The following is a 144,179-nucleotide window of genomic DNA, read 5'->3' as shown; positions in this document are numbered from 1 at the left end:
ACACAGATTTTTTATACTGCTGCCTCTATTTTTGTCACAATTATTGTGATGTGACTGAAGCATACACTAAAAGACCCTTGAATAAACATCAAGTTTTTCCATGTCTTCTGTGGAGCAATGGTTATACTTCAAAAAGAGTAATAAATAACAATACATGGATTTTTTTTCAATAGAAGGGTGGTGAATTGGGTAATGAGTGAGCTTTGCTAAAGGCATCACAGTTCCCACAAATGACAGCTTATGGAATCCTTTGGGGAACATTTTGCTTTGAATGGAATCAGTCTTCCTTCCAATTTTTAGTATAAGGATTTCCATTTGTTTATCTTAAGGACTTAACTAATTACCATGCAGAAAAACAATAAATAATTGAAAAAACTGTTGTAATGAAGTTCAAGTTAGGCTGTTCATTACCTCAATGAGAAATACCACTACTCACCTTTTTTGTTTTCTTGGCTTTTGATTGAAATTAGAACCCATTCCACGACAAAGACACAGCAAATTCTAGACCCACAAGCTCCCAAGGGCTACTGGATTTTATCTTCCTACCACAGAATAGTGTTTCCAGCTTCATAAGGAGACACAGAAAGGATGTTGACTACAGACTCACCAATTGTTGCCAATATTTCCCATACTGCCATAATTACATTGGGAGAATTAACCAGAAAATTAAAAACATCTGCAGGGGGAAGTGTCTGTACATTTGTTTCACACTGTACTAGCACTGTGGAATTATTTCGGTTTTGGGAGTGTCTTAAAATAACTCTCTGTTTATACAAGGTCTATATAGAACAAAAATCTCTCTCTGAAATGGAACAAAACATCCACTAACAGATTTTTTCAGGGATGCCAGACCACGCTTCTACTCTGTATAATGACACAACACATGACAGAAACACAAATCGATACATATATGATCAAACTAGTGAAGGATTAATTAGTAAGGTCAGCTCCGGGGTGACACCAATACTTTCATATGTATCTGAAAGGGATCTAAGTGAAAAAAAACCAAAGTTGTTCTAAAACCTGTTTCAACTGTGTGTGTCCAAATTATCCTTTCTGTGTAGATCTTTTTCTTTGGCAGAGCTGTACTACTGGACCTCCACAGAACTTCAGTGCAGACATTAGTATTTTCATGGTACCCTGCAAGAAATCCACAATTCCAGCCATGTGGTGTTTTCGCTGGTAGAAGAAAATGTCTGGTTCTGTTTACACATTTTAGAAGCTATCTGCTGAATTACAAGGACCGTAACATACTAATTCACTGGTAGGCTCAGCTGCTTGATTTAACAGTACATTTCAAAGAACAAGGCTCTACACCTGTTCTAGAACTGAATTCCAGAAGTGGTTCAGCAGTTTGCTGTGTACATTGTTCAAGGGAAATCACTTCTTCATGTCATGCTCCATCTGAATGTGGAAGATATGTTGTCTATTCTTAAACATCACAGGGGTATGACTGAAAGTTTACTAAAATTAATGGAATTCAAAGTCTTTAAATGAACTTGACATCAAAATGGAAAGTCTCATCAGGCAGTTTCTGTTTAATCTTTTAACTTCTCTGTCTTCCTTCAAGATACTGAGGTTTGGCTTCATTATAATTTTACAAGTTCTTACATAAGCAAGAAAAATCCCATCTCCACAAATGCATCACCACATCTGCTTCTGTGACCTTCCAAGCTCAAGCCTAAATCCCTGTATTGTATGGCATACAGAGCCTTCATTGTCATCAGCAGTCACTGGGAAACTGTCAAAAGACCATCCCCTTCTCTCATACAGACAACTTGCTGTTGCTTCCCTCCTTCCTTCCTTACTTGCTGAAGTGTAGTGTCTTTAACCCTCTTATTTGACCTTAGTACTCCTAATAAAAACAAAGGTTCTCCTTACTATAGGTATGTAAACATTACAATTTTTATACCAGGAGTCTGCACTGGTTGGTAGACCACTCTCTCCTGCAACAAAGTGTGAAACTCATTGCTTTTCCTTTGATAGCTACTTGGTATTCTTAAAGCAGGCATGCATCTCTGACTGGCTTTTCATTTGCTGTAGCTTGTACACTAAAAGTACACAACACAAGCATCTCTACAGTCTAATTGCAAGCAGCTTATTTCTGGCTTTTGACTAAGACTAGAAATGACAATAGTCAAGTACTTTGAAGTGACTGCAGGTTTGTGTTGATGAATCTCCACTTTCCAAATGGGCAAACTGTATCAATAGGTGCCAAACAAATAACAAGAAAGAATTTCTTACTCTTTGACTGAACTATTAAGACAATTCTACACCAATGTTTTTTATTTTGTTTTAGTATCCCCTTTTGATTATCTACCACTTAATTTGCAAATGTTTCCACCTTTTTTCTCCTTGCAGGAGTCCTGACTGTTTCATGTATCGCACGCTATGGACTATGATCAGGCACACCAAGTCATCTGAAGGAGAAAGTTTGTGAAGCTTGAAATCAGAGGGAAACGATGGGTTCTCTTCGTTGCACTTTTCCTGAGGATTTGTGGAGATACATGTAAAATCATTTTGCAGTCTGCAAATACAAAAAGAGACAGTCTCCAGATGTTCATATATCCACCAATAGAATTCTTACTAACTTTTGCTGCCACACAACCAGACAAGTTCTGGCACCAAACTTTTCATTGCTCAGGAGGAAAAATTACTTCCCACAGCCACCACCAGCAAAAGTCAGACTCCATGCTGGCTGGATCTAACCCTCCTGAAACCACTCCAGCAAGAGCCAATGGGACAGCTTCCCTCTGATGGAAGCCATGGAGCCATGATACTTCCCCAAGTCCAGGTACAAAACATTGTTCCACATCAGAGAAAGGAGGGCAGCAAACCCATAATTAGACATTGTTTCTTGTGAGCCAAGGTACCACTGGAGCACATAAAAGCCACCCTTTCCTTGGCTCACAGAGAAGAGCAGAGCTGAGTCTTTCCCTTCCACTTATTTCCTTTCAGTTAAATTTGACTCCTCCTAGCCAGTTCGTCTTCTTGTTGATATCCTGTTCTTATGTGGCTTTCTGCACTGTGCGGGAAAATAGCACATTACTTTGTAATGAGGATTTCCAGAAGAAGCAAGATATTTAATACTTTTGTGGCTCTCACCCTAAATTGCCATCATCACACACAATGTCAGTGAGAGAGGAGAAAGTGAATTTAGGTCACTCAAACTGTGGTCACAGCTCTTCTATCGCAAGTTGCTAAAGCAAATATTTATGGAACAGAGCCATCCATTGGAATGTTTATTTGTGAACTAAAAATGCATTGGTTTTCCTGAATTTGCCTGAGTTATCTTCATGAAACATTGTATCTAGATGAGATCTTTGGGGACAGCTTCTGCGCAATGCCACCTCTTACCTGTAGATCTTAAACCAGTAATAAATAATAGGATTCAGAAGAAGAAGGTGGGACACTTAAAGCCAAGTTTCCAATAAGTGGATTAACACATGAAAAGCGCTAATCATCCCAACCTAGTAATCATGAGCAAATGGAAGAGTATGACTGGTTCAGTATTCATTCAACCTGTTTTCATAGATGATACCTATGCTCCCCCTAACGTTGATTCACAGGTGTACTCGCATTTTTGTGTCACGGCCTCAGAGTTTCTCCTTTAGAAGTCTGGGCTCTTACAAACCCATTTTTAGCCCTGTCCTCTGAATGAAGTCCAGAAGCAAGGAACTGACACTCGTGCCTTTTCAGAAAAACTAAGATTATGATTATGCAATTTACGTACTGAGCCAACTCTAGAGATGACCCCCTTTAGGAAACTGACTGATTGATGTCTGTGTTAGCCCGGGTCAAGCATCTATATTCAAAGACAAAGCTACGATTGTGTTACCACGTTCCTGCTGTCTCCACCCTTGGTCACATGCACATGGGGGCATCTCCTTTGTGCTGGCACTATAGAGTCCTCTATGGAAAGCTGTGAGGCAGAATAATAAATGCGTGTCTGTTTATTTTCAGCATCCTTACAGAAATACACAGGGTAGTTACTACATCATACCTTGAATCCAGGAATCACCTATACCTGTGCTTTTCAGGGCTGGAAGCCAGACACTTAACTGTGGGAACAAAAACCTTCTGACCTCTTCTGTCACCTCATTCAGGCAATTAAGTTTCCGGCCTGAATTTGGAGACACTTTAAATCTAGGCTAGAGCCAGATTAGCTTTATTTAAATATGCCCTTTGAGCTGGTGCAAGGAGCTGGTACATCTGGAGAGGTCCAACACAAGGGGAAAAAAAGACAGAAAAGTCAAGGTGGGAACATGGGTGTCCTATGTAAAAGTATGTCCCAAGGCAAGATCCCTTGGTCATTCTGTAGTAATCTCCAGCCATGACTGTTGAGTTCCATAAACTCTTCAGGTGCTTAAATCTCAATCTTAGATTCCTACTGGTTGCATTCCTACTGCTTACACAAAAGCAGAGTTTATGTTAATGCCCAGATACTTTAAAAAAAAAAAAAAGCAAACCCGAAGAAAACTGTAGTGATCAGTATCCATCATCTTTCCAACTGCCTTGTCACTACATCAATTAATACAATTGAGCAAAAAATGTCACAAGCCCAGTGGAAAACCCTTTATGCAGCCTTTCAGGGGGAAGTTTACTTCCAGCTTTTTTCCCTTGCATTAGCTCCTGTCATCCACAAAACAACAGAACCCAGTGGTGTCAATTATATTTGATTGACTGAGTAAAGCACACACACAAATAAGCGAAAACAATGGACACAAAAATCTATATATGACTCCCCTTGTCAGTGAGAATGCCTGTCTTCTCCATTTTCATGCTGCACGGTGTCCTGCTGCTACAGGCTTAAATGTTTCCTTCAGCCCCCAAACTATCACCAATTAAGTTAGCAGGGTCTTCAAAGGTGTCAAATGACTCCCTGGGCAATTGGCTGTAACTGCTGTTCAATAAATGAGGTCTAATTTATCAGTTTAACTTCACTTTTAAAAACCTAATGTCTCTTGGTACCATGTGCCATTTGCCCAGAGTGTGAAGAGATGCCTGCCACGTCGCATTTTGAAAGTTGTATGAGCTCTTGTTAGCAATCACATGTTTTGTCTGTCATATCTTTTCTCCCCTCTAGAAAGATGTATTTGAATAAAATATACTGGAGTGGTATGGACTTGCATACTATGTTGCCACAATAAACAATTCCTACAAAAATGAATTGAAATAATTAAACACACCTCAGTGTTGCTTTTGGTATGGGAGGTTTCGATTACACCTTAAAACACAGTCCCTTGTTACTTTTCCTGCAATCGTTTTGCTTTGACCCTACATGGCAACAGTGGAAACTAGCTTACTGGGGCTTTTTTAAGTGTTGGGGATGCAAGAAGTCTGTGGCCAGCATAGGAGGTGCTCTGGCAGAGAGTACATTCTTCAAGGAACAAGATGCACATCAGAGCTGTAGCTCACGACCAGCACTCTAAAAGTATCGGGCAGGTGTGTACAGGTAGGACAGAAATTTAGGAGATAATTATTAAAAGGTATAGGGAACAAAGCTGCATTTCAAGAAATACAGCCTGCAAAATATTTATGATTGAAAACTAATTGTTCTGCCATATAATATACTTAATCTAATTTGTGCGTGTCCTGGGAAGCAAGTAGGTGGAATGGAGAAATATGGAAAAGCAAGAGTGGAAAAGACAACACAGAACTAGTGGATATAAACTCAGTACATTACTTTAAAAGGTACAATGTACTTTCAATACAGACAAAGCATGTTCTAGGAACAAAACTGTTGTTTTCACTTATATCAAGATTAACATACATCAGCAGTAATGGAAATCCTGGAAATATGGTGCAGCTTTAGTTGCATATTTGAGTAACATTAAAGTGTTACTTTTTTTGCTTTCTAATATAAATGCCAAGCTTTTCTGTCCAGCAAAAGTGAAGGACACTGCACTTCCACAGAGAGAAGACACCATTGGAAAAGAGCTCTGAAAGACTCCTACAAAACTAATTACAATTACAAATTCACATACAAAGAGCTATCTTCTGCTTCATCAGAGTGACTATAGGAACTCTCTTCACCTTAAAAATACATGAAGGGACATGAGGAGAGGGGAATGACCTTGTAATCTACTCTGAACATCTTTCTCAACACCCGCAGATTTCATTTATCTTTAACAGACAATAGAACGTTACATGCCACATACATCCTTGTACAAGTGTGCAATATTTATGGTCTACTATATCATCACTGTTTTTTCTTCTTGACTGAGGACTAGATTGTGAGCTATGATCACTGCTGTTTCTGTCCCTCTCTCATTTTCAAGTACAAATCCTCTCTCTCATAGGAGAAATTTTTACCAGTACCTACGTTATTAATCAGGTACTTTTTATGATTAAGTTTCCTTTTGTTTTTATTACTGTAACCCTCAACATTATTTGCTTGTTCTTGTAGGACACTCAGATCCCCTTCTTCTGATAGTTCCTCTCAGCTCTGCACCTTGGACTACTGTCATAACTATTTGTAAGAAGATTGCTAAGTAATATCACTCCCCATGGCGACTTCTCAGAAACTCCACCTGTAACCTCAGAGCAGGTTTTTAATCTCCTGTTCAAAAGAACCTGCTGCCACCTCATTTTAAGCCAATTACCACTGACTTCACAGTTCTTATGTTAATCTCTACATTAGCTGATGATTTTCCATGTTAGACGGTATCAGGTGCTTTATTGAAGTCTAGGTATCTTTGCTTCACCTTCTCTGCAAATCAGTTTCTGAGGAATAGTACTGAACTCTGGGAAACTAAGTTGCCTGAATCCTTTGTTCTCTTTTTAGCTATAACCTGCTAGTTGTGAACCTGTAAAGCTGATTGTGATATCACAGTTTTCTTATAAACCCTTTACTATCTGACTTGTGATTTCATATGCCAGAGCTTTCACAATTGTCAGACAGAGATTGTTTGCTCCCTCTATTTTTAAACTCATATTGAATTCCAGGAGTTAAATGTAAATTTGAGTTTTACTTCTATCTTGATTATGATTCCCTCACTCAATGGCCCTTTGTATTGTGCCAATACTTCCATCCTAAATTTTACTCTTATTAATGAGAAATAAGAAATAAAACCAAGATCCTCTTTTGTTTTGCTGCGCAGTAGTATCCTGGGTACAGTGGAATGCAACATCCACAAGAGGTTATCTCTGCAGAAGGAAATATGACCCTCAGGTATCTAAAACAGGCCTATGTAGTGCTTTCAGTACAAAGTCAGTGATAGAACAGATTCTAGAATTAGTTACAGGCAAATGTGGGAATATTAAGCCTCATTTGGTGATTCCAGTTTCAAAAATAAGACTCACACCCGTGGATAACAAATCTGTGATCACTATGCACATTTCTGGGATTAACAAGATAGGTAGAAATGTTCTGGCCTCTGTAAGTATGTGATCAGCCAACAGCTTTGTAAGAACTGCAAAGAACCTGTGCTGTTGCTCCAGCTAATGGTTCAAGAGAAGAAGACCAAGTAAAAGAAAAGACAAAAAAAACACAAACCAAACCAAACCAACCTAGATTTATCTCCAATTTAGTTGTACTCACTCTGAACCAGATACAGTTTCCAATTATTCAGTGAGCAGCTGAGATAGTGTGGTTTATAATTGCAGGTGTGTAATAGAGCTTATACCCATACTGCCCCTGTAAAACTACAACAATATGCAGCCATACAGTATCCACTCTGAAAACTAGTGTGAGAAAGCAAACCCCAGAAAACCTAAAAATAATAAAGCCAAATAACCAGTTATTTGTACAACATAAACAAATAGCTGCAGGAATGGGAGTATCTGGCTACAATATCAATCTGGGACACACCCTGCTTCCTTCCCCCACATATATGTATATATATGCAAGAAGTATATATGTACAGTGAAGTACTTTTCCATCCCTCATGTCTCTGAATCCTAGAGGGGTGGATGACTTTGTACTGCTTCCTGACAAAATTTTCTTTCTCAGCAAAGCTTTGTTATAGGTTAAAGCAGTTATAGGTTGTCCTTGATCTCAGGAAGACAAGTGATGCTGGCATCTAACGACAAACAGTGCAAAGTCTTTATTTGAAAAACATGACCCATGGAAGCACAAAACAATGACATGCAAAAAGACATGGGTTTGTTGTGTTTGTTTTGTCTGTTTGTTTGTTTGTTTGTTCATTTTCTCCTATCTGCCTAGTGTCTATTCAAGTTGAGTTTGGAGCCCATTTTGCTTTGCTGAGCCTGTGATTAAATGTATAACAGTGCGCAGGTTAGGTTACCTCTGCTCAGAGCTGGAATGGGGCAAACAAACCTCCTCTGCGTGGCAGGAGAAGAGGCAGAGTGCCAGCAGTAACAAGGTAGGTAGCAGACATCCTGGTGAGGGATTAAAACAACACATAGACTCCAGATAGCAGCAAAAGCTGCTAAAGCAGTAACCTTCTGTGAGAAGCCTAAGAGAGTTTACTGGTATTACAAGTGACACAGACAGCGTGGGAGTAGTTTCCTTGAAAAACATAGGCCCTATCTAATGCACCTTTCAAAAAATGATCACAGTATTAAAGAATTTAGTGGTATTAAGCTATTTTTGCTCCTGATTAATTAGAGTCAGTGTGTTGCATTAACAAAGCCGTGCAAGAGTATTTGCAGTTTGGATGATGCTTACAAGAATTCCTGTGCTCCTAACATGGGGAAAATGTGATTTTTAAAGTAAAATCAGAAAAAATAATCATATGTTTTTATACACATATATTAGCACACATGAGGACTTGTACAAATTACATGACCCTTTTGACCTGCATCCACAACATATCTTCTCCTCACTAATGTCCTACCCTGCTTTTCCTATAGCAGGCTACTGAACCCACACCTGACTGTTTTCAGACATAAAAGAGCACATTTTTTTACAATTAGCCCCGTTCTCTGTCACCAGCTGTCGCTTCTGGCAACCCTGGTTGTACATTCTGCACCCATCATTGTTATGTGTCTATTGGCATGACTCCTGTCCTGCTGGCAGTTTCAAGAAAGCTGTTGGAAATAACCTTCTCATAATAAACGTCTACAGACTGTCGTGCTGTGGACTATTGCCCTCTGGAGTTCAAAGCTGGGATGTGCGTTTTCTCAGCAGGTAATAAAATGCCTTGTTCAGTCAGAAGACTTGGCACCTTTTGCCTCTTTTCCTTCTGTCCAGTGAGTTTAGAACTAAGCAGGATTTTTCTGGCTTTCACTCAGCCTGGTCTACCTGTATAGAGAACATTGAAATATTTGCTCCCTGCAGTCTCGTATTTTGCCCTAGGGCCAAGCCAGCAGTGGAACTAATCTTGGTCCACTATATCACAAATGCTTATCTTGACTTCAGAACTATTTCAAATAAGTTTTGAAATCTTTGGCATTTCTGGCTATCATTTTGGAATGCCATTTATTACAGACATTACTGTTCCAGCCCTAATAGCCAGTCCCAGCTACTGTGGGGCAAGGGGATAGGCGAAGTTAATAAACTCATCTAACCTTTTGCAGCATGCTTTTTAAGAAAAAGTATAGGAAATAAAATTGAAAAAGAAGTAATAGCTCCTATAGTTCTATTGTTTTCTGTGGGAATTCAACTATTCAAAGCCACAGCTTTTAGTTTGTGTTCAAAACTGTTCACACAGCTTGATTGCTAAAACCTCTGGTCTAGAAATACAAGTTTGAGAAAGAGCAGGATTTCACTTACTCATACTTGTCAGTGAAAAGGGGGAAAAAAATCCATAAAGTGGAAGAAAAAAAAAATAAAGGTAGCAGAGTTTACTCCAGTGCTTGAGCACAACCCTGTAGGCTGTTTCTGTGGGTTTGAAGGGACTACAAGGAATCACTATGGGCCAGAGAATGAACTGCCACCCACAGTGAATGTGCCAGTGAAATTAATGGAACTCTAAGTCTTTACACATTTCTCAGTGAGAGATGCATGTCTGTAGCGTGTGCATTATGTTAAGCAGCCGTGAAGTAATGAAATGACATGTTTTCCTGCCATATTTTCTTTTTGCTGAATACAGTGGAAATTGAGCACAGACACAGAAGACTGATAACTAGCTTGGCTTCTGAAGAGTCTAAAACTTTCTGCTTAAAAATACTTACTGGTGGATCCTGGTTTATCATATTTTGCTATGGCATTGTATGGAATCCTATGGAATCATGCTTTGTAAGTATGTGTAATGTTTATCTGTGCATTCCCTTATAACAGCATTTGAACCCCTGATTACATAGAGTTACAGGAGATGCAGGGAGACTGACCTGAAAGAGAGTTAAAATACTTAAGGTTTCGTGAGAGCAGGTGCCATAGCAGGGTACACGGACCTATAAATAATCTGTCTTCGGAAATGGCTGTGACAGACACTTTCCTTCTTAGACTACTAAGTAAATTGACCAGGAGACACAAATCCATAGGGAATTAGACTCCTGAATTTCCAGTCATCCTCAGATAACCTATTTTTAAGCAAGGGTTTTGTTGGAAAGTGTCAGCCCTAGCCCAGGTTTAGAAATGCACTCAGAATATTCCCAGTGTGCTTAACCAGATTTAGCTGCAGGCTGCCCTTCCAGACCTGGAGACACTTTCCCTCTCTTCTGTTTCATTGGATCTGTCTCTCAGAACCGATCTTCATTTGTTTTGGTTTTGATAGGCTTGGCTGGTGGCGAAACTAGGCAATACACAGCCTGTGCATGCTATAAGGAGTCTGCAGGAGTGTGGGCACAAGGGATGCAAGATGCCTGGTGGTGTTCCTTTTGGGGAACAATTTACGCAGCGATCCTACTGCCATTGCTATATGCAAGGAGCACCACTGAACCGAATGAGACCATTCACAAAGAGGTAAGCCAGCAGGACGTAGATGTCTAAATGTCATTGGAAAACCCGTCCCTTAAAGTCACTGATAAGGAATAAGTCACTTGACGAGAGCGATGTAATATAATCCTTGCTTTGCCATGGTGTCTGAATAAAATTGCAGGCGGCCAGTGTTGTTAGTACAGTTCCTAATGAAGATATACAGAGCTCTATTTTTGGAGAGTCTATAACAGGCCTCGTGACAGCCCATGGAGATTTATACTGCAGGATGTCCTCAGATATCTACTGGTTTCCCTCCCACAAAGGTATTCCACAGTCCTACAGACTTTGTTCTGATGTATCTCAGGAGAGATGGCTGCTTATTAACTGGTCTAGTGTGAAGCATTAACTGATGGCCTTGCATTACATTTTGTTATGCATTAAGCTTCACAGAGTCACTTAGAAAATCAAATCCATGGCCATTTATTCTGTATTCTTAATAGTTATTTTAGCAACAGTAGCGTGAACATTTATAGGGTTAATGGCAAAAAAATCAGATTTTAAAGAAGCTGAAATACTAATCAATGATTCTTTAGCCTGGCTTGGTTTTTTTACTATATTAAAAAAGTTCTGCAAATGCTTGAATCCCCCAGTCTGTAGAAAAAAATGAAATCTTCTTCTCCCAGACCACAGTGTGGTGAAATAAATTAGTATAATGATTTATGTTTACGGTTTTAGTCAATTCTGATAGAGATTATAGAGACAAAATGACAAACTGCCTTAGAGGTAAACTTAAATCATGTCAGCCAATCTTTAGTTTTTCCTTACTCTAATTGCTCCTCTTGTTCATTTATCTTCCTAGGCAATCTTTAGAAGAAATACTAGTTCAATCAGTGCATGTGCAAACCACCAGAGATAAAAAGTTTAGCCTAATTTGTCTCACTAAATTGTAATGCCTCTAGTAAACAAATCTTAGTTTGAAAGGAAACCAAGAAAATCTAAATAAACACTCTCCACAAAAATGTTTCTGTTCTCTTTGCTACACATAATATTGCTGATGTTTTATAAGCTTTGCCTTTTGATGCAAGCAAAACAAAAACATACGCACAATACACTTCTACAGTTATCTGGGGTAGTTGCTTTTAACCATTTGTGATAGCTTTTAAGCACAAGTAATCTGCTGTTACTACATAAAAAACAATGCAAATAATTAAATGGCAGAAAATACTGTATTACATAAGTTGTGTAGTACATAGTCAAAAGAGAATAACTTTTATTTCTTTCTATGATTTTGAAGTGAATAGTTTTGCTGCTCACAGCATGCAAAATTTCTTAACTTCTTATGGCCTTATTACTGTTAATCTTCTCTTCTTCTCACTCCAACGAATAGTCTTGTCACTGACTTTGCAAGAAGTATGTTCAGTCCATTAAGCTCTGTTCCACAAATGTATATGCTTTTTCAGTGGAAGTGCTCAGCATGAAAAGTATACGGAGTGTGAATCTTCGTGGAGCAGAGTCACAAGAAAATGAATAACCACTAAATTGGAGCATCTCTGGTACAAATGCACTGAGACTATTCATTTGATTTCTCGAAAATCAAGGTCCCTGAATGCAGATTTTATTTAAAAAAAAAAAAAAAAGGCTTTAATTCTCCAACAGCATGCAGTGGCTCTTTTTTAAAGGACTATTTCAATAAATAAACTTTTGTTGTATTTCTAAAGCAAGAGTCCTATCAGTGGGAGAAATCTCATTAAAGGGAATTTTGCCCTTATAAGGCTTTCGGGACCCTGACTTTCTGGGCATCTCAGATTAGCATCTGATCTCGATAACAAGGTTTTCAAAATACATTTGTGTGTCATTATTCATGTAACTAATCCCAGCAACTTGAATCAGACCATATATGTGAGAAAATGAAAGTGTATTTTCAAAAGCTTACCAGGTTGGGCCCTAATCCTTTTTTTGCAAATCATCAGGATCCCATCAGATTTTATGTCTAGCAATTTTTGTTATATATCACTGCATATAGCTTGGTTCTGTGGCTCATGCTCTACAGGGAGGAGAGACATTTTTAAACAAAAAATTACAGCAGTATCTATAATAAGGTCATTGGCTGAGATATCTTGTTATTAGACAGCATGCTTGCCAAATACATACGCACTGCATGGAAAATATGCTTTCTTTCTAATTAAGAAATTAGAGAGTAAAGATAAAAGTAAAGCATCTCCATTTCTGGACAACAGAGACATAACTCATGTCAGATGCTGCAATTCTTATCACTTTCTCATTATGCACATTTATCACGGTCATTCATCTACTTATCAGGTCTGCATGATGGTACACATCAAAAAAATACAAACAGCTGTAAGACCTCTAAAGGAGCATGACTTTGGGCCTGACCTTTGAAAATGTATCAAAAATACGTCATGTTCTCTCTCATAGTCAGCAAAAGATTGAAACTTTAACGATTAAAGACCAGCCTGCAGTATACATATAAAAATCTCTATTATCAACATATTTCTAACAGTCTATGTCTCTTTTTGGCTACCCTACTTTTCTCATCGTTATTCCTGGGGACCCCCAGCCTCTCAAATGTTTTAAATCACCACAGTTCCCTACTAAAGTTAGTCACAACCATGCTAGTTTACAAAAACTGAGGAACAAGACTATGCTCATTTCTGAAAAAGAGTTGGTTGGATCTGCATCCCATTGTTCCACGGCTTTAAAAGGACCTGACCATGCTCTCGTTTGTCTCTGCACCCCTGGGAGCAGCATGACTGCCTCAGTGAGAAATCAGAAGCAGGTCCTCTTCACACTGCCTCAACAGTAGCAGAAGGACGACAGGCTGTTTTTTGCGTGTGTGTCTTGAGGGTCCTTTATACAGAGGTTCATATCCTGACTACATGGATGACCCGATAAAAATAAAGATTTCTCTCTGTTTACTTTGTCAAGTGATCAGCAGGTTCAATACATCAGAACAATGTCCTTTAAGAAAACCTAACTCCACTCCCAAAGCACATCTACAGGTTGATTTTTATAGCCCTTCTTTGTAAGGATGGCTTTCAGAAGAGCAACACATAGAGTAAAATTGGGAAATACTGCCCTGAGACTTGTTGGTTGCTGCTACTGTAAACTGGTGGAAAGAGGAGCAAGTGGGCTGAGCTCCAGGAACTTGATGTCCTTGCATCCATCTCATATATCCTTTGACCAGTCCCTGGGGGAAATCAAAGGTGAGTGAGGGCAGTCTGCCTCTTTATCCCATAAGAGACAGGGAAGATAACACTGTGTGGTAGAAATTATGGTATCAGACATTTTCCCACTCTCTCTGGAGATGCTCCTCATGGTCTTATCTTGGGAGCTGACAGCCAAGTGCATGTGCTAGGTATAGGTAGTTCACATGGTCATGCAGGAACATTCTGATGCATTGCTTCTATTGTACAAGTTTATCTGAATGAGAAAGAAGAAAGAGAAAACCACCCAAGGGTTCATCCTCCCATGAAATCAAACGAATATGAGTAAAACAGTTAATATTAAGCCCGATCTCCATTTTCAGAACAAACAAGGACACAGGGTGGTTATGAGATCTCAGACATGTCACTTTAGCTTTCTAGACATGAATTATAGAGGGTCAAACTGGGTGTTGAAAACAATCTGGCAAATGTAGCCTTTTTGTGAGATGCTTAAGAATAGATCACAACTCTACAAAATAGTGAATAACCTAAATCATATGATGAATAGCTGATTTAAAAAAAAAAAAAAGTGTCTTCCTACTTACAGCTTTTGCTGTAAATGCCATATCACTTGCTGTGCTGTGTCACACCTTCATTGAATGGCTTCAGAATCATACTCATAATGAGCACCTGAAAAACCATATGGAGCTGGGAGATGATCAGACAAGTGGAGTCAAGGTTCCAGCCTTAAGCACTGCTCTACAGTGCAGACACACATGTATCTTGGCTGTTTTAGTGGTAAACAAAGTTGTCCTACAAGTACCTGCCTATATGTACGATGGTGTTTGTGGTCCTAAGAGTGACAATTCCAGATGGGAACAATTTCACTGGGACCTCCAGCTTAAATTTGTGCCATGTTGATAGGGTTGCCTGAAGACTCAATGTGACATCAAGCATACAGCTGTTCTCAGCAGTTCCTCAGTATGCACAGCGAGGGCCACTAAATGACATGTCGTGTCCGACCCATAATGGAGAAATGAGGATGAAACAATAAACATGAAGAAAGACAGCAGAGTAGTGGTCTTGGAAATCACCAAGAAGGGTAGAAAAAGCCCTTTCCCATTGATCTGAGATTCATAGGATGAGGCTTGCCAACTCCTCCAGTGGTGCCCTGAAGGAACTGCTTTTCTGAGGGAGGCCATACTCAACCTCTAGAGTTAGTAAAATGCAGATTTTTTTCCTGAGAGACACAGCAAAAGTTTAAATAACAATGGTCTTACTTCTACTATGGAGGTGTTTAACCATTACACCTAGGATTTTACTATAATGCCATGCAAAACTGGTCACCGGACCGACCTTAGAATAAGACTGCCAGTAGTGAGAGAAGGTGCACCACAAAAAGCGCATATGAAAGAATATCTGGTTTTCTGTCACTGATCCCTTGAGCTCACACAGTCCTTTGTTCCTGTTTTCAGTGAACTCTTGCTCTGCAAGGATTTACAACTTTAGCACAGGATAATCAATCCTAAAGCCGAAGCACAGCTCTGAAACTATGCAAACAAAACCAGACTGACAGTCACAAAGAGATAAAGTGTGTGATTGAAAGCTGTACACTGAAGTTACCAGAACTAGATGGAGCAGTGGCATTGCATCACCAAAGTTAAAATGTGTGGGCAGAAAACTAATGCACACAGCAGAAGCAGATTAAAAATGGGAGATGACAGGCTAACCATCACTGTTTTACAGACTGAAGTCTGGGCAGATGGTTAAAGACACTGATCCTTTTACACTACTTTGCACAAGTGTATGATGAGCCTGAAGCCTAGGCGAAAAAAGAAACACCGTTAACATTGCTGAAATTATAATATAGCAATATGTTTCACTCTTTGCCCATGTTTCTTGGGTTTTGGTTCTATTTCCAGGGCATATCACACTCAATTTATTGCATTCTACAGAAAACACTGAACAAGTTAACCAAAAGGTCCAATAAATTATACACAGAGTATTCTGAGGAGGTTTAATGAAGAAAAGTATGCTTTAAAGTTTAAGTCACAGTAGTTTTTTAAAGCAAGACTTATGGTCCCAAATGCCTTTAAGTGGATCTTTCAAGCCCCAGAATGGAAAAAGCAACACAATATAATTGCATAATCTGACTTCAGTGACGGTATTAAGAAGATCTGCTGGTATGAAACACGAAACATTTTGCACATCTCAAATCTAATTTTTGGGGATTCATTTACTACCATATTTGCACTGCTGTAAGACATAGGCTGCATTTCGTAGTTTTCTGCTCCTAAAAGATTCACCTTTCTGGAGGGTTAGCTCTCGGGATAATCTAAGTTGTAACTAAGAACATAGTCTTATCCGTAATATAATTGTAAAAAGAAGGGACCGAAACTGTCTTGTAAGAGACCTGTTTCATACATATGCAGAACAGAACAATTGAAATAATATAATAGATCCTGCATCATTGTACAGCAATTAAACTCACTGTAGAAGATGCGCATGCTGACAGAAGATTCACAATTGTTCTAGGAGGATCATTTGCAACATTTAGTCAATCAGAACAAGATCTGTTTGAGTATAAAATTTTAAACACACAGAATTAACACCTAGAGATCTCTATAGGAATATACAAAATATAGAATTTAAAAATAAATGCTATCTTGGTCAGTGACGGAAGCCCTCAGTGGGCTGCGAAATGGCATAAACAGTATAGACAAAGCATGATGGGGCAATAGATCACAGTAATAACATTTGCAATAAACAATAACAGAACAAAGCAGACATCTATAAAAACCCCATGAGGAATTTGGCTTATCCATAATTTTTCTTTACATTTGAGAAACTGTGTCAGGAAAGGCCATTACAGCCAATGGCACCAATTAATTTCTGCAACTTTTAATGACATCTTTCTGGGTAAAAACCTCAGATAATACCCCAGGCTCATGACTGATAGAAGCCTGGGTTTGATTTGTACCATACTGTTGATTTTTTTAGTATTTTTAAAGAGTCCCAGTGCAGCCAATCAAGCAATCAACATGAAATACTCAGATCTTCTCTTGTAAAGTACAAGAAAACAGAAAGACAATGGGACTTTCTTCATAGCATTGACAGAGTATGGGTGATATTATTTCAGTAGCTCTCCAGATGATGGATTACATTAATTTTTATTGCAGAAGAAAATGATAGCCAAAAAGAAATCTTTGATTCTCATGCCATTCTGGATATTATTTTACCCTGTTGAAATGCAGAGGAGATAAAAATAATTTATTCTGAAGGGTGAAACACAAGAATAAACTGATTTCACGTTTGTTTTTCTGATGTTTAGCTAACCAACAGGTTTCAAGCATATGATAAAATCCAGCCTGGAGTTCTCCAGTATTTGGAGAATTTAGAAAATGCAGACACAATTCCTTGGTTTTGGTTTTTGGTGTGATTTTGTTTGTTTGTTTGTTTGTTTTTGTTTTTGTATTGTTTTGGTTTGTTTTTTTTTGGGGGGGTGGGGGGGTGGGGGGGCTCGGTTTGGTTTGGTTTGGTTTTTTGTGTGTGTGGTTTGTTGTGTTTTGTCTTGTTTTGTTTTTTCCAGAAGAGTTTAGCAACATCATTCTCTTCTGCTTTTAGATCAACTGTAGAATTAAACAGAGCCTGAAAACCTCTTATTTGCTGTCTAGCAAGCTTCCTACACCCATCAGAACAAATCCTGATGTCCCCACTTATGTAGCAGTTAGGACACACAGAACTACTCTAATATTAAAATAAATAAATAAATGAAATCTCTCAGTGAAACCAGGGAAAATAATGCATTTGTTGATTCACGCTACAGCAAGGCTGAGGATGTGGGAACAGTGTTTGTGTGTCTCTATGTGTATGAGTGCTGGGGGGTGATGCCTGGATGCTACAGCTTTTACCAAGAACAAAAACACAAGGGAGAAAGTGACAGGGACTAGTTTGCTTAGCTACCTGCTTAGCTTGTGAGCGCCATAATCGCCCCACACCACTCTCATGGAGAGCTGGCCAGGCCTGCAAGCAGCAACAAGATATGGTGGGCAGTCCTATGAACTCTGCTTTTTTGCACTGGCATAATTATGTGAGTGTGGTAGAGCAGCACAAGGAGAAACCATCACGCAGTGACAGATCTCATAAGCTTGCAAGAGTGCCTGTGCAAATTAGACTCCCAAAGTCCAAGACTTCTGATGGAGGTTGGGATGTGTGTCCTGCACAACTGCTGAGGCACTTTTCCATGTCTCTGCAGTGACCTGTCTGTGTCTGTCGGTGCCTGCCTCCACATGCCTTCTTAATTGCGGTAGATGAGATACATGTACTCACAGAGACTACACCACAGAATGATTTCTCCGAGGCTTAGCTTTCAGGACAACCTAACAATAACTTCTCTAGTTATAAACTCAGATTAATTTCTGAGATCTGTGGATTCAACATTTGATGCTTGTTAACTGTGCGTAAGTAAGGAATGGAAGAATGGATCTCATACACAAAACTAACTTGAAGGGTTCCAGTAACATAATTTTAGTTCATTTATTTGGAATATTTTCCAAATGCCAGAAAGTTTTTTAATACTATAAATAAGAAGACATGTACCATCTAAATATGATCTTCTAATGAATAGCAAACAACAGATCACAGTAATGATCTTCGGTGTCTTGTTTCTCAAGGTTAATACTGTTACCTTGTGAGGTAATAGTTATTTTGTTCCCCTCTCACTGCTAATTAAGAACCCGAACTGATGGTGCAAACAGTAATAATCTGTTTAGCTAAGTGCTCTCACATGGACTGCCAGCAAAGATCATACCAGCTCATGGAAATGGGTTAATCCTAGCCAATTTAGTACATTAGTGGGGAGATCAGAACTAAATCCTATGAAGCTGATATATCTCATTCCCTCCGAGTTTCTATACACTATGTTAGAAGTACTTCTTTTCAAAAGACATCTCTGCTATACTGATTTTAACCAGTACTCCAAAGATCTTGTAAATGAAAATACCGAAAATACCTCACCCCAAAACCTCTCAGTCCCTCCCTGCCTTAAAAAAAAAAAAAGAAAAAAAAAAAAAGAAAAAAAAAGTTACAATCATCCCTTCACACACAAGGAAATATTACTGTATTTCCCTTGGATAAAATAATTTTTCATTACAGTTTTATAGTTAATATTTCTTTCATTATAGGAAATCCTTGTTATATTGTCTATTATAGGGTCATATCCGTTATCATTGCCTACCATATAGCTATCATATAATTATGATTGCGCTAGAAGTTAAAATTTGACTCTCATGATAGATATTCTGCAAGAATCTTCAAGCTCTTCTTATCCCAAGAATTTCCCCTCTCAATTCCCTAGTGCCATCTCTTTGAAGAATAATTATCTACCACGGAAAAATAGAAGAATATGATCTACTCCCATGTATATCAGATACGACAAATTCAAAGACTAGGAATATTAACAAATAATTATGTTAATTATGTTTACTTTTATTGGCAGAGCTACTTAAAAGAATAGTTCAGTAACTGCTGTGCTATCTTAATTGCTGTGTGACGATCAGAAAAGAGATTTTGGAGAAAAATGATGCCAGATTTTGGATACAAGCATCCTATTTTTCTCTCCTGCTGCCTTTGTGAACTACTGGGAATACTGAAACTAAAATGTGAAATATGTCACAGATGACTCAAGTAAGCATGTGTTTGTTTTGTGAAAAGACTGGTGTTTCATCCCAGAGCCTAATTCAGTAGATTTATCTGCTACAATTACAGCGCTTTGATCACTCCAGAATAGGTGGTGTAGTGCGGGGTGTAGCTGTCCTTTTCCAATTCACTCTCCTTATCAGGATACATGTCTGTTGATTTGTGGGAAGCTGGCTGTTTTTCGTTCCTGACAAACTCCAGTGATTAAAATGTAGTGGCTTGCTCTTGTTCCCCTGATAAAGGTGACAGCTGCAGAGTTTCCAGTGTTAGTGGATATGGTCCATGCAGATTGCTTTTTAATGAAAGCAATATATTATCTTACCTAGAGACCCTGCAGCCTTACCTTGTTAATGTATTCTGGTTTGGCACCACATTCATCTATAAATTAGTTGTATTAAACATGTTTCTTACTATTTATCCAGTCTCTAAAGAGTTAGTTGTTTGGAGGTTTTTTTTAGTTTATTTTGTTTGTAACTTTGCTTCATACCTCCTCTAGCAGCAGCATCACTTACACAATAACCAGTGATGTAGATTTTTCATTGAAATATCTAGCATTAAATAATATAGTCACAGACACCTCCATACTTGATGACTTGATAATCCAACAAAATATGCACTAAAGGATATGGAGTCAACAAGACTTGATTATGAAAGTCATATCTGCAAACGTTTTCCCCTTCACTGCAATTTTAAAATCAAAATGATAGAGGTATTTTATAAAATAAAATACAATAAAAAAGAGAAGAAAAAAGAAAGAAGAAAGAAGAAAGAAGAAAGAAGAAAGAAGAAAGAAGAAAGAAGAAAAGAGAAAAGAAAAAAGAAAAAAGAAAAAAGAAAAAAGAAAAAAGAAAAAAGAAAAAAGAAAAAAGAGAAAAGAAAAAAGAAAAAAGAGAAAAGAAAAAAGAAAAAAAGAAAAGAAACAAGATAATTCTAAACAAAGTTGTTCTTCAGTTTTGTAGCCATGTCTCTTTCTAATTGCCTGAAATAAGGCAGATCAAAACTTCCAGTTGTGTTGTATCCTTTAATGAAACACTTGCAGGTCTCTGGAACACCCAATTCCCCTGATAAAGTACACACTAAAAATACACAAGTTTAATTACTATTATTTATTCCTAAAGTATAATGGCAATTTAGTACATTAGTGTAATTCAAAGGTGATCATTACATTATATTTTAAAATCTCCTATATCTATCGTAATTAAAAATACAAGAAATATTTCAATATTTCTGAAATATGCATATGTAAGTGATTAACTAGTATGAAAACGTTTTCTAAATCTTAAATATGCTATGGTCAGTACAAAGACTTTTTCATCAGAGGGTATTCTGCATTTTGTACTTGCTATATCAGGATTTAAGTCCTTTAGAGTGCCTGCATGTCTCTGGTCTGTTTGTATCTTTGTTAACAATGCATGTACAGTAGGAGAGATAAGTAAGGGATTAGTAAAGGATTAAAGGAAAGCCTTTGGTTTATAGACACTCTGAACACTGGCTCTGCAGTTAATTTTTTGAATTTTTATATTTTGTCAGAAAGATAACAAGATACCATGCCTGTTTATTTCCTCCATCTAGACCAGCACCCTGTTTGTCTTCTAATTTCCTTAGAAAATGCTTTTTGATTTGCTATAGATTTTATAAAAATAAGTATACTCTTGAATTTCCCTTAGCAGCAGCTTTGATGCTAAAGAATTATGTTGGTTTCTTTTCTGCCTTGCTTTTGTTTGCATTGTAAATTCTAAAGGTACCTGGACCTGTGAAGTTTTCTTGTTTCAAGGGAATAAACTGCAATTTTCTGGTTAAATACCTAGCATCCATTGAGCTTGTGAATGCAGAGATAATGACAGAGAAGCATGTAAACCTGTAATTCTGAATAGAGCCATCAAGCCTTCTGGTTGCTTAACCCGGAAATACCAGTTCGCAGCTTGGGTGGGAACTGCACTTTCTCATGCTCCCTTTTCTCTGGCAAAGTTTGTTTCTAAAAATAGATTCACTTTTTCTCTCTGACAAATATGTGAGATGTATTAAAGGTATAAGCACACCTCATGCAACATTATACTAAGTATTCTACATTCCCTCCAAAGCTTTTTGAAATCAACAAAATGGCTCCAGCTTCTGAAGTTATTTCAGACACATATATTTGCTCCTTGTCAACAGAGGTAATTTTCTTTTTGTTTTCTTTATTTTCCTTATAACCATCCTGATTATATCATACTGACATCTGATTCATATATAGTAAATAACTGAGGTCATAATCAGAGATTTAATGCTTTAGCTGATAAATTAATATCATGGGTGAATTTGAGTCCCTACAGGGACCAATTTGATTTTTGTTGTTGCCAGAAACAGGAGCATGGATTCATAGAGGTACAAAACTGAACAGCACTGATTTAACACGGTGCTTATGGTGTGTAGTGATCTAAGAAGGCTTCCTTCAGGTACTGTATATCATCATTCAACTGCTTGGGACTCACATTGATTATCTGAATAAGTGCGAGTCTTAGTAGAATTGATTCTAATAAAATAGAAAGCAATTGATAGGAAATTTTCTTTTAAGCATTGTGTACCCTTACAAGACTGTTGTCTCTACTTTGTACAGTAGTACTGTCATTGCTGTCACTGCATTACCATATTTTATGGAGAGTTCATAGTAAACCATGTGTTTCAAAGCTCTGAGGTGCATTTCATTATTTCATTTCATTTCATTTCATTTCTTTCATTTCGTTTCAGTCAATTCTTACTTTTTGGTGATTTTCACAAATAAAAAACTCAGTAAGTGATCAGTGAAAGAGCTTGTAAAATTATGTATTATGAAATGCAAAATTTGGTATCCATGTAGAAGGAGATCAAACAAAGCACCTACATTCTCATCTCACTAAGAGATATTAAGGACCATAATTAACTTATTTTTCTACATTTTGCCTTTGGCATGTATACATAGTCCCTCTGACGTAAGGCCTGAAATGCTTAGGATGTATTCCATCCCCTCTTCTTTCATCAGCTGTGACTTAGGGACACAAAGCTGCCAAATCAGAGAAAAACATCTGAAGCTCCCCAGCCTGCAGCAGTAGCCTTTGTAGCAGAGAAAGGCAATAGCCAGGCCCCGTACCGCTGCTGTGCTTAGTCTCAGATAAGGCTGGAAAGGTGAGGAGGAAAGCACGTGCAGCAAAGACAGGATATGACTCCACCATCAGGAGAGAGAAGTGAAAACTACAAAGGCTCAAAAGGAAAAAAAAAAAAATCATTTTGTCCTCATTAATCATTTAGACAACTGTACAGATCCACAAAAATATGCAAGCAAACCCACAGAGTGCTGATTGCAGCATTTGTTCTTTAATATTAACAACCATTGCTTTGCAAATTGGTTCCTCTGATATATTTCCCCATAAATAATCTGTTTAAAGCAAACATTAGATATACTCTATGGGTCGAGCTCCACTATCTTTTTTTTGTATATCACTGTTGCACAAACGGATTTGGATTGACAAAATAACGTGCTACTATAAAACAAGCAGAAATGCCATCTCATAAATCATGATAGAAAGAAAGAGATTATCAAACAACTAAATAATGCAACCCACAGCAAAACATACCAGTAAATCATACAAACCAGGGTAAATTAGATAACACTGTCCATACACAATTACACCGGTTGGCTCCCACGACAGCCTTTAAATGTGACATGTTATTTGACATGTATGCAATTAGGGCTTAAAATCAATTTTTTTTCTATTCAATTTAAAATAAAAAAATGTGCCATTTCCAAATCAAATTCTGCCTTTTTAGTCAAAATGGGCAAGATGTAGTATCAGGTTAACAGTAGCATCCCAGCAGCACAATGCAAACCAGTAAAGGTGAAAGACCAGATCCCAGGTCATTACTGCATTTTATTTACATTTAGTTATTATTCCAACTCTTTTTTTCACAGAACCTATTTTAAAACCAGGATCAATTGAAAAGCAAAAACTCTAATGCACAATTATATTGATGACATGGCAAGTATTAAAGAGGATTTAGCTTTTTACAGGTAGATTTGCACTGTAGCAGAGCTGTATCATCTCCAGCGTGTGGTCCCATGGGAAAGTGACAGAAGGGTTACCCTGGTACAGTGCTGAGTACAGAGCTGGGAGAAGGAACATTGCTGATGTGATGTTTCAAGGCTATGAGAGTCACATACCTATTCGGTCACTGTTCTTTCATCAGGAAACTCAGAGCAGCATTGCTTCCTTACCCAACTCAGAGAAGCATTAGAAGCCTTGACTGGTTTCAGTGAAAGTCTGAGCACTGAAGTCACTAGAAACATGCTCTGTCTTACAGCATCATTGGGTGACAATTGCCAGCCCAAGCCCCAGTCTCCTCGTGCTTTTTGGCTACTCACTGACATCTGGGCACAACAAATGGCTCCAAGTCTTTAGGCTGACAGATAGGGTGACCTAAAGTGGCCAAAAGGTCACAGAGGCACATGGGTGCAAGCATATGATCTAGGTTTCTGGCTTTCTCTTACTTCTACCTGTTCTCTCTCTCCAGCACTTCTCACTGTCCTCAGGTTCACAGTCTGCTGAATGGTCCTCCCAAAAGCACTCCCTTCCCTCCCCACAGCCGCTCTTCCTCCTTGAAACTCCACTTCTGCCACAACTGCCAAGGGAGAAGGTGGCAAAAACACTTATAGAAGGAGGGAACTGTCAGAAGAGAAACATGAAAAACCCAGGCACCTGCAAATGTTCCTGAGCTGCAAGGGGTTGCACACCCAGTTTCAGCTACTCATGTCTGTGGAGGTTATGTTCCTTGTTGTGGGGGCACATGAGGGCTATGCACAGGGTATATCAATGCTGTGCTGTGAGGAGCAGCAGGCTGAGGCACCAGCCAGTCCTAAGCGAGTTCAGCTTGATGCTACTTTGTGATGCCTTCCCAGAGATGGACTTGACACACAACTCTGGAGAAGACGGGCAGCTTTCATCTCAAATTCTTGATTTGTCTTTTGATTCACACACTTTTTCCTCGCTTTTCCTCCCTAGGAGTCATTAAAAGCTAGTATCTTCCTTCTGGCTTCCCACTGTTTATCCAAAGCAGGTTGTCCTGACAGGTGGACAGTGCTGACAGTTTGAGGACTACATCTGAATCATTACCGCATACTTTCTCTTTCCTCCATGTTTTTGGCAAAGAAACAAAACCTTTCTAATCCCCAAAAGAGCAAGATGAAAAAACAAATAATGAAAATTTTCTTTTGAAAACGTAGATACTTCCCTTATAGTTAGTTATACCTCATGAAGTGATTTGTGCAGCAACTTCGTCATTTCTTGTGATTTTTCTTGTAGAGGAAGAATTGCTCAGAAATGCATGCTAATAATAGCTTTTAAATAATCAGATGACTACTTAAAAACTATGAAAAATAAACTTATGATCTCATTTATGCATAAAACCTCTAAACTGATATGTAACCTGATGCTTTTATGCCTTGTTTTTCCTCACAGGCTATTTGTTGTCCAGACAATTTTTTTTTTTTTTTTTTTTTTTAAAGTAATAAGGAAGCACTTTACAATTTCTGCATAAATTCTTTTCCAGGTGATCACAAAAATTGTGGCCCATGTGAAAAATCAAACATATTATATTGCACCTAAATACAGAACGCACCAAGAAGTGAGACAGTTGTACAAGATGGAATTCCAGGGAAAAGATAATCATCACAAGTAAATAAAAATAATTTTTGTTGCCATTCACTATTCCTTTCCTTTCTGTTTCTGTCTTGTCTCTAAATTGTAGGCTGTTGCATCAGGGATTGATTGCCTTTTATGCTAATGTACGTAGCTCTTGCTTAACAAACACAAATAGATTAAGTGTGACTGATACGTGGCAACTCTTCACTCTTTTATTCCTGTAGAGATATCCTGTAGATAACTCCTAAAACAAACTCCTCCAAAATTACAGCTGTAATCATTACTGCACTTTATGACAGTCTTACAACGAGGTTCCCCCTTGAATACTTCTGTGCACTATCCTGTTAGCATTGATGCTGTGTTGTTGAATCAAGCTCAGAGATAAGATGAATTCCAGTGACAAGTGCTAAATCGGATCTTTACTACCTATGCTTTAATTCTACATGCAATTAGAACAAATCTGCCTTGTTAGTGAAAACTCATTCTGTAGTTTGTATGAGTTCCATCCACTTGATATGCAAAGGGTAAACATTCTGGAAAGTTCTCATGTCCTGTTCATGCCTCATGGTGGATGCAAATATGTGCTATTCTAAATTACTTTCCCGGAAAATCAGACAGGATTGAGAGCATGGCAGACATCCTTTGTGGCTGATTTTCCTGAATATAGAGGAAGCAATTCAATCTTACTAGATTTCTTTTCTTTTCTTTTTGAGACCTGCTCATTTCAAAACCATGCAAAACCAAACTGTGCCTTAGTAAAGGCAGCAAAAACATCAGATGTGTCTGTACTAGTCACAAGGGTGTGACAGGGAAGAGTATTTTCTCAGATTACCTGTTGCAGGGAAGGATAGGGGCAGTGAACGGGAGAAGGGCACGGCTGCCCACAGCAACACTTCTCCACGTTGCTGACTTTAATTTCAGTTTTGCAAACGGCAGCACAGGTAGGAGTCCGGCCAGCAGCATCTCCCGTCACAGGGACGCTTCGGCGCAACCCTTAACTTAGGGGTAGCATTTGGGAAATTTTATTTCCCTCCCCCTTTTCGCTCTCCCCCTGCTCCAGATGACAAAACCGGCAGGCGAGTGCAAAACACACGGGGCAGCGCGGAGCGGGGCAGACCCGCCACTCCCCACACCGCTGCCCGCTGGAAGCGGGTCTGCAGGATTTCCTCGGGCTCCTGACCTCTCCTGAGCCTCGGGGGGCTCGGGGCGCTTCGCAGCGGAGGGAGGTACCCATCTCGCTTCGGCGGAGGGCGGGGACAGGCGGGAGCCGGCGGCCCGCGGCCTCACTGCGGGGTAAGGGCCCCCTCTGCTGCCTTCCGCTAGGAAACGAGTTTCCAGAGAAAATACACTTATTTCGGTCGGCGCCGGCGCTCTTGGGCTCGGCGGTGTTTAAAGAGTGACTCCTAAAGCCTACCATGTCTCCTGCTGGAGCGACGCCGAAAGGACGGTCTAGTGTCTCTTCTGTCCAGCAAGGCTGGGGGAGAGGAAAGAGGTGATTAGATCCCTTCATAAAGAGTTTTTCTACTGTGACTGGTGCCACCTGGCTTGCCAAGAGAATGGTTGGACTCTATGATCCTGAGGGTCTGTTCCAACCAAAATGATTCTATGATACTACGTCACATGAGATAACCGGTCACTTTTCTCCTCCTTTCTGCTGCTAAAAATGCCTGAATGGGAAAACATGGTAGGGCACTCCTCCCATGTAGGTAGTCCTTCATCTTAGCCAGTACCATAAAAAAGTGGGCTGATTTGCAGCCCTTATTTATAATGTTAGTAGTAAGCCAATATAGCATACAATCAATGCACAATAAATTTTCATATCTGGAAGCAGACAGAAGGGCAAAACTCAGCAGTCGTCTTCCCAGCCCTACAGTAACAAATGACCATGTGGCCGTTCTGCTCATAAAACACTCCTGGTGGATCACTCAAAAGATCAGGTCATCCTACTTCATGTGTGAAGAAGGAGCATTGATCTTACTACAGTAAGGAAATTCTTGGCCAGTGTGCCTCTCCTGTTGTGATTGTGGCTGTACTTATTCACTGAGTAACATAGCTTCTTACTGAACCTCCTTGCTTTGAGGTTGTCCTCTGACAAGCTTATCTGCTTTCTCTCCCTTCCTGGGCATATGGCTGCTCATTGCTGCAGGGCAAGAAACCCAAAGAAAATGATACAAGAGCTCTGATAAGCTCTTACTAGGTATTGGAAATGCATCCACTTCTTACTTTTTGATTTTACTCTCTTGATGGGCAGCTGCCAACACCCTCTGCTGTAAGAAGGGTTGGGTTCAAAGACTGACAGGAAACAAAAGTGCATAATACCAAATAGCAGAAGAGTATCATCACCTAGCAGATTACCCTCACCTTTCTGCCTCCCAGGGCTTACTCAAGATGTTCTCTGGCTTTTTCCAAGTGTTTAATTTAAGCTTGATGCATTCATAAAACTGCAGTAAGTGTAACAGGAGGGACAGCCTCATCTGAATAAAGGTAAGCCAAACAGGCTTGTGAAGGCTTCTGGTCAGTGCACAAGCAGTAGCAGAGCTGATGGCTTGTTGTGAGAGAAGTTGCTTCTACTCCTGTGTCTTTTTTAGGTAGCAATGAAAAAGAAAAGATATTTTGGATTGGATCAACTGTAGTAAATGCTTGATTTATCATGTGCTACTGTAAAAAACAGCCAAGCTTCTCCAAGCTGATTCCTCTATAAAAAGTGGACATGCACTGATTATTCTGGCTAGCAGAAGAAATCAAACCAGGAAAACATCTTTTCCTCTGCCTGACTTAAAAAGCTGTAGTGCTGCCTGAGAGGAGAATGATCTTTTCCAAAGGATGGGTTTTCTCTGTCATAGACAATAAAAACAATCTGCTTCTACTGTCATCCTTTGTGGCTGTCATTTTGTAACAGGTTTGGCTCTATGTTTTAAAGTGCTCTGATAAAGGTGTTAAATTTGAGTGGCATTTGTCCCTGAAAAAGGCTGGAAGCAGAAGAGAAAATGCATCTCCAGCAGAGGCCAGTGGATATTTCAAAATAAAACAACTACTTAAAATATATGCTAAATGCTGTTTCACACACTTGTGTAACTCTGTTTCTATGTGCACTCTCAGCATGCACTCACACTAGGCACAGGTATTCACATGTGGTACCACCCCTCAGTGCCTTGTTATTCTTCATTTCACAGTCCCCTCTGCCAATTTGTTTCTTTTTCTGCAGTTCTACGTCGCACTTTCTTTTCTGACACTGAGTTTTGTATTTGTCAGTGCATAAATAGAACCAGGATTGTAAAAATATTCTGCTTGGCATCAGGGCTTGGCAGTTCCAATCAATTAGGACCATTAGTCATGATGGGATAGAGAAGGCAGCCCAGGCCCAGGGCGTATTAAATGTTCTCAGGGCCCAAAAATTCTCTTGGCAGCCCAAGAGCCAAGTGATTCAGTCTGCTTAAATTTCTCTTTTTTCCAGTGTGCTTGTGTGCTTGGTCTAGTGTGGTTTGCCTCATACTTCTGGGGTGAGTGGGTTCTTGAGAATTGTTTCTGCGATGCTGACATGCTGGTATGTACTTACCTTGGATCCTGAGTGTAAGCAGCACGGATAGGGGAGGTGTTTGACAGGTCTCTGGTGAACAATCCCTGTGGATGTGGATGGGAAGCCTGAGGCATATGATGGGAGAAGAGCTGAAGTAGGGTCCAGTTTCCTGCTGTTGTTACAGTCAGTCTTCACAAAAGTAATGAAGGTGGCACTTCTAGGTCAACTTCATCTGCAACTCCGCTCAGCTTCAACGGTGAAGCATGGTCCAGCCCAGTCAAACCATGGAGAAAAGCCCCACAGGAAACACATTAAAACTAAGAAACATTGGTGGTGGTCCAGCCAACAGCTCATCCTTTCCCTCTGACTAATCACTGAACAATTCCTAGAGCTGATTTTAGGGGCACGTAGTACACCAATGCAATGCCTGGTAAATTAGTAATAGCTGTTCTTTGGAATTGTGATGACATCTACCACACAAGTGAATTACAATCAATATAACTCACATACATGTCTACTTACATGACTTCTAATGATTCAGTCACAAGGTAAAAAGGTGTTTCCAACAGCTACCTGTCTGCCAGCAACTGGGGCAGCACATACATGCTTTACAACTTCACGTTATGTTAGTTCATCTCAGTTGTTGCATAGAGCGCAGGGAGAGACCAGGACCAAAAACAACTACATTACCACTGCAGCTACAGATTCCTTGGTTTGTCTTGGCAGCAGATGCAACTTGTGAAACATAGGCTCAATTTCTCCATGTGGGCTGTCTGACCTGATACCAGCTCTAGCACCCAGCTTTCATAAATAGTTCTGGATACCACAGACTGTGGTAGAGTTTAAGACAAGGACAGAAGAGCTCAAATTCATCAGCTGGCTCAAAACAGGCTGTAGTTTTGAACTGATCATGGGCTATGGTCAATTAGAAAAAGAAAGCATTCTTTGTCCCAGCTCTGCCTATACGGCAGTCAGTGGGTACCGGCATGCAGCACAGACTGTAAACTGTACTCACAGAGTTGTCTGTGTTACATAGACATAGTAATAGCTGATCCTTTCTGTCAGATCCTAAAATGTTAGTTTTGGAAAACCATTCTGCTGGAAATGGTGCTCTGGTTCCAGCAACAGTCTTATTTTGCAGAACTGATGGTTCAGACATTGTTCTTGTGGGCAGTTAGTCTCAAGCAACAAGGACAGCCAGACATGACCGTATCCTGATCTTTGCCGCTCCATTTCTCAGTCTGGTCATTTCAGGCAGCCCTTTTCCAGTTCTCAATACAGTTCCTAGAGTTTCCGTGTCCAGGACCAAAATCGCAATCACAGGATCCAAACAACAGATTCAGATAATCTCTCAGATTAACCTAAATGGGATCCATGCTCCTGGTTACTAACTGCAGTTTACCTTAAAAGCACCTTCTGTTTACATTCAGAACACACTTATTCACTGGAGTCAGGTATTATTCCAGTTTTGCTTCTTGCCCAGAGTCACCATGCTTTAAATGAACGTATTTTTCCACCGGCACTATAAGACCTACTCTTACTTCTTTCCTCCTGTCAAGGAATTACAGTTCGTGTCCCTCTGTTATGAGTATTCATGTTCTTTGTTAGCCTCTGCTTAAGCTTTGCTAAACCCTGGATTGCTTACTTGCCCAACAAATATATGGGTCTCATTTACCTTTTACAGTAACCAAACCTGAAATTATTGATTACCTGTTTCCTTCAGGACATGTTGTTAAACTGCTTCACTTCCAAACCAGAGAAACTGCACAGACCAGAAAATCCCCCTGAAAATGTAAAAAGGTCAATGGTGCATTTGATGACATGAGTGCTTATGAAGCCACATAATTCATCATTTGTTACTACAGAACTTGTTCCTAGGGGGATTAACATTTGCCAATAAATATACCATATGCTGGATTCTGTACGGAGATTTTTTAAGCTACCTTACTAAGTCATTAAGGATCTCCCATGACAACTAGGACTAAAATGGGCCAAACCCACCAGGGTTCCCTAGATCAGTGAAGCATGTGGGTTAAAGGATGAAGTCATGTCTCATTCGTGTACCAATTCTTCAGTGAGACGTTTACAATTAAATAGTTTGCTTGTGACTTCTCTTTTGGGAAGAAATATTACTCCTCTGTGAGGACATGGACTTAACCCTTCCTTCACTCCAGACAGAGAGGAAAGGAGAAAGAAAACAGGTGAAGGTAAAGAAGAATTTGTGCAGCAATGACTGACTGATGCAGTTTAGATTCCAACAAGGGCCATGGAAATCGAATAAGGGTTATTAGCATTTTCCCATTAGTATGGATTTGGAAATTCTTTTTAAAATCAAAAGACCAAATGAAAGACATATTTTGAAAGTGGGCCTCTCATAGTAAGGGCTCATGTGTTCCACTTTCATGCTGTCATGGTCTTTCCTTAGCAAAGTTGCCTGAAACTGCAGAGAGAGAAAATGGGCTTTCCAGTGATGGCAGTAGGAAGCTCTGTGAGACAGATGCAGGCATGAGCTCACTCACGATCCCTAGCAGTCTATACCAACCAGCTGAGATGATCTTTTTGCAGAGGGTGAAAAAACATCAAATTGCTTCTTTGGATCTCAGCTATCTTCCTGACTCCTGATCCAAAACAGTTAATATCTCTGTTGCCGCCTATCAGCCTCTCCCATGTTATCCTCTGCCAGTAAATGAAACAATGGCTCTCTAAAACATGCAACCTGTCTTTGTGCATGCACAAGCTCAAGTGCTTACACAAAACCGTGTTTGCTTTTGATATAAAAACATTATATATAGATACCCAACACTGGATGTGGTGAACTAAAACCTAAATCTCATCACTGGTGACAAATTCTTTGAAGAACTAAGGATTGGGGACAGGTCCACAGCATGTGAGAAACTCTGAGGATCTCTGGAGATGAAAGACAGTACTTAATTGTAAACACTGGGAGAATTTCCCGGTATAGCTGAAAACTAATGACAAAATTCCTAAGGAACTTCTTTAGAAGGACTATTTGGCTTATATGACATAGTACAGATGGCTAAATTTTATCATGATGGATACAGTGCAAGTGACTAAATGAAAGAGGAAAATAAACAATTAAATAAAAACAATAGTAGTGCATATTTTCTAAAGTGATCTTAAAATGAATGCTCAAAGTAGGTGTAATGTTAGGCTTTTGCTGTCTTGAAGAACTTTTTGTCCCATTTAAATTTATCTTTGCACTAATAGAGAGATTTCCTGAAGCAAACCATGTTACACTAGCACAGAAACTTCCAGTTCAGGTTGTATTCAGATGAATGCGAGTACTACCAGTAAAAATATATATGGCTTCTTTTCTTTACCTACTATGTAGAATTCATGTAAGAACTAGCAGAAACTTGGCAAATCTGAGAGCAAATAGAATAACAGAAGAACAATATGTATCTGCTTATCCGTTTAAGCTTATTCATAAATGTAAAAAACTTTCAATAAAGCCAAACCCAAGCAACTAACAACGAAGTAATCCTGTTGGCCTGATCAGTCCAGAAATGGCATGATTTCAGTGCTATAAAAGAAATGGTTCATAAACTGGCATATGGGACGCTTTTTCCAAACTAAGTTTAAAACATTTGCAATAGTCAAAATGAACCATGGCCAGAGCCATACTTGAAGGCACTCTTCTGAACAGAACAAAATGAGCTGTCTGAGTAACAAAATTCTTTTGCCTTCCCATGCTGTGGAAGCTGCTGTGTTCTTTTTTGCTCTCCTATAGTTTTAATAACTCTTCATGTTGGGATGAAAGTTGTAGTGTACCTGATAATTTAAAATGGGTGTTGTGTAAGTGATTCATCCCTCCTGCAATCATGGGTGGTACACAGAAGAAATGATAGGTTTTAAGTGAGTGTGGTTTGAAATACAGTGTACCTGGCAGTCTAAATTATCTTGACCACTATAGAATTGTTTTGCTCTAAGACACATCAGGATAATGACACTGAATGGCCTTTCATAAAAAAATATTGTCTAACAGCCTGACTACCTGCAAATCATTAAGTTGCCATTTTTTTCTTTCCTATCAATAAGCTAAGATACAATGCAGAATGAAGACATTTAGCCAGACAGAGTTAGCAAATCCAGCTTCCTGAGAGCAAAGGACGTTAATTAGCTGTGATAGTTGTGGGAAACCATCTCATCCAGGTAACTATGATGCCTCTGAGATCTGCAGGTCTATTGCCTGGTACAGTACCATGATTTTTGGCTGCCAGATTTTTTTTTTCCAGACATGATTGCTACAGCTACTGTAGGTTTCTAAATCAGTGTTTTGGCTGATGAAACAGGGAAGGCTTGAGTTCATTACCATAGGCTGATCTCACTGCTCTGCAGGTGTCAGACCCTGGCGCCCTTGTAGACATGATCTCTGATTTCTTTTCAGCCGTATTGTGACACCAGCTAGTTACAAGCACTGTGGTTATAAAGGAGAATGAATTCCCCTTCCCTCCTTCCTACCCCCAGTATTCTGGCCACTGAAATTTACATTACTATTATTAACAAATTATGAAACAGTTAAATATGAATTTAGACACCCTTTTAAAATATCAACAGGTTTCCTCTGGCTTGAAGATGAATTCTCAAACATGATTTTAGTTCTCTCTCAAGAAGGATGCACCCCAACCAAGCACATAGGCATGTGCTTCTGCGTTAATTTGGTGAAATCATTCACATTTGCATAAGTATTGCATTAACTTAGACTAAAAGAAAACGATTACTAGTGAGTCTGCCTTTATTCAAAAATATTTTGTCCTTGGTTGATGCAAAGGTACTCTTCTCTCTCTCATCATATGCATGCCCACCCTATGGAAAACAGAGCAGAGCAGTGAAGTCTCATAATTATGCATATCTATCACTGTTTTGGAAACTCTTATAATTCTGTGCTGCCTTTATTCTGAGCATTGCTTGCCACTTTCAGAGCTATCCTGAAATGTTACACGCTCTGTCTCCCTCTGGTGATCAACGGGCCCACATGGCAGCGAGCATCTCCGTGCTGCCAGAGAATGTCTCCATGCTGCTGTGCTTTCTCTGTCACTGTAGTTTCTCTGTCACTCATGTTCTACACACAGGACACCATTCATTTTCCACTTAAAACTCAAGTGATTGTATGCAAACAATGTCTGCATTCTTCCTCACAAACCTTATTTTTCAGCAATTTGGTTCATCCAATAATAATTTTGTCAACAGTTTGCTGAATTACATTGCCATAATATTTTAATGCTAGAAGCTGAAGACCACATTAAAAGGCTATGCTTTAAAACTTGGAGCACGCAGCACTTCAAGTGGCACAAAAAAAGCGTATAGAATACAGAAACTAATACTCTAAGGATAATTGTTAATTGGATAGTTATACTACTGACTTATGATTTTGCATTTACTGGGTTTCAAATATAATTTAAATGCCTACAGTTTGAACTTAACTTCTTAAAATTTTGTATGTAAAATCTTTCCAAAGTTATGGTGAATCAAGTTCTAAATATATCATTAGAAAAATGTTGGCTCCTGAAAAGGCTTTTATGTGAAATATTTCCTAAACAGCTCCCTGGTGCCTTGCATAGCGTGCTTTCACTGCTTTGAAGTTACCATTATTCTGAACAAGCATTGTTTGACTGACATATGTTCTGCTACAGAGATGCATATGAGGAGCACAAAAGGCCAGAGAAAACCTTTAACATGCAGCTGCCAAGTTATATCTTATACTTAGCTGATATATATATATATATATACACACACATATACATTTACATAAACATATAAAAGAATATCTGTCTGTCTATCCATCCATTCATCCATCTAGTGGAAAAGGGAAAAATCATTCTCTGTTGGAAACAGACTTCTCCTGTTTCTAGTCCTCTGTTCTCTCTTTGCTGTCAGAATAAATTCATTCTGTTCTAGTATATGACCTAACAGTCCAAGAGATGGTAACTTCCAACAGCTTCAAAGGGTGCAGTTACAGGAGAAGCATGAAGTGGCCTCTTGACTGCCAAGCACTTCTCTAAGAGAGAGCAATGGAGGTGTCCAAGTGGCTTAGCTTCTTTGATTTTAATCAACACCAAACTCTCTTTCCCTTAGTCTCTGCTGCATATGGCCTGGTGCTCATTTTAAAAGCTGTTCAGAGCAGATAATAGACATGTTAAACATTCTCAGACTCTGGCCTAAAAATGTTACGTTGATGTACAAATCTCTTCTCTCTTTGTATTGAAAAAGCCTGGAAAGGGATGAATAACAGCTCTCTAAAGATGCCTACTATTTTTACTGCGGCAAATTTCTTTACCAAAGGAAACCAGAAATTCAAAAAGAGTGAGAATCACTACTTTTCCAGTAGTTGACTTTTATAAGTAAAACCATAAAATAAATTGGAACATATACAAGCATTTCATCCCCAGATCGATGTTTTGTCTATTTAACACCGCCTGGTGGAATATGTGCATATTTTACATTTGTTGCAGAAGTATAATAAAAAGCAAAGGAGGAGAATGCCTGTTTTTTTATTGCTACAACATAAAAAGGATTTTGTCCCTGTTTCTTTTACTCTGGACCCATTTGCAGCATTTGCTTAGTTTGTTCGTATGAATACAACAAAATCTTTCAGTGTGGATACCTACACTGGAATTCCTTTGTGAGGGTCCTTTTATTCAGTACCTTTTAGTGCTTTCAGTACTTTTTAAAGCACTTACCTTCAGTACTGTCAGTTTTGTGAAGACACAGCACAATTCTACTAAAAAGTGGCAAAGATCTTCTCAGTGCTAACACTGGATGTCATTGGATGGCAATTTTCCATCATATAATTAGGAAGGCCCATGAATATGGTTCACTGTTTTCTAACTACTTCATTCTATAAAGGGAAATTAGCTTCAGAAAAGTAGCTTAGGACAGGATACCTGAGAAGATATCAGGCAGACACTTTCAAGCCAGTAAGACATCCAAGTGACTTTAAGGTAAGAACAGTCAGCACTTTGCACACAGCACTTCTTGTACATTGTTTAAAAGCAGTGGTGATCCAGAAAGTATTTGCTAGATATTTTGGGAATACTTCTTTCTCCTGTTATAATTTTATGAAGCCATAGTACAATTGTGAACTGTAACATCATCTATAAGGGGTGCTCTAAAGGGTATTCCTATTACCAAGTGTCTCAGAAAGTAATTAATACAAATGCAGCTGCTTCAGCCACTGTTTTGAGGTGTAAAACTTCACTCTCTGATAAAATTTGTCTCCTCTAGGAAAACTGTCAGGCATCATGTTCCAGGAAACAAAAGAACTTTGCTGAGTTATTTATCTGCTCCTGCCCAGGTAAATAAAGGACCTAGAACTACACAGATGTAACCTGCATAGGATCACAGAATCACAGAATATCCCAAGTTGGAAGGGACCCTTGAGGACCGAGCCCAACTCCTGCCCCTGTATAGGACAACCCCCAAATTCACACTATCTGTCTGAGGGCATTGTCCAGTTGCTTCTTAAATACTGTCAGACTTAAGGCCATGACTACCTTTCTAGGGAGCCTGTTTCAGTACTCCACCACCCTCTGGGTGAAGAATCTTTTCTTTACTTAGCATTCCGTCAAGTCCTGCATCCAAGTAATTTACGAAGATGTTAAACAGCACTGGCCCTAAGATGGTTCCCTGTGGAACCCTGCTCGTGGCTGGTTGCCAGCGTGACGTGACCCCATTTAATACACCCCTTTGAGCCTGACCCGTTAGCCAATTGCTCACCCACTGTGTATTGCAAAGTGAGACCTTCTTGAGCAACATCAGTGAATCAGCCCCTGACACCAGCAGTAAAGTGAGCAGTGCAGCGAGTGCTTTGCAGAACAAGGTACCCAAGAGAGCTTGCAGTACCTGTAATAGACTTACCCAATGACATCTTGTGAGTATTTCCTTCTGAAAAACAGGAAAAGGCTCCCCAACAGCATATTTTACACACGTGCTCTCTCAGTGCAGCTCTTATCTTCCACACAGGCCTTGCTCCCATTACTGGTAAAGCAAGCAGTTGTATAGGGCATCAGCATTTCCACCACTTTGCAGATGTCAGGGCTGTGGAAATGATACTGGCTGTTGCTAGAGTGAGAGGCAGCAGTGCTTTTGGCAGCAGCTATTGCTGAAGATGCAACTGTTTGGTTCTCTTTTCCTCCCAGAACCTGACAGCAGCAGCAGCAACAAGTCTGGCCTTGAAGAGTCCTTTGCCAGTGCACCATTCTCATGCCAAGAACTTAACTATTTATCATTGTGATGGCAAGAGTAACTTTTCCATGTACTACTGGGAGAAGCTGCATTTATCTTGTTGATATCTCTGTGATGCTTTTTTACGCATATCTTGAGCAAGGAAGAGACAGAATCCATCTTAGAGCAACAGGGAAGGGAACTGAAGGCTAAGTACAGGACAGGGATCACTCCCAGGATTGATACTCTCTCATTCCACAGCTGCTCTACCATCTTGCTTGCACAGTGGTAGCTTCTCTTCACCAAAATGGCACCTTTAGTTAATGGTGGAAGCTCTTCCTTTTAACTAAACTTTGACCGGTCATTTAGCCCCAGTAAGTGATCTCTCCTCTGTTCTCCTGGACCACTACTGCATGTACAGTGAAATCTGAGGATTCTGTAAAATAACCTTTTCTTATTGTTTAGGAACCTCTCACCTACTGAAAACCAGCCCTGCACTGGGCAAAATAGTTTTATTTGGTTTCTTGATGGACCATAAACATGCTTTAGAAGCTGCCACAATTTGGGTAAACATATTCAGGGAAGCCTAAAGTTGTATAACTGTCCTGGTTTTGTTTGGGATAGAATTAATTTTTTTCTAGTAGCTGATATAGAGCTGTGGTTTGGAATTAGTATGAGAATAATGCTGATGACACAGTGATGTTTCAGTAGTGGCTAAACAGTCAAAGCCTTTTCAGCTTCTCACACCATACCAGGTGCTCAAGAAGATGGGAGGGGACACAGACATGTCAGGTAACTCAAACTGGTCAAAGAGATATTCCATACCATATGATGTTATGTTCAGCATATATTTTGAGACAAGATAAAGGGAAGGATGTTGGGAGTGATGGCATTGTCTTCCCAAGTAACCATTATGCATGATGGAGCCCAGCTGTCCTGGAGGTGGCTGAACTCTTGCCTGCCCATGGAAAATGGTGAACGAATTCCTTGTTTTGCTTTGCTTGTGTGTATGGCTTTAGCTTTACCTATTAAACTGTCTTTATCTCGACCCATGAGTTTTCCCACTTTTTCTTTTCTGATTCTCTCCCCCTTCTCACTGGAAGGGCCAGGGAGTGAGTGAATGGCTGCATAGGTCTGACTTATCAGCTGGGTTTAAACCATGGCAGTCATCTACTTGATTCCTTAGCAAACCTGTATGTGAATATTATTCAATAGATGTTCTCAGATAATAAATGTCATATCATAGACCTCTGACAGTGTTGTTGGTTGTCTTGGCAGTGCTATAAAAGCCACAAGTTGTAAAGACCTCAACAGTTTCTTAAGCTGATCCTGCCACAATTGAATAACGCACCCATTAAAGGAGAGCAGCATGAAAGCGATCTCAAGAAGTCATGCAAGTTCAACCACCTGTCCCATGGCTTTTCAGATGGTTGTTGCTGGCATGTCATTTCTGACATTTGTTTCTTCCACCTGTTTTTAAAATCCTCCAATTATGCCTCTCTCCCTTTTTTCCCTGGGATATTGATTTAAATGCTATCATTACTTGTGAAAAGTTTTGCTAACACATAACCTTCATCCTCTCTGTTACAGTTCTATATTCACTGTGACTTGTTTTACTTGTAGTAGACAATGTGCAGAACAAGGAGAGGCATTGATTTCCATCCTTCTCTTTAGTTGTGTATTGGAAGACAGTTGTTTTTTGTCACTTACCCCTTTTGTTTTTTTTATATATAGTAACTTCTTTTCGGAGTTTCTACATGACTTTGTGCTTGTGCACTTTTGTGTGTAATTTTTTAATGTATTTCTAGGTTTGCTGTGTATATCCATAGCTGAGAAGAAAAATGTAAAGGTTGTCTTCTTCTGCTGTATTTCCATACATCTATCTGTCTGCATACAAATCCAGACACGTAAGTGTATGGCCAGGCCACAGCTTTTTGCATTGTGAACCTCCTGAGTTGGTCCCTATTCGTCAGTTTTTCAAGGTTCTACAGGTATCTGTATACCATCTACATGTTAGTTTATGTTCATGTCTATACAGGAAGGAAGGTAAACACCTTTCAGACCTCTTCCCTTCCAGACCCACATGATTTTGTCTTTTCTCGGAGCAGTATTGCTAGCTGACAAAAGAGATAGGCAAAAGCTAGCTCTGTGTTCTAACAGCCTCAGGATTTCTTATCAGTTTCCAAACATACCCAGAATAACGATTTTCCTTCCTCCTGTGCACTGCTTGCCAGTAAGCACACTGGCAAAACACCTAGCAGTTGGAGTGGGAAAGGAAGTGGCTGTGCAGACGTCAAGACAAAAAGTAACATTTTCTTCAGGAAACAGATGGCTTGAGCTAGTATTTATATCTCTCCATATATGTTAGACAAATGTCTATGTCCATGTTACAAAATTGGGAGTATCTGGAAAATTGGTGATGCATTGTTAAAATGGTGCAAGGAGGGTGGATGGTGGATGCTGTGTATGTAGCACTCCTTCTTTATTTGGAAGAGGTTGTGTGACGTATTAAGAACCTATCTGATTTCTCCTGGCTGCAGTTTCTGTGCTTGGGTCAAAGTTACATAATGACCAGTCAATATAACTAGAAAAATGAGTATAAATGGTGGGCAGTATGTCTGGTGTATGCAAGAAGGTGATACAGTGGTGATACTGTGCAGAGGCAGAGGATGAACTGCAGGTTATGCAATGTTTAGGCTTTTTCACTTGGGTCATTTATACTCAACATAGTTCTGTGTTTGACAGACATTTTGGTTACAAGGCATGTGCTATACTTACTTCTTATGCACAATTGTGTACTTACCTGCAACCTCAGAATGCATTTATGAACAGGGAAATGAGGTTATACAAAAGCTAATTATGTGGCAGGATATACCTGTGTATATCATGTACAGTTAGAAAGACATTTCTGAACTTACAATAGGAAATGCAATATAATTTGAGAAATTATTCCAACTATGTCATTGAGAAATAATTTAATGACAGAAAATTAAGCCTTGCAGTTTGATGCTGCAAATACAGGGATTACATTTTTCACAGACCTTTCTGTCAATTTTTCATCAAGTAGGTTTTTAAAAGGCTAGGAAATATTTCAACAGTACTGGGAGCTGAATCTTAGTCTACATGCAGCCAAAAGTTGTGTCACTATGAGATCCATTAACTAATCCATTAATTTACACCTTGGATATGATGTGCAGGCATTTTTACTTTTGAGTGTGTTGCATGGCTGTGTTCTGACATTGCTGTAATGGTAGATGGTAAAATATGCAACAAATCAGTTCTCAGAGAACATGTTTCTGAGACAGTTACCATTTTGTTATAAATAAGTGGATGCTGGAGTATCTTTTTACTGTTATGCTGTCAATCGTATTTTGTTATGCCATTGATTTTATGTCAGGTTGATGTTATGAAAAGGTTTTTGAATGACAGTTACAGTGAAATGAATATTAAATCTAAAGTGTTTGTCTAACTTGTCTCCATCTCCTTCATACACTAACTATGCTGACTGTAGTGATTCATTAGTAATCTACTAAACCAATGTATTTACCCTCTGATATGGAGACTGAAAGGCAAATAAATAAAATATTACTAGAATGCTGCTCTACTAATGCAGGACAAAGCATAGCTCACCATCCTGCTGAATAAATGAAGTACCATAATTGCAGTTTTGATACTTCATGTATTCATATGCTGCCCATCTCAAATACATGAAACAAACAAATGAATCAGCCAACCATGAAAAAACAATGCTTCTAGCAAATTATTTTCATTCTTCAAAAGAGGAGAGCCAGAGATTACATGGAATTACGACTTTAGTACTGCTCTCCAACGCCCTATTTATCACCGTTGGTACGCAACTACAAGACAAACACTAAGAGGTCTTACTATGTCACCTTTAGGGGTGACAGAACATGAAAAGCCATTCTTTGTATCTGTGGTGTACACTGATATAGTTTTATTAAGAAACACATTGGTTCTCTGCCTTCTTTTGATCAGAAATTTCTGAATCGACAAGGAAGGAACTTTTCTGCCAAGGGCTGTAATCAAAAGGGTTAGTGCTCCTGTTATATGATGTCCAGTTAAAAGGTGTTTTCTGAAGATGTCTGCAGGAAAATCCACAATCAGCACTTCTGTCTCTGGGAAATGTTTGTGTTTTGCTGACAGAAGCCTGACTTAGACTCATGCCAGGAGGGATCTGCCTGGAGGATTATAAACCAAACAGGAATTATCGCACCTGGATTCTATAGCTACTAAGGACACAAATATGCAGAGCACATGCTTCAGCCAGCTGAAGATCCCAGCATCAGCACTTCTGTAACAGGCATGACATCAGAGTGTGCCACGTGTAGGTGTTGGGGCCTTAGGTAGGAAAGAAACAAAAAATTAGGAACAATGAAATCAGTAGTTTATACACCTTCTCCAGAGATAAAACTCTCCAGATACTACTTTTTATACTTAAGTTGGCCTCTCTTTTGCACTAGTTAGCCCTGAAACTGCCTTCTGTCCCAATGTGCTCAGGAACTGTGGATAGCTATATGAACAGCACATGTAGCTCTCACACAGCCCTCTCCAGCTGTATTCAGTTATCCAATTATCTGGGATAGGAGTCTTCGACACAAGATCAATTACCTAGCGAATATCTTTAACCACAGAGCCTGAACATGTTCTGGCATCCCAGTCCTATCTCATTGTGTAATCTCTATTGCCCTACAAAACTTGCATAGTTTGATTCACTGTGTGCTGTATGAGAATATACTTTGTAGAAATGCTACCCTGCAGAGAACAGGTGACTTCTAAACCCTCAGCCTCTGGAACAGGTGATTTATTTCTTCGAGGATTTGACAACATTTACACCTTGGTTTGTTTCAAATCCTTTCACAGAAGTTCAGTTTTATCCCCTGCTTCAGCTAGATGCTACAGATAGCTAAGACAGACTTTACACATCTTCAGTCAGTTCAGATCACTCAGCAGGATTGCTGCTTCTGCAACTCACATGCCCAGAGTCAATATGCTTCACACTCTCAAAAATGCAAATTGTCAATTTGTTTTAAGCTCATCTACCAGATACAGGGTCTCTCCTTGTGCTCTCTTTAAGCACTCTGGCAATTGCAGCACATGTGTCTCTTCTCACTTTGCATTCAGATTTTTCATATGCACACAGACGACATGAGGCCCAGTTAGAGGTATTGCTGTTCCTGGCACAGAGATATTTTTGGAGGTTTGGTTGTTTCTTTAAACAACACAGCTCAGGTCAGCTAGAGTGCTACGTTTATTACTTTAGCTCAAAAATCAAAGTGTTGCCAAGTCACAGATAAGAACTGTGGAAAGAAACTCAGAATTTCATTTCTGTAAGTGCATGCTTTTTTATTTTTATTTATGGAGTGTTGTGGGCTTTTGGTGTTGTGTTTTTTTTTTTTTTTTTTCTCTCCCTCCTGATCTCTCAGTTGGATTTACTTCATCCAGTAGTACTCTGTGGTTTTCCAAAGCCTATAAGCAGGGTGCCTGGGACATTCAGTCATCTTGTTCCATGGTGGCCATATGGCCAAGCGTGACATCACTCTGAAGAGTGACGGAAACAAAGACATTTATCTCACTTAATTAAAGGTGTCCAAATACTAAGTAACACTTACAAGACCTCTACTACCTCAGCTTCCCCCATAGTAGGACTGGTACTCCTGTAAATATCTGTAATTGGTAGGATGAATCACATTCATTAAGTCCCTCTCTCATCTCACTGATGAGAAAGGAAGACAAATAGTTAAGATAAACAAAGCAATAACCAGGCAAGATCAACTGCATAGAAGGGAACTACATTGTACTTAATCAAAATCCTCTTTTGTGTCCACATTATTTACTTATTAGCTCTCTAATTGCAGTAGTTTAATTGACATAATCTAGTAATTTTTTATGTCCCTGTTCACTGCAGGAAAGTTGGAACTAGATGATCTTTAAATGTCCCTTCCAGTCCAAACCACTCTATGATTCTGATTCCCTTTGTGATAAAAAAACTCTTTGGCAAACTTCTTATGACTTCCCTGTGTTATATTAGAACCATCAGTGAAATAAATTCTCGTGTATTTGGATCCTTCTCATGAAATTGTAGCAGTTGTCAATCAGAAATAGATCAATAGAATAAAAATAAAACAGATATATACATAGATATCTGATATAAATAAATGTGTCAGGTAAAGATTGCCTAGTAGTCTGCTTTTGGATGTTGTGCTGTATGACACGTTTGCACAGTGTACTCCTAGTTTACCAGAAATGAAGCGAATTCTGTTAAAGATCACAATTTCTCTGAAAGGTTCCAAGAACATTCAATAGAAGGATCATGACAGCTTTGAGAGAACATGCACTGGGTCTTAGCAGATTACTCAGTAATTCAAATGGAGCTGAGCACATTGCCAGTGTTCAGCAAGTAACAATAAATGGTAATTTAAAATTGCTTTTATTTTTTCTTTTCATTTCTACACATTTTGAAGCTCAAAAGGGACCTCTAAACATCAAAGCAATTCTTGATTCAACTGCTTGACTGAACTGAAATCCTGGTACTGGACATTGTCTCATTATTGTCTCACACTGAAAAGACCAACAAAACTCTTAAAGCTTAAAAGATGAAACAGTGAAGTATGAGAAGTATCTGCACCCAGTGTGTCCTATTAACACCACCTTTATTTCCTTTTTACAAAAAATAGAAATAACAACAGACAAAACATACTCAAAAAAATCAATGCTTTTGCCTTGGTCTCTTTGAGGAGCTTGAGCAGGCAGAGTCCTAGCTGAAACTTTGACAGTATATGCCATTGACAAAGGGAAATAAAGACAATATATCCATGCAAGACACAAAGTACAAAATGTGTTCTGTGGCCCAACAAACATTTTGGAGGTTGCCTGTGTCATAACAATTTTCAAATTGTTACTTTTGTTCACCCATGCTTTTACACAGCACAGCTTACAAACAAGTTACATATACACATATATCATAAAAAAGTTTTGTATATGGTCTAACTGCTACAAATTAAGGCATCCTAACAGCTGCTGTTTTGCTGGTGAGGGATATGTCTCATATTAGTGTTTCAAAAGGATATATTTCAGGTATTTAAAACAAAGTGACACATCATGATATGTGGTTTAGAGGAAGAATTCCTGCAGCTCTGGCTCTTCAGCACTCTTTTGATGGTCGGATTTCCAGCTTTTCCTATTGATGTCATCATGCCTGGAGAGAAAAAGAAACAAATTACTCATGATAATACTAAAAATATAGAGGGATTTGTCTTGTGTTTGTTTACCCTGTTTTATTCTACTTGCAAGTATTGAACTTTGAATTGATCTCTTTGGGTTTATTTCTCTAGGCATGTACTGCTCAAAATGTTTTTTAATATTGTGGATTCTTACTGACTTTCTTGTAGGTCCTATTCTGAAATAAAAAAACCTTGAAACCAATTGGACAACATGAAGGTTTTTTGAGTCACAACATTAATTAGTACACTGTCACAATGTCTTGGTAATAATGGATGGAATTTCCAAAAGTTCTTTGTTCTTCAGGGGAAAGTACCATAGGGATAATAAGATCCAACAACCATCATTAGACGTGTAGTTTGTTTCTAATTCTACCTGTAAAGAAATCATCTAGTCCTTGTTAATAATTATCAGGGAGAAATAAACATTTTCAGAAGGTGATTCATTGGACTTGCTTTATGTGTCTGCTTAAACAGAAGATGGTGGCAAAAAGCTATAAGAAAAATGGCAAATAGTAGTTCTCTTTCTGACATGAGGCCTGTAACTTTTTACATTGTAATTTAGGTAAAATCTCAGTTCAAATCAATAAGATTTTATTAGGTACATAGATAAGGATAATTTCCTTATAGTGTCTTCATTTCCACACTAGGTAAACCTAAAAAAAAAAAAAAAAAAGTATATCTATTGTGTATGGGACTCAAATGACAGCTTGTCAATTAAAGCAGAAAAATGAAACACTAAATATTTGTAACACTCATTTTCTTCACTTTCTATCATATGTCCTTGTTCTAAATCCCCAGTATATCCCCCCTCTCTTCATTTGACCTTCCAGCTGCGGGATTTTTGATTAAGCACCAAGCTCACAGGAACTTTCAAACAGGTTAAAAGGTTCATTGTTAATTATTACTGCTGAACAGTAAAACTCCTACAATACAATCATGACTAACAGGTTTGTTGCTGCAAAGGACGAATACTAGCAGGAGGTTAAAAAGCCACAGCAAAGGGCAACAGCATGTGCAGAAAAGTTTGCCTCAAACTAATGTACTTGTAAGCCTGATTCTTGTAAACCAGAATAGCTTTATTCCCGTCTGCAATCACCAAAGAGCCAATATCCTGAAGAGACTGATACTTAGGATGCTTAGTTAACCTTCTTGTTACTTCAGAATTTAACAGATGCTGACCTTCTCAGGGACCACAGTTGTGGGCCCTAGTAAGAGGGCATGAAGCATCATGTTAATTTAAAATCCCCTTTGATCAACTAGAAAGAAAAAAAAAACAAAAAGAAGAGATGTAGAATTGCACTAGAGGAGGTAGAATTTGTAGGACTATGTTTGAGGAGGTAAGAGAGGAGCACTTTACTCTTTGCCAATAACTAGTTTTTGGCACTTAACATGCTTTACAGTTATCAACAGTATGTTTAATGTTAACCATGGAGCTTTATTAAAGGATGCTTTCTGAAGCTAAGATAATTTGCATCAATCAACTACTGTATTAGATTAGACTTACAGAGCCTAAAGGCTCTTTGGATGAGTAGCACATGTAGAGATTCACTAGGCACTCCAAAGACCCTACTTTGCAGCTCTACAGTTGCATTGTCATGTCAAAAAGAATAATTTTTAGCTAATGCAGATGTCTCTAGCTGACCTAAAGATGTGCCTGCAGATGTGCCTGCTGACCTAAAGGAAATGTATTACCAATATTAACAATTACTAACCAAATTTCTTGTATCTTCTGGTGCCTGTATCACCATAGAAATATTAAACATTACCTCACACAACAGGCACTCATACATGTTCATAACAGTTCACAACAGAACAACTGTAAATTGTCTGGGATAAGGCCTATATTACTTACATATTGATTTTATACTCTACTAGTTTGCCTAGTGACTATTTTATTAGACATACAGATAACTATCCTTTTTCTACAGTATATATTTGAAGTTGTAATTTATCCAGCATTAGGTCTGGCAGTGGGATATCTGTTAGGTTAGTCCCACTTAACTATTTTAGAAGCATGCCCAGTTTACTAGCTGACAGAAACCTGATGGTAGATTCTGCTGACTGCCCCTGACATATGGAGCAATTTTTGCTGTTGATAGCTGCAGCTAATAGAGGGGTTTGTATTGATATGGTGAGTTAGTGCTTACTTTAATGTACTGCAGATCTCAGATGATTTAAAGTGTGGGAAAGAACTGTCTATTGGCATACATGTAATATGGAAGAAGTGCAAGCATTTCCTTGAAGCTGTAATATGCAAGAAACTAGCCTATCCTACTGAAAGTGAAAAAAATATCCCAACCCATTCTGCGCATATAGAATTTACTTTAAGGCCTTAAGAAAAACAGTGTGTATCAAATTATAAAAGGACACTAGAAAATGTAATACAATCCTCTACTATCAAGCTGTGGCCAATTTGAAAACGTAAAGTACAAAGCCTTGACATAGTTGGATATTTTGAATGAAAAAAAAGATACAGCAAATGAAATAAACAGAAGGTGAAGAAAAATAAGCTGGAAATGGGTGGACAGGAATGTTGTCTGACTGAAGGTAGATTTTGTATAATGACTTCAGATTCCAGAAGAAGCTACAATCTACAAAAGTTTAAAAACTAAAGACTGTACTGTTTCCCAGAAAGGTAATTTTCCAAAATAGCTCTGAAATGGTAATTACAAAGTCTCTCCAGATCATCCAGGGAAAATTCAGACTGTGTCCAGGGGCTTGTAGTGCACATGATGGTGATATTCTTCTATTACTTAAACTTTAGACGCCAAAGGGCAGCATGCAGGGACCCATTTTGCCATTCAGAAATCCCAATGTGTGCTAAAACGCATCATGAAGGCTGGCTTAGAAGCTGTAAGAGCCTTTAGGTGTGTGTTCTGATCTGGGAAAATCTACATCTACCACTCTTACGTGATTTTCGGAAATCTCATGCCACAGACTGGCATGCAATTTGTCCACTTCTGTCTAACCTGTGGGTACAATAACAGCCTCCTCAAGCTGTGCCTCTAGTACACTCTGCTCCTTGATTCCTACTCTTTGATTTTCCACATGCCCATGGCCATGGGGGCAGATTCAGGACTTGGTGCCTGGACCAGCAGTGTGTAGAGGGATAGCCAAGAGTTCAGGTCAAACTTCACCCTCCCAGCAGGTGACTCTGTAGCTCTCCAGTGGCAGTCAGACTGTCCGTGTTTCTTGCTAATTCTAAGGAAATGCCATGCTGCCAGGGATTGCTCACACAAGAGCATTTACACAAGGCAATACCGAATTACAACAACTGGGTACATCTGGGAGGTGGCTCAAACATAAGGACAAAATTAATGGTTTTTTATTACTTGATGGTCTGGACAGGCAGCTGAGTGTTTTGACTGGAGGCTGCCCACTGATGCTCCCTCAAACTGCTGCTGTGCAGTTCTCTACACTGGAATTTCCCTCTTTGCTTTCAGGAGAGAATGAAACCTCTCGGAAACCTTACAGTTCTGTTCCTGGTTTCACATATACTGTGCCAATGACTTAGAACAAGACTCCCATTTCCATTATGGAAATTGAGATTTTAAGTATGGGAAGGTCCTGGCATCAGAAAACAATTGAACAAAAGAAGTTTTTAGACATTTAGAAAAGAGTAACTTCAAAGTAATTTAGGCTTATGAACTGCAGAATGACTAATTTATAATTTTCCCAGAAGGATCTTCAAATGTATAATTTTGGTGTGAATAGCAATCATTTCCAGGCCTAATGAAATGAAAGGATTGATACCTCAGTTTAACAGAAAAAAAAAACAACCAAACAAACCTTAACAAAAATTTGTGAGTGTTAAGAGTTAAAAAAAAACATGACAAGTACTGTTTTAGAAAGCATTCGCTTATAAAATAAACACACATTTTTTCAAATGTTGTTTTTTCTAACATGTCTTTATGGACTCTGAGGGACTGGTCTCTATCTGCCTGAATAGTTGAATAGTCCTGATGCAACACATATAAATTAAGAAGTTTGAGCACAGTTAAAGTTATCAGGCTTTAAAAAAACAGATTTAACTCCGAAGTCTGAGGGAAAGTATGAAAAATGTGTGAAAATAGGAAAGCACTAGACAAAATACAGCATTCTGCCCCGTGTTCTCTGTACTCTCCATTTAGAGATGAACTGTGGTCTTTTTGGTCTCCTCATGAAAGGAAATTTAATTTCCATTCTCATCTGGTATTTGACTTTCATTCAGCAAAGGCTCGATACTAAGCCAAAGTGTGCTATACTCCCTGGTGGATTTATGAGTACGTATACTTTGTATACTTGCTTGGAACTGAAACCCTGTAGCCAGTTCAATGGTGACATCAGCAGAAATCCATCAAAAATTTCTGCTTTTCTAGGAATTTAGATGTTCATCTGGTCATCTATTTCCCTTCTTGTGCATCAATCAGTTCCAGTATTTCAGTTGTGAATAAAGTTAGCAAATACATGCAATTTGAGAAAACAAAGCAACAGAGATGCTAAACACCACCATGCATAAGCACATACCATGCATAATTACACAGAAGTTCTTCATTCAGCGTGCTAGAGGAAAGACTGGTGTAGCTGAAGTAAGGACCCTAAGGAAGTACAATATTGTATCGGTTAAAAACATGTACTGAACTTATCGCATGCATAACACAGAAGTCTACCAAAACATGCAGTCAAACAGCCACAAAAACATTTTAGCATTTCTTTTTGAGTTAGTAGATGAGGCTGAATCTGTTACCTTTTGAGATGTGTGCTGTGGTCCTTTGCATTGGTATAAAAATATATTCTTTCCACAATTTTGATGTTGGCAACAATAACATGCAAACCTGGCCTTTTCACAGACAACATGTGTTTTACAGGACAAGCATGCAAGTGTCAATACTGTTAGAATTACCTCATTCAGCTCTTCAAATTTCTAGGGAACCATTAAAACTGCTCATGACCTTGCAATCTATCAGAACATCCTTGAAGACAGACTGTCTTTCCTTCTCTCACTATAAAATCTGGATCACTCTTTTGAAAAATAATTGCCACTGTGTTATGAAAATATTTTAATCTTAAACTAGTAGTTCAAATAGATGGTGCATGTCTTTAAAGGTTCAGATCAGTAGTTCACATTATGATTCTGAATAAACTTTAATACATGCAGACCCACTTCAATTTAGCCTATTAGGTGTCCTTTGAATTTTTCATTTCACTTCACATTCTGCACCAACTAGTCTTCTGGCAGTGCCCACTAATATGGACTGCTAACTGTTTCTCAGTTCCCTCTTTCTACTGTTTCTTTTCCATACTCATTTTGCCTCCTCCATGCCTAAATTTTTCCTGTGTTTTTTTCCTATTACCTTGTCATACTTTTTACAGCATATAATTCACTGTTTCTCCTCCTCCTCTTGGCCTGCTTTATGTTCCTTTTTTCATCTTGAAATTATTCTTTTGCCTCATGTCCTTCCATCCACCCCTTCTCTCCCACATTGTCTTTCACAGAGGATTAAATCATCTACCATTCCCTCTCACTCAACTCTTTATTGTATCTCCAGATGCTCACACTTGTCCTCTCTGCTTCACAAACAATGCATTCGCAGGATTTCCTACCTCTGCCTCTTTCATTCAATAGCTCTTCCTTTCTCTTGGAAGATACATTTATTCAAAGTATTTTCTCCTTTCTTTTGAACAAAAGAGCTAGCCTCCTAACTTGAGACATCCCTCTTTCTGTTGGGATCCAGAAAGGGCACCCTGTTGACCACAGAGAGGGGGCGATCTGGATCCAGTACATTTTGCTACAGACCAACTATATGCTCTGCCAGGGGAAGACTCTATGTGACGAGGAGAGGATGGGCAAAGAAGGCTGGCTACTGACAGCTTCAACACCTAAGGGATGGCTGTAGCTCCCACAGAAGCAGGAAGGATCATTTCTGCTATTTTTACTCTTTAGATTCTATCACTTATTTTTATCCTGTTGGACTCATCAGTCTTGGCTGTAAGACAAGACAGGGCTAGTCCTTCAGTTATTTACTCCTCAGAAATCCCATGGATTCAAGTGTGACATTCTCACTGTACAACTTGTCAGTCAGAGCAACATCAAACATAATTTCCAGGTGAATCATGTCTCTGTGGAAAGTTTTCAACATAGAACATGTGAATCATGTACACTGAGAGTACAGTCTGTACGCAGGCAATACCTGCCACCCCTTCCAAAACTAAAACAGTGGATGGGCTTTCTACAGGTCACATACAGTAAAGTATTTGTGTGCGTCATTTTGCTATAGAGAGGCAGGAAGAAGAGGCTGTCAAACTTATTCATTACTTAGAAAAGAGGGAAAAAAAAAAAGCCTTCCTCCTTTCAGTGCACTCACTGGCTTGTTTCTTCCTTTTGTGACAGCTGCTGGATTTCCCTTGCTGTCTGCTGTCTTCCTTCCCAGTGAGGTAAAAGGCAGCGTCGATGAGGTTTTGATCAGGTTCACTGTTTGACAGTTGTTGTTGTTATTTTGGTTGCCACTCAGGGTCTCCATTATGGACCGAAAGGTACCAAAAGGCCTTTTCAGCTGATCCCCCACTGGCTCCCCAGAGACGGGTGGAGCCCGTATGAGCCCTTTGCCCCGGTCTTTATCCTTTTCCTCATTTAGTTCTGACTCTGTTAGCTCCACCTGCATGACAGGCTCCTCAAAAGTTACTCGGAGTTTCAAATTTTGGGAGGTTCTGCGCTTTGAAGATGGAGACTTGAGAGCACTCTTAGGGCTGGTGGCAACCTTTAGAGCTGTGGCACCATCCATACCGGACGAAGAGTTGTCTCCACAAAACTGGCTCTGAGGTACAGTACCAGACTGATACAGGGCTTCATTATCTGGGTCACTACTCTCTGAAGTTGGGGAAGGACTGTGGCCATCTACAGACTTAGAGACCCTGATACCAAAAGGGAAGCGGCGTCCTGCTGCAGAAGTGTGTTTCTTAATCATCAGATGCAAACTCTCTGTGCTCTCAACACTCTCCACTATGGGCTGAGGCCTTGGTTTGTCAGTTCTTTTCACGGGGGTGTTCTTGTGGTCCTCGGAATTAGCTGAGTCTGTGTCAGATTCGCTGAGTGACCTCTGCATCAGTTGCCTCAGTCTGGCTAACTTCAGCTCCCTTTTCTCTGGCAAAATCTTCTTCACATTCTTGGAGGATGCATGAGCATCCTGAAATTCCAAAGTCAGCTTTTCCTGCATGCAGACATTTTCAGAGATTTCCTTCCCCAACAACTGGCGCAAGATTTTATCTGAGTCCTCAACTTTTATCTTGCCTCGAGTACGACTAGAAGTTCCCAAGCTGCCAAGAATCTGAATCCCATCTTGGGTGTTCAATTTACTTCTTGGTGGAGACAATTCATCTGCTTCAGATGGTTTCCACTGGGGTTTGCCAGAAGCAGGAGATGATGGTGAACTTAAAGAAAAAAAGAGGAGGAAATATCACAGCAAAATTAATGCACATATAAAATGTGAAACTGCCATTTCCAGTGTACATGTCTGTCTCAGGTTACTGTTACTTTTCCTCTTCATCACTACTCACATAGAATTCATTATGACATGTTATGCCATAACAAAGATTACACAGAGAAGGATGTATCCTTACTTCCACTTCTAATTAGGAGTTGAGTCTCTTCACTTTCTTTTACAAAGAAAACTCCTTAAAATTGAAACTTAGAATAGTTATTTCAATGCCAAAGATGACTTTCTGAGGAAAACTTCAGAGAAACTACTGTTTCCTATTTGTGGGAGTCGACACGTTTTAAAAGGCAAAAAACCCCGCAAGGCAAAGTGCCTACTATATAAGTCACATCCTAATACAAAAGTAGCTTATTCTAAATAATGCAAAAGTACCAGCTCTCTGCACAGCAATGATTTCATAAATCTAAACTTTATCTGGTATTAATAATGGCCATATAAGACCTCATAAGAAACAGGGTCATTTGCACTCAAAACCTTTTCAGATACGAAATACTGAAAACCATGAGAAAGGTGATGTGAATTTATTTCAATACTATTAGAATAATAAATTAAATTTAGAACTCCAAATGTTATATAGTGAGGAAACGGCAGTCTCCAGTAAGTCTGATTTGCAAGGAATGTAAATTTCAGAGATCGTTTATTTCCCCATGACTTATGTCAGAGCTCATAGTAATCCACATTATTACTTTAAATGACATCTTCCCTAAGAAAGGGCAAAGTGACAAAATTAAGGTTAGTGTCAGGCAGCGAATTAATTTTTTTTTTTTGCAAGCAACTTTTACTCTGATGAGTCTATATAGTCTATATAGTTCTCACAGTGTTCAAAATTCACATGTCTCATCTTCAATTCATTTTGTGCTTTTTCTTCTGTGGCAAATGGAAATGGACACTGCAGAATATGCATATATCTAAAACAGATATTCCTAGTAAGGGGGATAGGTTCTCTTAGATCTGCTAGTGGCTTCTTGGAGGATGATAATATCCACAGGTGAGTTCTAAATGGAAGGGAAAGTAGTAGCCAGCTATGAAATAAAATTTTAAATAAAAGACCATCATTTTTAGAGTGACTTAACTAAGAAGATGGTGAAACCTACCCTTTTACAGGAATAATGAATGATAATAGATCTGCTCTCACCTGATCTTATCTGATACTGAAAGTAAAACAGTCCTGGTTCTCACTAGTACTCAGATGCAAGACCACTTGGAAAGACCAGTCAGTAAAAGTCACAGAATGCAAATGAGCTGTAAGACAGTGTTTGGTCCCTTTGTTCCTGTTGAGCTGGCAGACAGGGACCATGATTCTAAAAAAAAGGACGAAACAACTCTTTCCAGCATGGTTTTCTACTTCAATAAGAGTTTGGAGTTTATAGCTGAAGTTCCTTTACACAAACGAATCTTCAATCCCAAAGTCTTTGTTATCTACTTCTGTAACTATTCATACTTGTCTGAAACACTGACACATGAAATTCAGGGACATGGAGCACCTGTCCAGAAAAGAGCCTGAGATTCTCTGAGAACGAAAAAAAAGCACTCACTGATCCTACGAGTTCTTACTTGATGAACCAAAGCTCTCAGCATCAATGCCTGCAAAAGCGCTTATGCTGGCTTTACAATTGAACACATATGTAGCTCCCTAACAACTCTAAAAAAAGGAGAAGCACCATATATGTCTTCCAGAGAGGAAACTGAGTTATAAGGTAAAGATAAACCAAGTCCTATTTGCATGTGAGTTACTTAATTACTTTTAAAATCTTCTTCAGATTGCTATTAGAGAGATGTTGTGTGCTTGCTTGACTTCCATTCACCACACTGGAAGTCTATGGCAGAAGTCAGAGAGATATGTTAGCAGACTCCAGATTCAGTTCTCTGCCTTTACTTTCCTCTTCTTTATTGTTACAGTTTGTGTCTATTTCTGGGACTTCTGACAGGATCTGTTAGCAATACATAGAATTTCTGGAGTTTTGACTTTTTATAGAAGCTACTGTAGGTAAAAGATTTAATAAGGGTATAGAGCCTTATTAATCTGAATGCAGGTTTTGTTGCTAACTGGCTTTATGAATTATTGCTGGCAGTAATGCATGGTGGACTAGCACAAGGTCAAACTTTACAACTTTCTTAGGGGTTTCTAGGATCCTCTGTTATTCATCTAACACAAAATATACTCTATTCCACTGTAAATCTGATTTTCACTTTGTTGGGAAACAGGGACTATTCATTTCATACTCAAAATTTCCAATATTATTACAACATTAAACACTATCAAATTCCAGAAGCTCAGCTTCAAGACCATGAAGTAAAAAAACACATTTACTTTACAGAATGCATCTATGATTTAGACAGGTCACAGCTTATCCTGAAAACTGATGTACCATGAAACTGCAAATTCAGTCTGCAGCACAGTTCCAATCACCTTACCTCGGGGACGTGGGCAGTGACTTGCCCTCTGACCGCTGGGCTTCTAAAAGTTGCTGGAGTTGGTTCTGTAGCGTCACACGTTCCACTGTCTGCCTGCATGAAAATGTAAGACTGGTTACCTTGGAATGTAAAACTGTCAGCATCAGTAAGCTACAGGATAACTGATACTACCCGTTCAATTTTGCATACAAAACCAAGTCCTCTTCACCCAAATTTTACATAATAAATGAAAAAATAAATCACAAATAATAGCATAAACAGAGAGTTTGTACTTGTCTCTGAATCCCTGTGGACATTTTGCGATCACTGTACAAGATCAACTGAGAGATGCTTACTTGTCAGAGATTATTTATTATACTTCATATAAGGACACATGTAGGGTCATAAGCAGCAGTTCACTGAAAGTGAGTGACTCACAGAAAACAATAGTCCAGAAACAAAGATATGGCAGAGCAAACTTAGGGCCACTTGGTTCTTACTTGTTTGTGTAAAGGAAGAGGAAAGGGCCAGATTAAGAAGTCACATTCTACATTTGGTGGCTGGCTTTTACTCGGCTAAATAATAGCTCTCTCCTTTTCTATCTGCAAATGAACTCAAAGAGAGGCATTTGGCGACTGGGAAGAGCTCGTCTAATCCTCTTCACCTGAAAGATGGAGCTAACTATGACCTCTGTGTTTTCAAAAAATACTGAAAAACCACATCTGTTTGCTGCCCAACCTTACCAAAGATCGTGCCTGTGCTCTGCACCCACCTTATGCTCAGTAGTGCTGGACCTACTGTGGTCTATCACTTTCAATGTGGTGCTGTGATCTACACTACTTCATAAATAACTTTAGAGACCAATTTAAAAAAAAAAATTAATAGTAGATATGAATCATTAGTAATATGAAAGTGACATCCATACTAGAAACATAGAACACAATCTCTGCTGTCCTGCAGCATACTTGTTTCCATAGCAAGGACTCATTTGAACAAGATAACCTGCAAACCTTCAAGTAGTTATACGAAAATGAAGGAATAGATCAATTTACCACTTAAAGTTCTCCCTCTCATGGCTCCCATCCAATTTTCACCTTCCATTCTAACAGCAAAACTCCCCTTTAGCTTGTTGACCACCCAAGACAACATTCAATCTTGTTTAGTGACCGGTGAGTTCCATTGTGTCTGAACACCGCATTACAGCATTATTGGGAAACTACTAGAAAACAAGAGACTTAAAACTTTTTGTTATTGTACATATACCATCTTTCACCTGGAATACAATTAGTACATTTGTTTTTATTTGCTGGTGCTGATCAAACTACCATGTGAAAATGACTTTTTATCTGCTTCTTCCAGGCTCCGCTTCTGTTGCTCTAGAAGTAATACGTTTTTAGTACTTTCATTATTGTTCGATCTGCAGAAATAATACAGTTTTTCACCAGTGAGCTGGACAATTTCCTACCATGCATGCCATCAGCAGAAAAGTTAGCTGAGTTCCAAATGCAGTCTTTACGACTGCCAATGTCAAAGCCAGAAAGAATCCAGATGACTTTTTGGACTAGGGGTTGCATTTGCAGGGCTGGCAGAAAACAAACATTTTACTTTCAACATATCAGAGTGGACCTGAAGAGTGCTACAAAAATAAAGGTGGGATCTTGACATACTGCCTTGACATCCCATTTTACAATACAACTGTGTTTTATGTAGATACTTCCTTTAATTTTCCATCTTCCTTCCTCTTGCCTACACACTTCCTTAGACTATTTTAAAATTACTCCTATCATCTGTCAACATTGGCTTACTTTGCAGCTCCTAAGATAGTCTCTGTTAAGAGCCAGGGAAATTTTTATTTGAGATTAGATTGTGATGCAATTTATCTGCATTATTTACCTTTTATGCTCCCTTCAACTTTTGTTTCTAAACATCTAAATAATGTACCTAACAGCTTCTTATTCTTTTAGCTTTAATGTAAATCTCTGACACCTCTTCTGCTGAGTTAATCTTGTTATTCCACTCACACATTTTATTTTGCTAAAAGAATTACAGTTTCTTCTATTTTCACAGTTTAACTAGTAAATAGTTCACATAAACCCACACAGCTTTCCAGCACTATTCCTGAATATATAACATCGACATATGTATCTGAGATAACATTGAAAACAAGGGATCACAACTTCTTGGAACAGCAATTTTGCTAAGTATTAAAACCAGACTGATACAAGATCACTGCAGCTTCAGAGGTAAAAGGGCCTACTTACTTTATGATATTTAACGCCCAAATTCTCAGTGTCTTAGCTTAGACAATGTTCCCACTAAGTAATGTGTAAAGACCATTCTGTGTCTGCTTAGACAGTTGTCTAATGAAATCGAGAAGCTCAGTAACTGAACAGGAAACAAGCTTAAGCACAGAGCTCTACTGGTATCTGTCATAGTATGTTCCCTTACTTCTCCATTTTGTTTCAAATAAAACAAGAATGGCCAGCCTACAAAGCAGAAAATAAAACAGGTAAACTAAATAAAAGAGAGATGAACATTGTAAGTTTATACTGGGTTTCTTACTATATATCCATATGACACCTACTACTACTTCTACACACACACACACACAAGCCAAACAAACCCAAACCAGCAACTTGCACACACCTTACCATACCACTACAATTACTTTTTACTCAGCTGATTTTAGAGCAATTCCTATGATGTTTCAGGAAAATAATGGATTTTGTTTACACAGCACAGAAAGGTGGTGGCAACAGAGGATATTACTGCACTTTTTCATCTTTGCCTTGACAGAGATTTTGGCTTGATAGTGTATCAAAAGGATCAACAAAGGTCTCATTCATCAGTTGTTATGCACATGTAGGTCCATAAGTGTGGGATAGTGCAGCCCGTTGGGAATGGAGGTAGAACAGTCTGTCAACAAACCACATTGTAAAAGAAGTCTAGGGAGGTATTAGTTTTATGTAATTAGTCCTGACTTGGTCTCTTCAGGCCACAAAAACCTAAACAACACAAGTCATTGCTGCTACTGTAATCAGTGCTAGAAATCATGTATTTGTGCAGGTAGGAATTTTCTGCACTGGCAACTAAGGGTTTTGTTTAAGCAGATGAAATCAGTGAGAGAATAACTAAGATTCTAAAGCCTATGGAGACCTCAGGAAGTAAAATGAAAGCAAATATTTTGTATACACTTTGTGAGAAAATTTTGTGACTGTCTTCAGCATTTTGTTTAGATCAGAAAGTCCTACTGGATTGCCCCAACTTCTATAATTAGCAAGAGATGCAAACCAAAGCTTTTATTTTGAAGACAGTGAGAGCAGTTTTTCTGGGCTACTTTCCTTTTTACCTATGGAAAGAATTTCTTGGTTCCTTCCCTCTCTTGGGGAAAAGTCTCATTCCCTCTCTTGGGGAAAAGTCTCATTTCTTCACTCTTGTGAAGATTTGATGGAACATTTGTAGTTACCACTTATTTCCTTTTTTTCAAATATAAAAGCTTTTCTCTCTGAATGGAGACTCAGAAACAACTCAAAACGTTTTGCTATACTCCTCTGTATTTGTCATCTGAGCTGCTTTGGATAAGAGCTGAAAGATGTGAAAGGATTTTATTGTTTTGGTTTTGTGCCTTCTTTTCAGCAATGGCTCCAAATACTCTGCTGGATTTGGATAGCTTCTATTGAGAACTGCTCTGTGTTGCCTTAATGACTGGAAGAGCTCACAAAAAGAGAATGAAAGATGGTACTTTCTTCTTTGGTTTAGGACCTTCAAAGGTAGGTCTTGATAGGTGCTGGTCTAAGATAGGTTTCTGCACTGATACTGTAAACTGGACTTTCATCTGTTGCCATCTGATGCTTTCAGGATCTTCAGAGGTGTTGTAGCCAATAAATTCTCCTGTTCTGATAGAGATAAGGCCCCTTGAGGAGCTGACCCAGGCACATACTTTGTACCATCCTTGGATTTTTATGCAGGATGGGGCTGCAAAACAGGGCAAGAGTCTTCTTTCATCATCCCCTCTGGCTCCTGAGCATGGGCCTCAGAACATGGTCCATTGCTTCTATCAGAGCCACTCACAGCCTGAGGTTTGTAACCCAAATAGCCATACAGAAGCTGTTCTTTCAAGCAGAAAATAGAATACTTCACTTCCTCACTAAGCTGCAACAGGGTTGCACAAGAGACTCACATCTCTTTGTAGAAGTGGAAGAAAAGGCGGCTGCTGCTGCTGCACTTACTAGAGCTAAATGCGAAGCCTGAAAAAATAGACTGTTGAACGGAAGCAGATTTAACTCCAGCTGAGACAGGCAAAGGAATGCATCAGGAGCCAGATAAGAATAATTTAAGTGATGTACTACGCATGCAGTCTCTGAGATGATAGGAGGGGGACCTGGAAAAGTATTAATGCTTTTGTTAGGAAAGTCAGAACTAGAATACTCTAGGGGGGAAACAGCCTGACGGCTGACATAACAAGTCTTTCTTCTCCATATTAGAGGTAACACTTACACCAAGTACTGGCTGAGCACTGAAATAACTGAAACATGGAAAATCCATGGTTGCTATTTCTACTTCCGTGTATGTGCGGTTTTTTTCTGCTGAGTTATGGGGAAAATACTTTTCAATATATATTGGGATGAGTCAGGTGCTGATACAGGCTACTCAGGAAATACCTTATGTTCTGGTTTTTTTTTTTTTTTTTTCCTTTTCACTGCTGATTTGTATATTTTAGTCTTTCTCGGCAAATGAACCAACTACCAGACACCTGGTATTTTGAAATATCCAGTGAACAGTGTCAGACTGTAAAACTATGAAAACTGTGAAAATCATAGTAATTGTTAGTTCACTGTTTGTATTTATGAGAATATAAATGTAAAAGAAGACTGAAGATACCACAAAGAGAAAATGCCTTTGCAATATAAAATGTAGAGGCACAAATGTTAAAATAAGCATATTTAAATGCAGGAACCTATTGTGTAATGACAGAGAGGACTGCTACTACACACTTTTTTCTGTAAAAACAACACAAAATAAATGCCTGATTATACCAAAAGAGTAAATTAACAATACAGATAATTTTTACCCTTATTTTCAAGACCTCCAGTTTAAAACTAAAAATTGTATGACTGTAATGTGTTGGCCCCAGCTGCCAGCTGGGGCCATGCAGACTGTCTCTCACTCCCCTTTATCCCTCAGTGGGAAGGGGACAGAAAACAGGAAAAACAGAGGCAAAATAACGCATTAGTCAAGATAAAAACAGGGATATCACCTGCTAACTACTGTAATAGGCAAAAGAGGCTCAGCTTGGGGAATTTTCAGTGATGCCCAATGATACGATGAGGGGCAATGGGCACAGACTGAAACATAAGAGGTACCATCTAAATATGAGGAGAAACTTCTTTACTTTGAGGGTGACAGAACACTGGAACAGGCTGCCCAAACAGGTTGTGGAGTCTCCTTCTCTGGAGACATTCAAAACCCATGTGGACACATTCCTGTGCAGTCTACTCTAGGTGAACTTGTTTTAGCAGGTGGATTGGACTAGATGACCTCCAGAGGTCCCTTCCAACCCCATGCATTCTGTGATTCTGTAATTTAACTTAATTCATTGCCATTTAGCATAAATTATTGATTCAGGTATTGGGAAACAAAAAAAGGATGCACATTTAAAACACCTATTCTCCTCTTTTCCAGGCTCAATGTCACTTCCAGGTTCACCTGCACTCCAAGACCCTCTTTTCCTCCATTCTCAGGCTTCACTCCAGACACCTCTCTTCCCCTCTTGTCATCACTCCATGTTACACCCAGGCTTTTAAGTGAGGCAATGAGCAGCACAGGTCAGAGTTTCTCTCTGCTGCTCCTTCCTTCTCACTTTTCCTTGTGCTCTAGTGTGGGTCCTTTAAAGGCTGCAGTCCATTTGGGGAAGCACCATCTCTGGTGTGGGCTTATCGAAGTGCAAGGTTCTGTACCTGGGACAAGGCAACCCCAGGTATCAATACAGTTTTGGGGATGAAGAGATTGAGAGCAGTCCTGCCAAGAAGGACTTAAGGTTACTGGTGGATGAAAGACTGGACATGAGCCGGCAATGTGCGCTTGCAGCCGAGGAATCTGACTGTATCTCAGGCTGCATCAAAAGGAGCATGGACAGCAGGTCAAGGGAGGTGATTTTGCCCCTCTATTCTGGTGAGGCCCCACCTGGAGTCCTGCATCCAGCTCTGGAGCCCTCAGCACAAGAAGGACATGGACCTGCTGAAGAGGGTCCAGAGGAGGCCACAAAAATTATCAGAAGGCTGGAACAGCTCACCTATGAGGACAGGCTGAGAGAATTGGGGTTGTTCAGCCTGGAGAAGAAAAGGTTTCAGGGAGACCTTAATGTGGCCTCTCGGTACTTAAAAGGAACCTATAAGAAAGATGGAGACAGACCTTTTAGCATGGCCTGTTAGGTTGAGGGGTATTGGTTTTAACTAAAGGAGGAGAGATTCAGGCAATGAGGAAGAATTTTTTTACAATGAAGGTAGTAAAATAGTGTAACAGGTTGCCTAGAGAGGTGGTGGATGCCCCATCCCTGGACACATTCAAGGCCAGGCTGGATGGGGCTCTGAGCAACATGATCTAGTTGAAGATGTCTCTGCTTTTTTGCAGGGCAGTTGGACTAGATGACATTTGAAGGTCCCTTCCAACCCCAGCTGTTCTATGAGTTTATGATCCATGCCCTGCAGTCCTTTCAAGGGGTGTATACATTCTAACATGGGTACTCCAAGAGTTACAGTCTCTTTGAGGATCTGCCTGCTCCACCATGGTGCACTTCCCACTCCGATGTTGCTGTTTCTCATTTGTCACTCTTCTGTTCCCTACTCCTCTCTCACATTTTCTGTCCTTTCTCAAATATGTTTTCACAAAGGTGCCACCTACTTGGTTGATGGGCTTAGCTGTGCCTTGCAGTGGGTCTGTTGTGGAGCCATCTGGAATCAGCTGTGTCCAGCAAAGGGCAGCCCCTCACCTGTTCTCAAAGAGATCTCTTGCAGCTCCCCTGCTAACAGTATCTGGTGATTTATATCCAGTACAAACACTCACATGCTGTTTGCATAAAATGATATGGTCTCCTCTACACATGGGATTGTCAGAACCCATTTTCATAGCTTGTGGTAGCTGCTAAGTTCTTGATAATTTATCTAAGGTGAAACAACATCAGGTCAGTGCTGATGGTTTCTAAGAGTCTTATCTTATGAGTCTATTGACGTGCTAAGTGACAGTAACTGCACCTACAATAAAAGCAAGAAATTGTATAAATCCATGTTTTAAAATAACAGGCTCTTTAAAGAACATTTCTTAGAAACCATACTAAAACACTTAAATCAGCTCCTATGAAATAAAAACAGAACATATTTCCTGACTAGCCATTATAGGCTTTGGTGACTGTCCAAGTCCAAAAAAAACTCCTCCAACTACTATTTCCATTATTCCTCCCAACATCAAAAACCAGCAATGCAACTGGGAAGATGCACTTAACTGTACACAAAAGCATGCTATGTGAAGAGAAATTATGATTAGCAACGATGTTATCCAAAGGTATGTAAAGGTAAAAGGGACTGGATCACTTCATTCATAACCCTTTTCTACTCCCACTCCCTTCATCTATGTTCACAGAAAACTGTCACAAAGAGAACAGCTGAAAAGAGAGCTGCTAAGGTGAAGGGGCAAATGCTTGAGAGCAGGAAAGATTGGAGAAATAAGGTAGAAATAGGACTTGAAAATGTCATATATAAGAAGAAGAAAATAGACAATGCTAATGAATTGAAGACAAAGTAGGTATTGTTTTAAGAATGATCCCTCTGCTAACAACAGAACACTTACTCCTTCAGTTGCTTAGTTAGCTTGACAACTTGAGAGGCCAAAGACATACATGTCTCCACAACTACTAAGTAGCGGGAACACATGGTGTGCCCGTGTCGCTCAGCACTTTGTGAGGGTTTCTCTCCCATGTGGTTTTGCATGGTGACATTTGCTCCATATTCAACCAATGTCTGTAAAAACAAAAAAGGAAACATTGACATCTGTAAGTGTAAGTCTCTGCTGTAAATTCCAGCCAACCACAAGAATTGCTGGATGCAAAGCACTTCTGAATAAAATGCTTGAAAATGTAGGTATAAACCAATAATTTTTAAAAATCGGTCACTGACAAGTCTGTATACAGCTTGAACTCAGAACACATACCGCTAAAATCAGGTGCAAGGATAACACAGAAGAATTAGCTGTGCTTCAGAAGGACTCTTAAAAAATCCCATATTCTTCCTTCCTCTACCCTCACAGTTCTACTCAATTAATTTGTTTTCTGTTCATTTGTTTGTACAGCATAGCATGACTTGTAGCATACATATAGTGAGTGAGATCACCATGTGAAAACAGAGGACTTAAATGTCAGCACCTATCGATTCTCTCCTGAGCCACAGTGATAAACTTTTTCAGATGTACCTGTCTATGCATTACTAAACATTGTGCTAACTTTGCACATGGTACACCTCGAAAAGAAGACACAGGCAAGTTCAATGTAAAGGATATCAGTGCTACATAATGTCAGGGTTCAGGGTACCCTGAACACATTGCTAGACAGTTTATAGAGGGTGGTGATGAGTTGTAATGTCTTACCAGGTCTCATATCTACTGTTTTTGAAATTGCCATATTGCAAGGCATTGCAATACACACTTAGAATCTCATTTTAGGAATGTTTTTGCTATGATATTTGCTGACTCATTTTGTGGTTTAGCTCTCAACATCCTTCCATAGCAGAATCCCTAAATTTAAGACACTTGTTGTGGCACTCTCAATGTCCTAATTCCTTAGCCAAGTGATGTTTGGATATGAAAGGTATGGCAGATACTTTCCAACAGCTCCTTTAGGTCAGACGGGCACAAATTTCTTTTTGCAGAAAAAAATCTGTACAACAGCATTTTCAATCTGGTTAGGGCTGGTTTTACCTTTTTTTTGTGTGTGTGTTTTTTTTGCTTTGTTTTGTTTTGTTTTTTTATGCTGAAATAAGTCTCATTGCTTTGCACTTCCTTGGTTACCCCCAATTTTCTTTTAAAGAAATTCTCAAATATGTGTCAGCGTTTTGTCTTTAAGAAAAATAATGACTTATATGCTGATGTATACCTTTTGTTACTCACAGTACTAGCAGAGAACCCTAGCTTGTTGGAGAACTGTCCAGGCCGTGAGCATAACATCTGAGTTACCTCTGGGACTTGAATCCAGAGTGTTGTAAGGGCAAAAGAAGTTCTGTCAGGTGGACCTCAAGACATCCAGTCTTGAGGACATCTCCATCTGGAGAGCCCAGAATAGGACCTAAATGTTCTCAGCAATGTTCAGATGCACATTGCTCGTAACACTCCAGAAAAGATTTTGAACAAAATCATAATGCATCCAAAAATTACAGCATCATTAACATTACGCATACAAATGCAGAAGAGGAATTGCACGGCTGAGATCTTGGTTGACTTATCCGAGCAGAGCTGGTAAGCCACTGAGGACTGGAGTGGCTTTGTTGACTCAGAACAGCAGTCACAGAGACCTTTACATCTGCTGACAGATGTCTGTCTGGTCTGCTAAATCTGTACAGAAAGGAAACTTACGAACAGTCTTGTACTGCATCTCATGTCAATAAATTTAGTTCAATTTTCCAACAAAGAAAATAAAGGAGATTTGTGCCCCTACAGAAAGCAATCTTATAGTTTGGAACATGATAGGAGTGTTACCTGCTCATAAACACCGCGAAAGAGAGGGATGAGGAATCACTGACAACCTGTGACCATCCACGTTTTGTACCATTACTTAGAATCTCCCCGCCTCTTATTACTTCTTTCTGTTTACCAGGTTATTCACTATACATTGTTTTAAATTAGACTATAAGCTTACTGAGGAGATGATTTAATTTGTTTCACAGCACAGCAAAACATCACCTACAATTAAGATTGTGATGTGTTAATGAAGTGACATTACTAACACTGCATATTTTTGTTGTATTTTCATGAATTATTTCTCATGGCCTCACTTCAACATAGAATATGTGTTGATGTGCATATTTATGTACAATAAAATAATCTTGAGAATTTTAAGCCATTTATTAAGGCTCATTCTTCATCAGGAAAGCAGGGCTTCTCTTATTTTGGTTCAGTTTTGTCCATGAAAACAGTCTGCATGTCACCACTCTGTTCAAAATTATCTACTATCATTTCTCCTTCAAATGCATTGTACATGTTGATGAGGCATTGTTGAGTTATCAGCCCCAAGCACACATCCTACCACAATGGTGCTCCTCACTAGTAAACCATAAACATTTATTCTATCCACTTTTTTTCCAACTGATCATTGCAATTGTCTACAATACAATAATAATAAAAAAAAGTAAGTTTAGCATGATGATTTATTGATTTTTTTCTCATAAGAGTTTGTACAGGATCCATTCCTGACATGTTTAAAAGAAAGACATGTCCCATCAATGAGAAAACACAGATGGCCACATCATCCAAATCTATTTGACCTCATTCTCTTCCAAGTCTATTAATTCAGCTCAACTGTCACTTCTTTCTCTTTCTCTTTTCCTTTTCCTTTAATTGTGTGACATTCTCAAACTGGCTTTTATGAAGTAATGTCTTCTCTGTGTCCAAATATACAAATAGACTGGTATAATAATAATAAGCATCAACATAACAGTGTGCACAAACATATTTAGCTCTCTGAAGAGGTCAGCTAATTAGAATTGATGAGCTGTATTTCTTTTCGAGTTGAACTAATATTAATCTTCTGTATTTGCAGTGGTCTAAGAGGTGTTGTGGACTAGTCCATGTGTGGTAACAGGATTAACGTATTTACTGATATATATCTGAGTTCTCAGACTCTGAGAATTACTGCTCCTTCTTAGGCATGTTTTCCTTCCCTACTTGAATAGATCACTTTGATTTCTGTTTCTTGCCTTTCTGTCTTATGACTATTTATTCTTTTATCTATTCTTCCCCAATAACTAATTTTTTTCTCAGATACCTTTCTGCAATCTCCAGGAATAATTTTATTATTATTTGTTCTCCAAACAGCTTTAAGTCAAAGTGCCAACAACACCAAATACTGAAAGGTGCTCTTGTGACTAACAGTACTAGTAACTTTGATGGACAGAGGGTACATCTGCAATTCAACAAAAAGGTGAGATGCTTCACCTATCTATCCAGTTCAACCCTACAGCTTTTTTTGGTATGTCTGCATGAAACACCGGTACTGTACAGAGATATCCAAACTGGTTTACTCAGATCTGTCTCCCAAAAGTACTGTAGCTGTGTAAGCCTTCTCAGCAGGACAAATCACACTTTTCAGCAGCTCTGTACAACAGAACTGTATTGCTTTCAGTGGCCAGGCTGATTGAGAATTAGTTAGAAACCATCATCACACTGCATTATTTAGCATAAATACATTCAAAGATTACAAGTCTTGAAAGGATGGTTTAATAAAGGTGGAAATCCTTCAACATAGAATAAACTTATCTGTTAGACGTTCCTCAATCTAGAGAGCTACAACTATTCATTGGAAAAAGAAACAGAAGAAAAATATCAGAATGCTAAGACAAGTACACATATTTATACTGGCTGGCCTTTTGTAACTTAAAAACATACACATAAGCTGCTTATGTATAAACAATATAGTAATGCTTTCTTCTTGCAATACAAGTTACTTTAGGCTAATAATAGCACAACAGAGAATAGAACCCATAAACCAGGGCTTTTCATTACTTCAGTCTGAATCCTACTGGTTTAAAGTTCTTACTTCTAGTATATTTTAATGTATCAATAATTATTCCCATTTGTAAGATCTCCTATAAAATGTTAATGGTCATTGTCATCCATGTTTGATGTAAAGAGGTTTCTGATATAGCTATCAGTCTACCTGTATGCATCCTAGATAGCCATGTTGAGCAGCTATGTGAACAGCAGTATTTCCATCCTGGTCAACTTCATCCAGTGAAATCCCTTGTTCTTGCATAAACTGAAGAAGCCATAGAAGAATTTTCTCCTAAGGGGGAGGGGAAAGAGATGTCATGAAATATAAGAAATAATGAAAAGCTAAATGTACTAGAGGAATAGCAGTACTGTCATCTATTACTAATACCATCCAACAGTTCCTTGTTTCTGGTCTATTTTTTTTTTTTTTCCCAAGGAAATAAGCCAAAATACTTTGTTTTATAAAAAGACAAACTAGGAAAAAATCTAGGTACTGTAACATTTTCTGAGAAATTGTAGGAAAGGAGAGGAGAGGAGACCTGAGGCAGACCAGCCTGTGTGTTAATCTGAAAATCAGTTCGTGAAATTTAGTGAAAATTCACAAGCCTCTTTGGAAAATTAAAACAGAAGTATGTGCAGATGACAGAGCTGACCAGGAAATCTCTTTAACTTGAGTTCTCTGTGTATTGACTAATGGATCATTCGTATGTGTCTCCATGTTGAGAAGGATGGGGAGACTTAGACTGCAAAACTTGCAAGTGGAAGTCTGGAAGCCCAAACTGAGATACCAACTTTTTTTTTTTTTTTTTTTTTTTTTAACATTGGTTTTTGTGTGTATATGCAAGTGTAACATACATTTATATGGGAATTCTTTCCGAACAATGGAGAGTTTATATATGTGCACTAAGTTTATTTTCTTTCTTATTTTCCCCAGCATGTTTATTTGAAAAAATCTTCTCTCTAGCAACCCTCTATGCCTCTCCAGATTAAATTTCATTGTGATCTGCTGAATGTGATACATACTGAAAAGCTAGAATACATCTATAGGTTACATAAAAAAGTGACTACAGTTTTTGCATCTGAATATCTGAAAATAATGAATTACTATCTAGCTTAACACTGTTTTATATAAACACGTATTTTTATTATCTTCCCTTGATATCTGTCATGTTATACTGAGTAGGACCTCCAGTTACAGTTCTAGAAGCTTTGTAGATTCTGATGTTGATGAGGCAAACACCAATGCACAGACTTAACCTGCAGCACTTCAGCAGCTTCAGTGATACAGAAGTACATAATCATCCACAGGTAAGAGTGAAGTGTACCTAAATAAAACATATTAAAAGCATGTCTAGGACTCTAAGCAGTAATCAGGTAGGAAAGAGAAATAACAAAAATAAGGAAAGGAAATTCTAGCTAGGAACCTTGTGTATAAACCTCTTTTTGTATAAAAGTACCACAGAAAATTTAATGTCAAGGAAGAGGAGATAGATCCTCAGATTCTTTTAGTTATCCTACAAATGATTCTGCTCATTCAAGCACATGGATCTCTGTTTACTACTTCAGCAGGCTAGTCTGTCTGGAACTTATCTTCTTCATATTTCCACTTTAACAGCATTTTTGTTTTTATTACAGCTTGAAGGGATAGGTATTTTTACTTCTCCTTGGCTGAATGCCCAACATAGCTGACAGCCAGCATGGAGAGATGACTTCAGATCTCATATCCCTTTTAAAATACTTCTGAGCAATTTCTCCAGATGCCTGTGGTGTTGGCCAGCAGTGAAGGAGCATTACACTATTCCTACGAATTGCCCTTATGTTTAAATAATTAAAAGAAAAATATTTTAGCAAAACTCCTCTGCAGAATTGGAAGACAAGTATAGCTTTGAAATTATATGTTACTTTGGAACATAATAGGGACCAGAATGTTAACCATGTTCTGTAATTTTATGATCACAATCAGCATGGAGCAAATGATGCTTTCTAGACAGGCATTTATCTTATCAACACAGAAATCAAGTGCCTGGATGGCTAAATGAAATCATATGTACTTGGGTCTGTCTGTGCATCAACTGATCACAGGCACAAAGTCAGAGGCCTACTCAAACAGTTTGTGTTTCTTTCAAAAGACTATGCTTTTTTAACAAACATGTCCTTGGAAAAAAAAAAAAATCAATATCACACATCACTTTGGTAACACTCACACTATGCATTGGGAAGAAAAGTGTTCTTACAAGTAGGTTTATTGCCATCAACTCAATTTATTCAGACAAAATGAAGAATAATAAGAAAATTAATGAGATTAAGATAATGGAAAATAATCACGTATTTGTTATGTAACAGGAACAGATAAATACTGATGAATTACTCAGTAGATCTGATAATTTTAAGACCTACAATGGTCTTATGTTGTAGCAGTGGTTAACATCCCTCTGATCACAGAATCGACTGGGTTGGAAAAGACCTCAGAGATCATAAAGTCCAACCCTTGGTCCAGCTTCAGTCCATTTACTAGATCATGGCACTAAGTGCCATGTCCAATCTCAGCTTAAAAACCTCCAGGATGGTGAGTCCACCATCTCCCTGGGCAGGCCATTCCAGTGCCTGATCACTCTCTCTGTAAAGAATTTCTTTCTATTCTAGACCTACAATAATTAAACATTCCTAAAAAGAGATTCTGGAAAAATATCACCATATGTAATTTCTGTTTTGGGACAGGTTGCAGACTTTGGCTCCTTCAGCTGCCTTTTAGAGCAGAAAAAAAACTAACAAGGAAAAATAATTAAATGGACTACATACAGAAGGATTAGCATGGTGCATCCTAGCCTTATCACTCAATTAAATAAGCTGCCCTTCTCTGTATCCCTTCATAGCAGAGGAATAGGCGTAGGCAAAACCTACACATTATCCTTGCAAAAACGACATTAGACAGGAAGGTAAAACATCCCAAGGTGTAAAAAAGGTGTGGTGTGTTGTTGGGCATTTGTGTATTGAAATGTCACACACTCTTCCCCACTGTGTTCTCCAGCACTACACCACTGACAAGTGGTGCAAAGAACCCCTTCTAGGTCCTCAGTCATGCTGTAGCTCTGGTTCCCCAAAGTCTCCCCTAGACTCTCTGGATCTGAGGCAACCAATCCATGGCATTCCTCACCTTCTACCTCTTACCTGCGCATTCCTTGCTACCACAGCATCCATGCCGGAAAGAACAGCCCTGTTAAGCTCTTAGGACCTACTATGTGCACCTAAGACTGCACTACCATCTCCTTCCTGTCACATGGTGACTGTGCCAGACACACCTGGTACACAATCTGCCATGTACTCATGACTTACGCCTGATATGGAGAGGCTTGCCAATAACCGTGGTTGCTTCTTGCATAATCCCATGTGTAAGGAAGCCCTTGATAGGAGATACATTGGCCAGGCTACAGGTTGACTTCAAGTTCTTCTCTTTCATCAAATGAACTTATATGGTCCCTATCTTATTGAAAAATTATAGTATCGTTGAGATATCTTTGGAGTGAGGCCATGACATCTAACATAGGAACTCTGCTACAAACTCCCTTTTGCTGCCCATTCTAAATGGTACTTATTGAAGTTAAATATGGTGTACATGTCTAATGCCTGGGGAAACAACGGATAGACTGACTCTTTTAGAAAACGATTCAATAACAGGTCTTCCTTGTAAAAATATTACTCCTGTAATTATTCTAAGACCAGTGTTTACATGGATTATCTTTTGTGTATGTAACAGTAAAATGAATTAAAGCTTCGAGGATGGCGCCAACTACGCATATGAATTTCTCGAGGTTTATTCTTCTTAATACACTTGGGTAAGATAGTCTGGCATCCCTTCATCCCCAACATTCCCTCATGTTTGCAATATGTTTATGGATTATAAAGAAACCCAGATAATTGACATTACATATGAACTTTCTTTGGCATTCAGTTAACTAAGAAAATTTGGCAGCAATCTATATATCACCTTTTTAAATTTCATGGGCGGCTGATTGTAGCTAGTGTTTCTTAACTTGTAGAGCTTCCGTCCTGCTCTGAAAACAGTCTAGATAAAGTGTGCCAGATCTACTCCTGGCAGTAGACAGCACAGCTCGCTGAAAAAAATAACAAAGCTTCACTGGATTTAGTTTTTATAAATATCTTTAGAGATGAGGACAAAATTGGGCTAGTCAACTGACGATATACGTGTTAAGTTCACATGAAACTTTCTCTTTCTTCCCAATAGTAAACATGCCTCTCTTGAATCCAGTTCTGACCTGGCTCCCAGCCTCCCTATATTCAGTACCAGGTTTACAGGCCAAACCTGCTACAGAAAGCAGGACACTAACAATCAGTATATCAAGCAGTGTCCTAACTTGCACCAGTAACATCTGCATAGTAGGTGAGTGGAGAAGAGGCAAAGGAGGTCTTTGCACAGAATGAAAACAAGGATGTCTGTGTGCTATGCAAACAGCAGGAGATAGGGTAGACTTCCAGCTCCATAGCCTTTCAAACCTGGCCCCCTCCTTCCGTCACCCCCAATCAATTCATTCTTGGACAGGATCACTTAACAGCAGAAATATGCCACAATAGCTGAATCACGTTCAGTGAGACAACCACACTTGTACAGGAAAGAAAAAAGATAATTCTCTAAGTGGTTACATTTTGCTTGTTCTCCTTGAACAAGTTAAAGGGGGAAAAAAAAACACAAAAATAGTGGGTTTTGTACATTTATCCTTAATGTCCATTAAGAAAACTGCATAACAAAGTGGCTCAGCTGACAAATTAGAGAAGAATAACCAATCACTATTCCTTGCTTAGTATATCTTGAAGAAGGTCCTTTGAAGAGGGGTTATTGCAAGACCTGCTTAGGAAAAACAGAATTTTTGGGAGGAGAATGTGGTACCATTAAGTGGTATATGTTTCCCCAGACATTAGCCAAGCATTGAAATGTTGTACTTCTGGGGTTTCTCATCATTAGATTTATAGAGAAGTTAGGTGTCAGCTAATATTCTCCCAGTCATTACTTAAAGATTTAAAAGAAAAGAAAAAAGACTGAAGAGGGAAAATACTGAAAAATATACACAGATTAGGTGGGAAGATATTTTGCTACATTTAAACTAATTAAGAACACCTGTAATCAAAAGCCACAAAATTATAAACATGCTTTAAATTGATATTCTTGTATGAGCATCTAAGTAATCTATTTGAAAAAGTAAATGAAAGTCATACCTGGCCATAGCAACCTGCATAATGAATAAGGCTTGGGTGGTCTTTTGAGCAACTTAATTCTGCAATAGCTTCTGTTTCGCTCACCATCCATCGAACACACTCCAGCTGACCATTCTAAACAAATAAAAAGAAATTTTTAATTCCAGCTGTTTCAGTTTGTGCTGATTTGACTGAAAATGAGTTAAATTTCTTTGTGTAGTTAGAAACCTTTCTTTTTCATAGCTAGCATGGTCATAATTTGGACATAGTTTGAGAACAAGAGATAGCATCCCAGCACAGAGCTAGTGTTTTTAATTGCTGTGGTCTGTGAGTCATGGACATCCTGAGTGCTCTGCCCACAGGTGTGAGGCATCAAGGAAGTGGGGTATGGATGGGGCAGAGCTTGACTGACATCCAGACAGATCAACGACAGTATTCCATCCCATTAGTATCAGACTTCATATTTAAAGAGATTTGGGATCTTCCAGGCTCTCTCTCAGGCTTTTCTTGCTCTCAGGAGTTTGGTTGGGATGTTTAGGTCAGCCATTTGCCATTTTGCAGAGGCCTCTGGGCTTTTCTGCCTTTTTCCTGTTTTTTGTCTCTTTGGGATCAGCTGTTCAGGACCAGGTGCTGTTTCCTGGGACTGGCTGCTCAGTTGTGGACAGAGTTCATGAAGAATTGCCTTGAGTATCTTTTATTTCTATTTTATATATATATTTACTAGTAGTGTATTAGTATTTTGCTATTTTATTAAACTGTGTTTATCTCAATCCAAGTTTCTTCCTTTCCTTTTGATTCTCTTCCCTGTTGGGGGGGTGAGGGGTGAGTGAGCGGCTATCGTGGTTGTATTGCTAGCTCCTGTTAAACCATGACACAGTTATAAACACCTTTACTAAATAGAGAAAAGCTTATCAGAATTATTAAAGTGTTAGGAAATTCCAGTTTGTTTGAAAATGTGTTCTTTTCTCTGCTTTCATGTAATGCACTTGTTTATCTCACTGTCTTGGATTGGTTATAGTTTTGCTATTGATTATAGTGCAAATGGTAATGTGAAAGTGGCCATCAAATATTATGTTCCTTTTCCAGGCTAAGTAAAGGTGGCCCATCCACCGAGGTAAAGACTGATTATTATTGTCATTTGGTAGGATAGATGACATGTCATGACTCTGAGCCCCTTGTCACCCTACATACTCTGCGTGATCATAGGGCACCCAGCAGGGGAATCCAACTCCTGCCTTAGATAGAATCAGTTTATTTACAAATCAGGTCTTATGATGTCCAAGTTATACAACAGTACATTCACTCACAATTCTAAGTACATAGTCCATAGAATCACTGCCCATAGATGCTTCACCACTGCCAACAGTCCTCATCTCTGGCTCCCATACAATGGACATCCAGGGTCTTTTCCACTGGTGCTGGAGGATCTTTTCTGGTCACCAGAACAGGCATTGTTGGCTCCTGATGAGAGGCTGCCTCTGTGCATCACTGAGCCCTTAATGCTACAATCCATGTGAAGGTAGTCATAATTCTGGCAGTCATTAGGGTTACAATCTGGTCCCTACTTCCAGATTGTTCGGAGCAAAACCATAGCTCTGTTCCAATCACTTCTACAGCACAGCTCAATGACTAAATTAGATCATTTGCTGGAGCATAATGAACAGTATCTCTACAAACTCAGGTCTTCATTGATCACTAATTAAATGCATGCTTCCAAAATTATTCTTATGTATGTAGTATCTGAACACCTAATGCTCATGGATTAAGATCTGTCTGTAATAGATGCTGTTCAAATACAAATAAGGAGATGAATCTTGCCTGGAACACCTTTCACAGCCTAGTCTGAAGATTCCCAAGCTGCTATGCACTCTCCTAGTAGTTTGCAAGTTACTATGAAGCAGGATGTAGATGCTGTGGAAACAGATGAACATTTTCCTCAGACCGTGCTTATGGCCTGGTTTAACGGCAAGAGTTTTTAGCAGCTTCTCTTTCTGCAGCCTCTTTTCAGTGGTGCTACCTTGGTAAATGCAGTTTGGCATGGCCTACATTACAGCTGGCTCTTAGTTCATTTTTCAGCTTTCAAAGGCTGTTATATTCTTGTTATATTCTTCAGTTAAAACGTCACAGGGGCAACACACAATAACATAAAAAGCTGTTTGTGTGCATAAAATGGAAAAAGTTTTATGAGAATGAAACAAATATCTATTTCAAGTTTCAGTTTTATTTTTATAAAAACAAGGAGAAGAATGCAATAAATATTAACCCACTTAAAATTATATGGGAGAAATAAAAAATTGAATAAAATTTATTTTGTATTTGTTTTATTCCTTACATGTATAACGTATGAATAGAAACACAAAAATGTACACTAGTTTACTTACTTTCCTCCATTTCTCTCCATTTCAGTAATGAAGTAAAACAATGAAACTACTTGTAGTCGTTGCTCCTCAACATGTTTGGGTACAAACATCAGTAAGCAGGAATAACTAATAAATTTTATTTTGTTTTCCTTTGTATAACAACTGAGTAAAATATTTTTGCATTTTTAAAATAAAGGTAAGGAATTAATAAAATTAAGAGAATAATTTTGCTAATGTGGAAAGGATTTATCCACAGTTAGTTAAAATAAATCATGAACACAACAGTGTGACTGGCCATAACACACCAGTCTATTTTAACTCCCTAGCTCATAGCTCAAGATCAGAAAGAGGTCTTGAATCAAAAGAGTTATTTTTAATTAATTCATTCCTTAATGGGAAAAGTTATTCATAATCACTAAATTGTTTAAATACACTTCCATGGAAATTTATGCTCCTGCATAGAAGTTTTCTTCCATTCTGATCGTCATCATTCTTCTGGAACACAGGTATATGCACCACATGGTATAACATTATGGGAGCTACAATGGTATAAAGTAAGAGCAAGAAGAATACAGTTCATTCTATCACTGTGCAAAAACACTTTGGGAGTAAGGATCAAGAGCTGCAAAGTTTGGTTATGCCAGATTACTTTCAGGCTCTCACAAAACTTTGCAATGATCCAGGACAAGGTCAGCCATGCAGGTCATCATTAGAAACACCTGGGCCTAAGCACTCTCACTTGCATGAAGAACTTTACATTTAGATACTTTTCTTGAAGCATGCTCAAGTATTATAGAAAATAAAGGAACTAATTACTAAAAAAGCCAACCTTTCTGGAGAAAAAGACAAAAGGTTTTATTGGCTTACAAACACATGTGGATGTATTACTTACTGCCATCACAGAAAGAAACTAAATGATCTTTATGTCACATTACAGTAGAGGCACTGACTAAGTTACCTTTATTGCTAATCCAGCTGGAGTTAGCTGCTCAATGTTCCGTTCATTCAAACAGTCTTCACCCATCAAAGAAGTGAGATGCTGCAGGCACTCTGCATGTCCCTTTGATGCTGCTACATGCAACAGATTGTTGTCACACTCATCATGGATCTTATCCAGATTATCTGCTGCTAAATGTGGCTGTTAAAAAAAAAAGCATTATGTTAGTTACAACTAAGAATAAAAAGATACAGAGAACATTAAGCCTCACAGCTCAAAACACACGCCAAATACAAAGATGTTTCCCCATAGACGTTCTTATATAACTCAAAACCAGGAGCTTTTCATTTCACTACACAGAACACGGCTACTATTTGCAAAAGGATAGAGGTGGGATGCTCACTGGCTTGATTCACCATGTAGTTTCTCTCCTTCTCATGCAATTGTCCTTCAACAGTGCAAGATCCTGAGTAGCTCTGAGTCTTTGTAGCAGTTTGATCAACTAAATAGCTACAAAGATATCCATATTTTAATAATTTCTGTTTTCTCTCTCTCTCTTTTTTTTTTTAATATTATATTGATGAGTAATTGAACAGAAAACATCCAGGACTCCTAAAAGTAGTTCTTGATTAATTTTGCTCATCACTGAACTGACAGCTTTTGTTAAGTACAATCTAAAACATAGCTAAAACACATGACAGAAAGCTCTGATATGATAGCTTGTTTGCATGAAAAAATGTATTTGACTATTTACCCAAAGTACTACATAACCAGGACCTAATACATTTTTTCTGCCCAAATCTAATTTTGAGACAAAACAATTGAATTGAGAAACTTCAGAAGGAAAACAGAAGAAGGAAGATAGAATTAAGGAGTAGCACTGCTAAGTTCCTAGAGTTGTCCAGCCTTGCCAGTGTACTGGTTGATGAGTCTACTTCATTCAGAGGTTTTGACCTATCTTAAAAAAATGAGCATTTTCTTCTCATCTACCTACCTATGATGAGCTCTTTTTCCCACCCCAATTCTTATCTCAGGGTGAATTTACTTTGCTTTTATTTCTTACTGACCAATCTCATATTCTGCTTCTGTAGTCTTTGAATATGTGCCTTTGTTCTCACTGCTATGTTAATAGCGTGCTTTTGTGCTTGAGCTGGACTGGTAAACAGAGAAGCTAAACAAAATCTAACAAAAACAGTTTTTACACATCCACTGTGCCTCCACCAGCCGTTCTGAGTGGAGATCACATGCTCTGCATCACTGTGTTAACTTGCACCTAGTTACTTTGGAAACCATCATTGATAGTGCCTGATCACAGTCCTAGAATTTACTAAAAAACTTCATATGGGTCAGAGGCCAAAGAGGCTTTAGAGAAAGCTCCTGCCTGAGAATGCTGCTGCAACAAGACAGCATAAACACTCCTGAATAATAATCAGAATACAACAGAAGCCCCTCTGTTCCCATCATCAGCCTCTAAATAACAACTGAGCAAAACCAGCAATAATTGAACAAAGCAAACCACAAATATTGAGAAAGGCAAATCTCAACTCAGATTGAAATTCAATATTTAAGTGATCTCAATAGTTAAAAGGCCTTGCTTCTATACAGTTTCAGTGTACTACATAAACTAGAAAGCCTGGCCATGTTTACATAAATTAGTATCTTGGGTTTGCTACATATTTGATTTAAAGATTAAAACTTTCCATTGAGAAGCCCATATACTTGATTTCTAAGGAGTGTACAAGATAAAAAGGGCAGCAGTTCAAATTACGCACTTCATCAGCTTTGCTGGCTTAATAAACCACATCACAGATTGCTCTTATTCTATGTGTTTTATGAAAAAGATTATACTTACCAGTAAAGATATTTGGCCTTCCTTCACAATGTTTAAGATGCTCTTAATCTTTTTCGCCTCTTCACTCCTCTCTTCTGGGCCCCCTGCACTGCTCCAGTTCATACTGAGTTCCTCTAGCTGCTTGCTTTCTGCCACTGCTGACTGCAGGTGGAAAGTCCTCACATGGCAGTTTGGCATAGTCTTCTCAGTTTTGTGACCATGAGGATCAACAAATGCCCTGCTGAGAAAGCCCTTGCCCTGGGTTTCAGATTCGTGGACTGAGCTACAGTTAACTAAAGGCTGGGAAAGCTCTAATTCTTCTGTTAAATGCTTGTGCTGATCAAGGACAATGGGCTGCATTTTTCGCAGCTGAGAGCCTTTCACAGGAGACAGCACACAGAATTGCGTCCCCTCAGCAGGCGAGCTCTCTGTGCTCCCTGCAGAGCAGGTCTTGCTGTTAAGACCATTCACTGCTGAACATACACCCAAACCTTTTTTCTCAGGAGCTACCTTTGTAAAAGGAACAACTTGCTGGCTTGATTTAATATAAGGCACATCCAAAATTTCATCCATATCCAGGTCATAGTGTTCCAGCTCCCCAAGCAGAACAGTGGGCTCGATGTTTTTGCTTTTAAGGCTCTCTGCTTCTCCTGGACTCTGGTCATCATTTGGAGGTGCAGGCTGAGAATCGCTGCCTTTCCGGTATTCTCCCTTCTGGTTCTTCTGGTCATCACTTTGATTGTTCTCAGAGCTTTCTGGCTGGTGCTTTAATGGGGAAACCCTCTTCACTGGTCTGAATTTATTGCACACATCTGCAATTCCTGTTGGTTTCTGTGCACTTCCTATAAGAGTTGAGACTCCACAGTTCCAGCTGCTGCTGGAAACTAGAGAAACAGAGGAATGTGATTTAGAAGTGATTACTACCAGATGTGTGACGTGACATAACACACTTTAAAGATACACCTGACCAAACACCGGAAACAAGAATTACATGATAACATGCCACATTCATATCTAAGTAGATTTAATGGCATCTCTATGAAAACAGCTGAAGAATTCAACACTACAGAAAAGAAACTTTCTTCATTCAGGACAGAAAAAGTAATAAACTACAAATAAAGAAGTCTTAATCAAGAAATGGGCACCAATAAGAGCGTAGTGGCATTTACAGTGGTCCTGTCCAACTATGCTAGTCTGAATTTTTTTGTTGCACGGAGATGCATCGTAAAAGTTGAATGATTTTCAGGGAGGTCAACAAAAGGGTTAGTAAAAACTTTTTAGTGGATTTGTTTTATCAACAGAAACAATTTTATTTTAAAGGCCTGTTATCTCTACAAGAGGTATTTTTCACAGAAGAACTGAAAATCCATATGACAGTGACTGAGAGCTGGGACTGTTCATCAAAGGGTCAAGAGGAATGTTATTCTTGTGTATAATTAGATTATAGGAAGCAACAAAGAAAAGAGACTGAGGCTTTTCTTCGTGGTGCCCACTGGCAGGACAAGAAGCAATAGACACATACTGAAGCTCATGAAATTCCATCTGAACACAAGAAAATACTATTCACTGTGAGGCTGGTCAAACACTGGCACATGTTGCTGAGAGACATTGTGGAGTCTGCATCCCTGGAGGTATTAAAAATCTAACTGGACACAGTCCTGGGCTTAACCTGCTCTAGCTGACCCTGCTTAAGCAAGAACATTGGACTAGAGGGTCTCTGCCAAGCGAAACAATTTTGTGATTATCTGATTTGAAAATTAAGCTACTTATTCAGGTATGATTTTCCACTTTTCCTTTGTATGTTGGGCTTCTGTGTCAAACTTTCTGTCTGTTATATATATATATAAGCTGTGTATATATATATATATAAGCTGTATATATGTGTATATATATATATACATATATACACATGCACACATACACATATATTTAACTCTGGATCTTCCAGACCATAATTTCAGTGCACTACAGGATATGGAGCTGGACCAGTGAATCTGACTTGCACAGAAGAAAGGGAGCTCAAGGTACCTGAATCTTAATCCTACTGAACTTGAATTCAATCCTGCTGAACTTTGCAATCTTTCATACAGTCCCAGCCGGTGATATTTATGATGTCCACAATCAGTGGAACTCTGGAGAAGTATTTCCCTTATTTTCTTATTTTCATTTGAGAGGTAGCACTAAAACCACTAGAGCCTTCAAGCAGTTTCTACACCCTTTTCAATGTACACTAAGAGTTAATGCATTCTGAAAGTCAAGAATACTGTTTAAACAAAGCAGATTTATTACATGTGCTAACTGCATATCAGTGGGATCTAATTTGTGGTCAAAACACACAATTTGCCATGAACACCTTCCTAAGGAAACAGATAAATACACTTTCGGTGCAACATTAATGTCCGAAGTGAAAGATTAGTACAGCTTAGTAGTTATGGATGTCTGAAAATTACCTTAATACTTTTGGAAGTGCTTAAGAATACATTTCCGAAGAAGAAATAAAAATAATAATAATCAAAAGGCATGCAACTTAGTGGGCCAATACAAAGAACACACTGTACTGACTTATTTATGTATTGTATAAGATTCTAGGTTCAAAGGCCTACACTTTTATGTTGGTTTTATTTACATGTGAAATTTTTTCCAAGTGATACAGTGAAATGGATACCATATGTTTCCCAGCTGTTTTGTTCTGACAGGAACTATTAAGCACTCAGTATGGAAATGAATTCTGTCTGAGTTTTATGAAAACACTGCTTTCAACACAGGGGTCTAGACGGAGGAAAAGGCATCAATATTTTGTTTGTCGTCACTTTATTTAAGCTTACATTTATTTTGTTGCTTGGCTTTCTCCACTTTCTAACCTTAATAACACACATTTACATAAACTATTGATGACAAAATTGTAAAATTGGATGCTACAAAGAAGCAATGACCTTTGTTACAAATATGTCTTGGATCATTGTAAAATCATGTATTTCTCTTTCCTTTCACTACAGTTAGAGCAGAATAAGGTACTTATATTTTTTCATTGTTTTTCTTTCCAACATCTCTTTACAAACAGTTTTTCAAGAAAACAAACTGGAACACCAAGAACATTTAGCAATATTCTTACTGACTTAAAAACTTTCTCTTCACTTAACTGGGATGATGAATTTACACTTCATTTAATAAAGGATTAGAATACAGCATTTAACCACACAGCAGTAAGGAAGAAAGCAAGTCAGACTGGTAGGCACAATCCTTCTTTGTGCTACTTTCTACTTGTGTGCTGTACAGGATGCACTAGTGATTAGGCAGTTACAGCATGGTTTCCCCCTACACAATACTGAAATCGTAGGCCAGAGTGTATCAGGCCATGTCTTCCCTTCCGTTTTCAGATGCTTGTTCCCTCAAGAAGCAAAACCAAGTGCTGTCTGGGTCCTGCAAAGCACCAGCACAGTAGGAGTTATGTGAGTAGTCTTCAACAGCTGCACCAAGGGAAAAGCCTCTTGCTCATCTCTCCATACTTATGAACTCAGGCAGGGGCCATTAAAAGTCTGGGTCAAATAAATACTGTTTGATTATTTTACAAACATCAGTAAAGGATAGTCTGAGTTTAAGGCAGGGGACTAGAATGTGAAGCAGCTAGTTTTGTTCCAGACAAATAATTCTGGCATAATCTTGGATAAACAATATCTCTTTTATGCACCAGTACCTCAAATGTAAAAAACTGATGACAATTTTTTTTCCAACTACGTTATCAAAATTATTTCTTTAACTTTTAATAATTAATGTGAGATATTTGGATGATTCTGTTGCTGTGTTGCTGAAGTAAAAAGAGAGAGGAGCACAAAACCTAGGGAGACTTCATTCACATCAGTAAAGAAGTTTCATGCTGTCTGATAGACCTGAGGTGCCAAAGCATTTCCTTGGCATTAAAGAAAATAGTAAATTGCAAGGGATAAATTTGTAAAACTAGTTCTTCACCATATGTTCTGCTCTACACTCTTTTTGAGGAAGAGAAAATGCAAAAAGTGAATAAAGAGGCCTGTAGTTTTATTTATAGTTTTATCGATTTATGTATTTATTAATTTGCTTGTTTTCAGATATCCTAGAACTACTGAGGGCCCATAATCAGAAAAGGGGAAAATTAGGAAGCAACTTCTCTTACAATTTAATCAACAGATTTTATTTTAGGAAACAAAATTTACCTTGAACTTTCTAAAAAAGATCCCGGCAACATGTTTCCAACTGTAAGCATCTGTTGACTTCAGAGAATTTTTCAACACCATCTCTGTATCTCAGGCAAGGAGAGGTGTGTGTATGGGGGGTTTATCTGGTATACGAGTATCTGTAGAATCATAGGATAACTATATGAGTTTTGTCTGACCATCAAGACTACCTCATGCACAGATGAAACTTTACCCTTGTGACAAGCAGTTTCTGTGATCCTTACAATCTAATATCAAACATCAGAATACCTTTAAATTGTCCTGAGTATAATGAAAATAACAAAGAACTCAGCTTTCGCTTCAGCTCTATAAGGAAACTACTACAGAAATTCAATGCTGGTGTGTGTGCAAGACCCTGTCTCTCTGGCATATGGGTAACAGTAACATTCTTTAAATGATCATGGCTTCATGAACTTTACAGCACTGGTGGCACAAATAGGAGGTGGCAAAAGGCTGTATTTCACACAGCAGTACCATTACAAAATGAACTGTATATGCAGCAGAGTGGTATTTCTAGATATTGCTATGCCAGCTCTTCACAAACACAGAATGACTCACATTCAAAGACTACTGACTAACTGATGAAAGTCAAGCTCCTCTGTATCTGTCACCATGACCATGGACTCCTTTAAGGTTTATGCTGTGACCAATGTTCTGTAGTCACAAATGCTGCTGCTGAACAGCTGGGACATAGACAGTGGTGCAGGTAAGCAGGAAAACGGATGCAGATGTGAGTCATTTGCAGATCAGTTGGGAACCAAGTCCATGTTGCACTACTAGACCACTTGACACCTGCACACTGGTTTAGCAGGAAAGAAAAAGAGTATCAGTTCACTCCTGTTCTTCTGTAGGTGGCAAACATTGATCCCCATTACCATGCTACCTCCTTCAATGAAATTCTTGAGCCTTTCTAGCTTGCTACCTGTGTACGTTCTCAGGATGGAGAATAAAATTTCATGGTTAACTGCATTGAACCACTGTCCAGCAGAAAAACTGGATGACTTCCAAACAGTTATTAGTCACCAATGCCATTAATGCTTCTGACTAATGACCAGACCTGTATCCAGACTGTGCTAACTCTAAATTCTGTGAATTTCAACCTTTGTTTTCTAAGAACTCCATCCCTGTGAGGTCACAAAGCACAACAAAACTGTGAATAATGGAGAACAATACACTTCTTAGGCCCTGGAGCTGAGAGATCTGGACTACGGCAAGAACTTCTACTCATTTTATCATGCTTAATAGATCCTTCGATGGCCTATGAACCTCTGAGGTTGAATCACAGTTATTTCCTGCTGATAAAGAAGTGGGAGCATTCTGATGACTCCCTAATAACACTTTCTCAAAGTAACTTGGTTGCAATGTTCTTTATTGCAGCATTCATTTGGAAAATAGGTCCTTGAGCAATCTGGTATAACTGGAACTGCTCTAAGGACAGCAAGGTGGACAAGACAGCTTTCATAGGTGCCTTATGACTTAAGCTATGCTATGATGAAGTTGTAACCATCCTGAAAAAAGATTGCCTGCCTGCAGGTAGTAGCAAGACTGGAAACAAAGTGACAAACAGACAAGAGAATACACTGTTTGGGAACTTTTACCTGAAGACCTTGTCAGCATGTACTTGGAAACTCCCAGTACACAAAACTCGAAGGTACCCTCTGCCCTTGTTGACAACACAACAAGAAGCTTATTTACCATTTAGGCTTAAATTGTTTGCCCTCTAAAAAGGGTAAAGAGCTGGACCTTGGGAACTACCGACCAGTCAGCTTCATCTCTGTGCATGGGCAGATTGTGGAACACATCCTCCTGGAAGCTATGTGTAGGCATATGGATGACTGAGAGGTGAGTAGAGACAGCCAACAAGGCTTTAACAAGGGAAAGTCATGCTTTACTAATCTTAGTGGTCTTCTATGATGGAGCGACTGCATCAGTGGATGACTGATGTGACTTCTGTAAGCCCTTTGACATGGTCCCCCACAATATTCTTGCCCTTATTTTGGATACAGAGTTTTGATAGATGGACTATTTGATGCAAAAAGAATTGGCTGGATGGCCACATCCAAAGAGTTGCAGTCTCAGTGTCCAAATGGAGATGAGTAATGAGTGGTATTCCTCAGGGATTTGTATTAGGATGGGTACTGCTCAATATCTTTATTAATGACATGTACAGGAAGATTGAGTGCACACTCAGCAAATTTGCAGATTGAGTGGTTGAGGTGAGTGGTGCAGTTTGTGTGCTTAAGGATAGGGATGCTACCTAGAGGGACCTTGACAAGGCTTGAGGACCGGGCCAATGTGAACCTCATGAAGTTCAACAACGCCAACCAAGTGCAAGGTCTTGCACCCTTACGATGAGGGTGGTGAAACACTGGAAACTGTGGATGCCCCATCCCTGGAGGTGTTCAAAGGTCAAACTATATGGGGCTTTTAGCAACATTATCTACCAAAAGATGTCCCTGCCCATGAAAGAAGGGTTGGACTAGGTGATCTTTGAAGATCCCTTCCAAGCCAAACCATTCTAGGATTCTATGATTCTATAAATGAGAACAAACAGTGCTAGGGTGAGTCCATTGCTACCAAAGGATGAACACATTCAAATTACTTTCCTTTAACTGAAACTCCTCCTCTTTGCTCTAAAAATTAATTTACTGTGGAGTTTACTTCACTTTCCATCATCATTATTGAAGAAGCCTGAGATTAGCATTGACAACTGTCCATACCTATCAAATATATTTTTAATTGCAGTATTTCACCATGTTGCTCATGTACTATACAATCATTTGGGGGGCCTGAAGTAAGTATATACAAAGTTTTACATTTGGAATTATACTCTTCTCTGAAAGAAATGCCTGAGGTTCTTCAGTGTGATATGACTTCAGCAGAGACTCTTGAACCAATTAAGACTTGTATTCATTCCAGGTCCAAAGCACTGCGATTCCAACTGTGTACACAGACACTGAGGTGTTGTCTACACTAGGGAAACTTTTAGAAAATTCTTCATGTTTGTTAACATCAATTTATCTCCAACACTGGCAGTAATACTTGGGCTTCAAGAGATGGAAGAGGGGATGTCCCATACATATCGATGGATAATCAAAACCAGTTCTGAATATTTATTTACTGTTTTATTAGTATTATTGAAACAATATTTAACAATTTTAACTGAAGGTGGCACTGTTTTACAGTTTTAATATGTTAATAACATCCAGGAGCACATTTTAGGGTTCTTTAATGTGAGGTCTGTAGCATGAGATACTGAATTAAAGAACAGCCCTACACAGAGAGGGTCTGTTGCCATGTGAGTGGAATTTGAAGCCTCTCTAAAGACAGAAAGGGTAAACAGGGTAAATAATAATTCATCCTTTTACATAACAATGCCTCTTTTCCAGGTAATTCAAACATCAACACAAACCTCAGTGAATTAATATTTTTTCTTATCTTGGCTTATCTTTCTAAAACACAAAATATAGAAGAGACAAAGAAAATTTCAAAATTAATAAACTGGGTTTACGCTTGTACAGACTGATCTAAAGACGTAAAAGGGAGATAGCAAGTAAAGTTCTACTGAAAAATCAGAAGAGGTCATTCTGGCACAAAATGTGTAAAACAGGAGGAGGAGAAGAATGTGAAAATGATGTAAGAGAAGAGCTTATATATAGCTATCACAACTGTCACTGCATACTAATTATTGGGGTTTTTTCTGAGAAAATTCTTCAGTATTCTACCAAGGAATTTCCCAATCTGTTTTATATTGTTTCAGACATGTTTATGTGGGAGGTATTTGGAGGGCAACGGATTCTGGGAAATCAATGTCATATAACACTGCCTCAAAAAAAAAGAAAACAAAACCAACTTTAATTTCTCTTACAGCTAAAAAACTACCAAGAGCTCGAGACAGAAATTGTGTGGAATTTTATATTCACTGATTTATTTGTTTTTCTTAAACAGGAAACTGATCTTCTGAATAATTTTGTGAATGACAGGTACTTTGGGAATGCATAAAGCAGTGCAGAAGGATAAGTGTTGGAGATGAAAGATGAACTCGCTTTTAGCAACTTGTGTACAAAGATCCAGAGTAGGATATTGTGCTTATTTGAGACATACATTTAATGACTACCAAAAGTTGTCATAACTGACAGAATATACTTCAACAATGATATGGCTCAGTGAAGCTTGTTGAACACAGATGTCTCAAACCATTTGCTCAAGTCACCTTAGAAAATCTCCCCAGAAAGAAAGCAACCAATTTCATGCTTAATAATAAAAGCATAAAGGGCGTATTTCTGTTTCAATTCACCATTCTACATTAGACAACAACAAAAATACGTGGGTAGGGTGGCTAACACTAAAAATGAATTAGCTAGATCCATTTCCAAACTACACTCTTTAATTGTCTGCCTTTGAAGAAGAACAATGCCCATCATAGCAGTTATTATACTAGCTACAAAGACCATTTCCTTGAAGCATGATGGTAGAGAAAACAACTACCCTTAATTATGCTTTATTGTGGGTAAATCAGGATTTGCCCTACGCCTTTTCTACTATGTCATATATCTTCTGCCTTCTGATCTGGAGGTACTGACATGCATAGTTTGGCTCCAAGGATCCCTTGGAGTTATCCTGAGACAGAACTCCCTAAATCGAAGGAAGGAGTCAGGACTGAGACGGTACTGACTGCACAACTTTTATGCACATCTTGCAACAGGGCGAGGAAGAAACCACAGGACCTTCCTACCAGTGCAGATCACTGGCCAGTGCTGTCCAAAGGGAGGTGACAGTGGGAATTCAGAAAGGAAAAGCTGTACATAGGGAAATCCTTTCTCTGACTTTCTAATCTCTCCTTGTCCAAAAGAACAAGTAATTTGAGCAAAAGTTACAGGAGCAGGCAGAAATAGTTTAAAAAAAAAAATCTGTTGAAAGGTCTCTGTGAAACGCTTGAGAAAGCACATTGACTGGTAAACACTGGTATGTTTGCCTAGGATTAGAAGTGCTTAGAGTAATGTGAAAACAATGTAACCAAACGCTTTCATATGTTACTAACATATTATTCAATGTTTACATGAAATGGGGAAAGAAAATGGGATTTACAGGGCCTATTTACTAAACTTAACTGTGCACAATCAAGACTTCCATAATATCAGCTGTAAAATTAAAAAATCTATTTCCAAACAGAGGAATTGTCTGGTTTAAATCTGTTCTAACAATCTTACTGGCAAAAATGGCTGTCTGCATATTTATATATATTCTTAAGTATAAAGTCAAATCTTATTTTCTCTATAATTTTGCCTTAACTATCTTACTGAATTAAATGTTGTGGGTTTTTTTGTTGTTTTTTTTTTTTTTTTTTTTTTTTTTTTTTTTTTCCTGAGACAGAGCTGAAAGGTAATTATTTTTTAGATTATTAGGGTCCTGTTATATCTAAACCTATGGCTAACTTATGATTAACTTTCAGTTATTTTATAAAAGTAGTTCTTGGATAGTTCTACATTCTTCCATGTTTTATAGCAGAAATACAAACTCTAAGTGGGAGTCAGTATGAGGTAGAAAGCTGGATCAGCTCTTTGTAAAACCTCTGAGGTTTTCTATGTGTAACTACTTAAACTGCCAATGGAATACAGATATAAAATCGCATTAATGTCATGCATATAAAGATTTATGGTATAAAATATCTTCATCAAAAATAGGACATAGCAACAATAATTTGAGGAATATTTTCTGATGGTCTATAATATGAGAGAGGCAAGAGACTGCATCAAAAGCAACTATGGATGGGGTCTTACACAATGTTGACTGAAGCAGCTCTGTTTATATTTCAAGATACCTGAGATATTGAAGTCTGTACAAAGATATAAAGTGATATCTTCTTGTTCAGCACTATATGTTTAATCAGTGATGAAGAAGAGTAAAAATAAATCGATTTTAGTACTATTTCCAATTCATGAAAACTCCTAAGTGATAAATAGAGAGAAAAAAATAGATTTTAGTACCATAACCAGTACCATAACCAGTTTGCCAACACTATTATCAGTGCTCAAGACCTCTTTTTTGACTCAAGACTTTTAAACAAAGCTGTACACTGGCAGACTCCCCAGTGTTACTGCCATCTTCCAGCAATTCCTGTGTACTTGCTTCTGTCAGCCCCTTTTCAAAGCAATAGATGAATGCAGATGTAATTAAAATCATCATTGAAAATGTCAACTGCAGAGGAGACCAAGAAAAAACGGAGCTACAAAATAAATTGTCAATATCCCATAGACTTATGGAAGAGCTCATAACCAGTGCTTCACTGTTGCTATTTGTCTTCATTTTACTTTGACTACTATCTCAATTTTTAAAATAATATACTCTTCTTCCTGTAAACAGGTATTGATGCTGCCACTCTGGCTGAGCAGTCATGAACAGACCATGCAGTACAATATATCTTAGGGGCTATTTTTATTCTCCTTCTCTGGTTCACCTTACTTTTGGAGCAGCTGAGTGAATGAGTGGCTTTAACTCTTTTTATGGCAAGACAAGATAATGCCCTGTTGCCACATGATCAGCTGCTAATACTGATAGGCAGAGAGAGATAGGAAAATGGTAGTAGGGAGAAAATGGGGGGAGTGGGATGTAGAAGAGATGAAGGAGGTACTGGGTAGGGTATGAGAGGGAAGACAATAAGGGACAGTAAATGGTGGGGAGGAGAATGGTGATAAGAATGAGAGGAAGAAGGGTCTAGAATAATGGTGGGAATAATATTGGCAAAGATTTGCGGGGGAGACTGGAGGGAAAAATGGGAAAGGCTTGTCAGTAAGAATGGTGGGAAAGACTCGGAAGAATGTGAGGGAAGAAAAAGGAAGCTCTGGGGAAATGAAGGGAAGAATGGGGATGTGAACTTTGGGGAGAATGGGGATGAAGAATGGTGGGAAGGAATGGTAGGTGGCATAGGTGGGAAAACAGTGGGAGGAATGGGGAAAGAAGAATGGGATGAAGAATGGGGGAAGAATGGGGGATGAATGTTGGAAGGAATGACAGGGAAGAACGAGTAGAAGGGGGAAGAAGTGGTGGAGAAAGATGGCAGGAGGAGAGAAGGAAGGAAGAAGAATAAGGGAAGAATAGGGAGAAGAATGGCAAAGAGAAATGGGGTGAGAATGGTAGGATGTAGAGAGTGGGGATAACAGGGGCAAGAATGAGTAAGAAGAAGGGAAGGAGAGGTGAAGAAGATGGAGTGAGAGGGGACAAAGGGGAAGAAACGAAGAAGAAAGGCATGAGGAAAAGAGGCAGGAAGAAGAGAGAAGAAATGGGATGGGGCAAGGCAGGGTGAGGACAGAAGGGTATATAATAGGGGGGGATGAGGGGAATAAGGAGGGGAGAACACTGGAGGATGGGGGAAGACAGGGGAAAGACTGGGGTAGAATGAAACAGGGCAAATTGAGGGGGGTGAATCATGGGCCCTCTCCCTTTCCATTTCTTCCCTGCCTCTGCTTGCAGGAGGTAATAATACTGTGTGCACAATCACTGCTGTGCCCTGCGCAGGCAGTAACGTGGGAAGAAGCAGGTATGGTAAGGAGAGCTTTGCTTCCCTTTATTGCCACAGGCAGTGGTACACAGCTGTGATGATCTGGCCTTTAATGACTGTGGCAGAAGTAGCTATCGGAAAGTTTCAACTTAGTTACATACCTCGGAAATTTACAACTCCCTGAATGGCAATATAGAAATAAAAGCTGCCAAAGTATAGCACAATTCTTAAAGCCCTCTATCATCCCACAAATTCCAGGTCTCCCATTTCTGTTATAAAAGTATTTGATGAAACAACATTAAAAAAAGTTCAATTAAAACATCAGAAAGCACAATAAACTTTTCATAGCTCAACAAAAATGCTCCTCTCACCAATTCATTTCTCCTCCATCAGGAAGAGAAAAACAAAAGCAGATTAATCTGATTTACAGAGTGAAAAACAACACTGAATGCACTTTTTGTCTGGGGGAAAGGGGGAAGGTCTCCAGCTGGTTCTCATCTATATGCCATGATTCTTCATTTAGTTTACACTATTAAACTAAAAAACTCGGCTTTAATCTTAACTATTACAGTATGCCTTAGAGTAGATTCTATCATGTAGCATCCTTGATACAGTTTCAGACTCTGGCAAACCATCATCCCTCAAACTGGTCGTGGCCATATGGGTAGTAAATGTATCCAACATTTTTTCATTGGCGCCTACATTATTACGTCTTGTCACCAATGGTTTCTCGGGTTTTCAAGTAAATTGTTGCATATACTGTGGTTTGGAGCTGCTGAGATGAAGCCCTACATTTATCTGTATACAGCCAAATCCTTTTTTGGAACTTTTTTTCCTTATAATGAACTAACATCTGTTGAAAAAAGAAGGAATGTTTCCAGAAAGCTGTACAAAAATGAGAGAAAACAAAACAACAGAACACTGCCAAGAAGCTATTGTTGCCAAGTTGAACATGATAAAAAGCAGCCTAGAAAATGATGGGTGGACAGAAGTGGGTATCATACCTGATCTATCTTCATTTTGTGAATCACACCTCCTACATAATTCTGGGATGGTCTTGAGAGAAGTTACAGAGTACTGTAAAAAAGGAAAAAATGTATATGAAGCAATTAATTTAAAAAGATAAAAAGTAAGATTTTCAAGAGGTCCTGATGTCATGGGCACAGACTAAACCTATCAAGCCAAGGGTACTTCTGGCAGTCTGATAGTCCTCTCAGGGTGCATGAGAAAAGCAGATGGCATCTGCTTTTGTGTCCCACCTTGAGGGGTATCAAACAGACTTTAAAAACTACAGCAATCCATCTCCCCACCTCAGATTTTTCCTTCCTGCAGATCAGCATTATTCAAGTCACAAATACATTTTATATATATCTATCCTTTCCATGGAATGCAAGATATATCAAAGATGAGAATAGATCTAGGCTTCATAGTAAGCATTGAGGGTCACACTTTGCCCACCCAGGCATCTATTATGGTGATTTTACTGCAAGATACTTCATGGTTAAAAATTAGAATTCAAGCTTTCACAAACAAATATATAAAAGCAATACAGAATATTTGCACTGTCAAGATCTGATTTCAGAGCAGGACACATGTACATACAGATATCAGACAACAGGCTTATTCCTTTAACCTAGGTTTTACTACACCAAACTTGAATCATTACTTGGATGTGACAGGATATGCCTGATATTAATCAGGATTTTATTTTCTGAATTCAGCATTAAAAAGGAAAAAAACAGGGATGACGTATGTATTTCACTAAACAGAAATATTTTTCTTATAACCTTGTGGAATACCCTTGGTAAGACACATGATCCAGCGTTATAAAACTACACATTCTGACACACAAAAGTTAAGTTACTTAATAGAAAGCCTTCCTTAATCAAATGCTTAAATGTTACATGAATCTTCATGTAAACAAATGAAAATCATTATGTCTGTGAAAGATCAATGGCTTTGCTCATATAAAAAAGCCTATTAAAAACAGCATTTTGGAAACCAAAACAGAAAAAAGCATTTTGGATTAGCACAACTGAAAATTGTTAAAGAATATGTAAACACTGTATATTTTCAAAGAAACAGATATTTTTAGCTGGTGAGCTATTGATCAATTAAGCAAAACAACTACATAAAATACCACGAGCTTTCCACACAAAAAAGTAACAGTCATACATTGTCCTGTTTTTTTGGTGACAGTTCATCATTCAAAGTTTGATGTGCTTCTAATGCCCAGCTGGCCATCTGCTTCAGAATAAAGTTGACCTCATGTGACCAACTGTAGAAGTAATTTACTTCTTTGGTGCAAGTTTAAGACTGTTGAGCTCAAGTCATTTTAGTTACTCTAGTAAGTCTCAAAAACCTCCCATGCCTTCTTTTTTCCCTTGCTGACCTGATTCAGACATGTTTTGAGAAACCTCAACAACAACAAGAATCACTCATAAGTACTCCCAGGGTAAACACTGAACTTATTAATCAAAATGTGTAGCAGCACTCCACAGAACTACACAGTGACTCCAATCTCCATTAAACAAGGGGTTGTCTATAAGGCTGTGATTGCTCCAGGATGTGACAACCTAAAGCAACATAGAGCAGAAGGAGAAAGATGCTACTAAATACAAATTAAGTCATGTTAAACATGTACATGTACAAACACCATGTGCTGTGCTTCACATTAGTTATTGTTTAATAAAGATTGAACTGCTAAGCTATATGTCTTGCTATTTCAGCCCAAGGACTCAGAAGGCAATGTTGAGCTGGTCTAGTAAGATTCTTAACAGAATCCAAGTAACATGTCTCCAAGGAATATGGTAGCTTCGTAAGACCAGCTGGTGCAGTTTAAACTATTACACAGTTTGTAATTCAATTAGAATGAGGCCTTTTGTATTCCACTGGTATGTGTTTTGTCAGGCAACCTCAAAAACAGAAAGTAATTTTTCTTCTTTTTTCCACCCCCCCTGTTTTTTCATGGAAGAACAGATTTTCTTTCTGTTCCAACATTGCACTAAAATGTATTCAGTTACTACCTTCCATCACCAAAAATCTACTAAATGTTAGAAATTTGATTATACATTTTAATGATATTGATTTGATTTCATTAACAGATTTCCTCCCACTCACCTCTGTCCTACAAAAGATTTCTGCGCACTTACATTTTTGCCATCTGTATTTTGTGGTCAAGACATGGACAACTGTTTTTTGGTCCAGGAAGCAAATAAAATTACTCTTTAAAGGGGACCTTTTGCAACCATAAGTAAAATTCATTGCCAGCTCTTCCATCTAGAACTACTTTCTCTCATACTCTAGCTTCAGCTCTGATCATTAGTAATATTTGTCTGCTGTTCTTCAACTAAAAATTTCAGGGTATCACAAGGGACACACAGAGGGCAAAAGAGGTTGAGACTGCAACCCTTCCCTGGAACTAAGTATTAGACTTAACGTGTATTCAATGGCATTTAAAATTCATTATTTCGCACTTTTCATTTAATAATTTTAAATTATTTTACATACAAAATTAAACTTCACTTCTCACATTTCATCATCAGAGTAACCAAGTCAACCAGCGTTGAAGGCCATGGCCAAAGCCATAAGTGACGATATGAGAGCTAAGCACATAAGCTCGCTTCGTTAGTCAACGCTTACTGTGATCTTTGGCATTTAGTCAAAGTGTGTTGTAGTTGATAAGTGGAATTCAGTAATAAAACTGAGGGCCTCTTCCCAGGATAAAGCACATAATGGCATTTTTGATTACTGTTTGAGGTTTGGGTTCTTTTTCTGCATTTAAGGCATGCCTATGTCAAAACCGAAATAGTGAATTTCAGGAAATCCCTTAAGAACTTTGTAAGATGGAAGAACAGTATCAACAGCAAACAAAAGACAAGAAGCAATAACATGTATTCCATACAAATGCATGATATTCCCAATTTTCTTCAACAGACACTATTAATTCAGGGGAAAACAGAACCTCTCCCATCATACAAGACATTTGTGATTTAAAACTACACTTCAGACTTTGAATTAATGCATTTTTTTTTTACTCTGAAAAGGGAGAGAGGGGAAAAAAAAAGAGAATTATCAATGAGTTCATCAGCCGGGTGGGAAATAAATCAACTCATTGCACCTGGTGACTGTGTCTATGCTATGCAGGATCCTCCATGCTGGGCCTTGAAGTCCTGGTCACTGAGCAGGCAAGGTCTGGCTGTGTGTTGCCTATACACCTGTGTGAGCCTGTGGGGTGACCCTGCTCTTTCAACAGCAAAGGAAAGGTGACAGCAGGCTCAAGAGGTGCCCTGTGCCTAGTAAATTGGAGACCAGGAGATCTGCCACACTCCTGACCACACATAGTTTACACCTGCCCTGCCAGGTGAGGATTGACATGAAGAAGGTTTACAAGCTGCTTCAAAATACCTGGCAAATTTAACAGCTGCTTAATTTTATGTTTGAATTCACTTACTGCACTGACATTTCACAGACTTCCAGATTAGGCCCAGTCCTGCAGTGGCACCACTGAGCCAGGCTTTTATTCATACAGAGCTGTTTGAGTAATCAAAGCAATAATCTCTTCACTCAGTCCCAAATTATTTACAAATATCTAGCACCAGGAGATCTGGTTACGACTGGGTCATTTGGTATTATTTGTGTAAACCAAGAAATAAAATAGTTTCAATGTGCACAATTTGCCAGTGCAATAGAGATCTTTCATTTTAATTAAAGGAATAGGAAACCTTCAGGCAACCATAGCAATAGCATACGACCTACAAGCACAAAGAAATTTATGGACAAAATCAAGAGTACTGATGGGAAAAAGGGGGAAGTTTAAAGCACATTTTTAATTTTATAGTGTATCTATTATTTAATGCAACTTAAAGGTTGTAATTTCTTTTTCTTGCTTTCCATGAGTAGTTATTCCTTAAGAAATAAATGAAAATACTAATATTCAGCTTGGTTGCTTAACTTCATGGCAGACAAAATATTATTTTTGTTTAATGTAAACAAGAGTCCCAGAAACACATTCTGCTGTCTAAACTACACTGAAGTATACTATACCAGATGGATGTGGAATCATACCATTTTAGTTTGCAAAACAAGCATTTTATTTACATTCCAGGGACCTAAGGAAACTGGTAGATATAGTTCCTAAGTACCTCTGAGTCATATTTGAAAAGTCATGAGAGTCAGGTCTTCAGTAACTGGAGCAAAGGGAATATCACATTCATTTTTAACAATGGCAAAAAGGAGGACCCTGGGAACTACCAGTCAGCCTCACTTCAGTGCCCAGTAAGACCATGGAAGTAAGACTCCTGGAAGTTATGTTGAAACACATGGATGACAGAGAGGTGATTAGAGACAGCCAACATGGCTTCACAAAGGACAAACCATGCCTGACTAATCTAGTGGCCTTCTACAATGGAGTGACAAGAGCTACGGACGTCATCTACCTCAACTTCTGTAAGACCTTTGGCACTGTCCCACACAACATCCTTGCTTCTAATTTGGAAAGATACGGGTTTGATGCATGGATGGCTAGATGGATAAGAAATTGGCCATGTCCAGTGAGTTACAGTCAATGGCTCAGTCTTCAAGTGGAAACCAGTAAAGAGTGGTGTACCTCATGAGTGCATACTGGGACAAATACTATTTAATATCTTCATCAGTGACAATGACAGTGGGATTGACTGCATCCTCAGAAAGTTTTCACATGACACCAAGCTGTGTGGTACAGTTTATTCACTTGAGGGAAGGGATGCTATCCAGAGGGACCTTGACAGGCTTGAGGAATGGTCCCATGCAAACCTCATGAAGTTCAACAGGACCAAGGTCCTGCAGCTGGGTCTCGGCAACTGCCAGTATCAGTACAGACTGGGGGACTGGGAGCAGCCCTGCACAGAAAGACTTGGGAATCCTGGTAGATGAAAAATTGGACAGGAAGCTGCCAACATGCACTTGCAGACCAGAATGCAGATTGTATCCTGGGCTGCAGAAAAAGAAGTATGGCCAGCAGGGTGAGGGAGGTGATTCTCCCCCTTGACTCCACTCTTGGGAGAGCTCACCTAAAGTATTGCATGCAGGTCTGGGGCCCCCAGTACGAGAAAAACAGGAATCTGTTGAGTGGGTGCAGAAAGTGGTCAGAGGACTAGAACACCTGTGCTATGAAGAAAGGCGGAGAGAGTTGGGGTTTTTTAGCCTAGAGAAAAGAAAGCTGCAGGGAAACCTCCTTGCAGCCTTTCAATATATGAAAGGGGCTTATAAGAAAGACACTTTATCAGAGCTTGTAGTGACAGGACAAGAGGCAACTGAAAGAGGGTCAGTTCAAACTGAATATAAAGAAGAAATTTTTTACAATGAGGGTGGTGAGACTCTGGAACAGGTTGCATAGGGAAGTGATGGATGCCCATCATTAATGATTGTTTTGAGTTTATGTGGCAAACCAGTGGGGGATGGACTGCAGCAGTGGCTTATGTGAGAAGACACCAAGAGCTGCCTCCATGCAGGACAGAGCTAGTTCCAACCAGCCCCAAGATGGACCCCTATCTGGCCAAAGCTGAGCCTATCAATAATACTGATAGTGTTTCTGAGATAACATAATTAAGAAAGGGCAAAAACCACTGCACAACATCATCTGTGAGAGAGGAATAAGAACATGTCAGAGAAACAACTGTGCAGATATCAGGGTCATTGAGGAAGGAGGAGATGGTCCAGGTATTGGAGTAGAGATTCCTCTGAAGCCCATGGAAAAGATCACAGTGAAGCAGATATTAACTCTGCAGCTCATGAAGGACCTCATGCCAGAGCAGCTGGATATGCAACAGCAGGGAGGAAGCTGTGACCTTATGGAGAACCTATGCTGGAGCACTCCCTTGGCAGGATTGTGGATAGAGAAGCCCACACTGGAGCAGGTTTTCTGGCAGGACCTGTGACCCCATGAGGGACTTACACTGCAGCAGTTTATTTCTGAAGGACTGCACCCTGCGGAAGAGACTCATGCTGGAGAAGTTCTTGCAGAACTGTGGTCCACGGCAAGGATCCACTCTTGGGAAGTTCATGAAGGACTGTGACTGATGGGAGGAACCCCACACTGGAGCAGGAAAACAGTGTGAGGAAGGAGGAGCAGCAGAGATGAAGCATTATGAACTGACCACAACCCCCCTTCACCCTGTTCCCCATGTGCTCATCGGTGCAGGGAGGTAGAAAAGTCAGCAGTGAAGTTGAGGCTTAGAAGAAGGGAGGGGTGGGCGAAAGGTGGTTTTAGATTAGTTCTTATTTCTCATTATCCTATACTATTTGATAGGCAATAAATTAAAATTAATATCCTCAAGTCTAGTCCATTTGACCTGTGATAGTAATGGGTGAGTGATCTCCCCATCCTTATCTTGACACATGAGCTTTTTGCCATATGTTTCTCTCTATCTTGTTGATGGAGGGGGAATGATAGAGCAGCTTGGTGGGCACCTGACAGCCAGCCAAGGCCATCCCAGCACAACAGGGCTTTGAGCAATCTGATCTAGTGAAAGATGTCCCTGCCCATGGCAAGGGAGTTGGAACTACATGACCTCTGAGGGTCTCTTTTGACCAAAACTATTCTATGAGTCGGTGGTTCTGAAGAAATGGACAGTCTCATCTTCTTATGTACAAATACAACAAAACAAAACAAAACAAAAAAAAAAAAAAAGAAACCAAAGCTACTCAAGTGTCTATTTGCCTTCTAAAACAAATTCCTGTCTGTTTTCTATGTCTATTTTTGTCATTGTGTTTGAAATATCTACAGCAGTCCGGACTATACACAGTGACTTTCTAACTCAGGAACATTTATAACTGCTTCATTTTAACAGCCTTCTTGCTGCCATTATTTTTAGTCAGTACTTTTCTGCACTAGATTAGAACCAGAGGGCTAACAGAAACAATATAAATTGCTAACATTGATGCTGTGCAGCTACTCTTTCCATGGGAGGCTAATGATAAAATGTGATGGTCAGGTATCTCTAAATTGTATATGGTGAGATACAAGTAGAGCAGCAGAATGACCATGAATTTGCTTGCTAATCTGGATTCTGGCAACAGATACTTTGTTTTCTTACCTGCTAAAGCAAGAAGTAAAACTGCTACCTCTATAATTTGTGCTGGTTTTTTTTATTCAAGGTTCAGCGTCCAATGAAAGAACGGCCTATTAAAACAGGCAGCTTGAGCTGTTCAGCGGAAAAGTGAGTAACCTAACCCACCAGTATGCAGCAACAGCCACAATGGGAGAGACATGGAGAGGTTACATCTATTATGTTTTATAGTTTCACAAAACTGAGTATAGAAACAGATACCAGGACACGATCTGGCATATAACTCATTTAACCATAGTAAAAAGAAAGTTGCCTAGAATAAGGTATTCACTCAAGATTGGCTCATTGTCTTGTAATTTTTTGGGCATTTGCCATACTCTTCTTTAATAAAAATTCAGTGTTACAATAAGTAAAAATACAATCCTCTCCAAAAGGAGTCTTTCTGCACATAAAGCATCTGGAATGTTTTAAAATCAATCAAAGTCTCAATTGCGAGTGGAAAACCAAGACCTTTGTAAAACAAAACAAAACAAAACCAAAAAACAGCAGACCAAACAAAAAAAAATCAAAAAACCAACCAACCAAACAAAAACCAACTATAAAATTATGAAAAAAAAAAGTGGAAGGAGATGGTGGCACACTTCCTTTGATCTAAAAACTGAATTAATGATTTTCTTATAGTGTATTTAATTTACGTATTCAAGTCCATTGTTAATCAGACATTTAACTTATTAGCAACTTCATTGCACAAAAAGCAGAAACACTGGCAGTAGGAGTATTATTATGAGGAATAGAATATACTGCATCAGTGCTTCCTTTAAGAACCACTGGCAGTGTAGATGACCAGCATTTTTGCTTGCAATTACAGGTGGAGTTGTTTTAGTTGCGACACTACGGATAAGTGCTCTATGAATCCCTGGAATTTTTTCTGTCTCCTTCCGTACTTGACTATGTCACAGGTAGCTACAACACACATATTGATAAAATCTTGCTGTATTTGGAGATGGCTAGGGGTGGAAAGGGCAGAGTTACTATTTACATTAAAAAGGAACAATTCAGAGGTGAGAGAGGCATGAGGTTTTTTACAACTGAAATACATTCAATTAAAAAAAAGGTAAACTTATCATTTTGGTGTGTAAAGCTAGCATCAGACAGCATATAATTCATTCAAGACAATAGAGTAGTTAAGCAACCCCAAAGTAAAACTCATTCATTAATTTGATTTGCAAGTTATTTTAACTACCTGAAGGAGATGAAGCCAAGCTTATTAGACATTATCTTTACAAAACACTTTATTTTATCCTAGATTCAATCTATTTAAACATTCCTATATGTGAGGTAAAAAGGAATGTGGCTTCTAACAAAAGTGTTTGTTATATCAGGATTGAGATATCCAAGGTAGTCTCAATTTGAGCAAATAAAATATGACTTGTACTTACCGATATATCATCACTAAAATCTATTTCATCCAAATCAAGGTATTCAGGGGCTTCCATTATTCTTCTATTGACATTTTGGGTGAGTCAACACTGTAGTAAAAACCTAATTAAGAAAAGATAAATGTATTATCTACTAAAGAGTCAAAACCACACAGAAATGGATAAATACAGTAGTTAGATTACTGAAAACATTTAACTTGTACAGTGAAGTTTTTCATAACTTAATCCTAACATCTAAATATTATTTGCCATCTCTACTTTGCATATCATGAAGAAGCCATTTCAATTTTTAGGGAGAATAGCTAGGTGGTACTTGAACTGGAAGTCAAAAACACTTGATTCAGCATCACTTAGTCCTTCCAGAAGTTCAATACAGGTGTAAAGACCCAAGCTGCTGAGCACCCTCATGACCCTGTAACCACAGCTGCGCTAATAACCTGTCTTCTCTTGAGGATGCTATCACTTTACTGGTCTGAACACAGCAACTTCTGGTACTATACTCTTCCTCTGCTCAACAAGGCAAAAAAGAACTGAGAATTATGCTGTGCACAGGAAACAAAATCCTATTGTACTTTGTCTCCCCTTCTCTGTACAAGCAGACCAACACACAATGCAGTCAGTGCTTTACAGATAAATGATTTATCTCTCCTCAACCTGCAAGTGCATTTCCCCTAAAACAGCAACCAAGGCAAAACCAGAAATATATCTATGTGCAAAGATTATCAGAGGCCTTAATCATTTTCTCACAGGAAGAGAAAAAGAAGATAAAGCTCTCTTGCCAAGAAATAAATTTGGCTGGAAAATTCAATATGTAATTCTGAATAAACTGGAGCTTAAATAATCAGAAGCTCAAAGACAATTAAATCCTCATTGCTTTCTTAATCCTAACTAGAATGAAGGTGTACATTATCCCTACAGACAAGTACAGCAGAAGTAAAAGTGGAAAAGGAAGCTATTTTAAGAGAAGCTGAAAAAGTGATAACGCTTTTTTAAAATAATGTGAGACACTACATAAGTGTTAAATATTATTATGGAAGGAAATTAAGTGCTTCTAGTACTTGTAAATAACAAAAAGAAATGCATGAGGAAAAAAAAAATAATACAAGTCCAGTGTATTCATGTGACAACTGCCAAGAAATATACTTACGAAGTCAGCCATGTAGGTCTAAATAAAACTATTGTGTGAAACCATTGTGTGAAACCATTGTATGATGTTAGAAATGTCCTAGTATAAAGGGTTTGAAGAAAACGCTTTTCTGCAGGTATTACACTTATTGACAAACAAAAACACAGTCATTAATCTCCTTCATAGCAACCCACTCAAGCACAAAGCTGATCTTAAGACACCTATTCTTAAAAAGTTATTAGGAGAAGAACCAGGAGGAAAATCTACAGTTTCAAGCTAAAAGAGCTGGAAAAGCAAACTTTTATTTCTCGTCAAGTCATTGAAGGTAAAGGACTATTCAGCGTAGTTTTCTTTAAATTAACAAAAAGTGTGCATGGGTTTTCTTTAATGTATTACAATATTTCTGCTCCTTGAATATAAGAAGGAAGAAACTCCTGGGAAGGATAAACTGGAAAGGAAGGCAGCACATAAGAACAAACTCAGCTACCTACAATTGGGTCTCACTGTGGTTGTTAGACTTAAGTGAAGCAGTGAGAAAGGAGATGGCTACAAAGAGGTAAAAACAGTACAAAGCCCTCAGTCCAACTTGTAATAAGGAAACAGAAGTGGCTATAATATTAAACTAATCGGAAGCTTTTCATTTTGCAGAAGTTCCAAGTGCTAAGTTTATTCTTAGAGGCAACCACTAAAATCAGACAAAATCCTTGCAATGAAAGGAATTAGTTGTTGTGAAAAGGCATGACACGTTCATGTCTACAGATTCTTTATCACATACCAGCTTTTGCTTTCTTAATATAAACGTGTGTTTCAGTATACTTTTTTAAGGTTTATGCTTTAACGTGTTGCATTTGGTTGACATTACAGCTTACTTGAGGAAAAGGGCACTGTCACTGCATTGAGTTTGCATGGCAAGGTTTTGGTTGTGGGGGTGCTACAAGGGTGGCTTATTTGAGAAGCTGCTAGAAGCTTCCCCTGTGTCTGACAGAGCCACCATGGGCCAAGGGCAAGGCAATCCCTGTCAGTGGGAGCGCCTCTGGGATAACATAATTAATAAAGAGAAAAAAACCCTGCACAACAATAACTTCACCTGAAGGGAGGACTGAGAATATGTGTGATGAACAGCCCTGCAGACATCCAGGTAAGTGGAGACGGAGGGGCAAGAGGTGCTCCAGAAGCCTGAGCAGAGATTCCCATGCAGCCCATGGTGGGGCTGGCTGTTCCCCTGCAGCACATGGAGGTCCAAGGTGGAGCAGATACCCACCTGCAGCCTGGTGAGAACCCCACACCAGAGCACACGGATGCCCAAAGGAGCCTATGACTCAATTGAAAACCCATGACGGAGCAGGCTCATGGCAGGAGCTGTGGCCCCATGGAGAGAGGAGCTCAGGCTGGAGCAAGTTTGCTGGTGGGACTTGTGACCCCATTGGGGACCCAGGCTGGGGCAGTCTGTTCCTGAAGGGCCCCACCCCCTGAAAGGGACCCACACTGGAGCAGTTTGTGAAGAACTGCAGGAAGGACTCACACTGGAGATAGTAATGAAAGATTGTATCCTGTAGGTGGACCTCATGCTGGAGTGGTAAAGAGCATGAGAAGGAAGGAGCAGCAGAGATAATGTCATCAACTGACCAGAGTCCACATTTCCTGTCCCCCTGTGCTGCACAGAGCTGAGGCAGAGGAGGTGAGAACAAAGTAATGAAGTTGAATCTGGGAAGGATGGGGTGGGAAGAAAGTGTTTTAGTTTTTGTCATTTTGTTTGTTTGTTTTTCTTAACTATCCTACTATATTTTTAATTGGAAATAAATTAAATTAATTATCTCTGGGCTGACTCTATTTTGCCTATGATGGTAATTGGTGAGTGACCTCCTTATCTTGATCCCAACCCATAAACTTTTCAATCTTATTTTCTCCCCTTGTTCAGGAGAGGGAAAGAGAAAGTGGCTGGGCATCCCTCCACAGAGGTAAAGATCAGTTGTCAATTTATCACTGTGACTATTGATTTCAGCTTATAACAAATTGTGAATTCAGTTTTAGCAGCAAGATAAATGCCAATTGTATATGTACTGTCCTACACAAATTACAGGATTGTAGAATCTACCCAGTATCACTCCATGAGGTGATAGATGTATGAAGTAAGAACGCAAATTGAAATATAAATTAATGAGAATTAAAATATAAAGTTTAAAGGTTAAACACATATATGGACTATATCACATACAAACAGCCTAAAAAGAAACTACAGCTTCTCTGAATTTCAGTTTTTCACTCAAATTAAATGGATTAAAAAAACCCTCACCCAGTATGTTTAAAAACCAATGGGAGAGATAATTAAAGCTACTCTAGACAGGCCACATAATAAGCCAGAATCAAGAATTCACCTAACAATTTTATTTTGCATTAAAGCTGATTTATTCAGGTAAAAAAACTCGACAGCTTTAATAAAAGAACTTCTAGTCCTGGTCACCACATATCTCAGGATTTTAAAACTAAACTATCTCAGCCTTTCAAATATATTTTTAAATCCTAAACTGCAAGAAGCCACTGAGGCAAAAAAATGTTGCATCCACCCACAGCTGATGAAAGGACTGCATTTCACATAGAGATGTACAAAACTCATCATACCAGTCCCCAGTCTTACAACATTACTTCCCCAAAATGTCGTCTTCTGTCTTTCCAAACATGAAGACTACAAAACACACAAATGCTGAAAAGCAAGTTGGTAACCAAAGCAAACACATTTTCTCTATGGAGAACTTCTCTTTCTGAAGATAGTGTTCAGCTATACATACAGAAAGGGCAAGAGACTCATACACACTGTTCATTATACAATTTTCATTTTTATCTTGATGAGGTAAAACTGGACAGCAACTCAGGACAAATACTATGACTAAGTAAGATTTCCCATGACTATACTTTGTGTCCGATTCAAGAGGTGCACTTTTTTGATACAATTTAACATAGTAGAACTGCACCACGTATAATGCAAACCATATGGTAAGGATAGTATTCAGAGTAGCAGGCATTTTGAAACCTTTGCAATGGCTGAATCCAGACTACTACCAGAAATATAAACAATCTGAATCGCATTCACTAGCATAAAATAAGCACAACTGGTCAAAATCAAGGTAAAATAATTACAACCAAAGTTGTAACTGCAAGCAATGGATTCCCTGGGAAACTCATGGAACGACTTATCCTTGGTGCCATCTCAAGGCATATCAGGGCTAAGAGGGTCATTAGGGGCAGTCAGCATGGCTTCACCAAAGGGAAGTCGTGCTTGACCAACTTCATTGACTTTTATGAGGACATAACAAGATGGATGGATGATGGCAGAGCAGTGGACGTGGTCTACCTTGACTTGAGTAAGGCATTTGACACAGTCTCCCACCGCATCCCCACAGCTAAATTGAGGGAGTGCGGGTAATGAGGTGGACTACGAACTGGCTGAAGAGAAGAAGCCAGAAAGTGGTGGTCAATGGGGTGGAGTCTAGTTGGAAGCCTGTATCTAGTGGAGTGCCTCAAGGGTCAGTACTGGGGCCAGTATTATTCAATATATTCTTCAATGATTTGGATGAGGGAATAGAGTGTACTATCAGCAAGTTTGCTGATGACACTAAGCTGGGAGGAGTGGCTGACATGCCAGAAGGCTGTGCTGCCATCCAGCGAGACCTGGACAAGCTGGAGAGTTGGGCGGGGAATAACCTAATGAAATTTAACAAGGGAAAGTGTAGAGTCCTGCATCTGGGCAGGAACAACCCCAGGTTCCAGTATAGCTTGGGAAATTACATATTAGAGAGCAGTGTAGGGGAAAGGGACCTGGGGGTCCTGGTGGACAACGGGATGATCATGAGCCAGCACTGTGCCCTTGTGGCCAGGAAGGCCAATGGCATCCTGGGGTGTATTAGAAGGGGGGTGGTTAGTAGATCGAGAGAGGTCCTCCTTCCCCTCTACTCCGCCCTGGTGAGACCACATCTGGAATATTGTGTCCAGTTCTGGGCCCCTCAGTTCAAGAAGGACAGGGAACTGCTGGAGAGGGTCCAGCGTAGGGCAACAAAGATGATTAAGGGAGTGGAGCATCTCCCTTATGAAGAAAGGCTGAGGGAGCTGGGTCTCTTTAGTTTGGAGAAGAGGAGACTGAGGGGTGACCTTATTAGTGTTTATAAATATATAAAGGGTGAGTGCCACGAGGATGGAGCCAGGCTCTTCTCGGTGGCAAACAATGATAGGACAAGGGGTAATTGGATCAAGCTGGAACACAAAAGGTTCCACTTAAATTTGAGAAAAAACTTCTTCTCAGTAAGGGTGACAGAGCACTGGAACAGGCTGCCCAGAGAGGTTGTGGAGTCTCCTTCTCTGGAGACATTCAAAACCCACCTGGACATGTTCCTGTGCGACCTCACCTAGGCATTCCTGCTCCAGCAGGGGGATTGGACTAGATGATCTTTTGAGGTCCCTTCCAATCCCAAACATACTGTGATACTGTGATACTCTGCCCTGGTGAGACCACATCTGGAATATTGTGTCCAGTTCTGGGCCCCTCATTTCAAGAAGGACAGGGAACTGCTGGAGAGAGTCCAGCGTAGGGCAACAAAGATGATGAAGGGAGTAGAGTATCTCCCTTATGAGGAAAGGCTGAGGGAGCTGGGTCTCTTTAGCTTGGAGAAGAGGAGACTGAGGGGTGACCTCATTAATGTTTACAGATATATAAAGAGTGAGTATCAGGAGGATGGAGCCAGGCTCTTCGCGGTGACAACCAATGATAGGACAAGGGGTGATGGGTACAAACTGGAACACAAAAGGTTCCACTTAAATTTGAGAAGAAACTTCTCAGTGAGGGTGACAGAACACTGGAACAGGCTGCCCAGGGCGGTTGTGGAGTCTCCTACTCTAGAGGCATTCAAGACCTGCCTGGACACCTTCCTGTGTAACCTCATCTAGGTGTTCCTGCTCCGGCAGGGGGATTGGACTAGATGATCTTTTGGGGTCCCTTCCAATCCCTAACATTCTGTGATTCTGTGATTCTGTGACATGAGATGAATAATTTATTTTCAGCATCAACACCAAAGCAATACAGATGACTGCCTCTAGCCTGTCAACAGAAATGTCTGACATTTAACTGATCAGTTTTCCTAATTGTATTTTGGAAGCTAGTCATTAAATATTTCACAAAATTTTAACCCAAACCCCAGTATTTCTTGTCTGGCAATTTGGCTTGCAGAGAGACATGTACACACACATATACGTTTTATACAGGTAGAAGAAATCCTGTCTGCTCTCAGAATTCACAGTTAAAACAAAAAAACCCACATAAACATCAACCATATGTACTCAAGAAAAAGTGGTTTTTATAGTTTCATTTAAAAGTTCTACCAGGAGAAATAATCCAGATAAACGTCACCTCACAGAAAGAAATGCAGTATTAGTAGTATCAGTATAGTAACAACGTATGTGTTGCACTGCAGCAGATACTGAACAGCAATTAATTTGTAAAATAAATAAAAAAAAAAATCATTCTTTTCCTTTTCAAACAACAGGAACAATCCTTATTGTTTTCCCAAAACATAGATTTTCCTTACTGTTGTCCTTCTCAGCTAAAACTGGTTGTCTGAACTCAAGTCCTGTTGCAGACAAACATTCAATACAGCTAGGCGAATGAGGAAAAAAAGGGGCAAATAAAACAATTCCTAGTAAAATTATCATAAATAAAAAAAAAAGGCAATGAAGCATTAGATACAGGGAACAAACCCATAATCTTCTGCAAACACTAAAACTTCACTCTAGACTAGATGGCACGCATTACCTACATGTGAAATGCTTGTTCACAGATTTCTTTTTAAAGCTAGATCAAACCTTGCATTTCTGTCACCATACAACCTCAAAAAACAGTCACATCAACACAGTCCCTAGGGGCTGGTGTGCATTTTGAGGATGGAGAAGACTCAATATGGGAATGGCAGGAATGCCACTGACTTTGTCTTGTGAAGCCAATGGCCATCACCTTGTCCACACTAATGCACATAAAGCAAGAATAAGGCCCTACAGGTGAGCATTTTCTCTCTGACAATTAACCAAGAGAATTAATTGACTTCTAAAGCAGGCAGAAAGTAAGCAAGCATCTGGTTCAGTTTCTTGTTCAGTTTGCTCAATGGAAAACTATGGAGTAAAAAGCATAACTGATTCACAGCGACCCCTTTCCAATAAGGCTGTAGTGAATTCAGTAGCTTCAGAAAGGAATGTGATCCAGTACCTCAGCCTAAAACAGTTTCAGTGCTACATGTGAAAGACCAAATGCAAGACTGAGTATAAGGATCGAGACAAACCAAAACAACTAATTGAGAATGCATAATTTTAATTATTTATGGATACAGAAATAACAAGAACAAATAACAATTAAAAGATCCACCATCAATTAAATGTTTGCTTCAGTTGCAACTATAAGAAATCCTGCTAAAGGCACAATAGATTTTATTTCCTACATCTCAGAGCTACTATACCAAAATATTTGGCAATTTACTTAAACTTTCAACTAAACATAAAGTAAATCAGATGTAAATACTACTATAGTGGTTGACAAAAGTCTGTTTCATTAAGCACAGTTAATAATATTTAGTTTAAATACCAGAATGCCAGGACAGTTGCTTTTTAATTAGGGGATAAGGTTACATTTTGCAATTATAGGTCTGAGATAGTAAAATAAACACACTTCCCTTTCCTAAGCATCAGAGGCTATAGACACCCAAAATGAACAAGATTCATGGGCAGAAAGGAAAGACTTTAAATCTTTAATTTAAGCACACAGTATGTGTTTGAAGTAACGCTTGAAATCTGGTATCTGAACTTTATTCCCTAACATTAAGAAATACTAAGAACATAAAACCAAGTTTCTTCACTTCCAAACAAACAGAACAGTGCAGTGTTTACTTATTTTAATCGTATTTAGCATGCAGTGAAAAGCCCTGCACCAAATTAAAACCTACAGTTCAGGAAGGCATTTCTTCTGTCAGCAGTAGGAAATATCCAGAACTTTGAATTCAGTTCCTCCATCCTCATATACCATTGTAACAGTGAAGCTCTACCAAAAATTAATTTGGCCTTCTAAACCCATTTACTACACAGTATAATAAAAGCACTACAGTATTTTCAGGACCACTGCCATAATTAGGTGATGTAGGAGCTGCACTACTGAATGAAAACAAGAGATCTTAGACATTGGGTCCTACCAAAGCTAGTCTGGGCTAACACCACTGCCTCCCCAGCTATCACACCTCTTACTGCTTCTTATGCTCCCCAATGCGTAGCTGTGTGCTGTCTCATATTAAAGACTACACATTCCTTGAGACAGGTATTGTTCAGTCACTCTACATTTGCCTGGCTTTTCGCATAGCCTGTGCCCTTGTCTATTAACAAAGTTCCGTGGTACAGGAGTAATACAATTAAATAATAAATATGATGTGAATACACTGCAATGAAGTCTGTAAGAGGTCATATTTGAAACTTTGCAAGAGATCCCCAGGACAACTGAAAATCTCTATTCACCAAATAGAGATGGTGCCACCACAAGTGAAAAATGCAGAACACAGCAGAAAGCACTAAAGACACAGAAAGCTTGCAGTTTCAGAACAGAACAGAACAGAACAGAACAGAACAGAACAGAACAGAATAGAATAGAATAGAATAGAATAGAATAGAATAGAATAGAATAGAATAGAATAGAATAGAATAGAATAGAATAGAATAGAATAGAATAGAACACAATACAATACAACACAATACAACACAATACAATACAACACAATACAATACAACACAATACAATACAACACAATACAATACAACACAATACAATACGAGTATTTCAGTTGGAAGGGACCTAAAATGATCACCTAGTTGTGAGGAATACTTTAAATTTAATACTATACATACATGCACTTTTAGAAGACCCCAGCTTCTAATTCATATTTACAGTCTCTTCATTATCTCCAAGGGGGAAATTACTTGGATATAATCAATACATATTCAAGCACGTGACTTTCAGAATATAAAGACTGACACTGCAGCTCAAATGGAGGTTCATTTGCTTTTCAAGCATACCACTTAGCTTCATGCATTCAAATAAAATGACAACCTGACATATGGTTAGACTACACTGGCACTTTTAAGTCATATAATGGTTTGTGATATTATGATACAGTCTGAAGTGCATTGTGCAAACAATTTTTGTAACCTTGTAGGGCTCCCAAAGTATTTTTTCTAATTATGTGATATGATGTTTTTTCTATTACTTGTCATGCTCAGTGTCTGGATTGTCTCTTACTGACTGAGCACCTCCCTTCTACTAGTTTGTTTTATTTACTTTCCTTCCTTCTGTGTAAGCCAAGAAGAACATATCTTGCAGAGGAAATTATCTGTCCAGCCAAATTTAAAATATAAAAATAAAAAGAGAAGGCTCAATAGGAGCAGGGAGAGATTGTAAAGAGTACAGATTAATTGTAAATAACAATTCATTAAAAATAAAAAAGTTAACAGTGAGGTTGAAAAATGATGTGATTTATTTCAGGGAAGGAATGTATTCTGAAACCAGGATTACCTTATCCCTTATCACATTTATTCAGAAGTTTTCCTGAGTTTAAAAGTTCACAGCAGCAATTCATAATAGTATGATAATTCTAAAACAAGTAAAAATAAAAGCACTGCTTTTAATCACCACACAAGTACTATCAGTACACAAGCTACACTGATAGGACAGGAAGACAGAATGCAGCAAAGCACAACAATTTTCCAAGACCAGAAGATGTTATTTTTAAAATTTAATTTCAGGAAAACTCTGCATCGGGAAAACTCTACATTCCAGACATGCAGAAACAATCCATCCACAGCACTGAAGAGGCAAAAATACTGAGCCCAGTTCTGTTCCTAATTAAGTCAATGTACATTCAGGACTGCTTTTAGATAAGAATAAATGTTTGGGTTTTTTTTTCTGGCCAAACATAATCAAACTTCTAGTCATCTACCTAGACCTCAAGATCACACATCTATATTGCTTGGATATAAAGCAATCCTATGGAGTTTTAAGACAGCCAATTTCAAAGAAGTCATGTAGAGGTAGGTATTAGTGTATGGTTTACCTGCTCTTTTACCCCTATGAATTGCATGGAAAATTCATCACAACTTGAGATATTTTGACATCAAGTATTTTTAACAAATACTATGACCGACACTATGTATTTTGTAAATAACACCTATGTCAGGACGCACAGAGTGAAGGTAAAGTATGCTTATTAAGACACAGTTCCTCATGTTTGTTAGGGTTTTTTTTAGCACAATGAATATATAATTCTTCTAAATAATTAATATAATTAATTATAATCAAATTATAATTATTTATATAGTTAATTAACAAAGTAATTACTAATTTATATAATAGTTCTAAATCATATTACATACACACATTTTACAATAATAACTGTTCTACATAACTTACTGCAAAAGCAAAGTGTTGCTCCAAGAATGACATCAGAGCTCCACTAAAGTAGAAGCAACTTTGCCATCAATATCTGCATGACTAAGACGTCACCCACCTTATGGCAAGGAGTGTCTTTTTAGCTGTTAGGAAGTGCTTCCTTCTTGCTTTTCTAAATACTACTCCATTAAGTGCTCTCATGAATAACCATTACATTTAATATTAAAAGAGGATGATTCTAATTCTTCATTCTGAAAACAGAAACCTAACAAAAAGAAATCAATTTTCAAGCTACTGAGTGATTTGACTAACAGAAGAGTTGTTTTCACTGTGACACAACTTGAAAGACATCTGCTTGCTGCGAACCACCTCAGATTTCTCATACTAAAAAAATCCTTTCCAACCCGCAGTTTTATATTTCCTTCAAGGTTCAAGCATAGAGAAAACTGGACTCCAAACATTCAGGCAGAATATCTGCACCTGAGCATTCTGGAATGAGGCCTAGAAAAAGAAAATTGTTTGTTTCAATTCGTTTTGAAGGAGAAACCTTTGGAGTTGGAAATTAATAGCTGTTATTTTTAAAGTGAAAGAACATACATGATTCAAGCAAGCACTGTACAAAAGCTAATGCAGTATCTGCGTAACTTAAATGACAAGATCAAAACAATTAAAAGGTCAGCTGTTCTGTTGCAAAAAAAAGAGATATTACATTGGCTGTATTTGATTAATTTATATTTTTATTCTCTTTGAAATACTACAAGGCTATTTGCTCTTATTATGAAATACCCTACAGTCATGCAATTTTAACTTTTTCACTAGAAGCGGAAGCTGGTCTGGCTCTGCCACTTATCCACTTGCCAATTTATTTAAGAAAAGCAGTGCTTGAACCAAGGTATCATGCACAAAGGTACAGTTTCTACTGACTGGGTGCACTGCAGCAGCACCCTTTTCTCTCCACTGGGAGATGTTACTATACTTCTTGCACACCAGGGCCACCAAGTAACTTTAACCACTAATTTCTACAAGCTCATTCCTTATTCAATAATTTTCCATATAAAAAAAAGAGATTTTACATCTGAAGGAAGATAAAATGCAACAACGTTCATTCTTCTCAGCCATTTTGTTACAGGCTTCTAGACTAGTCAAGTGTGCTTATTTCCAAGGCTATATTCATCCCACTTACCTAAGCCGTGGAGTACTACTTCCTAACAGCTGCTAACCCTCTTTGGGCATTACAGTTGCTCCTTTCACTTGTTTAAAAACAATCTTTAAAGGGTAACGAGCTTCTGCTTCTTCTTTTCTACTGTTCTATGAATATGTATTTAACCTCATGCTATCTTCATTTATGATAGCATGACTCTATAATGACAAAATGTTTGTGCTTCATGTAGAGTGCAGTAATTCCCAAATCTCTTGTTACAGGAGAACTACTAATGTCCATTTAAAATAATATACTTGTAAATTCAAAAACTAGTCATGTAAAGGTATATTAAATACTCACAAGAAAAGCAAGGTGCTTAAAGTGTGATGTCTTTATCATTCAGGTATGAAAGGGACACTTTTTCCACTCACATAAAAGATCAGCACCTTCTTCATGAAATACACTTGCTTTTCTCAAATGAAATGTTCCAATGGTTTAAAAAAAAAAAAAAAAGGACACTTGAGGGAAACAGTGCACTTATGCACTACAAGAAATTTTAACAGTAAAGACTGAATTTAAAAAATATTTCTCCATCCACAAAAATCAGTCTTTATAAAGGAAAATTCACTTTCTCAAACAGAAATCCATTTTCTCAAAGGAAAAAATTCAAAAAGTGAACAAATACATTTTGTTGGCTTCATATATCCTCAAAAATAACTCATAGATAGCCCAACATTTTCTTCCAAAATAGCATAAAGTTGTTTAGGTTAAAGCGAAGAATGTCTTAGGCTGGAAGGGTCCACCTGAGATCATTTAGTTCAACATCTCTGCTCACGCATGGTCAGCTAGAGCAGATTAAGCCCAGGACTGTGTACAGTTAGATTTTGAATACCTCCAAGGATGGAGACTCCAACATGTCTCTGGGCAACCTGTGCCAGTGTTTGACCAGCCTTGCAGAAGGAAGTGTTTTCTTGTGTTCAGATGGAATTTTATGCATTTCACTTTGTGTCCATTGCCTCTTGTCCAGACAGTGGGCATCACAGAGAAAAGCCTCTCTCCTTCTTCTTCATTCTATATCATCAGGTACTTATAAACATGGGTAAGATTCTCTTGGCTAAACAGTCCCAGCTCTCTCAGCCTGTTTTCATATGAAAGAGGCTCTCATTTCTTCAACATCTTTGTGTCTCTGCGCTGGACTTGCCCCAGTAAGTCCATATTTGTCTTGCACTGGGGAGTCCAGAACTGGACGCAGTACTCCTGGTGTGGGCTCATCAGGGCTGACTAGAGAGGAAGGACCAAATCTCTTGACTTGCTGGCAACGCTGCCTAAAGCAGCCCAGAGGGCCGTTGGCTGCCTTTGCCACAGAGCTATATTGCTGGCTCATGGTCCACAATGATCCCCAGTTTCTTCTCTGCAGAGCTTGTTTCCAGCTGGTTGGCCCCCAGCATGTACTAGTGTGGGGAATTATTCCTCCCCAGATACAGGACTTTGCAGTTCCCTTTGTTGAACTTCATGTGAGTGTGACTTATGCACTTGACTCCCTCCACCAAGCCAGCAGCAGTTTAGTAAAGGCACCAAAGAAGATAAAGGCCTTTTAGAAAACCCACTAGGAAGCAGAAAGACACAGTGAACACTGATAAGTTGTGGGTGCAATGAGTCTCGTACATAACTTTCCCACTGTATGCAATTTGATTACGAGTCAAACACTTTATTCCATAAATATGACAGCCTGGGTGAGCCTACCTAGAGCTCTTTCTGCTAGACAAACATGGCTGTATGGTGATGATCATTTACTATTCAAAGATCACTGGATGAGCTCAAATTTTATGTCAATTATTTTGATTAAATATGTGTGTTTTAAGTAGAATGAATCACTTAGTTATAAGGTCATGATACTGTCTGCTTCATGTTACCTGGTAAACTAAATTTGCTGCAATCTTAAACTGTATGTTTTAAAGTTTTGCTTATATTTGACAACTTTGTATCTACTTAATGAAAACAAAGCAGCTACAAACCATCAACAACCCTACAAGATGAGGCCTGTTTTGTACCTTATGCTTATCGAGAAAAACAGAACCTATAATACTTGGACAAAAAATGCCTTCAGGGCCTGCACAAAGCTACAGACCATCAACAACACCTGCAAGATAAGACCTGTTTTTATTGAGCAAAACAGGATACATTCAGACAGAATAACACTTACAAGGCCAACATAAAGTGGTTATGGACTAGAAGCAATGTCTGCAGCTAAAGAAAACACGGGCCTGTCTGAAGACAATGAGGAGCAAGAAGAGCCCAAATATTACTCAAATATTACTATCAGATTGAATTATCACCTGAGGGATGAATTAATAGTCTGTAAGGGTATGTGTGGATTTGACTGAAAGTGAGTTAATTTTCTTCATGCAGTTAGAAACCTTTCTTTTTCGTAGCTAGCGCCGTCATTGTTTGAAAGTAGTTTGAGAACAACAAGATAACACCCCGGACAGATATAATGTTTTTAACTGTTGTTGTCTTAGAGCCAAGGTCTTTCAGAGCACTTTGCCCACAAGTGTGAGGCAGCTGGGAAGAGGGGCATAGGTCTTGACTGATATCCAGCCTGGTCAATAAGAATATTCCATGCCATTAGTGTCATGCTTCATATTTAAGGAGAATCAAGATCTTCTGACTCTGTGGGGAGCAGGACAGACAGGGATGGAGACTTGTTCTGTTTCTGCTCCGTTTTGGTGGAGTTCTTTTCAGGACTTTATTTAGCTCAGTCTTTTTGCCGTCCTGCCATTTTGTAGAGGCCTCTGGGTCCTTCTGCCTTTTTCTCTCTTCCCTCTCTGGGATCAGCTGTTTGGAACTAAGGTGCTGCTTCTTGGGACTAGCTTTCATGGTTATATTGCTAGCTCGGGTTAAACCACAACAGAGTATAATTACCCAGGGATTTCTATGCGTGGCTCAGCACCTCTGCAAAGGCACCCAGCTCAAGCCCAGCTGCCACTGTACTACTCCATTAAATTATTGATTTCTATAAACTTTGATGCCTCAGAGTTTGGTTTGAGAGACCTAGGATCCCATTCTCACCACCAATGAACCTCAATGCCCGAGAGCTTGCTTCCAGAGACATGGGATTCAGACTTTGGAGCAACCTGGCACTAGACCCCTAAATGGGAGGTAAGCAGGTTGAGATGCAGAAGGATGAAACTTCGAAATCCTAGCCAAGTGATATAAAGAATAGGGTATGCACATATAGTCCTTTGGCCATTAACACACATAATCCCTTACCTGTTTTCCCTTCACCTCTATGTCTCTTAAACATGAACCATTGACTAAGTTTGGATGCAGCTGCACCTACACTCCTCTCTGAGGAGTTTAGAAAGCAGAGACATCCATTCTGAACCTTTCAGACTCCTTCTTTCCAGGGCTGCAAGTGCTTTGCTGTAATCCATGGGATTCTTCCAACTAGATCTCTGAAGTGATGTATGAACTACAATTGGTGGCTGTTATGTTAACAATGACTTCTTTCTCTAAACATTTATTTTCTATTATTTTGCTAACTTATAAATTTTTGTGAAGCTAAATAAATGGAAGTTTACACTTCAAACACGGGGAATAATAATGCTGGTGATGTAGGATATCCAACATTGACGACTAAACCCAAGGCAGAGATGAAGACTAATTTTGCATTTTATATACATTTTTACAGGTTGGCATGGTTTTAATGCTCTTTCATTTTAGTGTACTTCTTTTACACTGAAATATTTACCAGAGAAAAGAACAAAAAAGAGACATTACCGTTTAAAGACCTTTTGGGGTGCGTAGAAACAGAAATACCTATCAAAAAAAATTATTTGTGTAATCATGATATAAACAAGCTGCAATTAGAACATACTTATCATTGCATCATGCTGCTCATTATGACAAAAATATCCTGTTTGTTTTGCCTGTTCAAAGAAAAAAAAAAAATCAAAAACAAAGAAAAAAACTCTATTCATGAAAGCAATTCTTTAGTGCTTCAAAAGGAAACTGGAGCTGGTAAACACATGTTCTTATGGGAAACTGCCATAATCCTGACTATAGCGCAGCAGGCTCTGAAAATATTTCTCACAAAGTCTCTTCTATAAAATCTAGAACATATGTACAACAGACTATGTTTCACATCCTTTTAAGGAACTTGCTAGATTAATGAAGAGACTATTACTCTTGCATTTCCTTTCAAACGTCTGTCTTCTGCTACAGGTATTCTGCAATATTTCTTTTCTCTCCTGTTTGCATGATTTCTGCACTTTAATCAATCTGTGAAAGAGGTCATGACAGTTTACATTTAGACCCCCCACTGATAGCATCTTACTGTAGGCTTCTAATGCATTATATCCAACACACAGTCTATTGATAAATGCATTTCATTATGTTCGGACCATTAAGCTCCTACCATTCTTCCAGGACAATTATCAGAGTAATCAATACAGTTCTTATTTTTTATGTGGCTGCTAAGAGGCTTTGAAATTGATTTTTTTTTTTTTTTAAATATTGACTGAAACGTCAAAAAGAACACAAACAGATCAACACAGTTCCCTTACTAATTGTAATTCAGCTAAATACCTATAAGCCATTAGGGACATGTAAAAGTCACCATTTTCTGGATGGGGAATGTTAATGTTGATGAACATTTTAAAAAACTTCACCACTTTAAAAATGTAGATCGTGCTTTACGATCTAAATTGGATAGCATGATTTCCTCAGCTATTTTTTCTTCATTCATTCTTTTTTGAGTTTTCATGCTCATGCATCAAACAAGGCAATTCAGCTAAAGAAAACGAGATCACACTAGACAGGGAAACATTCTGAATACAACCATGGAAAAATACAAGAAGTACCTTGAATATTTTATTCCAAATCTAGTTCTTTCATATTCCAAATCAGACACCTAGCAATTAGTCTTCCTGAAGACCTCTGTGATCCAGTATCACCTACTCTAATTATCTATTTTTACAAAAACCAGAACCAGTAGCAGTCAGAACTTTGCCAGAAATCTTTGTCTACATTGTCTCTGAAAGTATGTACCATCTCCTCTCTCAAACGCTATTTTTTTCAGAATTGTTTAGCAGACAGATGAGCAGGCATGCTTCATTGTCTTACACTCACTGGAACAATACTGACCTTTATGATTTGTGCAAGTTTAAATTACATGTTTAAAAGATAACACAAGGAAAGGCCATAAGTGCACTTCTGCCCTGTGTAATTTACTACATTTGTAAAAAGTGGATTTAGAACTCCTTCATCCTGATTTACCCATATTTTACTCTAACTGACACTTACTTGATATTGGTAGAAATATTCACAGAAAACACACAAGAGAGAAATAAAAAATCAGTTGTTCAATGAACATACAGAAATGTATAACCAATGCCCTCCATGTTGAAGTATCACAGATGATTAGCTTTTAAACCACTGTGCTTTCCTTTACCACATACAAAAATATTGCAATAGTATTTTTAACTTTTGGATGTCAGTTGGCCGCAATGACTTGCTACTACAGTTGGAAACCAGACCACAGATGTCCTACCACTAAAGCTTAAATCTATCTCTTGGGTTGGACTCCACACTATAAATTACTAAAACAAACAGAAAAACTTTTCATTTGCACTTCTGTTACTTTCCATCCAGGACTCTACTCTCCAGACAACTATTTAGACTCCCCTGCTCCATTAACATGTGATTGTCTTAAAGCACAAGATTTTAAGTGCTCTGCATAAAGGACTCTCGCTACTTCTGTGGGTGTCACTGTTAATTAAGGACACATGGAAAGGAAATGAAGAAGCCAAAAAGCAGCCTTGTCATCTGGAAAAACACCAGAATACATGGACATGGGTGACAACAGTAGGAAAAATCAAAGCTGGATAACAGGAAATGTTTGCAGCTGAGAGAAACAACCCAGTTCCTCTTGTTCAATCATATGAAGAAGTTGAATGTCTCAAAAATAATCCTCAAATGAATGAAAAATTGGGGCAATGACCTCAAAGTTTCAAAGGTAACGGAAAAACAAAAAAAAATTAGTAAGGATAAGCCTATTGAAACTGTTAAAAACACATTTTATTTTTCTTTTTATATATTCTACTCAAACGTCACTGGACAATAAGTCATTCATAAAGCTATCAAACCGTGTAGTGATCTAGACTGTGAGAACTAGGAAGTTTAATAGGTAAAGATGATCAGATAGGGTCTGGTGACAAACCAGAATGGCATAACAGGGATACATCTCTGTATTGATTGATTCCTAACCATGTTTTTTATTCAGTGGCAGTTTCATTTTTGCTCCATACCAACTACATTTCTGTTCAAGGCAACAAGAAAGCTTGCCAAAAGCAGATACTTCTCTCTGGTAACTGTTAATTAATACCCAATTCTGATTCCTAGCTGCTAGCCTTCACAAGTGAAATTAGGCAACTCTATCACTTAGATGACCTCTAAACGGCCCGTGATTTAAGATAAAGAAACCGTAATGCCTTATCTGCTTATCATACAAAGAGAAGGACTGAGTGCTCACCATTGAGCTATCATTCTCATTTCCAGTCCCCTCAATTCCTCCAGCTCCACTGAGAAAGTCTGCACTGCAGTCTTGAACTCCTCTCTAGTAACGACTATTGAGCCCACCAGGAACAGCTGTCACATTTAGTACAGTCTGTTGACAGGGATTATTGAAAGAATGTATGGCCAAATACCACAATCTCTGCATTTTCACTAGAAACTGTAACAACCAACATTTCTACTCCTAGTTGTAGGAGTGTGTAAAAGGATAAAATTAGACACTGGGAATACAATGATTTACTGAGGAAAAAAACAAAACAAAACAAAACAAAAAAACCCCAAAACTGAGAACATTTGGCAGACAGCAGCTTAGCTTCACAAGCAAATATTTAGTTATCCGCAACTGTCAAGTAAGCAGAAACACTGATTGGTTAGATTTGGTTTAAAATCTGTGCAAGTAATTTAGCATCAATGTTATAATGTTTAGTTTTTAAGTAAACAATATTGTTATAGGAAAGCTTGTGCTTGTGGATAATTTATAGTTTTATTAACATAATTTTCTGCATCTATAAAGCACATCATCAGTCTTGGCATGTGACCAAGATACAAGTGTAGTCACTGGGAATAAATGCAGTTGTCTAGGCAGTGTTGTAAGACTGTTATTCCATTTTTCCAACAAAGGACTATTTCTTTTATTTCTTCTTTTTCTCATCCACACATACACTGAAACAAACAACACTCCAGGTAGGATCTGTCCCAGTACCAGGAAGAGAAGACAGCTTTAATCCTGTTCAGAACAAATTAGCATCAGTTACAACTGTTTTAGAGATTACTCCTTTTAAAGCAGCTCCAATCTTTTCCATTCACTTGTTGCGAGGTAAAGGGGCATTACATCTGGTGAGGAGGGAGGAACAACAATTTCCTGTTTCATATATCCTAGTACACTGCCAATTGTAGCATTTGCATTGTGAAATACTATCAAAATTGGGAACCTTATGTGGTCAAGGATGTTCATATGGTGTTTCAATTATACAGATGATTCACTGATCTTTATCATAGCTGTATAGTCTGCAAAGGAATTCTGGATTGCAATGTCAGTTCAGCACTTAGCTGCTACTGATGAATATGATCTTAGGTTGCTTGTTATCTAGCAAATCTATCTTCCAATAAATATATTCTTGCTAATCAAAAGTCAGTTGTAACTCCCACGAATGATCTGAGGAGATGAGAGATGGTGTTTTACAATTCCAGAAGAATCCTGGCTGGGCAAGGAAAAGAGTGCGTTGTCTGCAGCTGTAAGAGTCCTCTGTGAACTGGTGATTCAGGCTCATGTAAAATATGAAAGTCTATTATGTCATCACCACAAGTTCTTTTTGTGAATAGTTGCAATATCGTAGTAAAACCTTATGTGAACCACAGTACAGATGCTGTGCTGAACATATACATTTTGCAAATTTACTGCATTAAAAATGATATCGATTTTAAAGAAGGCGGAATAACAGGAGCAAGTGAATTCCCAATCTGCCAGAAATCCTGGATCCAACAGAGTCTCTAGCCCTCATAAATGAGCTCTCAAAGTTCTGACCCTTTATGAAGACTTTCACCCACTTTGGCTGTTCATGAGCAATGGAGTTTTGCAGCAGTACCATTCTTCGTGGATTTGCAGAAATGCATGCAGAGTCACAAGAAGTACAGAGAGTCACACAAAGAAACTACTAAGCAGCTTATGGGGGAGTTTTGACAAGAGATTAGGAACATCTGTAGAACCATTAACTGGTAAAGACAGTAATCCCTCCTCTAACTGATAAATTCAAAGAGCCTATCACCAAAATACTTACAAATCCACATTCTTCCCTGCAAGATGACTCAACTTTCCATTTGTCTGCAAGTTAGTTAAGGCTTGTACAAATTCTCTAAAAATACAGCAGGACCCTTTAAGCAGTTATTTCTGTGCTAAGAAAAATAGAAGTAAGTCAGATCTACGTAAATTCTTTCAGAATCAGCTGGCAGTCTCACTAGGACAGAAAACACACTATTGTGTACTTGTGTATATACGGAAACCAAGAGTGCATATAACAAGCAACTCTACAGAATATAACTTTCTACAATAATACTCTACAGAAACTAAAATTCAGATTACATTGAACAACAAGAAGGGATTTGCTCCTAATCTAACTGAGATACACCTACCCACCTGAAAATCAGAGTTATGAAATCAGTCAGTCTCCAAAACTGAACTCATGGGAAGGTACTTCAGCCCCCAGTCATGACATATGTGCACTTTCCAGTTCGGAAAGTTGAAAAGCTCCCTTTGAGTCCAGAAAAGAGCGAGCACTGATTATCCCCATGCTTTCACCAATGAATGACATAACTGTCCTGGCATCAGCTGTGCTGGCTCCAAATCACTACCTCTTTTAGCCAACAGAGCGCCTTACAATACTCCCTACGGAGTACTTTGAGTGAGGGATGCAAAAGAAGATTACTATCTCTTTCTCAATGTACACTAAATTTAGTTTTCAAAGCGAGAAAGTAAATTACTTCCTTCACTCTGCAGAATTATGGTACTGTAAATACACCATTGGTGATTTTTTTCACTTTCGCAATTTTAGGGAAGCAATTTCTCTCAAAGCAGGTTATTTATTATGTTGCCATCCTGGAGGCCCATGTCTAGAAGAACTATAATCTGCAAATATTTTCAGAAGATTTTGTAAGTGCTGTAATTTTTCAAGCATCCTGTTTGGTTTAAACCACTTCATTTACAGGAAAAGAATTTTTGTGCCTGTTCGTCCTGGTGAAGCTCACATTTTTCATGTTGCAGTTGGAGATCTAAAATAGACTTAGGGAACATTATATTATACTATGCTTGTAGTTAAAACATCATTTTCACTTTCTCCCCCACCGCAGCAATCAATCTTAACATGTTTTTAAAATCAAAAGAAAAAAAAAAAAAAGAAGGAAAAAAAAAGGTTTTTCTTAATTTGCATTCCAAACTGTTTCAAGAGCCAAAATTACAGCAATGTATTGATACTGCAGTGTTTTCCTATGGAGGTTCTAAGAAGACTGAATTTATGATTAATCACACTGCACTATCCCCATAATCAAAACAACCTCTGAAGTGGCAAGATCTCAGTGATACAGAGAAAGCAGCTCTCTTAAGAAGTAATATGAAAAGGCTTTTTCCTTTGCTTATTGAAATGGTGAAAAACATAAAGTATATAATATCAATGAACGGATTTATAACAAAATAACTGAATCAAAGCAAAATAAACAATTATAAATCATATCAAGCTATGAATAAGATTTAATTAGACCAGAAGCACAATCTGGAACAATCAGCATTAACACAGAACATGCACAACAGTGGGAAATTTGCCATCAATATATTCTGGAGCACTGAAGGTACAAAGGCTCAAGTTTAAATTGTGCAGCTATTAACTAGTTCATTGTATCTCCTCTGTGCTTGAAAAATGTCTTTGAAAGCAGAGCTACCCAAAGAAGTCTTCAAATACATTTGTTTTGAGTATCAGTAATTTAATGCTAACGACAAACCTGGCTTAAAATAATACATTCACATACAGATCAAGAGATTGCATATGACATAACTTTCCATGGAAAATTTTGATTGAACAGAAATATCAGGAATTAACAATTCTGTTCTTCAGTCATTTTAGAAATGTGAAGTCTGATGATAAAAGCCTGTTTAACAAAGTAAGTTTAAAAGATACTCATATTTTTTTTCTTTACTTCCTGCAAAATTTTAGGGAAAAAAGCCACTTCTACTCCAAAGTGTAACTCCTTGGAGAAAATGCATGTACAATATTTACAATTACTAGGAAAAGCCCACTGCAAATTGAATTTATGACTTTACAAGTGAAAATACAGCAGCTGAACTAACAAAATCAGGTCAAGCGTTGATTTTTTTCTTATAACTACCTATTATATCAGTAAATTCTATGGCAGAAATAAATTTAATTTCATGTTACCTATCTGTTCTGCTTTAAATACCAATGGCAATGCAGGAAGTTCATAAATGTGAATCCTCAAGAGGCTTACATGCATCACTGAGAACAGTAAAATGAATGGTTACACATCTGCAGTCTGAACTTTGAGATAAATACAAGTAAATTCTGAATGCACATTTTTCAAATGATTGTACCCATTATTTTTCACTGACTCATGACTGTTGGCAGAAATACATTTTAATATAGTATACAGATTCAACAGTCACACATATAGAGAGTATGTATGGGTACATATCCATCTTCTCTGCATACATAATACTAAAGCTATAGGTTGTCATCTGTTTTTAATACTAAAACACCAAATAATTTATAATGCAGAACTGTAAAATATATATATAGAACCCTGCATCAATCATGTGCAAGTACTAGCGCTGCTCAACATTTCTGTAAATCCTCCATTAAACTTAGATTTGAGACTGAACCAAAGACTTACATGGATCAAATCATGGTTACTTGGAACACTGAAAGAGAGACATAAAATGTTGTGCTATTTCATGTCAAGTTTATTTGCAGTTCACTTCATTATTTCAAAGAATACTAGTGACTGAAATACAGTGCACTTCATATTAAATCCAGTGCTTATTTCTTTAATCCAGGAGGCAACTAACTAAATGACAATTCAGAGCTTAGCTGACAGGACTCCTAAATTATTTGACACAATCAGTAAACTGCTAATGTAAGTAAAGAACAACCAGGAGCTTGTGCAGCTATCCAGTAACATCATCAAATAAGAAGGAATTAACTATTTGAATACTAACAATGTCTTGCTTTGCATTTCCTCATTCCCTATCAAGCCTTGTAACGTACCACAAGCCATCAGTCAAGAAAACAACCACAGCTCATTCTATATGGAAAACACACAGAAAAGTGAAAACTTAACCATCATATCCTAAACAGTGGCTGAAAGTGTAAAGCCCATGTATTGCCTAAAACCATTCCACAGTTACGTAAAACTTTACCAAAGCAAAGAAACACCATGTGAGACAGCATGCAAGAGTGCACCCCCTGTCCTTCTATTTACTTGAAGAAGACTTCAGAGACACACATTTTAGGAGAATTACACATAAATTCAGGAAATTAATGGTTATATATGATTCTAAGTCAACTTGAGAAGAAAGTGATACATAAAAATATGCATGATATTTTGCTTTTACAACAACAGTTTACTCCAGGTACAATTTGAAAAGTACTGTGCTGTAAAAGTGTTCCCAACCTCTAAAGTATTTTGGCAAAGGTAATGAATATTCAACATCTGCAGGACTGTTGCAAGTTCATGAACTACAGAAATAAAAAGATGCCTTCTTTTGGTAGCCTAGTTCTTGTGTAAAAATCCAAAAATAATACACCCTAGTAATGGCATCCATAAGGAATCACATACTTGGCGCTGAAGTAAGACATAGCAGCAAAGGGCTTATGGCAACTACCACTGCTAATGTAGGCTCCAGCACTTACGTTAGGATGAAATCAACCATAGCAGAGCTCAGCCATTCCAAACCACACGTTGTTTTGGGGGGAGGTAGGGAATTCTGTGTCAACATCTGTAGTAAAGCAGATGTGACTCATTGCACTCTATTTTAAAATCAGAAACTGAAGTGTCTACTATTCCACTGAATCAACAGCAGCAGCAATCCTTCATAAGTTTCTGTGCTCAGTACAATCAGTTCAATTAAATCACAGTATCTGACACTGCCATTTTGTGACACAGTACTCAAATCGTGGCTTGGGTTTGTCTCCTTAATGCCATTCAACACCCTTATTTACCTTGTCCTCCACAGTTGCACTGGTAATAGAAAAATGTGGAATTAATTTAATCAGCATACCATTCCCATAAATCTTCCTATGATGATCTTTTCATTGAAGAAAACATCATTTGTAACTGTTGTTTCAATAGATCTAGTAATCTGAGATATCTTTGCTCAATATATTTTGAATGTGACAAGCATCTGTTAGGTCATGTTTGGTCCTGGATTATTTTTTTAATTATTATTTTTTAGAATGAGAAAAAGGCATTTTTCAAACACTTCCTGGCACCTTCCATTTTCTCATTTAAATTCCTCAACCCAAATTCAATAGTCATCCATTAGAATTTCAATAGCTTGTAGTCCCATAGTGGTCTGTTCAATTACTTTTAGAAATATCCTGGGAAAGAACTAATGCCAAACGGTACTCTCTTAAGTTTGTAACATTCAAACGCTGTATTTGAAGTTAGAAATTTAGAACTTGCCTCATTTACATTTGCCTGCCAAAAAATATATTCTGTATTTAGTTCCATGATTTTTTTCTTCATGTGAGCTTTAATTATAAATCCAAGGGAAAACTCCCATGTAAGTAACATTCCCTGCAAGGGTCACAGTATGTCAAGTGTATCTACCATTTGGGTGAAGTCTGTGCACGTGTGTGGAATGCCTGTTTTCTCTGCAACAGGGGCCAAACCACTTTCCTATCCTGTCCTTCACCTGCATCCTTTTTAAACAACAACAACAAACCCAAAACAGACAAACAAACCAACAAACAAACTTTTGGACAATCAACTCTACTGTCCCATCCTTTGTATGCTAAAATTCACTACGATATTCAATGTCTAAACCCAAACAAACTTTTGTAATACTCCAAATTTCAAAGTGAAACTTCCCATTGATGCAAAGCAGGTTATACTCATGGTCAGGATCTAGGGCACCAGTGAGTAACCAGCACTACACTTCCATTTGGTGCATGAGTCATCCTTAGGCAGGGCACACCACACAGAGCATATATCTGCTCCTTTTGTGGCCATTGACCAAGAAAACAAACCTTGAACTCAAAAACTCACAAGAACTCACTCTCCTTGTCATTCAAACCAGCCCATTTTCATCTGAAACTACTCGATGAATGTATATAATACAGGTATTTAGTTTTAAAGCAAACAAATACTGTTAAAAAGCACTTGACAACTTTACCACAAGTGTTAACTTGTCTCATAATTAGCAATAGAATTTGACCATTAACATCTATGCAAATATTTTTATTTTTATAAAATTAAAATGAAGGACAAAAACTTGACAATTTTTCACACCTTACATAGCCTGATGCTGTTTGCAAAAATTCTTAGAAGTTTAGCAGTGTCAACTACTGTAAATTTAAACAAGAACTTTCTATCTCAATTAGTTTGGTGGAAACTGGAAAATTCAGTGAAGAACAGGTAAATTATTTTTGAGAGACATCTATGTGCCTGAGATCCAAATGCAGTCTTCTGAAATTGTAAATATTTTTTCATTTGAGAAATTTGAAATAGACTGCAACTGCATTTCTGCAGCTATACAATGCTATCCTATGTAAACTACTGCTATTCAATACTATTTATTTTAAATAATATGGGCAGCAGATCCAACCCAATATTACTGGTCAGTTGTACACATATTAGTGCTCTAACAACAGTGTGGGATAAGATGGCAGAAATGCCAACCATAGAAGTAGTAATATTATTTTAAGCTGCAATTCTGTAATGTGCTCTTTCAGAGACTCCTAAAACCCCTTAAAAAATTGAATTACATTTTTGAAACTATGTTGAAGTAATAAACCTCACTACCTCAAAAACTACAATGTTACAAAATTTACACATGGGGACACTCATTCAGTTGTGCTGGTTGTGATAGAGTCTAACTGAAGAATCACACTTTAATGTTTTACAAAAGGATATCTACCCCATGCAGGGCACAATCAAAACTACTCAGAAATGCCAGGTGGCTATTTCCACTTCTTGTTTTCCCCCTTCCAGCACTTAGCTTATTTTTTCTGGTCTGTCTAAACCCTATAGCGAATGGAAGATCATTCACGTCTCTATTGCTTTTTCAAGCTTTTTCAAGCATTCATTAATGCATTTACAATCTCCATCACAAGATAAGAAAGCATTATTATCCCCATCCAGAAATTGGAAACAGATACAATGGAACTTATGGGAAGCCACAGACTAACACAGTTTAACCCCTGCTAGCATCTAAGACCATGACAGCCATTCACTCACACCCCCCCCAAACCCTGAGTGAGATACAGGAGAGAAACAAAAGGGAAGAGAGAAACTCATGGGTTGAGATAAAAACAGTTTAATAAGACAACAAAATAATAATAATATATTACTAGTACTAATACTAATATAAATGAATTCAGAACAATTAAATCAAACATACTCAATGCAATCCCTCATGAAATTCCAGTTGCACTGAAATAGCCAGTCCTAGAGAGGAGAGCACTCTGGTCTCAAATAGCTGATCCTAGTGAGAGAGCAAAAAGGCAAAAGCCAGAGGGGCCCAAAGGCCAACTTTAAAATGGCAGAATGGCAAGAGGCCAAACTAACACTGAACTCCCAATGGAACGGGACTTCCAAACTGAATTAATGAACTGGAAAACCCGAACTAAGCAGATGGAAAAGCCGACTCCAGTTATATACCAAGCATAATGCTCATGGTAGGGAATACTTCACTGACCAATCTGGATGTCAGTCTTAGGCACTGTCCTGTGCGTGCCTCCCTCATACCAATCTGCACTTCCAACTGGACAGCTGAAGAAGTCCTTGGTTTCTCTGATGACAGCCAAGTTATCATTGAAGAAGAAAAAATTCTAACTACAGGGAAAATTAACTCAATTTCAGCCAAACCAGCACAATCCCCTTTAGGTACTGGATGGCTGCTTAAGGTCTCCCCAAAGCCTTCTCTTCTCCAGGCTGAACAACCCTAGCTCTCTTGGCCTGTCTTCATAGGAGAGGTGTTCCAGCCCTCTGATCACCTTCATGGCCATCTTCTGGACTCACTCCAACAGGTCCATGTCCCTCTTATATTAGGGGTCCCATGTGGGGTCTCATGATAACAGAGTAGAGGGGCAGAATCACCTCCATCGACCTCCTGGCCACACTACTTTTGATACAGCTCAGGATACGGTTGACTTTCTTGGCTACAAGCACACATTGCTGGGACATGTTAAGCTTCTCATCAACCTACAACACCAAGTCCTTCTCCTCAAGGATGTTCTGCTCCATTTCCATCCAGCCTGTATTTGCTCTTTGAATTGCCCTGAACCATGTGCAGGACCTTGTACTTGACCTTGTTGAACTTCCTGAGGTTCACACAGGCCCACCTCTCCACCCCATCAAGGTCCCAAGGCATCCGTTCCCTCCAGCGTGTCAACTGCACCACACAGCTTGGTGTCATCAATAAACTTGCTGAGGGTGCACTCACTCCCACCATCCATGACACTGACAAAGATGTTAAACAGCACTGATCCCAGTACTGATCCCTGAGGAACACTATTCATCGCTGGTCCTCACCAGAGTCCTTGTCTCTCTCATACAGGGGAAGCCAGTGCTGGACAGAGTACTCCACATGTGGTCTCATCACTGTTGAGCAGAAAGAAAGGATCAGCTACCTCAACATGCTAGACATACTCTGTCCAGTGCAGCCCAGGATAACATTCACTGCCTTTCCCAAAGGGTACGGTGCTGACTCATTTCAAACTGGTGTCCACCGGGATGCCCAGGCATTTTTCTGCCAAGCTGTTTTCCAGCTTGGTGGCCTCCAGTATATATTGCTGCATGGCGCTGATCCTTCCCAGGTGCAGGACTTTGCACTCCAGTGCAGTAACTTGAGGTTACTGTTGGCCAAGTTCTCCAGCCTGCTGAGGTCCTGTCAGCTGGCAGCATGACCCTCTGGCATATCAGCCACTCCTCCCAGTTTTGTGTCACCTGCAAACTTGATGAGAGTGTACTCTGCCCCATCATCTAGATCATTAATGATGATGTTAAATAGAACTGGACCCAGATTTGACTCCTGGGGTACACTGCTAGTCACTGGCTTCCAAGTAGACTTTGTTCCACTGGTCATGACCCTCTGAACCTGGTCATACAGCCAGTTTTCGATCTACCTCACTGCCTGCACATCCAGCCCACACATAAAAAGCTTCTCTGTGAGGATCTTATGGGAGACAGTGTCAAAGTCCTCACTGAAGCCTAGGTAGACACCATCCACTGCCCTCCCCTCACCTGCCAAGGTAGATATTTCATCATAGAAGTTTACTGAGTTGGTCAAGCATGACTTACCTGTCCCACACCCCCACACCATGGTAACTACTACTGATGATTTTCTTGTTGTTCATGTGCCTGGAAATAGTTTCCAGGACTAGCTGCTCCAGCATGTTCCCAGGGATCAAGGTGAGGCTGACCAGCCTGTAGGTCTCTGGGTCCTCTTTCTTGGCCTCCTTGAAGATGGGGGTGACATTTGTTTTCCTCCAGTCTTCAGGTACTTCTCCCAGTCACTATGATTGAACAGACCATTAAGAATGGCCTCACAATGACATCTTCCAGCTCCCTCAGCACTCATGGGTGCATCCCATAAGGGCCCATGGATTTACGTATGTCCAGATTGCTGCAGTATTCCCTGTCCTGGTCCTCTTCCACCAAGGATATGTCTTCCTTGCTCCAGCCTCTTGCCATTAAAGGCCAGTCTTGCTAGTAAAGACTGAGGCAAAAAAGGTATTAAGTACTTCCACCTTTTCCATGTCCTGTGTAACCAGATCCTCTGCATTGCTCCTAAACCCTGTTATCTATGTGCTTTCCAGCTCTATCAGCAAATGAAACACGGATATTTGTTAAATGTCCCTGACTACCATGCAATACGGCAAAAAGGGGAAGAGTGAGGACAGCACAAAGTGGCTCTCCCATTTTTTTTTAATTTAAAGGTACTCAACTTCATCACCATCACAGATCTTCTAACTATGCATATAATTTCCAATTATGGCTTTTTTTTTTTTGGCCTTTTCTTTTTTCCCAAGGAGCTTCAAGCTAAATAAGACACCATGTTCTCCACTTCTGGTATATGATGAGCTATCTGTAGAGCACAGTCCTGTGGGAGGGCTCCCCTAGCATTATGCAGGACCGCTGAGGGGCCTTAGGAAGACTAAGTACACCATGGGAGATACACTCAGCCTCTAGAACCTTCAAACTGTGAAGGTGCTGGAACTGTTCAAGAAAATTATGTTCCTTTTTCATAATGAAAAGTATTAGGCACTCTTAGATCTCCATATCACAAAAAGACGTTGGTATTGACAATTCTGCTACTGCAGTTCCCTAATATATTTTCTTCTCATTTTATAGGTGGATGAGTAAAAAAAGTTAGATAATTTATTCAAGACAACGTGTTGCTAGAACCAGGCTCAGCTGGTGTGTGCTTACATTCTTGAGCTCCATACAGTGAACCAAAGTTGTTCTTTTTCCTCAGAAAGGTGCCAGCGACAGTAGTAAAAAAAAATTTTCTCAAAGAACTGTTTAAGGAGAGATGAGGAAATATTTTATTTATTTCAGTTCCTCATTTATCTAGAAACAAAACATTTTCTTGCCATAAGTAAGCTGCAACATTCAACCAGACTGAAAAGCTCAGCTTCACCTTACTCCTCTGCAGCATGTTTTATGTCACAGAATCATATGTCTTTTTAGAGTCTATTTTGTATTCCTCTTTGTTTGACAGTACATGCTTTTATGCAAAATATTTCTGTGGCATGAAAAAAAATTTGCATTAATTCATCTTTTTATGTCTTAACTTCAATTTTCAAGCCACGTTTTCTCCCTTGTCTTCATTAAATAGCATGAAAATGTCACAGTTAAAGAATTGGATACTCAGCATATCTTTTTGCACTATATCCTCAGACACAGATCAGTTTTGCTGTTTTCTGCATGTACAAGTATACTTCTTGTCAGACTTCACTCTTATAATATGGTAACTTAATTAGAAGCACACCTTATTGAAAAGAGTGTGGAGTAACTCAACAATTAATCTGACTGACAAAGCTAAAATAACCCTTATTACATCAATTAAAAACAAACAAACAATAGAACAAACAAACAATAACCCCACACAACAAACAAACAACGAAACCAAAAAGAAACCCTTAGCAGTGCAGTACTCTTCCTTGAAATGTTCAAACCCCATACATATTACTTCTCTTAAAATACATCCAAATCCTTTTAATAAAGTTAGAACATGTTTTATGTATAATTACCCTACTTTCATTGCTAATGTTTCATATAATTTCACTTCCCCCCCCCATAATTCTGCTCTAGATTCAGTGCTTTCATAAAGAACATTTTAAAATGCTAACTTGCTAACATTGCTCTGTCAACGTGGTCTCTCATCTGGATTTTAACACTTGCAAAAACTTGTGGCCTGGATCTGAAGGTTCTTTATGGCTGAGCTTAACAATTGAACTTGGAACAGAGATTATAAAATGAATTTTTGGAGTGGAAAATTGCGGGAAGTCTCCCCTACACTCTGTTGTCCTTTCTATAATTCCTTACAGAGGGGAATTAAATTGTGAAATAAACAACTAAACTCAGGGGAAAAAAAAACTGGACTGTCTCAATACAAAGAATAAGGGACACGCACCCAGATGTGGAGTATCCACTGACAACTTTGTAGTGAAGTAGTGGACATGCAGTCATGAATCTACGTCAGCATGTGTAGCAGTATCAACAGTAGCGCTAATCCAGATAGCATAGTTAAAAATAGCAGTGAAGACAGACAAAAGCAGACTTCAGCGTGGCTTAACAACCTGTCCAGAAGGCTTGGACAGCCCTCTCTTAAGTCTTAGCCTGGCATGTCTTCAGATCACATATAGATCAAAGCTAGTACAGAGCTGTCTGCATATCCTGCAATCACACTACTCAACTACAGTGTAGACACATCCAGAAATAGTGCTACTGTAGATATGTTCATCTGAAAACTGTATTTGCAAAAAGCAAAGCCTGGGAACATACCATAAAGCATATGAGACCTGATGAGGAAAGCATGCTGGAGAGAATGTCCATTTTGCTGAATTGTATTAGCTGGGTTAATTCATCCCCCTACACAACCTTCTTCCCTTGTGCTCCTGAAGGACAGCGTAACATATGCTGGTTGGCCTCAACTGTGAGGATTCACAGAGTCAGGCTGGATTAACCTGGTCCTTCAGGTACAGCTACTCACTCAGCTTTATTGTCTAATGAAGAGACAGTTACACTCTACAGGCAGCTGGAGGCAACCGTGTTACGTGTAAATGGCACTCATTCTCCTCTATGAAATACCAACACCAGACACCAAAGCCTTAAGCTAAGCAGACACATTAGTTATCTACTGTTTCAAGGCCAGATATTTCACGAGAATATCAAGATACCAACAACGCCTTCATCTACTACTGCTGCTACCAGAGGCAGAACTCACTGTTATACGGAAACCCAGGAGCTGATGAAGTCCTTCAAATTCAAGACCTCCTCCTCTCAAACGGTGGTTTGCTGTACACCTGCAATGCTACATCTTCTGCTAGCTATCAACTACAGATTACTACAGACACTACACCCTTGCAAGGATGACTTACTACCATTTGTCCAGCAAGTGACCGCAGGGACATAAGTATGTTCTTAAACTGTCTGCATAATGAATTATTTGCTCCAGGGAATTTCTGTGCATATTTTGCTAAATCACAACCAGAAGACAAAACTAATACAAAGACATATATAGAGGAATACAAACTCAGCCACCTAAAAATTATGCTATCAAATTATTTTAAGCAAATATCGCATCAAGATGTAGAATGTATCATATTTGAAAGGATAGTGAAAAGTCAAATCCTCCTTTCTCTAACCTACTGCTTGTTCCATAGCTACAGTGCCTCACTCCATTCACATCTGCCACAAGGATGCCCATTAACTTAAACATGAACAATGTTAGTCATGTGGCACAGGTAACTACGATTCTGTAGATATGAAGTTTAAGATCACATAGAGTTTAAGATTACAGTATTTATTCAAAATTGCTCACATTTAGCCACCATAAATTCCTTTACCTCTTATTTAAAATCTGGTTTAGGTTAATGAAAATCAGCTAATTAATGATGCAAGTTTAACTCAATTTCCTGGTGATTCCATTCTGTAACTCAAGGTAAGTGTTTGCCCATGTCCTAGCAACCAGCACAAATATTGTACTTTATCCAGTGCTCAACATATGAGTTTGCAAAATGATAATAGCCCAATATTTAAAATAACTAGGGGCTATACCTTAAGATTCTCTCAATGTACAAGAGTAAAAATGAGTATACTTGGATGGAACGCAACAGAAGTGTGGGTCATGGAATGTGACTTGCAGTTTATTTACCTTGCTAGCACTTTTCTGCTTCTGTGCACACGATATTTCCCAGTTTTGTTTTGCATTATCTTGTTTGTTTGTTTGGATGATTGTTTTTTATTAATAAAACGTCTTGGACACAGCATTTACAAATATTCAAATAAATCTCTCACCATGCTGATAACTTCAATATTTAAAACCTTATGTCAATTCAAAAGCAATTCTAGAGCTCTTCATAAATTTACTACTATGACTCAACTGGAACTGACAATTTAGCATACAAAAGGCAGAATATTTACAGTTGTATTTTAGGAAAAGAGAACATCAGATATGCACATGCAAGTGTAAACATGTAATCAGTTACATATTGTTAGTCTGGAAAGTTAAAGGTATTTCCTATTTCTTAAAAAAAATGCCAGTCAGTGTGGCCAGATCCTGCAAAAGAACTACATGGATGAATAACCAGCAGAGCAGTACAGCTTCAAATCATAATCATGCACATACCCTTGTCATGCACATGTGAGAAAGCTATGCAGCACAGCCTGGTTTTTACTCACAGACGTAAACAAGTTTGCTAAAATGGGGGGGTTGAAGGGAAGTGTTAAGTTCCTGATTAGAATTTCATTTTAAATGGTAAGTTCCAGATTGATACAGTAACAATAAAACAGATGGCAGGAGAGTGGGGAGGATTTATACACAAGGAGAGGTCATGTAATACACTGCATTAAGTTTAAAAGATAAGTGAGACAATGCCTTTTTCTCCAGTATAAACAAAGAAAAATAATGCCAGCAGTTTGACTGGAAACAAGAACTGGGGAGGAAACGGAACTGAAAAGGAAATGCTTACAAGCAAACTTTACAAACTTAATGCTACATTTTAACCAGAAAAATATTTTCAAGTGTTACTCAATTTTTATTTTTTTTTTTTGTAAAATGAAAATCAACTACATTCATATTCAAAATAAGCTTTTCTAAACACTCCTTAACATACAAGAAAATACATCTAATGAAGGAGTGCCCCAACTGCCAGACTAAGATAGCTGAATTGTACTTCTCTTTGATACCTCTAAGAACTTCAGACCTCAATCACTTGGAGCTGTATCTCAGAAGATGAAATTACAGTTCCACCTTAGACAGGTAAGCAGCAGGTGTTATTTCTGCCACAATAATTAATTAATTACTTTTTCCCTCTCAGTTAAAAACTCTCTTGGGATCTTAAATCAATGAAGTATCTGATGCATATGTTCTGTTTTCTTGTTTCCAATAGTTCCACTGTGCATATAAATCTATCATACAAACACATTTGCATTTAAAGAGCAATTCCCTTGTGTTCACTATGCACCTGCTCCATGTAAGCCTATCTTCTCTGCCTCCTTTGAGAAACAGACAGATCTGCCAGAACAAGAGAAAGCACATACACAGTGCTCCTCCAAGTCCTCTTGCCAATTATCTAAGCATTATTTCCTTTAGTTTAATTATGGTCCTATTCTGACAACAGCTGAAAAGAACAACTACTTGCCTTTCCAAAATCCAATACTTCTCAAATTTTAGTATATATTTCATCTTGACAATGTACATATACATTTGAACTGTACAAAACCACTGTATTTTCTATGTAATATAAAGCACTGGCAAATAGGTTCCTTACATAGACTTTCACCTAAAAAATATTAACTTTATTTTACTTAGCATTAATTAACATGGCTGCATGAAGGATGAGAATATTCTCCATCTGGCATTTTACCTTCAACTGTAACCTGAAAAAGATGTACGTTTATTGTAATAAAACTAAAATAAAAATGGTAATTGTTCCCTTCTCTTCCCCTCCTTGCTCCTGTAACCATGTTTGTGATTCATGGGTTGCTTCTGGAGCTTCATGCAGGTGACCAGAGACAGACAGGGGTGGAAATAAAGCCCTGCTGCATATCCCATCTAGTCAGCTGAAATGGTTAAAACCTGGTGAGGGGACATAACATGCTGCATCCCACAAAGGCTGCTGGAACTACTGGCCTTTGTGCCTGTGAAGTGCAGCATCACCACTCCATGCATATAGGACATCAAATAATGCCATAATTACTAGTACCAACATCACTGCACTATTGCTAACACAACTTTTGTGCTGCTGTCTGTGATGGCTGATTCGGGGGGGAATCAGGCTGCCTCTGGCTATTTGCTCCCTTTTCTTGCTGGCATCTCATCACAGCATGAAGGCAGCACTAGCCACATGGCTCCATTTCAGAGGACACAAACTAGAGTGGCTGCAGCAGGGCTGTCACGCTTTCCCCTTCCTGGTTCTAATCAGGCAAGTGTCCAAGCAGGATGGAGCTGCTGCTGGTGTAGAAACAACGGGGTCCTGCAACATCCCAGAAGAGGACTGTGTGAGATAAAGCGCTGTACCACTGCAAGTGGCACCCCACCTCAGGTACGTGTGGGAAGAAGACCTGTGGAGCTCTCATGGGGACAGGTTTCAGCTCCCAGCAAGACTGGACAACTGGGAAGCAAATCAGCAGTAAGAGGCACTTCCTAGTTTCTTGAATCTCTGCTGATGCCTTGTCAAAAAATGGCTACAAAGTACATAGATATTTGGGATTATGGTTTCCCAATCATGAAAAAAATCAATGCAAAATGACCTATCCCTTATTCAGAGTACTCAGAGAAGGGACTGCATCTCTAAAGGTACCACAATCACCTTGTCCAACCAGTCTACCTTTTACATGCAGCTCTTTGTAAACACAGAAGCTGGCCCCAAAGAAATCACATCATACTTACTTACCATATTACTGTCATTAGAGAAAAAAGCAAGCAAGCAAACAAACAAACAAAATCAAAACCAATAAAAACACATAAAAACTCAACCAAACCAACCCAACCCTAAACATTAAGGAGTAGTTTCTACCCACTATAATTAACTATCTTCTATAGGACTTCCTTTTGTGAAAGATTAACCATCTCCACACTTGACTACTTGCTCAAACAAGGAGATTTTTTCTAACAAGCTGGTCTCTTACAGGCTACTTGGAATTTGAGATAGTTTTTCCCTGTCCTCTTCCTCTGATATAATTCTATTTCACCCACTTTTTCAACAACCTACAACCCACATTTGCTTTCTGCAGCACACTGAGTCAGTGACACAGACCAGAAACCACGAAGGTCTGAAAAATGACTGAGCTGCTGGTTTAAGATGCCATTAGTAGCTGGGTGAAGTGGAACAGTCGGTTTGCCTAAGTCAGTCTTTAACACACAAAAATATGCTGAGATGAAATATTACAAAGGAAAACTTTTCAGTCAAGGCACGAGTGCTATGCCTCTGTCTTAACTGAAGGAATATCTAAAGGAAAATTTACTACATGATTTTGGAACTGTAACTACAATGGTGAGGCAAGTCTCTTCTTGACAACTGGACAGGTGCCAGGCATACTCACGGGTTTAGCGGTATGGAGAAGAGGCTTACTATGTTCATTGGACAGCCTGTGATCTAGTTGCAGAGCATTTTAAGGTGAAAAAGCTCATGTTTATGTGTTGTAGTAAGACAAGAGGTCACATGATTTATGGCTCATTGGGAGCACATGCAGTACATGTACTTATTAAATTCAGCAAGGGCAGGACACTACAAAAGTCTGCTACAGGATGCTGCATGAGGCTTATATACACGCACATCGTTCTACATAGTTCCTGGCTTCAGGATCAGAGCTATTTGCACAAGATACAAAGTAATTCTGATATTCCTGTGCTATCATTGTATCCCTTTCTTCAGTCATTTAAATATCACAAAAGGGTCCAACACACCAGCAATGTGCCTCAGAATAATTTTTTAAAAACTTTTTTTGTTACCTTTTGTGGCTGGGTCATGGACGCATACAATGAGGCCACACTTCCAAGATTTTCTATGGAACCACAAGCACTAGCAGTCTTTTTGGTGGGTTTTGGGGTGGAAAGGCTTTTTGAGAAGCAGTTGTGACTAGTATCTCCCTAAGAGCTGTGGCTTTAAGCCTACCATTGAAAGTGCCATGAGGTGGTACACTGATAAAGAAGACTGAGACTATTGAGGAGCTAGTTTGTATCCAGTACCATCAGGACCTGATTCTCAAGCTCTTCTTCATATAAATTGCATTTGCTCACATACATTTGCTCAGCGATATGGGTATGAAAAAGGTTTGATCCCTAGTGCTGCAAAAAACCACGAGCTTGGACTGACCCAAGTATAAGCCAAGGCACACTTTTTCCACACGACGACTTTGCATTTGCTTCCCCACAACTGCAAACATGCAACTCCTACTTGATTTTCTTCCAGATTTGGCATGTCCCGGTGGGACAGGAAGGTGCTGAAGGCTGTGTCCCCCACCAGGGACGCCCGGTTCCGAACAGAGTAGAAGATTTGCGTCGGCTTCGAGTGTCAGCGGCTTTCATTGAGCTGCAAGGGGCTTTGCAGCGGCACTTCGCAGAGCTGACATCACGTATGTGCTCAGCCCCAATAAAACCCCCCGCGCTCAGCCGTGATTTCATGCGGAAAGCACTTCCCCGGGGCGGGCTGGCGGGGGCCGGAGCTCGCCGCCCCCGCTCCGCTCCGCGCCCGCCCCCCGGGCACCCCCGGTCCCGCGCCCCCCGGGGACGGCCCGGAGAAGAGAAGCCCGCCACCGCGCCGGGCGCCTCCAGCGCTATCCGCAAGCCCCCCCCGCCACCGCGTTGCCGCGGGGGACCCCAGGCCCGTCTCCGCGTCCCCTCCCGTCGCGCCGGGCAGACAGTGCTGTCGGCGGCAACAAAGCCCCCCGCCCGCTCCGCTCCTCCTCGCCTCACCTCTCCCCTCCGCTCCGCTCGGCCGCGGCAGTTTCACGGCAGCCGCGGGGTGATGGAGACGGGGGAAGGACCCAGGTGCCGCCTCTCGGCTGCCGCCCCCCGCCACTCCCCGCCGGTGCAGGCAGAGCTCCGGCAGCGGCCCGGCTCCCGCCGCCCCGCGCTCCGCCCCGGCCCTTCCACCGGCCAGCGGCCGCCCGGCGGCGCGCTCCCGGGGGCGGCACTCACCCGCCGCGCCGCGCCGCGCCTCCTCCCGCCGCCGCGGCGGAGGCCTGCTGCGTCACAATGCCGCCGCGATCTGGGGGCGCGGGGGGCGCTGCCACGTGACCGGCGGCGGCGGGGGGCGGGGGGGGAGCGGGCGGTACCGGCGGTACCCCCCCGGGGCGGGCGGAGGGGCCCTCGCGGAGGCGCTGGGGCCGCGGCTGCCGGCGTGGGGAGGGCTGGCAGGGGCGCCGCGGGGACAGCACTGCCCCGCCGGGAGCTCCGGGACAAGCGCGGCCGGCGCTGGGTGCCCGCTCCCGCCCGGGCTGGCGGGCAGCGCCCAGGCGGGTGTCACGCACGTGTAGAGCGATTCCCGCGGCATCTGAAAACGCTGCGCCTTCGTGTCAAATGCTAAGCGCGTGGCACTGTGCTGCACCAAAAATGCCTGAAAATATTGAGCTCAGTCAACTCACATCTGTTTAAAATAAAAACTTGATGGGTTTGGCTTTTTTTTTCTGTGTATGTTTTTGTTTGTTTGGTTTTTGTTGTTGGTGGTGGTGGTCTGCTATAAAACCTGGAAAGCATCGCTGCTTCCCTCTGGTTCACGATAATGGAACTGGTGGCACCCTCTGATACCTTCCCATTGAGCGGGTCTCACCTGCCTCGGCGAGAGACCTGTTTTTTCTGTTGCACTGGTGATGGTCAGCGGAGCTGCAAAGGGTGCTCTGATACCCAGCCGCTTTGAGCACTTGGTCAGCCCACCAGAAATCCGCTGGCTGCTCCTCAGGCTCTGCAGGGACTGCGTGGAGAAAGGGGCTCCAAGAGGTCATCCTGAGTAACACCCTACCACTGGGGTATATGATTGCAACAGGACAGCAGCATAAAAATGAACCTTTTGCTGTTTTTTTCTTTGTGTATTAGCCTGTCCTGTGCTGTGTCTTCATAGCATTAACAGGGGTGATTTTGGCCTCCCCCCCACTCTCGTTCATCAGCACATTTTCCATTCTGTATCTTAAGTATATCCCTTTATATACCTTTCCAGGCCTGTGTTGTTGTGTCCGCCCCACCCCTTGCTTTTGTGTGCTTCTATGTTTCAAACACAGAACTATCTAGATTTCATTTCCTCTAACTGATGCTGCAAAAGCCCAAAAGATGCATGTAAGAAATTAAATTGAATTTATCCTAGTTTGGCATTTTGGAAAACTATTGCCCACAGAACACATAGAGCACACTCAGTGCTACCACAAGTATGCCCACATCAGTCAGCTCTGCATAACTACCTCTGAAAATAGGGAAAACTGTTCAGTCTCCAGCTCAGTGGGTCTCTGCCCTTCCTATAGGGATTTCTAGTGAATGTGCTAATCAAAGTGTGGCTACTGGACATAAAAAAAATAACTAATTCCACTTAATCCTGAGACACAGTCATCAGACAGCAACAACCTTGAGAAGCTTTTCATGTGAACCCAGCAACTTAGAGATTAAAAGACATATATTCTTCCTTGATATGTTCTGTGAGCTATCTAGGTGCTGCAGCATCATGCATTTTCATATGTTTTGCAGATCATTCAGCATACTTGCCCAGCAGTAAAAAGCTGTTAAATGTCTTCCTTCAAAAATGGCATTTTTAAGATGTGTAGAAAACAAGCATGAATGGGAATTACAGTGAATTATAATCTTCATGTGCAAGACCAACTATGTAGAGTAATACTACCTTAACCACCTTAAAAATGTCTGTGCTCCTTGAGGGTGAGGGGAGAAAAAGTTTATTTTGGACATGTCTTTTGCTTTTATGTCATTTGCTTTTATGAAAGGGCATATTTGGACACTGCACATTTCACACTTGTACATATATGGAGATTAAGTAACCATTTGGCGTATTTGTAATGCATTTGATTAGGTGGTTTTATACAGGAATGTTGGTCAGCTGTGTGTGATTAAATGGTTTGAAAGGAATGCAGGTCAGCTCCAGAACACAATGTCATATAGGAGTATAGCCTTCTTGACAAACAGCGTTGATGAAAAACCAAAACCAAAAAAGTCTTATTCTAATTAGAGGCTATAAATACCATACATATGCAAATAAAGCTTGTAAGATAAAAGCTTGCCAAGTGTCTTTGTATGTGTTATATATTATAGTATCTCAATTAGAGCTGATAACTGTGTTTATATATCTACTTCTGAACTCATTGCTGGAAATATTTTTTGAATAGGAAGTGCTGATTAGGCTATATGGCTGTACTAAAACTAAATTACAATATATAACTTCAGTTACTGTAAGAATTTCAGGATTCATTTTTACTGCCAGCTACATGGCACTGTCATTATTTTTTTATTCAAAATAAAATCACAGAATGCTACCTCTCTTCTTACTGTGTGGACAGATACAAGATTTTGCTGAAATAGGAAAAGCTTCTCATTGCTAATCCTACTCTATTCTGTTGGGTGAATCACACCAAATTTCACAATGTGACATCCAAGGTCCTGCTCACACATTTAGAACTGTTGTACAGAAGAACTGAACGTAATATGCATGTTTGGAAAGCTAGTACATGGCATTACTAGATCAAAAGATCAGGAACAGTTACCATAATCAACTACTCTAACTTCTAGCATAAAGCCCCATAATTTCTGGTTAAATTAGAGAATGTTTTTTTCAGAAAGTGATCTAATCCTGATCAGGGCACTTCTAACAACATTGTTAAAGAAGATAATTAGCTTCACTGTTAAATTATGTATGCTTGGTCCAGCTTCAGATTCAGCTATTTAAGTTTTGAAATTCTGACATGGGCTTTACTTTTGCCTTCGCCTGAGGTAAATAAGAAGCTAACCATTCTCATAGATTTTCTTACCACCCATGTATTTCCAGTATATATTCAAGACTCCTTTCAAAAATTCATTGCATAGATTGTAAAGGATTTATTTGAATTCCCTGAGATTTTGACAATTAATGAATATTTTATGACACAGATTTTCATTCTGAAAATTAACAGCAAATTGGAAAGCTTTTGAGTGTGTCCCTCAAAGCAAACTACAGATGGAAATTAATTTTATTTTTTCTATCTGTTATTCCTCTGCTATGCGTACAAAGACCACCTGTGGATGTGGCCACATAAACAAGTTGCCACAAGGTAAGATGGACTTCAAAGTAGAGAATTACATCCTTTGCTCCGTAACTGCCCTGGTGTAGCTCCTTCTCCCTCCCATGCTGAAGTCAGATCACTTGGTAAGGAAATGTGCTTTTGTAAAGGAACACGTGAGCTCGCATTCGTCAGAAGGCAAGAACACGCACAGAAGCAGATCCTGCAGAGTAGCTGAATCCCACCGGCTTCTTTGTTATCTTACAGCATTATAGCTTGCTTGTGAGATTGCTTGTCTACTGTTTTATACCATGAATATATGTGTACTTGGCTGTCCAGAATTGCATACTGCTTTTATTTCATACTGAATATATGACCTGTATTCTTTGATGTGACCTCATTAGACAAGAAAAACATAGAAAAAAGGAAGAGGGTTTATGTATATATGTATACATGTATGTATGTAGGTATATATGATTAAAATATAAAGATGGTGTCAATTTAGACATAAACTTAAAAGTCAAAAGTCTTGGAGTTTAAGTTCAACACTGATTTATACATATTGTTTTGAATGCAGTATGAATGAGTCATTAGAGGAAATCCTGACTGGACAACATATTGAATTAGATTAAGACGAAATATTATGTTTCATGTGAGCCTTAAGCAAAATCTGTACTGCCATAAACTTATTGTAAAAGCTATAAGTGAATTCTAATCACAGTATCCCTATGAATTAGTGAAAAACTTTACAGCTATAAGCTATACTTCACTGCTAATTCAACTGTTTTGAATATGCCTCCATTAATAACATTAATCTGAAAAATATTAAATCCACTCTTACTGTCAACCTCTTGGCAGAAGGCTCCATCTCCTGAATTAGGTCAAAGCAGGGCATTTCAAACAATCTTTAGGTAATTGCTAGAATAATTATATGAAAAAACAGTCTGGAGTAATCTATGGAAACTAGCTAACTGTGTAACAAAGGCCTAAAAGGAAGGTGAAGCAAGATCTAGACTATAAACCTCTACAGGACAAAGAAGGACTATTTCTCATTAAAAAGTTAGGGTGGATAAGCTTTGACTTTGGGAGGTGATCAGATACCTGTATTGGGGTCTGATACTTTTCTGTTGAAATTGACTTATGCAATAATTCTCACTGGAGGCAACTTGGTGGGCACAGAGACAAGGAGTTTCTAAGCAGTTAGAGAGGTATCTGTTTTCTGTAGTCTTGTCTTGCTGGATCTCAGACAGCACATGCAGACACACAGATGCACATGGCCACACACATCTATCTACATATCTATACATATCTATATGAAAGGAACTTATCACAGTGATAGCTAAAACTAGCCCTGAAAATCAGGCTTTCGAAGTAAACATCAACTCTTTTTACTTCTTAATTCTCCATGAATCACTTAGAAAACAGGATTCATATACTGGGTTAGCTCAGCAAAGGAGGTTTTACAGTGGTCTGCTTTTCTTATAAAAGTAAGGGTGCAAACAGCAGCCACACTACACAGTTACAAACCACTCTCGTTGGGATGCCTTCTTAAAAACCTCTCAAAATACTCCTGTCAAGATGAAAGGCACTACTTTGGTTAAAAATAATAATAGAGGTTCAATATATTGAGATAGATGACAGCAAACGCACATGGCAGTTGCACAGAAGTTGAGTACAGGCGTTTTGTGGATGAGTGTTTTGCCAATCCACTTGTACCACTGGAGAAAATTGAGTCTCATTTTTGTGATCAGGTGTTGAGCTGTGGGGTGGGTTTTTTGCTGCTGGGGTGTGCTTTGGGTTTTTTTGTTTGTTTGTTGTTGGGGTTTTGGTGTCTGTTTGTTTGGGGTTTTTTTCATGGTATTGTACGTTTCTAGTGGATAAAGTGAATTGTACAGAGTCAGTTACAAACAAGGTTATTTCAGACAGCATTTTCCTTTCTGCTCTGCTCTGTTGTATTTCACTGTTGTTTTTGTTCACTGTTATAATTATCTGTTTGCCATCTTTGATGTGTAGCACATAGCTATTTAAAGTACTGTGAACTAAAGAAGAAAAAATTATGGTGTTTTTTGGCCTTTGTTTTTGTTTTTCTGCAACTCTCCCATTGCTAGTAAGTAAAGTGTTATGTACTCCTATTTGTCTGCAATAAATCTTTTGCAGAAGAATAACAATTATAAACAATATAACAATAACAATATAACAATTATATTTACTCTTTGTAAAAGTCCTTGAGAAGCAGATGAGGACTGTGGGCAAAATAGACCGAAACCTAAGTAAGAAATAACAGGTTCTCTGTGAGGAATTTTCAAAGCGAAAGCGGAACTAAGTCTAAAGTCTAAACTAACTCCCTAAAGTTAAACTAAACAAAAGTCTAAACTAACTCCCTCTGAACTCAGAATAACATTTTTCCTGACATGGTCAATGATACAGAATATAATTTCTCCCTCTCCCAACACTCAAACATGCAACTATGTACCAGCAATAACACAATTCAGTAATTATCATTTCAAGTCATCATTTAGTTGTTCTGATACCAAATAGTGTTTCTGCCAAAGAAAACTTTATTAGTTATTCAAATAGCATTGCATTAAGCTTTCAGAAGACTTTGAAAACTCAAACCAGCAGACTTGTCCTATGGGATTCACAGCTCATATTGTCAGTCCATCCCCTGCCCCATGATCATCATTGTGATTTACAAAAATAAAACTAGAAACAAAAACCCTAAAAACCAATATGGGCCAAATAACAGCTGTTCTAAATTGTCTTAGCTTTTTGCAGTGAAGGAAAAATGATGCTGATTTACACTCACGGAGATTCCAGCTCTGATCTTTCATTTTCTTCCTTCCAATATGTCAATAAGGATCACAGTAGTAGCCAATGATAGCACATCTTATATATTATTCATATTTTCTTTGTATTTGTCCTCTTAGTATTTTGTACTACACTAAAGCTATTTTTCTCTTTTCTCCAGACGTTTTCTTTTTTCTTCCTCTTTGTTTTGTGCCTTCTCCCTTGAGATATTATTGTTATTTGAACTGGCAAAGAAACAGGTTCTATTTTTTTAATCCAGAAGAAAACAGATTTATTTGAATCTGCCTTGACAGCCCGTTCCCCACCCATGGGCCACCATGGAAGTACCATCCTCTGTGCGCAGTGATAACCTCCTTTGTTCTAGATAGTCTAGATAGTCTTTGTTATTGTGGTGTGCCTGCATAATGAAGACAATTTCAGAATAGTTAGCCTGTTGAGAGCTTGGAAAATGGAGATGCAAAATTATGTCTTCTCTCTTTCTTCTAGTCTCTTTGCCATATGAGGGGATTACAAAGGGGCTTGAAACTTGTCAGCTGCCAGAACAGAATTTCCTAATTTCCAAGGAAGCCTTATGTTAAGGCATTTTGGCCTCCCAGTGCAAGAATTGGAAGCTGCATAATCAAGGCATGACTGCATTGGGGTGTGCTAACCTGGCAGATGATTCCTCTGGAACTGCTAGCAGCTGGTATAGTTTAGAAATGCCTTTTGGTCACTTTAAACTGTTTGGAAGCTGGCGTTAGACCAATATGAGGATCAGGCTACTCAGGCCTCCCCCCACCACACCCCTTTATGTGATTGCTAAGTCCAAATTTAATGCTTCGTAGAATCTGCATCAAAAATTTTGAGTTTAACCCAGAAACTGGGTTACTGGATCAGATGATGTGTCTGTACTATCAGAATTTGTAGAGTGAGAGGCTGTCACATCCTGCACCCTGTGGGAATTATTCTGGGCCAGATATGGTACACTGCAATAATGAAGCTCGAAGGCTCACAAGCTCACTGGTCATCCCAGCCAGATCTACATCTGCCAAAACAGCGTGTCTCATGGCCAGAAACAAAAGTCAAGGTACTTTTGCCAGCCATGGCTTTTTGGGTATCTAGTAATGGTGAAGCATGGAAACACCAAATTTAGAACCAGACCTAAAAACCTGAGGCCAGTTCTTTCACTTAAGGATGATATCTGCAAAAGTTAAATGTCAGTGAAAGCTCAAGCACTGGAGATCATGGAGGTAATTATTATTTACCTAAGAAGGATTTATGAATTTCAAGGGTAAAGCAGACAAAAGGAGTAATTGTGATCTGACATTGATAGGTGCCAGAACCCCACATAACCCTTTGAAGCCACCCCATTTATGGAAGACAGGGGAATTTGCAGTCTCAGCACCTGTCAGGATTAAACACTAACAAATTTTTTTCCAAACTTAGCTTGGTACATGAAGGTAGAGAGAATACTGAAAGCTGAAAAGGAATGCACAATAAAGAAACATAGGAAATTATCAGGAGAGGTATTATACTGGGTCTAGTGTGAATGGGTGAGAACTGGATTATGGCATGTAAGAAGGCTGGGAGTGCAGTCAGCACATCCAGAGATAAAATAGGTCAGAGAGATGTTAACTGCAAGAGAAATACCTTCAAGGAATTTCAGACCATATGGAGTAATTATAAAATGTGTTGTTTTTTTTGTTGGAGAGAACAGAGTAGTGCCCATGTAGGTGCCCAACTGACATTTATAAGGTAGAGGAATTTTTCCACGTATTTTTTTTTTCTTTCTCTTTTTACATGACAATCCAATGTCATTGCCAGTGTCAGCTCATTGTTAACTATATATTCTGACATTGCATAGAAATAGCATGTCTCATGACTGTTGGATGGCTTTTCAATGCCTTATTGACTTAAAGGTAATAGTAAAACATTTCATGCAGTTGAATATGAAATAACCCTGACTCAGCACCAAGATGCATATCTCTGCCATTGTTCTTCTCCTTGCCAAATGTTCTTTCAAACAGCTGCTATATGAGGTTTAAAATCCCTTCTGTTTGTTCTGTTTGCTGCTTTTCTTGAGTTCATGTCATAGTTCCATATGTAACACTAACCAGGGACAAAAAAAAAAAAAACAAAACAAAACACAAAACACAAAAAAAAAAAAAAAAAAAAAAAACAACCAAACAAGAAAAGAACCTCAACAAGAGTTTTGTCAGGAAAAGCAAACAAACAAAAGAACCTAATCTGATCCAAAATCCTGTATATAACTACACAGGTAATTCTTGTCCAAATGAAATGAAAATTTAGTTGCCACATCTAATTTCCCTGGGGTGGACACAATCTACTCATCACTCATTTCTCTTCTCCTATTTTAGGTCCTTGCATTTTGATACATTGACTGTGGAACCTGCATTTCCATACTTTCACTTCATATCTATCCTGCATTTTACCTCATGGTCAGCATCATGACACACAGCAAGTAACAACAAAGTATGCATGCCACTTATGGCTGAATCTCTACTTCATTCTAACTGCAGAGTGTCTTAAGCTAAATGTGCTAAGGATGCATAGAGTGGTGGATATGCTGCAGTAGAATAAGTTTAACTTCTAAGTTACTTTTACTGCTCTATCAACAACAGACAAGGGAAATTTGTTGTATTTTTAGAGACTCATACCCGTTGGAAAGCACCCTCCATTATCACAGTTTCCCTCCAAGTTAGAGCCAAACTAGATTTACAGCATAAGTAGTCAGAAATATAGAAAGTATTGCTTATAATGTGAACATCATGATACACTGAAGGTTTAAGGCCAGGGTGATGGCTGGCTACAGAAACCTCACTATTTTTAAGATATCAAGAAAAAGATAAATATACAAAAGTAATATGAAGTTTCTTTCACAGTTGGTGAATATTAATTCACCATTCTGAATGTTTTCATGCTTGAAAGTAATGGGAGACTTTTTTTTTTCTATTTTATGTATGTGTGTGTGTGAATGAAACATATAGTAACATAGCTCCATCTTCAATGATGTATAGAACAGTTCAGTCTCTCAAGGACTGCCTACTGTTAATTTTATGTTGTTAATTGTTTGCTTTGTAGTTTTGACATGGTTGTTCAGAGTAAACTGCTTACCATCACTAAATCTATGGTGAAGAGAAGTGGGTCAACTAAGTTAAAACAATCCTTTTCATTATGCCTCCATTTTGTTTTGTTTTGTTCTGTTTTGGTTTGGTTTGCTTTGCTTTGATTTGATTTGTTTGTTTTGTTTTGTTTGATTTGGTTTGGTTTGGTTTCAGAAATGTAGAGTTCCAAGTTGGTTGTCAAAGTGTTGCAGGTTGCCAATCAGAGTGTAATTGTGGCTCTACTGAAAAGAAAAATACAGAATTTCCGCTGGCCTCACTGGGGTCAGGATTTTACTTGAAAGATGCTATTTTTCCATATTTCAAAAGTGAACTCATTTGCCACTTAACCTGTGTTTGTTTTTTGCATCTCCTGTGAGGCAGACCCATGAGGTTCAGATTTTGATGAGGGATTCAGAGACTGCAACAAATGCTAAACTAGGAAATCTTTTATTTGATGTA

The 144,179-nt window shown here is 38.9% G+C and overlaps 1 protein-coding gene across 2 annotated transcripts; it reads right to left on the bottom strand.

The window, feature by feature from the left end:
- Positions 1-43,632: 43,632 nt before the first annotated feature.
- SNCAIP (synuclein alpha interacting protein) lies at positions 43,633-134,815 on the bottom strand. Of its 2 annotated transcripts, XM_082074088.1 has the most exons (12): positions 134,534-134,815; positions 97,366-97,468; positions 88,883-88,955; positions 76,191-77,053; positions 74,360-74,539; positions 71,063-71,176; positions 66,000-66,125; positions 61,928-62,097; positions 54,107-54,199; positions 50,564-51,626; positions 48,726-48,796; positions 43,633-44,194 (listed from the first exon to the last, which is right to left on the bottom strand). In XM_082074088.1, the coding sequence occupies exons 2-12, from the start codon at positions 97,420-97,422 to the stop codon at positions 44,110-44,112; spliced, it is 2,895 nt and encodes a 964-aa protein (XP_081930214.1). In that variant the 5' UTR covers positions 97,423-97,468; positions 134,534-134,815; the 3' UTR covers positions 43,633-44,109. The 2 variants fall into 2 exon arrangements, with proteins under 2 accessions (XP_081930214.1, XP_081930213.1); XM_082074087.1 differs by lacking the exon at positions 48,726-48,796 and having other exon boundaries at positions 134,534-134,804.
- Between the last annotated feature and the right edge of the window lie 9,364 nt (positions 134,816-144,179).

Source organism: Streptopelia decaocto (assembly GCF_964273445.1).
Source record: "Streptopelia decaocto genome assembly, chromosome: Z".
Lineage (NCBI taxonomy): Eukaryota > Metazoa > Chordata > Aves > Columbiformes > Columbidae > Streptopelia > Streptopelia decaocto.
The sequence above is the reverse complement of the archived record's forward strand: the minus strand, read 5'-3'. Positions and strand labels throughout refer to the sequence as shown.

What these genes read in the sequence shown, in the direction of transcription:
- SNCAIP (XM_082074088.1), bottom strand. Translation starts at nt 97,422, where the DNA reads ATGGAAGCCCCTGAATACCTTGATTTGGATGAAATAGATTTTAGTGAT. An exon ending in TCACTGCCCACGTCCCCGAG is followed by an intron (nt 51,627 to 54,106) that starts GTAAGGTGATTG and finishes TTTTTCTTTAAG; the next exon opens with TTCACCATCATCTCCTGCTT. An exon ending in CTTCTGTGTAATTATGCATG is followed by an intron (nt 44,195 to 48,725) that starts GTATGTGCTTAT and finishes TTTTCTCTCCAG; the next exon opens with GCATGATGACATCAATAGGA.